General features: G+C 40.1%; 1 protein-coding gene across 1 annotated transcript; it reads left to right on the forward strand.

Moving 5' to 3' along the window:
- The first annotated feature begins 352 nt into the window (after positions 1-352).
- ipo11 (importin 11) lies at positions 353-104000 on the forward strand. The gene is made up of 30 exons (XM_053420292.1): positions 353-492; positions 4310-4459; positions 7191-7291; positions 9961-10033; positions 13108-13311; positions 18355-18487; positions 19955-20013; positions 22996-23044; positions 26092-26162; positions 26318-26510; positions 28125-28277; positions 28909-28952; positions 30404-30494; positions 31683-31730; positions 33445-33550; positions 40731-40857; positions 47196-47229; positions 47571-47611; positions 47722-47838; positions 49434-49547; positions 55110-55225; positions 56988-57064; positions 69619-69698; positions 69805-69885; positions 71411-71506; positions 71925-72038; positions 72364-72485; positions 78541-78636; positions 80598-80682; positions 101367-104000. Exons 2-30 carry the CDS (start codon positions 4322-4324, stop codon positions 101529-101531), a joined length of 2928 nt encoding a protein of 975 aa, XP_053276267.1. The 5' UTR covers positions 353-492; positions 4310-4321; the 3' UTR covers positions 101532-104000.
- Positions 104001-132335: the final 28335 nt, after the last annotated feature.

The following is a 132335-nucleotide window of genomic DNA, read 5'->3' on the forward strand; positions in this document are numbered from 1 at the left end:
TTTTATGAAGAGCTTTGTAACCTTGTTTGGATAAGGGCTATACAAATACAGTTATTATTATTATTATTGTTATTATTATGAAACAGATCAACAACTTTAAACCGGGGTCACAGGAAGTAATAACTCAAAGTAAAACTTGTTCTTTTGGGCAAGGATTACTGTCTCCATGTATAAAATGAAATGAAATCACTCAACCTTAGAAATGACCAATTATACGTATAAGGTTAAAAGTATGTATTACATGTCAAGTTAACAATGATGTCTTTAGGTATAATCGTTACAGGATGATCAGCTTCATGAAAGACGCAAATTAAGATCTTGAACCTGCACATGTTCATCTGCTGGCCGGTGACGTCATCGCCGCGCGCCTGCTCTGCTGCTCGCGCCATTCCTACAAACGTGTGTCTCCATCTCTCATGACATTAACCACAGGCTGAGCTCCAGCCGCCTCCGTCACCAGCCTCCTCTCCGCTGCCGCCATTCGTCTCCGAGGTGAGTCCGGTCGTGTTGTTATGTTCTTCTCCGTCATTAGAGGAGAAGCCTAGCCACACACCACCGGACGTCGTCAGCCCCTGGTTTCGCGTTGGATAACTTTAGCTCGTTAGCTAGCTAAGCCAAAGTTAGCTTTGTTGCTGGGGGCTATGCACAGGTTTTGGGGGGGAAATAAGTGTCTGTCCCGTTTCCTCTCGTGAATGAAGAACGTGTTTTTAATAAAAGAAGACACTGGGACATACTGGGAACGTGCTGGAGCTGATGAACCGTCTCTGTGAAGAAACATCATGCCAATGTTACGATGCTGCTTCTGTCACTCGACAGAGTTTGTTTTGGTTCTGTGCGCTTCAGAAAGACGGTTCCCTTCATAGACAATCCCCTTAGCACATGTGTGTGTGTGTGTTTCTGTTTGTGTGTGTGTCACCATGTTAAAACGTACTGTGTCACTAACGCAAACAGAAGTATGTTTATGACTAACAGAAGAACATGTCACATCTGTTTCTGCTGCATCGTATCGGTTGATCATCCTTCATTTGGTACAGCCAACACCATTGGTGTTTGACGTCCATTTGCTCATCAAGTTATCCCGAGGGTCAAACCTGAGGCTCAGGTTTGACCCTCGGGTTTGACAGGTTCTCCATCACAGGTGTAGTTAACCTACAACAGCTCTAAACTGTCAGGCAAAGCTCCCTGTTACATGGGTTATATATTTGCACTGCAGCCTGAGAACAAGCAGGTTCCATGTTGTGAATCTGCACGCATGCATTTCACATGTGAGAGTCCAGCAATGACTAACATGTTGACCCATAGGCCGTCACCACCCGGCTCTACACTGGGACCCTTCATGTGAACAGACCTGTTGTTTATATTGCAGGACACACATGTGCTTCTCCCGCTATGACAAGTGAGTGACGATGATCACATGAACAGTAACGTTCTGATGTTAACCAGATTAAGACAATAGTCTTTGATCACTTCAACCTGAATTAGGTCATACCCATAATAAGCACTAATTGAATGGATATATGAGGAGGATTACGATCCCCCCCCCAGACCTGGTATTAGGGTCCGTGCTGAGTGATCTGAAGTGTACAGCTCTAAGTTCCGGTCTTAACACATCCTGATGCCTCCTGAATGTGTCAGGAGATCCCATCTCACAAACTCAAACTATTTGCCGTGTGACATACAAATCGGTCCTGAGCCACATATGAATGACCACATACTCAGTGGACGTCCTGACCCGCTACAGTATAACACTGAATCAAACCTTGTTTTAAACTTTTCCGTGTATTGCCACAATATCAACACTGATTACTAAATAGTAATTGATACTTAAATGACTAAAATCTTATTACACAGCGTGGTTTCACAAGATTCATTCAACCCCTCCTGACTCCTCTCTTTCTAACTCTCTCTCTAAACAACACACAAAGAACATCTGTAAACTCATACTTGGTAAAACAACATAATTTACTTTTCACAAAGAGAAATGATGTATGTGATAGTTCACGTATAGAGCAGGGAAGTGAGATTCGATCACAAGTGGTCACTGGAGTCACATTCAGGACGCATGTTAATGTCAGGTTTGAGCAGGCAAACTTCTTCATACCAGGTCTGAACAGGGATATTATAATCAAACTATCCTAATCAGAATAATGTATTATTCAGAATAACACCAGTAGTCAGATTGTTGGTGTCCATGTAAATGAAGTCACTTACTGCACTGAAAGAGCCCCATGATATTACAGATCAAGTAGGCAGCCTGAGAAAAAGCACAAACAATCAATGAACATTTGTCTACTGTGCATGAATGTTGTACAAGAATGTAAGTTGGTGTTTTGACACTGATTTGAAATGGACCGTAACATTATGCACAGGACCGCCTGGCAGATTGCTGCAGTGCACTGGAAACTGTCTCTCCTCTTTTAAGGGTTTCACTAACTGTGTGAAGCACAGATCCCCGAAATGATCACCTTGAGAGTTGTTCCAGCTTTAAATGAATCTTTAAAAATGCCAAGTCCCTTTGTTCAAACTAATGTATTAATGTGCAACATAGCCCCGATTGAGACTAAAATGATTCCACCTCTTTGTTCATTTTGAGCGTGTCTAAAAATACCAGCCAGCTCAAAGATGTGAGCATTTACAAATATAGACAACTGTCCCTAATCACATTATAGCATGAGCAGAACCTTTGTTTCTGGCCAAGGTTATGGCCTCACTCATTAAGTGCTCAGCTGAGAATCTCAAGCTCATCTGCAGAATCTGTGTAAGTAGCGTTGCTGTCACAGAGTTTCTTCTAAATGATAGAGACTCAAATATCCCTACCAAATTCTACTGTAAAAAACAAACAAAGCGCAACAGGATCAGGCAGAAGGATAAACTCTGAATACATATTTCTAATATTATCCAAGGTTTCCGATCACGTGTTATTACAAGCATGTCTCGGACTCCTTCAGATTCAGCCTCTCATTGTTGACTCAGTAGTTAGGAAGAGCTTGGTCTGTGTACATACACCTGTTTCTGAAGGATTTACACGTAACGAGAGATACAAACCTGCTAATATTAGCCAGATACAGCTCTGTATCTGTGTTTGTGTTATCCATTATGGTTTGTAGACACATTTTAACAATAGTTGCCCGTTAGAGACTTAAATGCCCTTCGTTAATCTCATCAACAGTATTGGTGCTACTTGTATCAATCCCACCATAAAACAGAAACCTTCAGAGTCTTCCTAGTGGCTTTGTCACTGAATGAATAATTCATGGTTTGTTTATTAAAAGAATCAGTCCCCTATGTGACACAGGTCGGTCCAAAGCACTGCCACTGAATTCTAAGGCCCATGTGGTCACAGGAGCACACAGCACACAGTGGATCATGGAGCTGAATTCTTGTTTCTGGGCTGTAGATGGCATCCTTGCTCAATATTTCCCCTCACCGTTATTTTAACTTAGCAGTGATAGTTCACTTCAACCACACAATCTCTGCCGGGCTCATCGAAGACAGTCTCTCCGGTGATCATATTATTTAGCAACATATTCTGGCCGATGTGATGTAAAAGCGTGCTTTTATTTTTCGGAACAAACTGCTCCTAAACATTCCTGACTGCAGTTTTTTGACACGACCAAATGTCTTACAAAATTATATGTATTTTGCTTAAATAAAGTTTTTCCACTTTTGCTTCTCAGAGAAACTTTTGGTTGAAAGATAGAAGATAGTAGTTGACTCTGTTCTGCAGTGGGTGTAATGAAACAACCAGATTATTTTGTAGCCTAGTTTAGACAAGTACCTCTGGAAATATGGAGATATGACCTCCATAAGGACAGATTGATGATTCCATTTCAGGCAGAGATTTAGTCGGATTTATTCTATCAGAGATTCTCTTTTTTTGTGGCTCCAAGATGACTTAGCTACTGACACAGGTTTTGCCTTTTGAAACTGAAATACATCCCTGGACCTGTGAAGCTGGGTTGCTTGAATAGTATCTGGGACTCAGAGCAGCTCTATGTTTGGTATCTGTCATGTTTTTATCAGGTGTGCTTTTCTTTTGGGAAGAAGGATTTGTTTCTCTCTCATGATGCTCTACAGTGATGCCAGTGCTGCTTGATCTATCATAAAATGGGGGAAGAAAAATCCAAGTTCTGACATTTTGCAACATGCTGTTTGACTCACTCAGCTTATCCTGATGTTTTATTATCTCGCTGGTGGAGCAATTTAGAAAGTTTTAAAATAAATTTGAACTTTTCACAACATAAGCAATGAATTTCCATTTATCCTTTTCTCCCCCACTCTACCCTTCCCTTCTCACATTCCCCTGCAGATATATCTGGCTATGGATATGGACAGTGCCAGTTCAGTGGTGCTGCAGGCGTTAACCCACGCGACCAGTCAGGACACATCTGTGCTGAAGCCTGCTGAGGAGCAGCTCCGACAGTGGGAGACCCAGCCAGGCTTCTACTCAGTCCTTCTGGTGAGCGATGATGACAAATCATTTGAATAAATCTGCTACAGTGTAAACAATTAAACCTCTAATAAGTGTAGATCTTGATGAATGTGGTGTAATTAGAGAAAGCAAGGTGTTGCTGCGTTTGTATTAATTTCTGATGCACTTGCATTTCTGAATTTACAGTAACTTCAGCTGCTTTCAGACGTTCCCTAAACTCTGAACAATTGCCTGAAACTATTCCCAGGGGTTGTAAGGGAGAATGCAAATGTCTGAGTCAGTTGCTGGAGACCTTCTTCAGAGTTTCCTCTGCCAGCTCCCTTGTAAACACTCTGGATAATGCCAACCTGAGCCCGTGTGAGAATACAGCAGGAGGTCAGCCGGATTCACAACTCACAGCGAGCAAGTTCTTTGATGAAGTTTCTACACAGATGCAAAACTCAAAACAACAGAAGGAATACAATGATCTCATGTTGAAAAAGAGGAGCCATACACAAATAAGACATTGACAAAGATGTCAACTTTGTAAAGACAAGATTCAAAAGGTTCCAGGGCTGTGTTGATGTCCTATTTAAAAAAAACGCATAATCTCCGCAGTGGAATTTAATTGTCATGTCCTGCCTGCTGAGATCTTTGTGTTGCTGTGTACACATCTGACTAAAGAATCTTCTGCTGTGTTTCTCATATGTGAAAGGAAAACTTTGGATAAAGTGGGACCCAATTGTGCGGACATGCTCTTGAGGTCATGTCTGAAAATGGCTTTGCAGGGATTTTCAGAGGATGTCTGGGTTCAGGGGGAAAGTGGTGGTTGAGGGGTGTGGGGGGTTGGAGTTTTTCCCCCCCATGTTTCTTGCGACCATTATCCGCATCATATATTGTGAAAGAAACTCCTTGTTGAGGGTTGTCTCTGGCGTAACGTAGGCTTTGACATTTCAGAAAACGCTCTCGTCAAAATTGGGTTTCTGCTTCCCGCCATGGTCCAAAGTCTATCATCATCTCCCGACGGTTTGCGCAATGTGGTCTTTTAATCTAGTTGAGGAGAATTATTTGTCTGCGCCTCAGTACAGGAGGGACAGCTCCAGTAAATCAAATTTCAGCCAGCTAAATTCCACGGTGTGCTGATGCATCGCATAAACATTTAGTGCCAGTGGTCAGATCGTCATATTCAAGAAAGTTAGTACACTCAATTGCTCTGCTCAGGATATTTTATTCCCTCGATACTACTGAAGGAAGTCTCCAAGGACATTTGTGTTAAAGCAAAAATAAAACCTTAAATCCTTTTCGCATTTTACTGCAGTTTGTTCCCACGTCTCCAAAACCTGAAAATATACCTGAAAATATAAGAGCCAACATTAAAATCCCTATATATAATATTATTGTGCGTCTCTGTATGGAGCCCCTGCCTTTGAAGTGAATAGGAGAATGACTTTGCGAACACAGCGGCAGCGCTCAGCCAGGTTGTTTAAGGTGATGGCAACATCATGCAGATGGGAGGGGTTTCTTCCATGATGACAAAGGCCCCATCTATAGGGTACAAGATGTTCCTGAATGATGGAGACTGCAGATTTTCGCCTGACTGTGACATTTAGACGGCTCTAGGCACCACTGTCATCGTCAAAACCCCAAATGAGGGAATATCTTTTGGAAGAGTGTTGTTACATCCCTCCAACAGAGTGACAGAGACGTGTAGAATCAATACCGAGGTTCATTGAAGCTGTTGGGGGTAAATGTGGTTGTCAAATGCCATAGTAAGGCAACCTCCATTATTCTATGTTATGGTTTTAAAATGACGTTTTCAAACTAAATGATCTCGGCCCACTCAAGCATTTTGGCTCTGAAACTTTTATTTTAGTCCTCGTCGATACTAACACTCCTGAAGGCGCTTGACCAGTCATGCATGCACTTGTAATTAAACACAGATTGCTTTTGTACTACGCATGTAAGCTGCTGTATCATTTAAAAAAGGCAGAATTTAACTGTATAGCAGGTGTTGGTAAAGACACTTGTAATCGATGATCAATGTTGCGTTCTGCACTGGTAGCCGGGGGTAATGAGAGGGGCTTTTCTTCCTATCTCTATTCAAGAGCGTGGTCTTTTAGTTTCCAAGAGCAAAAGACCAACCTGAGAGCAGACGATTCACAAGCGCACAGAAAGCAGGCCGAGTGCGGAGAGGGGCTGAAGCTGTAGTGCGGGACATACATGCGAGCAACAATATATCTGAGTGCAAGCACACAGTTTGAGCAGAAGCAGAGCAAATTTAAGTGCAAACGGGGGCTATTTGAGTGCAAAGGCAGGGCATTGGTGAAAAGTAATACACAATCTGAGCATAAATTCAAAAAGACATGCTCTCTAAGGGAAGGAACACGCTCTTGGATAAAGATAATAAAAAAGTTCTATAGTAATACTGGCTGTTTTTTCTTACGGGAGGGAGTCATGCAACAAGAAGAATCGGTGAAGGCTTATTTGGGACCGAAATGTCCCAAGCAAGGGTAGTGAGTGTCTACGTCATTGTTTCCGATGAACATCTCCATTTCTGCCCCGTCCAGATTAAAACAGAGCCCTGGAGTTTTCAAACTAAAACGGGGCTAGCCGCGTTTCAGAACTCTTCTGTTTTAGCGGCTCTAAAACGTTGTAGTAGTTTGAACGCCACGTGTATCTGTAGCAGAGTTGATGCATTTCCAAATGAATACTCAGTAATATGGAAGTGGACTAAGACACATCATTCTTTCACCTGTATGTATGTTTGTCTTTTCTACAGAATATCTTCAATAACCACATGCTGGATGTGAACGTTCGGTGGCTGGCTGTGCTCTACTTCAAAAATGGCATTGACAGATACTGGAGGAGAGTAGCGCCTCAGTAAGTGTCTGCTCGTCTCCCTCCCTAGTTCCTGGGTTCTGTCTCCCTTATTCGCACCGTCGTCTACTCCTTCTCACCTTTATTCTCCTCTTCCTGTTCTCATTCCATCCGACTCTCTCTATTCATCAGTCTTAATCTCTCTGTGTTTGAGGCTTTGTAATTCTCCTCAGATCTTTTTTTGTCACAGATTTAATTTTGTAAATTGCATTTTTTCAGTTTTGTCCCTGCTCCTCATTGTGTTCATTTTTCCATTGTCTTTTCTCTTCACCAGTTATAGCTCACAGTGTGTGGCGTACTGTCTCCACCACCTCTCACAGCCTTAATGTTTTTCTTTTTTTAACGACCATCCGGATTATTCAAATCCTTGTGCTCTGATTTTTATACTTGGTTTAGTCTTTTGTGTCTCTTTTGTCTGGCGCTGCTCTGGGTATTCAAAGCCTTTAGTCGGTCTTCGGGTACCTTTCTAGCTTTTGTTATTGTTGAAGCGAACATTTGCTCTTCACTTTGCAGGACAGTTGCTGGCCAGAGATAATCAGTTCTGCATCAGCACTCTGGGGCCAAACTTTGCCTTTTTCACATTATTGCTTTTTTTATTCTTTTTAAAGTTTTCTCCTCTCACCAAAGTTGTTTTGCTCTTTGTCAGTACTTCGGTAAAGTGAACTTCATTTGCTGGACTGCTGTGCAAGGGGTTTCGGTCCAAGGGTTATTAATGTGATTGCCCTTGGACACTTTGCTATTGATTCAGGGGGTTGGATACTGTGTGGGACAGCACGATGCATGTGGTTTACAGTGATACACAGAGCGTAGGTGACATTACATGGGATTCTTCCTCTGCAATTATAGGGATTTTACAGTATGCATTACAACTAAGGTTAGAAAATAATTTTCCTTATCAATTAGTATTTTTTCAATTTGTAAAATATATTCATGATTAATCAATTGTATACATGTAAGTCCATGTATCACATATAAATAATTAATTAAAAATAATGTCTAAATGAAGAAATTCAACAATAACGATGTGTCAAATAACAGAAGAACATTCTGAACTTGCTCAGTGGGCTAATTCTGTTTCATCGGTCAAAAAACAATAATTCTAGCAAATCATTTTTTCGACTTATATCTTTGCTGATATTTAATCAGTTTCGTCCACTTATCCGAGACCTTTCTGGCACACGGCCCGGAGTGCTCTGATAAACATAAAGCAACAGTTGGCAAGCACGGAAAGATCTGCTCTGTAAATCACTTTTTCACGGAATGACTAATGTTACTTAAGATATTCCAGGTACATTTGTAATTTGTGTAATGAAAAATCACTTAACGTTAGCTTTTCAGCCCCTCAATGAAAAAAAATTCTAACAATAACACTTTCACTTTTGTCTCTGTTTGTTAAGGGATTGCTTGTAAAAATCCGTTTTAGAGTAGAAGGTGATATTAGCTAAATTTAACTTCTGATACTGCGTTGCTGTGTGAAATAAAAATCAAAAGATAAAAACTGTTACTGCGTCACTAAAGTCTAATGATGCCACTATTATTGTTATTAGTTCTACCTCCACTTATTAACCAAAGGTCTGTCGTTAAAAAGACGATAAAAGATTCCAGTAAAAGATACACGAACACTAAAAGCCACCTCACAGAAAATAAATCTCCAATCTGGGCTTCCCTTCATCTGAAGGTAAAAGATGTACAGAGATATATTTAGGATGGTGTGGCCTTGGCGGAGGTATGAGCTCTGAAAAGTGCCACTCTAGTGTTCGTATGGTTTTAAATCTTTTACCCCATATTTCTTTTGAAGCTTATCTTCCTCTGACCAAAAAATGTGCAAGTAGTAAATCTTGTTTCTCTTATTCACACTCCCCTGCTGGTAATTTGTTTCCCCACCCATGTTCCCTGCCCCAAGGTTACAGGATGATTCATCCCTCACTCTTCTTCACATCAAACACTCACCCATGTCTCGCTTCAGCAGCCGAGGAAGTAGACTGTATAAATTCTAAAATTTGTGATGTATTGTATTTATGTACACATTCACACTGTTATAGTTCACCCCGCCCTACTCCCGCAAAAACTCCTGTTTCCGATGACAACATATGAGTTAGAGGAGAGCGGAGGGTTCTCTCCAAAGCTCAGTGATTAAATCAGGCAGCTGGCAGGTCCTGTACTGAGCAGTGTGACGTAGGGATTTAATTGATCCCATAACAACTTGGCAGATTGATATCATATTTCTATCATCACCGTATAAAGTTTGTGATTTTCATGGCTAGACTTTGAAATGACATTGTAATGAGTCACTCAGGATAAGAGCTGCGTTCAACAATGCTAGGGCAGCTGGCACCCCGGTGATACAATGTGACATGGAGGCTTAGTGGTTTGTTCTCGCCTTCAGCAAGAAGACCCCAAGTTTGGAAGTTGGACCTTGTTTCAGTAAAACTATCCTTCTGCATCCTAATATCTGTATCCGTCACTTTCTTATTTCTCTTTAGTTTTGAGTCCCCCTCCCCCCCGCTCATCTATAAATGTGGCTTCAGAAGGGTATCATCCCTTTTTAAACACTCATTGACCCCCTGTTGGTTTTCTGTTTGTCTGTACTAAGTTCGTATATCATCTCTTCTTCGTCCTTCTCCCAGTTTTTCCTTCTTTTAAATGTATTTTTGGTTGCTTTTCTTTCACAGTGCGTTATCAGAAGAAGAGAAGACGTCACTCCGTGCTGGTCTCATCACAAACTTCAATGAGCCTGTTAATCAGGTAAGTGGACAAAAATATATAATTACGCATCAGATGCTCACTCATTCTTTTTTATAAAACATGTAGCCTAGTCTTATAGCATATTTTAGCCTATTCATGTATAAAACATTTTTTTAAGTGTAGAAAATGTAAAGTAATACAGAATTGTATTATCTTCCCTGTATACACACACATGGATTGGTTTGGTTAAGTCGACTTGAAGAAGAATCGAGATTCCTGTTCCAACGTTGCCTCTTGTGTATTCAAGGGATGAAGTGAGGGGGGCGGGGGGGGGGCTGAACCTTTAGAAGCCCAATCATTCTCATTAAGCACATGCTGAGAAGGCAGGTGGTATATAATCCACTGGCAGCGTTCACTACACTGACACTGTATTTCAGCCACCTGTTGTCACAAAAACTTTTATGATATTTGTTTTTTATCCAATAGCAAACAGATTTATTTAGATGAGACCAGCTGTTCTGTCCAAACATACAGATCTGATCACAGATACAGAGGGAAGTATAATAGAAGATTTTGTTCTTGTCGGTGGGAGATTAAAAGGCAATAAAACTCACTGTACTCCCATTAGTGCCAGAGGAGAAGGACAAGAGCTATGCTAATATTGCTCTATACCATGGAAACATTATAGTACTTCCCTGTCGGATAGGAACATTTCCATTAGTAAAGTAATAAAGGCTTGGTGCACAACACTGGCATTAAGAGAGCTATATCATATATCACGGCCAGAATCCCAGTCGTGTGTAGCTTGGTAGTTGGTTTTATTAATGATGTTAGTGCGCACAGTTGAATACTTTATAAAGGCATCACAGACACCATCCTGTTTTACAGTCCCAGTTGCATTTGCATGCCAGAGTACTGACGCACAAACACTAAAAGAAAAACAACCTTTGCTCTTCTAATAGAGCCGCAATTTCCTATTTCACACGCGAGGGTCATGGCTCATAGGGCGTTCTAATCGCTTAATCAAGGCTGAAATAGCGGGAAAATCATTTCCTTTATTGTGATTGATTGCTTATTGCCAGACTAAAATGAACCAGAATGGCACTCAGTGTAGTGCATTCAATGCCTGGATCCCCTTTGTCCAGATCAGTGCCAACGTTTATTACTGTGCAGCGGCTGAAAGAAGTCCACCCCCATGAAACGACATTTAAATCTTCTCGATTCAGATTTTTATTTGGCTCAAAAGCAAGTTGCACACACTCATCGGTATGTAAGTATCTCTTCCCTCAAGACCGATGCACTATCCGTAGGAATTTGGTGAAAGTGCAATGCCAAAATCTTGCAATGTTAAAGAAAGTGATTATAAAATTACTGGCTCTGCCCCCTCATCCGCACACACACACACACACACACACACACACACACACACACACACACACACACACACACACACACACACACACACACACACACACACACACACACACACACACACACACACACACACACACACACACACACACACAGTTTCAATCGGTTCTTTCTTTCTCCATGTCCCATCCTTCCAAAAAGTTTTGTGGAAATCCATTCAGTAGTGTTTTGGTAATCCTTCTTACAAACTGACCAATCAATCAACCTCCTTGGCCGCGATAATAACATGAATGATGGAGCCACCAAATTTATGGTGGATAAAGTATTTTACTTGGGTAACTTAAGTACTTGGTGTTCAGTTTAATATGTAGGTTTGCTATTTTTTAACCAACAGTTAATATATTTTATTGTTTGCTTGACTTCAAATTGTTTTTTAGAAAATTCAAAACAATAAAATGAAATGATTGGAAAAAAATCATTTAAGGCAGTGAGGGTGCATGTGGGGATTACATCCGAGGGTCAAGAACTTTCTAGATGAGCCATTTATTTTATAGCTCCGGGGAGAACGCTGCAGCTAACAAATAACTCAGCAATCATGCAGTGTGTAATACATCTGTCTGAGTGGACACGGGAGCAGGCCCTGAATGGTGGCCATCAATCCATTCTGCTTTCTACAGCTTGTATGTCCCTGAGGTGCAGCCCTCCAACATCAGGTCTGATAGAGTCCATATGGCAAGAGACGAATGCCATTTCAACACCATATGTCTCTGCAGTCAGAGCCTCTCCTCTATCGAATCAAAAACTCCAGAAGGCAACAGTGCATGTTTTTGCCTGTGTGTGATTCAGTGTGTGGACAGTTGACATTTAAAAGTTGCATTTGAAGCAAAACATTTTTTTTTAAGTTGCCTGAAGTCAAAGAGCTCTCTTTTTAGAAAACATATTTGATACTTGAGATTCTCACTGGTTTTTATTGCCTAATTAAACAAGATTGTTAAAGTTGTTGAGAAAGTACAGGTGTGTTTATCAAAGCATGCAATAAATTCTTACTACTTATTTTCAGACTTACTGTGGGAAGAACAGCCAAATGATAATAAGATCAAATGTCAACAAGCAGCTATTATATTTAAACCGGGGCTAGATCTGGTTTGATTAATGGATTTAATAATTAAAAGTGAAACTGCCATCAGTAAAAATACGAGATCAAATCAAACATGTCATACAGAACACTATTAACTCCTGTTACTATCACTTATAAATTAACTGTGGTGCTTCAATGGCCTTGTACGATCCTGCACAGTTGCCGATGTCATGTCTACTGTAATTGATATTAACTGGATGGAAAATATATTAGCAACGCTTCTTGGCATAGAGAAATACAGTTCTGCATGACTCCAAACCATGGGCTCTGTACATTTGTTGTTTTATCGAAATAATTCGATAAAACAAGAATTTTGCGTTGCTAGCTTTAAAATATAACAAAATGATAGGTAAATTATAATTTTTACCCAAATAAGTCACACATTTACACAACAAATGTGATAGTTAATGTAACGAGTCACTTCCACACGTGCTATATTTTGCTCAATAGTTTCATATTGTATCTCTTGTTCCATGCCACTCATTTAAATGGTATTGAAATAAACTCTATTGCAGGTTATAGATTTAGTAAGAAAAACCATCAAGATTCCTTTGACACCTTCTGCTGTGTTAATGCTTTGCCTCTGGTAAATGTATTTTTCTTCCCTCTTGTGTTTTTCCAACAGATAGCGACACAGATCGCAGTACTGATAGCCAAGGTGGCCCGTCTGGACTGCCCCAGGCAATGGCCAGAGCTCATTCCCATTCTGCTGGAGTCCGTCAAGGGTCAGGACGGCTTGCAGCAGCACAGGGCGCTGCTCACATTCTATCACGTCACCAAAACACTCGCATCCAAACGTCTGGCGCAGGACAGGCGGCTTTTCCAGGATGTAAGTTGACGTCCAATCTATTCGTCAGTTGTTTTGTCACTGCTGTCAGATCAACATCTTTGCAACTGTATTTTTTTCACACTTGGTTATTCAGTATCCGGCTCCACCTTTTTGTTATGAAGCCGCTGTGTGCTCCTGGATACAAGGTGATCTTAGGTCAAAAAGTAAAGAAACTGAACTTTGCTGCTGTTGCAGTTTGCCCTCATTTTTCTCGTCCCGTCTTTTGCGCTCTGACTTTGTCACATTGCTTTCTAATCTTTTTCCCTGCATAGTATTTTGAACGTGTACAGATGAATAGTGAGATTATTTTGAAAGGTGCTGGTTTTTCCTTTTTCATATTTTGCCTGTAGGAGATGCTGTTCAGCTACTGAAAGGGAAGTGTCAAATACCAGATTTATAGCAGCAGGGTTTCTCTGAGCATATGTGTCTGTTTTCATGCATGACTCTAGCATGATTGACGTGTTGGGGAATAGATTAGTCGGTTTTTCTGGTTATGTGAGTGTGTGTTAGAGGAAGGGCTGTTTGTGTGAGTTAATGTTTCTGTCAAAGAGGCAGTGAATTAGAGCAAAATACCATTTTTCTTTTTTTGTGTTGTTATCTAAGGTTTTAAAGAACATACGGCTTAAGCAGAAAGACAGACACGATGAGAGTGGGTTTGGGGTAATAAGATGATCACACAGACCAACAGCGCGAGAAAGAGAGTGGCACAGATGGAGACCAGTGGACATAAGAGGCAGCATCGTTGGACTTTCTGCAGAGGCCCCCTCTCTGCCAAAATGAGTTACCTCGGGCGATAGGAGGAACAAAAGCAGACTGAGCCGTATTAAACGGTGCAGGTTTTAAATGATGCACTGATGACTTTGTTGTTAAATGGCCTGTGCGATGCTCTCCCTGTCTCCTATCACGACGTGTGCGTGTGTGCGTGTGTGTGTGTGTGTATTTTTGTGTTTTTTGACTTAGTTCTTAGTACTATTTCTGTCTGCACCTGTCTCAGTTGTTTTCATTTCCTAAGACCTGAAGACTTCTAAACAAGATCTGTAGTTATATAGTGGGTTGTACTTACTTACTTATCTATGCCCTTTATTGATAAATACCTATTGAACCCTGGTATTCACTGGACAGCTTAGTATCTCTTTATTTCTAAGCTCGCTCGTTTGCCTTCTATGTTATATGCCGTTTTCCCCCCTACTCTATTTAATAGACTTAATGTGTACATGATTACTCTTCCTTAAGTGTGAGAGTGTGTCTTTTTGAATTCGAAAATTGGTTTGTAGAGATGTTCCGATTCCAGCTTCAGAAATGCCTTAAATACTGCCAGAAGTTCTGAGTCAGGCATAAGTGAGTGTGCAAATCTATATACCCATCCATACCATGCCTCGGAAGTACATTAGCTTCATACAGATAAAACTGCAATTTTCTACTCCCGGTAATCTCTTCTTCTTTGCCACTCCAAAGCAGCACTTTAGCAGCAAAGAAGAAGGGATTTCCGGTAGTGAAGCATCAGCCAGAGCAAACTAAAATGTCAGCGAGTTGGTAACATTTCACTCTGGAAAGTCCCACAAGTAAAACAGCGATGTCTTCAGTTTTGGGGGGTGCTACTTGTTTTGCTAATTATAATATTAGTTACCTCATGACTCATCACTATTCCAGCATACAGCCTGGTAAACGTGAGATGCATTGGGATCGGTTGGTACTCTTTATCGCAAAGTATGCAAAGTCCAGGTGTCGGAATCTTGTTAAGAACATCTCTAGTGGTTTGCACTAAGTTAGCAAAAAAAATTTGTTGCGCCCTGTTAATTGCATGATGGGAGATGACGCGCTGACAGCCGCACATCATTTAACCCTCTCCGTGGCCCACATATCAGCTTTTCAAGATTCGTGTTGTGCAATCTTCAACTTGGCACAGACTCTGTGCAAATTTTGGAGGAAGAAAGGGAAAGAGGAGATTTTGAAGAGTCCGAGTGTGGGTGTGTCGAAGAAGAAATAATTGAAGTACCCGGGGGTGGTGTTCTTGACAGGGGGAGGAATCCTTTATGGAGATGATGATGGAGTAATGAAGAAACGGGTGTAAATATGAAGTGGAGGTTTTATTCAAAGAGAAGGAGGATGAGATTAGGACTCTTTAAGAAGTAATTTCCGCCTCCTATCCTTTAGAAATGTGAAATCGTCAGAGAATGTTCCTCAAAAAAATTTGATGAAGGAGAAGGGTTCAGTGCCGGTTGCGTGCGTGCGCGTGTGCGTGCGTGTGTGTGTAAGATATGATATATATTGAGAAGCAGTAAAGACGCTGCATAACTTTTCTTTCTTACTGTTGTTCAACTTTCATCATAACTGCTTGGAAGTAGGGTGGTGACTGCCATTTTTTCTTTTTTGATGAATGGTTCTTAAGAAATATTAAAAAGAAATATTAAACAAAAGTTGGTTCAGGCTGGGGTGACGCATCATTACTATTGCTGAGCTGCAACTGAAACAAACCTCACTCATGATCAAGTGTGGGAATATTTTCGACAGAGCCCAACTGCAGGCCTGTAGTTTAACCTCTGCCAAGGAGGTTCTGTTAGCATCTGCATTTGTTTGTTTATCAGCAGTATTACACAATTACTATTATTACTATTGAACAGATTTCCACAAACAATTTGGTGCAGATCCGTGGGGCCTTGCTGGAGGTATGTGTCTACTGAGTGCAGATCTAAAATTGAATTGTTTTTTATCTGGGTTTAGCTAATAAATAGACAAGTGAATGTACGGGTTACAGCAATGAATTTTTCCATCTGCTTGAATAGAAAATCGGTGTGATGGAGGAGGACTCTGTTGCTCACGCATGTATGCACGCAGTCAGCATTAGCAAATACATAATGATCTTGCAGCTGCGTAGCTTTTCAAATAAAACAAACCACAACTGTGGGGGAAAATAATTGAATCCTAGATGCATTGGAATTCTCTCTTGAATGATCTAGCCACAATTCACCACTCTCAGGAATTCACCAACCCTTTTTCCCTTTATCATACTGTAGCACAACATCAATGAAATTGGAGAATTGGTTGACATCAACCGAGTTATCAGGAGAGTTGACTGAAGCTCCCAGACCACTGTTATGAAACTGTTTTTATTATAGTGATGTAATCTGTTGTCAGGGGGCTCAGGCTGCTTTGTGGTGAACAGTGCTTTCCCAGCTTTTGTGCTGTTTCATAATTATTTTCAGTGCAACATAGTGGGGATTATATTCTGGCTCAAAAAACGTCATCTGCCAGGGAAAAGCTGCACTTTTACCCCATGCTGAGCAAGTATCTCTCATGTGTTTGAAAGACCCCTAAAGGCTCATGTATGCTGCCTTTACCTATGAAAAGAGATGTGTACATTTCAAATAATGTACCTGTCACTGCTCACATACCTCCCAGCAGTTGAGTCTCTGACAATAACAAACATAGCGGTGTTGGAGGAATCTGCCTCTTAAGAAAAATGCAAAAGCCGCCGTTTCTCCCTGAGCCCATGTGACATAATATAGAAGCCTTTAGTTTCTTACCGACCCATAAAGTCTCGCCATTGTTTCTTCTGTATGTCTCCTGGTTGTGTCGCTTAAACTATTCACATTTACTGCTCCCTTTAGTCTGTTTCGTCTGTATCCTCAACTTTCAGAATACGTGCAAAAATCGGAAATGTTTGTTTTGTTGACAAGATTATATCAAAACTACTGGACGGATTACCACAAGACTTGGTGGGTCAGTAGAGAGCAAATATTTGTTTCACTTCCTTCATAATTGCGAGAGAGAATAATTCATGGATGGAAAAAAATGTGGGCACGTTTTAAGAGACTGATATTTAGGAGTTTGTTCAGTTTGATGCAGATCCAAATAAAAATCTGGATCTAGTGATTTCAAATCTGGTTTCATAAGAGGACTGCTGGGCCTTGGCTGAGGCATACTGAACTGAGTGCCACAGTTTTATCTGTGACTGGAGGGTGACTGTAATCTTTTCATTTCCCGATGGTAATTTCATCAAATTAAATATTTATATGTTCTTGGGATTAGTTATTGAAAAATGTGTGAAAAAATTGGCATTATTTAGGAAGTGTGGGGTGGGGGTCTTAAGCAGCATTTCCCAAAGTTGCTTCATCACTTTTAGATTCCGTGCTTTTGGATTAGTTTGGGATATGAGGAATGGAAAGTGGTAAGCTCTCAGAGAAAGCTCTCCAAAGAGGAAAGTTGTCAGCATTGCACTTTTCTGTATAGAATCTATCAAAGTCGATGCTGTGCTGTCAAAACCGGGATTTCTCTTACAGCAGACATATGACAGCAACCTAACCAGTGGTTCTTCCTCGACACATCAGTGTTTCCCACAACATATTCTGCCGATGAGTTGTTCGGTTGAATCTTTGTGATGCCGTGTTACCATTGAAACTTTCCACAGACCGATTTTCATGAGGGTGTTTGTCTTAATTAAGTAGCAAACATTACATTAAACAATTTTCTAAATATCTGAGTGTAGTTGCACTGAAGTAGCCTCATTGTTTGAATAGTTAGCGATGTAATGTTTACCCGTTTTGTCTTCTGTTTGTTCTTTTTATGAAAACAGTCTATTAATGTTCCATGGCAGATTTGTTATATTTTCGGAGCTACTGGGTCAGACTGTGTTACTTCAAAGCTGATGGGACTGAGAGCACTTTTGTCTACGTTTTGACGATCTTATTTTCCCTCTGCCTTTTAAAAGACGGGATTGTTTTGAGGCTAAATAATTTTATGGCAGCGACTGTAATGGGAAGTTCAATCAGATCTAAATTAGACCTGTGACTCAGATGTCCCTCTCCGCTCCCTGTGTGTTTTTTACTCTATATGAGTGCATTATGTGCAAGTACTTTTGTATTAGCATGGTCTTCAGTGGAGCTGGCTGTAAGTCTTTGCTGTTATACTATGTGCGTTTACATCTGGTGTGCAGATTCATGTGTGACAAACCTTGTGTGTACCAGAGGGACATCAGATGCCTGTTGCTGGACGTTTACACTGATCCACCGCATGCTGTTTGTGTGTTTGTGTGTTTTTGTGCAGCTGGCGTCGGGCATCTACAGCTTCGCCTGCTCCCTGTGGAGCCATCACACCGACTGCTTCCTCCAACAGATCTATGCCAGAGATGAGGCTGCAGCACTCGGCTCGCTGGAGAGGACGCTGCTCTCTCTTAAAGGTAACTTACACTTGGCCGAATACAGATAACACACGCAACGAAACCAACATTTGAACTCAAAGCGTGATCTTTCTATACAAAATGGTCCTTTTAATAACAATTAATATTGTAATTTGACACATTACAATACTCTACCTCAAGACTTGGTCAGACCCATTAAATGCGGGGGGCTTGTTTGTTCATGCTAAAAATTGAAGAGTGTTGTGGAACCAATGTAAAAAGCTACTTTCAGTGGACATGAGCTAAATCCTGTAATTTGTAAACTAGATCATTATTATCAAGTCTCTTACTCAAGGTTTAGTTACAACTATGAAAAGCGTTGATTCGACATCAAGTATTAACATACAAAATAATATATTGTTTAACTGCAGATACGGGCAAATATAGGTGCACATATTTAAACCAGTTTTCAGCAGAGGCAGAATGGTTTGAGACAAGTGGGAAATTGGTAGCAAAAACCATAGCACAGGGGTCTTCAACGTTTTTCAGTCAAAGGACCCCCAAATTGGTGGATAGATGGAGCAGGGACCCCCTATATATATATATATATATATATATATATATTATATAAAATAGTTTTTTATATCAAACTGGGCCTAGTGCGATATATAAACATAGCTACCCTGTTATTGCGCATTCAATACTAAGCTATTCAAATATAACATGGGTGCATATATTCATGTTTTTAATTTAAACATGTGCACGGTACAGGGTGGCCATGCCACTGCCATTTATAAACATACATCTGGCATACAACACTGAGCTATTAAAGTAATTCACAGATTCATGTTTTTATTTTAAACATACATGTAGAAGAGACAGTGAATCCTCAAGCCATCTGTGGATGCCACACATACTTCGACATCAGTGAGATGTCGGACCCTGATGGGTAGCACACAACTTATCTAACCTTGGACGGATGGAGGTTGTCAGTCAGGCAGAGGGTCAAATCAGCCTCTCAATATGTTGGATGCATGTTAATGTGTATTTAAAGACATTTAAATTTGTTGAAAAAAATTGGTTAGAAAATAAATCCAAAATTATAAAAAATATAAAAAATTGTCTAATCAACCAAACATTTCACGACCCCCCTGCAGTACCTCCGCGGACCCCCTAGGGGTCGCAGACCCCCTGTTGAAGACCTCTGCCATAGCAGATAAATTTTGCTAACCTCCTCCCCTTTTTTGACAATGGTCAACACTGCCTGTTAATGCCCCTGATGCAGTAATGGTTTATTTTGAAAAGTCAATGTTTAGTGGGGTCACTTCAGCACTCTGTTTTCGGCCATGGACAATTGCTTTTAACCGCAGACCAGCTAAAATGCTTCATTTAATGGACAAATCATAAAATTACTGTATTATGGAAATATTAATTTGCACTGATATTTGTGAAAAAAACATTAAAGTTTATTGTCAAACCTCAATCATTTACAATCCTTTTTCTTCTTCTTCTCTCCTCCTCGCTCAGTTCTTCGCAAGTTGACAGTCCACGGATTTCAAGAGCCACAACAGAATATGGAAGTGATGGTGAGTGATTCCCGCTGTTGCTGCTCACATTTTGTTGGAAGTTATGTTTTTTTCTCGTGGTGATTTGAGTCGAAAATTATTCCAATCGCAGTGTGAGAAATATGGATGGCTGTGATGATTGAAAGTGCCTTAAGCCTCGTCTTAGTTCAAAGAGTCAAAAGTTCTATATGAGCTCTTCCAAAGTCGAAATCAATGAAAATGTTAATTCAACTCAGTCTAAAGCTTTGTCGAAAATAATAAAAATCTTAACCGCCTTCCTGTGAAGGGGTTTTGGTTCCTCGAGTTAATGGAGTCGTTTACGCAAAATGTCCAAATCCTCTGAACTTCAGCTGCAAGGCGACGACTTCCTGTTTTCTCAGTGAAGGTTTCGAGAAAGAACAGCAAAAGAAAACTTGCTGGTATGTTTAGAGTAACTTGGAAAGTATCCTTCTGGATTTATTTTCTTGTTTTAACAAATTATATAAAATTCAAAACATTGTGGCTTGCTTAGATTTTATTATTCAATTGTTCTTATTAATAGACTGAATTCAAATCAATTCAAACACAACAATTGATGAATGAAAGTAAATGTCAGTTGCAGAAAAGACAACTCTAAATGGTCCTTAGCCTCAAGTGGCCTTGAGATTCAGTCCATGTAGTCGCAGGAGGTCAACACGGAATTAACATGAGGATGTGGTCGCTGTGCTCCCTCTGTCTCTGCCTGTGTGTCTATTGCTATCGTAGTATTTGCTCCTATTTATCTCTTTGACTGTTTTTTTTTTTTTTATCTCCCTCGGAAAAACTTGACGGCGAGCACAGCTAATGACAGAAAGAAGTCAATGCTCTCTAATTGCTCTAATGAGACAACGTTTTGCTTGCAGGCTGAAGGTTGTGTTATGGTTAAAACCCTGGCATTACAACATAATTTGCCTTGAGCTGTGACTTGTTATTCCAGCTCAGCGAGTACATGTAACGGTTTGGAGTTAATATTTCATGTTTAGATTTATAAGCTGTTAATATATCAAACCCGCTGTTTACAGCCTTTGCTGGTCGATACCATTTTTCATCCTTTTCATTATTCAGCATACGGTGAGCAAACCAAGAAATATGATGCTTACTGTGAAACTATTACCTCTCACACCAGTCAGGTCATGGCTATACTTCATAATGTTTTAAAATTTAATTATGTTTACTTGTTGAGGTTGATATCGCAGCATGTGCTATCATCATTTAAACAAGAAAATGACAACCTCTTATCTCTTTGTTTGCTGCACAGAAAGCAACATCATACCACTACATCCACTTAAGTCCTTATCTCAGGGTGATTGTATAGCTTACTGCAGTTGCTTTGTTTTCATTCCTGTGTGCTCTCTACGCCAGTGAACAGTGCAGTCCCACAGCCTCCACTGTTTATGAGTCCCCCATAAGCAGGTTTTTTTTCTTCTGAAAAGTTATCACTTCAAAATGTATTTGTCTGACTCTCCGTCTCAATGCCTTGAAAGAAATGAAACGGAAAGGGAGTTAATTAATGTCAAAGGGGACAGGTTAGGCGAGTCAGACGGGGATAATGTGATTGGAATTTACATGATGCATTTACTGTTTTCTAATTCACCCTATTCCTGCAAATGAGCCTCCAAAATGAACAGCTTTGCTTTGAGGGGAGACGCATTATCTTTTATTTGGTTACTTTATCCTCATTGGTTCAACACCTATTTATTTTTCATGGGTTATTTGTACCTATGACGCAACCATTGAAACGTCCTCTCTCGTCTTATCATGTCTACAGGACGTCTCTGGTGTTTGAAAACACACGGCTCTGGTTTGTTCTGCTTTAGGTTGATCCTAATTTTATTTTTCTCAGAACCAGTTTCAAGTCGGTGTCAAAACAAATTCTCAACTTGTATTCAAGGTTGTTATTATATTCACAGCAGCAGAATCCAAATGTGTGGCTGTTTAGTTTAGTTTGTGTCCCTGTGATGACACAAGTACATGATTTGGGTGTATGTTATGCGCTCTAGTCTGCTTTGTGTTCAAATTCTACTTTTTTCTAAAGATATTTCAGCGCAGGCATCTGTCTGTGTTGTCGCCGCTTCTTTAAAGTCTGCATGATTTGTCACATCCCTATGGAAACGGTCTGAGCTGATTTATATTGAATTTCTCAATATATGACACGAGTACCCTGGACAGATGAGGTTCATCTTTTTGAAGTGGCAGCACCGCAGGAGGGAGTTGAAAGATATGTCCACGGAGGATGAGGGATTTCAGGTTTCACACTGTCTGGAACATTGATGTATTTTAGAACATTGTGTTGTTGAATGGGTGTTTATCTGCCTTATTTCTCTGTCAAACAGGAAGATAGAGTTCATTTAAAACAATAATCACTCATTTTTGTTGTAGTCAAGGTCATGGTGGCCTTTTCACTTTCTTTATTTTGCATGAGTTGTCCCTAACATCATTTATACTCTATTCAAACATTTTTCATCCACCCTACCTCCACCTATTTTTCTTGACTCCCAACCAATAGCTCAACTAATGTCTGCCATGAACACAGTTCTTCACCACGCGTCCCCCCTCTCTCCGGTCCTCTTTTGCCCTTCTCCTTCTTCACTGCAACTCTTTTCAGAAGTTGGCTGGGCTGTGTTGGCTGAATGTGTGATTAATGACACTGCTGTTGACCTCATGGCTTAACATTAATGCAGATCTTAACAGATTGCATCTCTGTCTATCATCTAATTTCCCATGCTAAGCCACAGCTTCACCAGGCTACAGAAAATGGATTCTCTTGCATACTGTAGAGCTGAATAACTTTTTTATTTGTGCTCCCCAATGCAGGGACAAACATGTAATTGTGCCCACGCTCGCATACACATGTCCTTAAGCTATTCCCTTGATAATGTTTCTTTTCCTGGGCAATACTGATGAAGCAATCATGAGGGATTCGACTGCGGAAATATCATAGAGATTCAACTTTATCTCACCCTCTCTTCCTCTCTTCCTTTTCAGGGTTTCCTGAATGCAGTGTTTGAAAGGCTAAAACAGTTCCTGGAGTGCTGTGAGTACTTGTCTCATTCTCTGTCCTGAATCTCTGATCCTCGGCTTCTTCCTTTGGTGAAGAGTCTGAGTTACTGCTGCTTGATCTCATGCATGCAGAAGGCAGCTAATTAAAAAACCGTAGATACTTTATGACACTCAAAATCCATTGCTCATAACAGCACAGTATAATGCAGGTGTCCAAATTAAAAGTTGAGGCTGAGTTATCCCTAACGGGTTCAGTTTTTAATTGAGGATTTCTCTTGTATACCATTATAATAAAGAAGAACTCTATGCATAACTCAGGCTCACTGCGCTATTATTTAAAAGTAGGAGTCTGACTCAACAAATGATAATCTTTGTAATTTTGTTTTTTGAGAGAGATCAAGTTAAAGACACCAGGAAAGCCTTTTCATTATTTTTTCAATTTAGGTTTTTATTGATTTTCTTTCCAAACAGTCAACAAACATGTATATGACTTATGAATGACTTACACTTAAAGTTATTCAAATAATATTTCCATCCATACACTGAGAGAATATGAACACTTAAACAAACAGCAAAAACTCAAGGAAAACAAAACAACACTTGCACTAGTGAGTGTGAAACAAAAATCCAAGCAACAAAACTTAATAAAAATCCCTACTGTTGGTTTTCCATTGGTTTATGTGTTAATACTTCCCTCACTGTGTCATGTCCATGCACAGCATCTAGCTTAAAAGGGAATTATCCTCTGCTAATGTTCGCTTTAAATGTTTTATGTTCTTTTTTATCACTTGTTTAGCAGGCTTTTTGATAGTGAGTGCAGATGCCATGTCGTTCTGCACCTGCCCAAGGAGCAAAGCTGAGGGAAGTCAAAGAGGTGTTAGTTCTTAAAGGAATCTAAGAATAAAACATGCTCAGGATTAGATACCATTCAAAAATTATCCTATTTTGACACACTTTTGAGACATAACTAATCCTTAGCCAATTACTCTAGCTTGGTTTTAAAACTCACCAATAAATGCAAGTGTGGATTGTCAAATTCAGACTAAAAAACTCTGTCTGGATTTGGCTGCGTCATCCAGGTTCAGTGCAGGACAATGTCAGAGCCTGCTGCCCCTGCCTCCTGCTCAATCTTGATAACTGGCTTTCAGTCACAGTGTCCAACTCCTAAAACAAAATGATAGACGGGGAAACTTAAAGCGGCAAGATAAAAGTAATCTAACAATTAGTATAAGAGGGACAAGGATTTAAAAGCCTATAGTATCATTGGAGTGGCTGAACAAAATACTTGAGGGAACAACGGGTCCTTTTCGTATCAGTCTGCTCATCTGTCTCAAAAATAGAAGAAATAAACATTGCAACTTATTCCATCTTCAGTATTTTAACCACAATCAAACAATTGCTCAAAAAAGTTGTATTTCCCTTGTTCATTAGTCTTTATTCCGTATTTGCTGCTCCCCATTACTCACTCATCGCTTCTCCTTCGAAATGTCCTGATGTTAAAACACCCAATGAGTGACACCCTTTGAGCAGCCGCCACCCACATCAGTGGCAGCTGTTTGAGCTCATGTTCACTGGGGATCTCACCATCAATGATCCTTCCTTGCTTCCATATAGGTTTGTCATAATAATGCCCATGGGAGAGATACATCTCAGACTCGGCACCACCAGCTGTCGTTACTGTCATTGTGGCACAAACCCTCCTGGTTGATGTTTATCCTCCATCTGAGGTTACTTGGCCATTTTTGCAGGTCACATCAATTTTTTGAGATCTTTATAGCTAAGCTTCATATGTCAGAAATATACAGTCCTCCTTTTATTTAAGTGTTTTTCTCTCTTCATTATCTTTAACCATATAGGCTGCTGGTGGTTCAAAGCTGACCTCAGTGACTTTGAATACTTTACACAAAATCGACTTACAATACCAGCCGTCACAGACCTGCAAACAAGGAAACAATGGCACAGACACAAAGTCAATAAAAAGGTTTTTGATCTGCACAATGCCCCTATCTGTATGAAATCTAAAAGAAGCAAGACAAAGCGCTCTTTGAGCCAGTTAATTGTTTTAATCAATTGTGTGTCACTGTAGATGAAGGGTAGCTGAAATAAAATAAATGTGTGTGTCAAAGAGGAGGTATACAATGACCCTGGCTCTTCACAAGTGATTGGAGGAACGCCAGTGACTGTTAGTGTCTGCTGATTTTAACAATGAGGGTTGACAACGAAGTAAACTACATGGGACATATTTTACTGGCTGTAGCCTCAGAAAGTTTTGTGGAGCCAACATTTACATTAGAGGGAGTGAGTCATGGTCACTTTAAAACAACTTTTAATTACGGTATATTTTATCTACCCCAAAGCTTGTAATGGGCTCATGAGAGCCTCACAAGGATGAAGAGATGAGCAAGTGTTTGACCTTTTAAAGAGAGAAGAAACGTAAATATTTCGTCGTAAATAAATCCTTGTAGCCAAGTTTTCTTTAACTCCCAGTTTTTGTTTTGAACATTTCCTCCTTGTATTGAAAGAAGAAGAGATCATCTCATCTTCTCATCTGATGTTTAATCTTTTTCATTAAATTAAATGCCATTCATTTTTAGCTCTGATCGTCCGCAATTGATACTTTTTTCAGTTGGACTTCATGTTTTACGAAGGTATGGCTTAGATAGGTTGATAAGTTGTTACCCTGGACATCTTTTCATTACTGATAAAGGAAATGTATTATGTTTTGGTTCCAGATGGAGAGGAGATGGAAAGCATATTTTTATCTATCGAGACAATAAGCCTATCTTAGCTTAGTCTGGCATTCATTAAAACCGTTGAGTTTAAAAACTTAAACATTTTCATAAAAGGATAACCGTTACTATGTTAAGTCAGTATAGATAGGTTCAAGTGGTATTTCTGTTTATTTGCAATGACGTGGATCTAAATAAATATCTTAAGGTTTTTGTACGGGAAGGTTTGACAAATATCAGCTCATTATTGAAATTATGGTTTATTATATCACACTTTCCGACCTTCTTTACCAAATTTTAGTGCTTCAGGATGTTGTAAGTTAACTATGCTTTGTTTTGTTTTGTGTTTCAGGTCGACAAGTTGGTCCAGATAGCACATGCAGAGAAAAATTGGAGAAGACGATCATATTGTACACTAAAGTTGTGAGTTGTTTTTTAAATCAATCAATTCCAAATGTCTTTTATATTATTTAAGAAAAGATTGAATATGTTGGATCAATGATTATGCAGACTCACTAATCTTTATCTTCTCTTTTCCTCTACTTATGTTTGCTCTCGTCTCGTATCTTTCCATATAGTTGTTAGACTTCTTGGAGTATCATCCATGCCCATTCATACCTCTCATCCAGCGCTCCCTGGAATTTGCCGTCAGCTACGTGTTCACACCTGCGGGGGAGGGTGTAACCTTTGAGCGCTTCATCGTCCAGTGCATGAACCTCATCAAGTTGATTGTAAAGAACGATTCCTACAAACCTGCCAAGAATATTGAAGGTAGGAAATTGGGTCTTTGAGATCAAGGGAAGCAGGATTAATGAAAATGATAATACAAGAGACGAAAAAAAAAAAGACATGGCAGACAAGTACGTGTGGCGGAAAATTTTAAGTGAAAAACAGACAAAAAGGTTTATTATTATTTGAGGTCTATGACTCAGAGGCCAAAGCCCTTCAAAGCTGATCACTGACATTGTTTTGAAAATCACAACGCTGTAATACCACCAACATGAGTGTGTCTCACCACAGCTCATGTTTATTTCAAGCTGAGACAAGCCTCTAGTGCTTCATTAGCTGTGGAGTGCAGCACCCGCTCTTTTGTTCTGCCAAGCTACTTTTGGTCTTGTGTGTTTCTTTGATGATTTCTATTCTCCTAAGCAATTGTTAGTTGACAAATAAAAGGCACATTTTTGTGGTTGTGTTAATACCTTGGTTTCATTTCCAAAGTGTGAAACATGACTTCGGGTTTGTTTTCCCTTTTTTATTTCCAGTCTTGCAAACAAAATGTTTAGAGTAGCAGGGTTACCTACAGTAGAGCTTTGACTGACACTTAACTCAGAGCTGCCAGCTGATTTATTTACTGGGCCTGCAGCCGGTTCACTTGTTCACTTCTAAGCCTTTTTATTTTGAGTCGGATGACAGAGTGTTAGAAGAGGGTCCTTAGGGCTGCACTGAGGTGCTGGAGTCAGAGGTCACAGTTAAAGAGCAGTTTACATTGAGAAAATGACGAGGAAATGGTCAATTGGATATGTTTTCCATTTTTCTGTTTCCTTTTATATGTGATAATTATTCCGGCTTAATGGATTTTGTCTGTTTGAAATCCAGATGCTTAAAAAAGTATATATATTTACTCAGAATCCAGAGCTGCAGAGCTACTTTTCTCGACAAAAAGTGTTAAACTTGACAAACAATGTATAGACTTGCACTTAAACTGCTCCCTGCTATTTTGCTCACCATTTGTTATATTTGACAAATATAAAGCCTCAGTAAAGTAGGAGATGTTGAATTAAGAGCTAAAACTGGTCAATAGGAGGTAGAAGACCAGGAAGTTGTCGAGACAAGAGATGACCATAACCTATACCTATAAGAGTATAGGATGAGTCATTCAAGGCCGGATTATGATTATGTTGTATAATGTGGTGTCTTGGACATCTCACACACACACACAACCACAAAATGGGAATGCAAGAGCAACAGCACAAATTGGATGCCTGTGTGAGAAGTCTCGGCCACCGTCGCATAACAACCGGGAGACAGATGAAACATGACCAGAGAAAGACAACTGGTCAGCAAACATGACGCCCTGGTGTTTCACAGCCTTGGTTAGGGTCAGAGATAAGAAGGTGATTATAATATCGATATTGTAATGGAGGATATTGATCGAGCAGAACGACTTCATGATGAGTTCAGTTCATTTGTAACAATGCTGTTAGTAAGTAAGTTAAGTAATTTCAGTATGCACTTTACTTTTAGAGTCAGAAGTCCTGTGTACTAAATGCAGTTATGTGTGCATCATTATTTTGAACAATGATACATGTGAACCATGAAAGATATTTTTCCCTTCTCTTCCTTGTCTTTCATTGCCACTCATCCCTCCATCCTTCCCTCCCTCAGAAAGTAAACCAGAGAGTCTGGAGGCTCACAAGATCAAGACAGCATTCTTCACACACCCCACACTAACAGAGATTGGACGCCGGCTCGTCTCACACTACTTCCTTCTCACTGAGGAAGAGCTGGCAATGTGGGAAGAGGACCCCGAGAGCTTTGGTAATAGCACATCCCCAGATACACAGACTGAATCCAAATGTCCGGGCTTATCTGGACTTGCAGACTGGGCCGAGTTAACAGGCGTCTTCTCTGGAAGTCCAGAACTGTGAGGGGTCAGCCAGCTCCACAGTTCATGAAGTCAGCAATGTGGCTTCAGGTGCCAACTTCAGCAGAAGTTATTTTTAATTCATTAATATATTCCGATAGTAGTGTTGCATCAATGTTGGAGGGTTAGGTGTTGAACAATAAGTTATTGCTTTGGTGATTTCAGGTAGCACAGCATTTTATTATGTGTAACAAACATTATTATTGTAAGAAGCTGATATTTATGTCTTTTTTTTTTTTTAAACTGCTGCTGTGAATTCCCCTTAAAATAGTTCTCTAGAGATCTTCGTTTCAGTTGAACCTTTAATTAGCGGTTTAAGATCTTACGCCAATATTTTTGTAAAGCTTAGATCACAAGAGTTCAGTTCTGAAGTTGAGCATTAAACGGACATTGCATTCAGTTTGACATTTGTATTTACTTTTAGACTAAATCACAAAACAAGTGACACTGCCCAGACAAGATTAACAGCCTCAGCCACAAAGTCCACCAACATTTCCTGATACAAAACCTTTTCATTATTTCCAGCTGTTGAAGAAACAGGTGGTGACTCTTGGAAGTACAGTCTACGAGTAAGTAAAGGCACACGCACACACACACACTGGTGAAAAACCATACGATTTTAAAAAAAAAAGAAGAAAAAAGTTGTATGCATGTTTCATTGTATGCTGTATTTTCAAAATTTAAAGCATTATTTAAGGTGGTGGTTCTGAGCAGCATCGTTTACATTTGAGCACAGTACATTAGTCGATTGTCCCAGTGGCTTTACAGCTTTATCCTGAGACTGTGGGTAGTTTGTTGGCCAAGGCTTATCTTAAGTCATGACATCATGTCTTATCCACTGTCTAATTCATTTTGTTTGTCTACCCTTCCTTTCTCTTCCCTTCCGGCTCCCCTGTTCAGACAGATTAAGATGACAAACTTGTAACTTGTTGTTTCTTTGAAGTGCACTAAAGCATTCTTTCATTTTACATCAAGGTCTTCTTGTAAATGTTCATTTAAAAGCACAGTGAAAGAAAGGCATCATTACCGTCTACGAGGGTTGAGTTTTAGTTTGCTAATTACTGTTAAAAACACGGAGCTTTTTATTTGAGGTCAGTGTTGGATTTTCATTAAATTCTTAAACCACCAATTGAACATCTGCTGCCTAATTAAAAGTTATTAAATTGAAGAGTTAAGATTAAGAACTTCAACATCAATGTAGATCCGAGCCGATAGGGTTAACTGTGTAGAATACTGAGGCTAATATGTACTCATATTTAGTACTAACACAGATCACTGCCTGTATCTGTAAAAATCCTAATTCACACATTAAATTGGCACATTTATGCTCAGGATGGTTCATGGATCAAATGTCACTGTCCATCTATTGCTTCCATGGTCACCAATTCTAATTGTTGGTTTGAGATCAATATTTCCACCTGTCTATATTTTCCCTAATGAATAAGGGTTTTGTGTCTGCCCTGATCTCGTTAACCTCTGACCTTCTGCCAACGAGGTGGAAAGGTCATACATGCTGTGAAATGACATAGACCCAGCCATATATATATATATATATACTGTTGCCTGAAGAATGTAATCAAGAATTTGCTCATCCCCTGTTGTTAGATTTGTTGCACCTTTATTTAACATGATGTTTTTTGTCACAGCAAAACCGATAAACTGCTGTCAGCGGGCGGGCTAGCATTTCTTTGCGCGCGCACACTCAGGCACACATAGAACTCCCATGAAATTGTTCCATTGAACCAGTAGCTCAGTGCATTTGCTATTGTTTGTGTCTTTTTTATGCAGATCCTTCATTGTGTTTGAAGTGTACATGCACTGACGTCACTTATTCATGCTATATTTTTCCAAACAAAACCACAGGTGGCTGTTAACTAAGACTGTGCTAATAGAACTATTGTACAATTCAAATGAATGATTATGATGCCTTTCAGATACATTGGCAGCATATGGGGGGGGGGGGGTGCCTTGTCTATTCCAATTAAGTGCCTTTCTTTTTGTTTCCTCTTCCTCTCTGTAGCCTTCTACGGAAGTATTGTTCCTGGATCTCTTTCACACCTACAGCCAGACGATGACGCCGGTACTGCTGGAAATGGTTCAGAATCTCCAGGGTGAGTTAAACGTTAATTCAAATATTATGACATGCCGAAAGCAAAGTCCACTTCCATCCAGCAAACCCTTTAATATTCGTTCGATGCAAGGATGTACTCAGTTTCTGATTTTTCTCCGAGCTAAAACTATATTGTGTCTCGTACTGCTCTTCAATAAATCCTATTCCCGGATTTTTAAAGTTCTGCTTTATGTTGGTGGTGTTTTATGGTCATTTTGTGGTGCAGTTTTATTTTATTGTTATCCATATATTGTTGTATTATTTTTATTGCATTTATACACCATTTACAAAGAGCTTTGAGGTCGGCTCTGTTTTTTTGAAGGATACTCTTTAGATAAAACTTCCCTGACTTGGATCCCCTGACGATTCATTCAGTAAACTAATAATTTAGTATAGCCCCTAACAGGGTTTTATGAAAATATATATTGCCCTTCATAGAAAAAAGGTTCTCCACCCCTGTTTTAGAGATTCTCTGGAGTTTTCACTAGTGGGCTGCCTGGATAAGCTCTTGAAATAAAGTGTGTCCACCACACTCTGGGAGGTAGCTCTCGTCTGTTGCTGAGTTAACAGTACAACAGCGCAAACTTGTAGATGACAAGATCCTCTAGCTTGTGTTTCAGGCCCTATGGTTCCAGGCTGCCTTCACTTTCAATAGAAGTGAGGGGAAGTGGGACCTGCTGGAGCAAGGAAGGAGCCACTTTGGGTGATTTTGAGGTTAAAGGGAAGCAGCTATTGATTTAGAGCTTCATACCTAACAAGGACTAATAGAGAGTAAGAAAACAGACCAGTAAAATTACTGAGACTAGACTGATAAAGTGGAGCTCATCCATTCTTTGAGATGCATTTGTTTGCGGAGGGGCAGCTGTAGTGTCCCCGGACAAGACACTGAAATATTTGTCCAAATTGCCCCCTGCCTTTGTGAATTGGGTGTGTGTGTTTGAATGGGATATGATCGAGGAGTTCTTCATCCAAAGTGCTATTTGGATATCTGTGTGAATGGGTGAATATGACTCATAGTGGTTGTTCAGACTAGAAATGCGTAATGTAAATGCAGTCCATTTACCATTAAGTGAATGGATCCATTAAATACTACAAATCTTCTGTCATCATTGAAAACATTCGCTCATTACAGCACTTGTGCTATAAATACAGTCTGACTGACTGACGGTTTGTGTGTGTGTCTTTCCAGGCCCGACCAATGCCGAGGACTCGGTCCAGCTGCTAATGAAGGACGCAGGTAATTCAAAACCGTCCTCTTCTCTTGTTGCTTCATCAACCCATCATCCGTTCCAGGATTTGGTCTCAAACATATCTGATTATGCTGAAATTACCATTATTTCATCAAAGCAGAATGTGAGGATTTCAGATTTGCCTTTTTACTGCCATTTTGTAACCCCAATCCCAAAAAAAAAAAAAAAATGCAGAGGGTATATTGAGACCTAATATAAATTTGAATAAAGATAGCTACAAAATGTATAACAATAATTTCAAACAAAGCTATTAATTCTCAGTAATCTCACTCTGCTGCTCTGCTGCTCGTTGTCACTTGATCTCTTTATGATCACAGACATCTTGTTTCCTCCCTATTTTTTCTTAAACCATCTCTTTTCCTGCTGTCTGCCTCCTTTTGGTATTTACAGCCCATTGACAGGTGGGTGCTCGTTTTACGGCACACACAGCTAAATCACGGCCAGTTAGGATTGCCTGCTTAGAGGGCTTCTGTTAAAGCGGGATGCCCGTAGTGATCTCATCAGTCTGCTGACAGTGTTGATAAAAGCGCACACATCACCGGATGATGAAGCTGTGCTGGCTGAGCGGCAGCAATGGAAGGATCATTTGTGGTTGAGAGAGCTGCCGCTGGTTGAAGAGCCAAAGGGCGCTTATTAAACCACAGGTGCTCATTTTTCTCAAGAACATAAATGAGTCAGTAATTATGACAGACATTTATAGACCAATTCCTCGATTATACTGCTGTAAAAATGTGGGCTGTGTTCTTTTAGAGTACCGATCCCCAAATGATCACTGAGCTGGAGACCGGAACCTGAACATTGATCCTTACTTTGTACCAAAGTATTTTTTCCATGTAGCCATTTTACATTATACTCTGTTTTTCGGTATTTTTGTTTATTTGTTTTATTTTCTCAGGCAAAGATTTATGTTGCAAACTATCACTCTTCTCTTTTTTTATTTTACTTTTCTATTCTAAAACCTAGACAGATGTATAGGGTTGTATGGCCTTGTTTGGTGTTATGTGCTCTCGTATGTTATTGATGTTTCTAAGTAACAACCATATTTGCTACAAAAAGTCAACAACATCCTTGAACTTTTTTTATAGCTGAGAAATGCTACTAACCAGCATACAAACACTGTTAAAGGTTGTATAAACCAACCTTTAACAGTGTTTTTGTTCCTTATTGCTGCAGACGTCCATGAGTCATTTACATATTTTCTTAGCCTTTGAATCTGTATTTATAAGCTAAACTTTAATTTATTTATTGTGTCTTTTAAGTGGCCCTCTTCACATTTTGCCACTATTCCTCTGTTTTCAGCCTGAACAGCTCCTCTTCGTTTTGTTCCTGTTCATGATAATACTAGCCAACAGAGTTTAATTTATGTTGCTTTAATTGCTTCTATATTGTTTTATAGGCTCTTAATTATTTTAGCAGGACAGAATTATAGCAGAATCATTAAGAGACTCATTTCTAAAAAGTTTCCTCCCCACATTGCACTCAATTTTCAGACATTGAAATGAAAGCTGATAAAATTAAGTAATTTCCCCTTTTAAAAGTCCTCAATGAAGTGAATGAGTTTTAATCTTCTGCAGATAATTTCTGGTCCAAAGCCTTTTGTGTGTCTTTTGTAATTTATCTTTTTATAAGTTTAATAAGCTCAATCTCTTTGTGAAGATCTGGAATAAATTACATAAACTTTCTGACTTGTTCTACCTGCAGTGTACAACGCAGTGGGCCTGGCAGCTTATGACCTGTTTGACAATGTGGACTTCGACCAGTGGTTCAAGAATCAGCTTCTCGGGGAGCTGCAAGTCAACCATCACAGGTATTGTATATGGACTGATGCTTTTCCTTTGACATGTTGAGCATCTTTACTTCTTCCCCGTTCTCCCTTCAAATCAGAAGAGGCTTATAATGTTGTCTTCTTGGTGATGTTGTCGTAAATCAATCATTGTTCCCCAGAGTGCCCTCAGGACGCCTCACAGCATTCATATACTTTGTATATGTATTTATAGATTATTAGTTGGTGAGCAACACAACACAACAGATCAACTAAACTGTTTCTACACAGCCTGAGCACTGAGTTGACTCACCTTGTCTGACGCAGGTTTAATCGAAATTGAGTGCATTAGGTTTCCCCAAGGAAGTTTTCATTGCAGGGTTATTGTAATAAAACTTCATTGCAGGTGTTCAATAATTTCTTCTTATCTCATTGTGTGTGGTAGTATATTCAACACAACTAGGGAGTACTTTTTTTTTAATGGAAGTTTATTCTACTCTTTGTGAGCTCACTTACAGACATTAATGGCATTTGATACATTGCATGGTTAATGTTCCATTCAGTGCAAGTCCAGCTAATTGGCTATTAACCTCCATCCGGCTATTGATTACTCATTAATAGCCAACTAATGCTTGTAGTCAATGTTTGTAACGCTCACATTAACAAGTGCTGCTTGTATTCCCACAATTACTTTTTACAAGTCATGGTCAGCTGTTCATAACATCAGCTCTCAACAGGCGAATAAAACAAAAACAACGGGCACACACTGAGACGGAACCTGGTCAGTGGTCCACAGACAGTCAGCCGAAGTAACAAAGAACCGCGAGGTGATAGATTAATGCAACTGGAAATAGATGGGAAAGATGGAGAGTGGCCAGAGGCGAGGTGATGTGAGTGATAGGAGGAACAAAGAAGTGCCCTGCACACACAGACCTCGAGACAATGGAAACAAAGAGCCTGCAGCACTCCAAAGTTCAGCCACACATTTTTGTTGCTGACGTCAAGGTGCAGGTCTGCTGATGTCACACTACCTCTTGCTTCCACGAGGCGCAGGTGTACGTGTCCTCTCCCCTTATACCTGCTTTCCTATTTCTTTGTTCTATTCAAGGTAAAATGACCCTGGATGTCTCCCTAGGGCAGTGGTGGATGAACATAATAAGATGCACCCAGCTCTGTTGCTCTACTTCACCCTTTGTGCTAGCGTGGCCATCAAACAGTACACATACACATGTACAGAGCTCGGTCATTACTAAGCTGAGGTCTACCCGCCTGCTGAGAGCTACCTGCTTTTAATGTGAACATATGTAGTAAAAGCTGAATCTATTTAGTTCATACTGTAGCATGCCTGTCTGCTGTGGACTCTAAAAAAATGTATGCATTATTTAATAGGCAACTGACATGGGTGGATTTCTCCCAGTGCTGCTGATGGAACAGACTGGCGTGAACGCATGCCTGCATAGATTAGTCACATTTCAGTATATAATGAAATGTGACTAATATCAGTGTTGGCATTATGCCTTACTTAAAATATGATCATATTTTCAACAATGTTACATTAATTTACCAACCAATGACACACACGTGTTCTTTTTGTTCACATTGAATATTTAAACATTCACAGTGCAAGTTAAATCAAGTATTGACTAGAGCTAACTAGAGTCAAGAGTTATAAAACCTGGAGTTCAGTCAATAGAACAAGATCGGAGGTGTGGGTGAGAGCTACTTGACTGGTAAAATACTGCTCAAATATTAATACTACAGGAAGCATGCAGCAAGCAGCTGAATCTGTTTCTCTCAAAAAGACCTGAGATAACATAAATTGTTGATGTAGCTTCAGTCATCTCATAGAGTTTAGTTATGGATCAGTCCATGTTTGTGGATTCAAGACACTAGGTTTGCTTTTGGGGAAAAACAACCTTTGCTACATCAGGTGTAAGAAATACAAACCCTGCATACCAAGTTGAAAACACCATCCCAGTGGTGAAGAACAGTGGAGGCAGCATCATAATTTGGGACTGCTGTGCTGTGCCTGGACCTTGAAGTGTATCATGGGATCTTAGAGAATAAGTTCAGGGTCGTTTTCCACCAAAGAAGTGAGGTGAAACAGGACGATTACACCAAACATCACAGCAGCAGATGGACTTCAAACAGAAAATGATTGAGAGTGGCCAAGTCAGAGGCCAGAGCTTGACCCAACAGTCATGCTGTGGAATAATAAACCGAAAAATATCTGTGAGTTGAACTTGTTCTGTTGGAAGAAAGGTTCAAAGTTCCCTGTGAACACTGCAGGTGTGATCTGTGTGTGACTGTGAGTAAAGAGGGTTTGATTGATCAATAAATCCAAGGTCTCACTTACTTTTCCCACCAACTATGTGAACGTTTAATTGGTGTGTTTAATAATGACTCCACAGCTAAAAAAGTTTTACGTGTTATCTTAAGCACATTGTGTTTGTCTATTAAACCACTCGATTTTACAAGGTTCACATATCCCTTTAGCCACAGTCAATGCAAACAACTCTTTTGCCTTAATGCAACTTCATGGGTTTGTTTCCATAAGGACGTTGTTATGTTTTAACTGCCTTTAAAACCAACCGATATTCCAAAGACATTAATCCCTCTGTAGTTTAAATGGTACATAGATTTTGAAACCAAGGCCATCTTTTTATCCATTTTAAATCCTCTGCCCTTCCCCCTCAGAAAGGCTAAGGAAAAAAGAGCAATTGCAAAGAGACATGGACAAACAACAGAAAATATATATTGATCGTTTGCAACGTCCATGTTAGTGTATATATTTAGTATTAGCGCCTTGCTAAGGTTCATGTTGGAAGAGTTGAGCTGAATTCTGGCCGTTGTTTGTTTGTCTGCTCTCTTTACGAATAATGAATAAAAACATTTCTGTGTCTTGGGAATTGAGGGCATTTTCCAGAGCCATTACAATGCTGTTGCTATATTTCTGTCACTGCCAAGAGGTTCACACATAAACAGGCACAACCCTCAATATAGTAATGCAAGCAGCAGATGTTCGATTACAACGTGTCTCTGAAATATATATTTTTTTATAAAAACAAACATTGTACAGAAAATTAACTCTCGACTCTATAAAGTTTATAATGTGGCCCACAAGTTTTCAGATTCCGATTCAACCACTATCAATACTACTTTAAAGATATTGATTTCTTTCGAAACATATTCCCAGTGGACTCTGATCTGATAAAGTTTTGTAATGCTTTAAAAATATTGAGACTGAGAGATTTCATATACTTAAGTATTTCAGGAGAAGCTGGCATTTTGTCTTCTGCCAGGAGGCACTTCCAGAGCAGAGTTTCTGGTTGACACACTTTCCTGCTGCACATGTTGCCATTACCAGAGCATCCCCACACCATGCTGTCCTGCCTGCCTCAGGGCTTGGCTCTTGGAAAGTCTCATGCAGCATGCTTATACCCAAATGCTAAACATTGACAACGTTTTGCTAAGCAAGAGAGGCAGAACTATACATGAAAATAGGAAGATCGAAAAGTAAAGCCTGTTTCTTTAGAGCTGCTAAATTCATGTTTAGACTCTGGGGGTTTGGAGCATACATTTGCATCCACCTGCTCCCACACCTGCAGGAAATGTATCTGCCTGTTTGCCCCCCAGCTCACAACTCGTCTCTGCCAGTTAACGTGCTGTGTTCTTGGTGAAGCAAATCATTTAGATTCAATTTTTTCAGGCCCGCTCATCAAATTGGCTCTGAGGCATTTCCTGGACATTTTGTGATTTTCTTCATTGTTGCTCACTTACTTCTGTGGAGCTAGAACTTTCTGTGAGATGACGCAATCCATTTACATTTCAGTGATCGAAGTTAAAAAATATATGTTATGATTTAATAATGTCCTGCAAATACAATGTTTCCAACCGTGGCATGTTATGTAGACTGTAGATAGGGAGGGATTACATGACCAAACTAAAAAGTCAAAGGCGAATAACCATGGTGCAAGTGATGGCACCTTGTAACTGCAACAGATGTCATGGAGGCGAATCACCAATTCAAGTTTGAGCCCTGCTCTAATCTGTATCGTGTGATATGGTGCAGCAACAGTCTAAATGTGAACAACTATACCCGTCAGCAGAACTCTTGTGGGTGACTCTTACCTGTGGCAGAGCTTCGTGCCGCTAGTAATCCCCCAAAAGCTGGTTGTAACTTTCCGTTTGCACCTTCATACTTGAGCATTTATCTGCACACACACTAAGATTCTGACTTGCTGACAATCCTTTCCTCCTCCTCCCTGCCTCAACCAAAACGGTTGTCATGCCTGTGATGAGATGTCGTGTCAGAGACGCCGAGATGACAGCGTGTCATCTTTGAACACGTTTACACACCTGAACATGCACACACACAAAATGAAGGGACAGACTCGTGCAGAATGAATCCCATCTTTCTACTGTCAGACTCTGCCAACACTTTAGAATTTTGACATTATACCTTTAGTGGCTTGACCTTTCGTCTGGACTTCAGTCCGCTTGTCTTCTGGGTTACCAGGTGATACTGTAAGATTTTGATGTTCTTTTGAACTTGATTTTCCCTTTATATGCTTATTGTATTTGCTCTTGCTGATGAATTTTTGTTAGCTTTAAGCTCTGCACAGTGAGGTTTCACTGGTCATGAAGGTTTGACTGAGGTTATAATGCTACAGAAACACCACCCTAGACTATTTTATACATCTTGGGTTCATAACCTAAAACTTACCTGTGAGGTTTCCCCCCTTTTACTTGTAACTCTATTAACTAACACTTCTTTTATATCTGCTTACATTGTGACTCGCGCAGTCTTTAGCCGGTTGTTAAAACCATTAATTAAATACTCTGAGTCCCAGTGGGTATACTGACATGTTCCTATTGCTGTAATGAAAAGTCTACACTGATGTGTAGAAGAAGCAGGGTGGGCAATAAAAGCCAGTATTGTAAACGGGTCCTGGGGCTAAATTCAATAAATAAATAGTTAATTAAAGACGAGCTGCAACACCCTATGATGTTATGAAAATACGTTATTGTTACATAAGTAATCCTGCAGAGTTTATCTCCCAAGTCCTGTTTGGGATTAACACGTTCATCTAGAGATCTCTCTCTCTGGGAGCCTGAGTGCGAGGGGCGGGGCCCTCTCACTGCTGCAATGTGTGCACGTTGTTGCTTATGGCCATTTATCCTCTCTTTATTCAAGAGTCTGGTCTTACATTTTGAGATCATTATTTGTTTATTTCACGGACTCTTACTTTTATAATATTTTTGGCTGTATTTTGTCTTATTGATAGGATTGTAGAAGCGTGAAATTGATACAGAAAATGGGGGGGGGGGGGGGGGGGAAATGTGCAGCAAAGGCCTGGACTGCGATACCAGGTGGACATTAATTCAATGAGGAGAGATGGACTGGTTTCAAATCAGTGGCCATCATTTCTGACTGGCCGTGGAGTTGAGGATAGCTAACAGTTAAATGTCAGATCTTGCTAGTGTTCAGGCGACTGCTGTTTATTTATGGAGCTTGGTTGCCATTGAAGTGTATAGTAGAATTAAAACTTTCTTCATTGTACCGCGTAGATGTTAGAAAGATAAACTCTCATTAAACCTGCAGAAAATGAGCATGGAAATAAGTTTGATCAAAGTACTAGAGTTCAGCTCAACACATCTGCTCCATCTCATTGGATTCCCACTTGTGTAAATATTGTGGTTAGTGCTATGTGTCTTGACAATGAAGGCGAATTAATACTTGTTTTTGGCTGTTTAAAATGTGGCTGTTGGTGCCTGCAACAATACCTGTCATCACAAAATGAGGTTTTGGGCTCAAGAACTACTCGTCAAGATATACTCATCCAGAACACATTTGACACGGCTCTTCCCGGGAACGGACTGAAGGGTAGACATTTCTCAATGTAATCCTAAGATGTTGTGAGAGATGGTAACTTACAGGCTTGGAGTTTTAGTTTTCAGAATTCTTGAAATTTACTGAGAAATCCGTCTAACCAATTTACAGTTGACAAAAAAACAAAAACAAGCTGTTTAGCTCAATCACACAAGCAGCTCTTCGTTTTCCTGTGAGCTCATTGGCAAACACAAACACACACATGCTGGTCTTTCTGTAGATGTGAGGACACTCTGAACCTTAAGAAAAAAGTCTTTACCATTTGAAGCTTTGATGAGCAGCCAAAATCTCCTCACAGTTATGGTTTCAAAACAAAATGTCTCCACCCAACCATAGAAAGACCTCCACACAGACACACTTTTGTTTGCCAACTGCTGAGTCCTGAGTCATGCTGTTGTTTAGTAGCCTCTGGCTTGTGGCCCAGACTCCGGTCTCTGGCTCCCTGCGGGTATTTGACAAGAAGCCAGCAAGTGTCATCCCTCTATCCTTCATCCCTCCATCCGCTCATCTCTGTCCTCAGACACAATTTCTGCCTCAGATACCAACAAGGGCAGATGCCCAGGGACACTTTTCACCTGCGCATTACAACTGTTGAAAAACCATCAGTCCCCCAACATTCAATGCGTCACATTTGGGACACGCAACAAAGGGCGTTTTAATTCGTATAACATACCACTTGTTGATCATTTACATTTTCTCACAGGCTATTTCCTTTAGATGCTTGTATGAGGCTTTGTGTTTGCAGGCTTTAATTTAAACAAATACAAAAATGGTATATGACTTTTTATCAAACCTTTTTTTTCCCGCCTAGTTCTTTTTTCTCCCTCTCTCCCTCAGGTAGTGTTTTTCCATCAGTTTTTAATGTGGAAAAGATCACTTTGTCCCAGTCTTCAATATCCTGTGCAGTAGTGCCGCTATCTCTGCCTCTCTCCGTTCAGGTGATATACCCATGCAGACAGAATGTGCACGGCCAGAATGTGGCCTAAATTAAACATAGTCTCGGTGTTGGATATGCATTACAGAGGGACGGTGATATGAGTCTCCCCCTCGAAGCAGAAATGACACGCGGTCTTCAGCATGCGTACGCCACTGATAACAGACATTTCAGGTTGAGTCATGAGCAATGTCGGTGCAGATATCATCATTGAAATGTGTTTGGTCCGGCTGTTTCTAATGGATCCATCAGTCCTGGAGCAACATTATGGAGATAATTTTAGAGACGGCAGATTTATTTTTCTGAAATAATGTAATAATATATGATTTGAAGAAGTGCAGAAAAGTCTGTTCAAATATTTCTCTGCAACCGGAACTTATGTCTCCTCTCGTCTCCAGGTACAAGTTGATTCGTCGACGGGTCATCTGGCTGATAGGACAGTGGATCTCTGTCAAGTTCAAATCGGACCTTCGGCCGTTACTATATGAGGTCATCCTGAGCCTCATGCAGGACCCTGATTTGGTGGTAAGGCAGCTATAGACCCACATATATATTTTTCTGTAAACTGCTTACTGAAGCACCACCTTCCCCAGAAAACACTGGATTTGTGATGACTGAAACAGGCTGTCAGTGAAAGTGATCCGTCAGCTGCTCAAACACAATTCTCAGGAGGGAACTGGCGCCGTTATGCTGCCACCTTCCAAAAAATATACCCGGATATAGTCTTTAGTATTTCTCCAAGTGTATTAAAATATTTCATAAAAAAAACTTTTATTTAACCATTAACTTCTTATTCAGTCATAACTGTGATCATGCCCTGACCCTGTTTGGGAAGAGTGTATCAGCATTCTGCATCATCCACATTTCAAATTTGGGTCTTTCTGGACTCATGACCTGAGCCCTTGAATCATGTTTTCCTTTTTAAATGATTTATATGAAGAAATGTGGAATGGTTCCATGCAAAATGTCAAAGCCCTTATAGGCAAGTCTCACCACTCAGCAGCCCCTTCTACAACGCCCCTTGGGCGAGACCAGCTTCCCGTCTCAACTCCATCATCCACTGGGGTTCAATGGCCTCAATGCTTGTGGATCTAAGTTAAACTTTTAAATGGGTGTTCGTATTTGCGGTCCTTATTTGCATCGGGTGCAGTGCATATATAATGTGACTATTATGTAATTAAGACCATGATATAATTAAGATAACGATACACATGAGGTTATGCCCACACAAACTAAATCACGAGGTGACAATAAGGGTGTGAAACAGCTCTGACAGCTCAATATCTCAGAACACCCATCTAATCCTTTGCCATGGCAGCAAATGCTTCCTTTACCTATTAATATTTGAGGTCACATCTCTCTATATTTCATAGTTTGGGCTTTATTGTATATTATTATCAAGCATATACAAGCTGAAATTAAACTTGTGTATCTGGCAACATGTAAAGATTCCTTTGAAAGCCATTAAGACACAAAGTCCTTTGTTCTGATTTTCAGGGTTCCTTCATATAAACTGATCTAAAATCATACGTCTGATACTAAAAGTCCTAAGTTGTTTTAGTACATATAGATGATCCAGGAAAAAGAAAGTAAATTCTGAACCCTTGCCTGATATTCATCTTTTGATCTTGAGCCCAGACATCTTCAGTGAACAAGACAAAGGAATGGGCCTTATAATTTACAGTTTAGCCAATAGTTTTTTGAGTGGACTGTATATTTAACCAGTTATCTCCTTTTGCAGTGCTCATGTAATAACCCTGAATTTACAAAGGTCCCAGAGGCTTTGGTTTTATTTTATAACTTTTATGGGGCATTAAAAAGTGGCACTAATATTCGTTTCAGCTCTTCCTTTTCACTTATTTTGTTAAGTGAAGCAAAATGGATTTGGAGATTACAGAAATAGATACATTTAATGTTGCTTTAACAAACTATAGTTTTAATATGCAATAATTGATTCAGGACACAGTTTTGTATTATCTGATTCTACAAATTGGAAATGGCAATTGATGCTTCTCACAGTTTTTTATTTTTTCTAAGTTCAGCTCACCAAGTGTGGGCCCTGATCAATATTGTCTGCATGGGCCAATTAGAGCCTGTTGGGCAGAAAGCGATATTGATCATAAACCTTTAATGGACTAATGGAGCAAACTACCCCTGATCAATCAGTCCCAACTAGTCATCAATATTTCTGATGCTTTTTTTTGGGCCCCTGTTCATATATAAGTGAATCACAGCTACACTTATCTATCTCAGTTTCTTTACTTCATTAAAATGAGTAATCGACAACAAGGACATTGATTATTTTGTTTGTTTTTTGAGGCTTTTTCTTTAAAGGAGAGAAATGGGAGGAATCTGTCTGAGACGGAGTCGGGTTGGCTGAAGTAATGATCTCTTTGTTAATGTTGTCCTATTGGAAAACCTGTTGAGTAGAGTTACTATCCACCATGTGTGGATCGAAATGGTAGTTTAACTGCACCAGTAGTTGTAGTAGTAATAGAGGTTTTGCCTGTTTTTAAAAACATGCCTGATGGCGAGCAGCAGGTCCCTGGTTCGACTCCACATCAGTGCTAGATAGACTCCCCCGTGTCCTGTCTGTTCTACACTACAACTATGAAAGAAGTGATAAATGTTATTTGTAATCAGGTTTAAATGGTTAAGTTTTCATTGCTTATTAGTGAGCAGGGTTATGATAAAACTACGGACACATTACCACGCAACATGGTGAAATGATGCAGCATGTGACCAGGAGTAACCCGATAAATCCTGGTGCTGATCCAGATCAGGGGCTCAAATTCAAGAATTGTCGTTTTTCTTCAACATCCTGAATTGGGTGCTTTTTAAAATGTTCTCAGGAGAATAATTCATGAATCTTGATGGGAAGTTAAGGCTGTTAAGTGGATGAAGTTTGGTGCTGATCCAAATTAAAATCCTGATTGAGTGAATTTAAATGTGTCTTGATAATGACTCCAGGTTTTTCTTTTTCACTTTGTTTAAACTTTTAACTACCATGGCAAATAAATCATTTATGTTATCAGACTATTTTCTTTAGGAACTAGGCATTAATATTTAAAATTGTTCACCCTTGGCTGAGGTGCCATTGCAGTTTGATATTACAACCCAAATCCCTTAATAAGGAGTGTGACTGAATTTTAATGGGATTCTAGTAAGAGTTGTGGATTGCAGAAGAAATTCAGGAATTGCATAACAAGAGTTGTCCATATTTTATTCAAACAACGGCTTCTGACATTCTTATTTAATTTATGTTTGTTATCAAAGATAAAAGCGAATATATTGCTGTTCCTTTGAGATTTCTATGAAAAATATAACGGTGCGCACTCTGGGAGCGTTCTATCATTGACATTCAGAAACTGAATCGCAGATCACTGGTGCCTGTTGCTTGCAGCCGACTTGTGCCAGTCTCTCTCCCCTCCTTACCTCCTATTATACACTCTTCTCCACTCTCCAACAGCTGCATTCTCCTCTGCTGTTTACTCACAGATTCTGAGGGAAAGCTCAAGAACTGTTGGTTGCAAGCTTGAACTCCCTCAGTTTTTAGGTCATTTGCATTCCCAGTGGGAGGTAATGATGCTTTCTAGAATTTGCTGTAAAGCCAGCTTTGATGACATCAAGCGGTGACGTTTTTTCATTTGACGTTTTTCGACTGTATGGCGGCTGTGAGGCATTTTAAATATGGATTTGTGCCTCATTATTATAATCCCATCAGGCTCTTGGTTACTATACATAAAATGCACTATCCTGACAAAGCTCTGTCTTCAACCACAAAGCATAACTGGAATTTAAGATTTTAACCTGACAGCAATGAGAATATACGAAATATGAAACTAGAGTGAACCACAGTTAATTTGATAGAAAGCAAATTAATTAAGTTTGTTAAAAGGTAATATTAACGTAATTGATTCGAAAACGTAATCAATTATTCTCACCAATTTTATGTGTTTTTTAATGTACATCAAAAGTAAATATTTGTTCTCTATGTTTTACGATCCATATAAAATCATACATTTTGTTGAAAAATGTATTGAATTATTATTTATTGTGTTATTTAAACACTAATCATGAATTATATGTTTTTCTACATGGAATTGAAATGGCTTTTCCCTGTGATTTTAATGATAATATGTTTTTGTCTACCTCCTATTGCTATTTATTGTATTTATTAAGTAATCTATTATGGGAGACTGGAAACTGTGAACGAAATTGCCCATTTTGGGATAAATAAAGTTTTCTAATCTAATCTAATCTAATTCAGATGTAGCTGCAATCTGTGCAAGTTATTGTTTTCTATCGAGTCCAATTATAATTTCCACTGTTTTGATACATGTTTGCTACTTACACTTTATAATGTGTGTGTGAGACCATATTGACCCACTTATGGGCTGTGTTGGTCAATGCAAACCATATTAAACTTATTATAATATATCAAATCTTATTTTCTATGTATAAAGATATACTAACTCAAGTGTGAGGTTATTTATCAAACGTGAGGTTCTGCTCTGTCGGGATCTGGATTTGCTTTTCACTGAGTTGTTGCCAAGTTGAAGCTTCTTTTTTTTCAGTCTGTGTAAATTCCGTCAGTTATTTCACACTAATCATCACAGATTAAACTTTCATTCTCTTTTAAATTCAGTTTGAACCTACTTTTCAAAAATATCCCTCATAGACAGTTTATGGCTGAATAATAATGTGAAGCAAATGATTTTGACTGAATCACTGACCGGCATTATATGCGTGTGTGTTTATGAGTGTTTCATCAAGCGGTCTATTATCCTCTTCACTTAGCTGTGGAATTTAAATGCAGTTGCTCTCATCAGTGTTTGATTTGCCAACAAGGCCAGGGCTGATGGAGCTCCTTCATCAACACACTCCTTTTGTTACTTGTTAATATGCAGCATTACTCATTCTACGATTCTATGATCTTGTTCAGAAGGGGCGGACATTTCAAATGTAAGTCTTTTTATATCTTAAAAGTACATTTTACAGCAGCTTTTTGTTTCATTTACAATGTGAACAGACTGTGGGAAGAACGTGGGATGTTATTCACAATGACATTGAAATGTCATTGTGAATCTAAATGTCTCTTTTTTTATTATGACTCAATTTAATTTGAACGCTGTGGAGATTTCTGTGGCTGCTGCTGCATTGTGCATGTGTGAAAGGAAAACTGTGGAGAAAGTCTGGACCCAATTCTCTGGGCAGCCTGAAAATGGAGAAGAGCTTTTTTGGTAGGTTTGAAAGGCTGCTGCTTATCTTATTTGGTGAGTTTAAAATTGGGAAAATGCAGAAACTATTTATATGTCATCCTACTTTCGGTTTGATACTCAAAATATGTACATGGTGGAACAGAATAGCTTGCTGAAAGCTGTCGCTCCTTTGAAGTGAACTGATTGACACTAAAAAAGCCAAAAAGTAGAAAGCAGCACGAAAAAGAAACTCCAGCCACTTCAGTGGAAATAGACTGCGTATTGTTTTTTTAAGAGATCCAGCGACAAATATGGATATTGAATGATTTATGATTGAAAAAACTGAATATTTAACCAACACAAAGAATCTCTTATCAGTGTGGCTCTGGCTGAGGGTAGAGCGGTCGTCCTCCAACCTGATGGACGGCAGTTCGATCCCCAGTCTTTCACATCTGCAATCCCGAAGTGTCCTTGGTTCAGATGCTGATCCCCGAATTGCCCCTCATAGAACAACAAAGTGCTGCTAATAGATGCACTGTATGAATGTGTGTGTGTGTGAATGGTTGAATGAAAATCTGTACTGTAAAGAGCTTTGAGCTGTCATCAAGACAAGAAAAAAGCACCATATAAATACAAAACCATTTACTCTCTTTTTACATTGCGAACTTTCGGAGCCTTATATCAATGCGTGCGCTCAACTTAAGCTTATTTTTCTAAATATTTAGTCAAACTTTGTTTCATTTGATTGCCATAATCAGGAAAATAAAAATGAAACGTGCTAAACATTGATTGATCGAAATTAATATCGATCAGAATACCTTTTAAGAAACTCATGAGTTGTGCTACTAAAAAAAAACTTTAAAAGACCCTTGGAAATATCTGAGATAAATGTATTATAAATTTGTTTCTTAAAATACAACTGTTCAGTTATTTGGACTAAAGCTTGCAAAGATATTTCTGCTCACACAAACGGACACAAACGGACACACGCGCACACACGCGCACACACGCGCACACACGCGCACACACACACACACACACACACACACACACACACACACACACACACACACATCCTCGAACCCTCACTTCCACTTTCACTCATGCCTCCTTACAATATGTTGTGAAATAATTCACCAGATCTGAGTGTAATTGAGTTTTCCTTCTTTCATATCCTTTCCTTCATCGGATCACTTTCTCCCTTGCGGACATGTCCACCACCTCTTTGACTCTTAAGACTCCCCCACATTACATTACACTGCTGGAGTCTATTAGATTGGAGGGGCAACTTCCTTTTAATAACAATAGAAAGCTATTCACTGTAGGCACACACTTCCACAGTGTTCAGTTATGAAAAGCCGTATAGTGAGCGCTGGTTGTCGCTGACTTTCAGATGCTGCTATTAAAAGAAAATGTAATCATGGCTTTTGTGTTTGGTTGTGTTGCTGCATGTGCAGCTGTGGCAATCACCATCATCTTAATCCATTTCTTTCCATCTCTATTTCCTTACGCGTAGTTCAATACAAACACAGGAGAACCTCTCTGTCTGAAGCTTTAATTAGCTATAACAATACATGTGCACCAGCGGGAGGATAAATGTGGGATGCCTTATTTCCAAAATCCGTATGCTTATCTTTTTTTTTTTTTTTTTCTTTCTCCTAGGTGCGGATTGAGACAGCTACAACCCTGAAGCTCAATATCCTCTGCGTGCTTTTATTCTCATACTTAGATCATTTTTGTAGTAATACATTGATGTTGGTATTATGCTTGTTAACTAAGCCTCACTGCATTAATTGGCACACAAGCTTGATCTGTCAGCTCTGGCAGAAGGAAATAAAGAATGTTGATATCAATTGTTTATTATAATTACAATAATAATTACATTTTGTATATCACTATCTAAGTAGCCGTTACAAAGTGTGTCAGGAAAGGAAAATTATTCTGAAACCAAAACATGGCAAAAGCTAAAAACACAATTTCAGATAACTTCTTACATATAGATCCAAAGCAGTTATTACATCCTTAACTCAGGCCCACCTGTTGATGACTTTGAGTTCCGGACAGAACAATTCCTCCCTGTGAGTACATGTTTCACTTTGCTGGAATTTTTCTCACAATGTCTTTATATCGACTTGAACTTTTCAGTCGTTCATTTTCTCCCACTCTGCTCTCTCTCTCCCCTGTTTAGTACCTGGAGTCGATCTTTGGGCTGCTCTTCCAGCTGTTGCAGCAGGTGACGGAGTGCGACACTAAAATGCAGGTGCTCCACGTCATCTCCTGTGTCATCGAGAGGGTAAACATCCAGGTGAGATCAGATCGTAGCTGTGTGTGCAAAATAGGTCTCGCATTACTTTTCCCAGAGTATGTAAAGTCAACCTGAGCCAAACTCCGGGATGTCTTTGAGGGAGCCCTTGAGTTTGACAGCCGGGGAGATAGATCTATTCTGCTGCTGCTTTGTGAAGAATAGCACTGTACAAATTGTTGTCATTGACCTCAACTCTGCAGGGGACGTGTCAAGCTGTTAAAAAACATTTTAACTCTGATACAAAACATCTGTCACCCTGTACCAGCCCCAAACCACCAAGGTAAAAACAATCAGCTGTCCTCAAAGATAGCTCGACATTAATAGTTTATCACATCCTGAGACATTTGTTACGTCCAATAATTGACTCTTTGTAAATCATAAGGCCTCGGGCAGCCCTTGTTCTGATGTCTGCTCCCATTTACCATGATGATACATTCTCCCCTCTGCCACTGCAAAGCTTTTGTGCCCATATGGATTCAGCTTTTTTTCCCCCAGGATCCAGTAAATCATTTTAATCCACTTAACTGCCAGCCCGACAAAAGTGACCTTCCTTTCGACCCTCCAGGCCCTTTTCAGATCCATTTGAAGCACCTTTCCTTAAACGATCTCTTGACTTAATTCCGTCACAGAAATGGCTTTCATCCTTGTGAGCTGTCAGTCTCGTTAAGTCCTCCCCAGTCGCTGGCCCTGGCTCAACTTCCAAAGTCAGTGGAAGTCCCATTAATATTCTAACCCTTCTCACAAGGGATTTTGAACCCACTAAAAAAAAATGGCATCTGCTACAAAAACGATGCAACAAAACCCTGAAAGCAGCTTGAGTGGAAATGAAAACGATGACAGATATGATGAGATTTAGCTCCTTTTTTTCGGCTGTCAGTCTTGCAAATGTCACCCTAGGCTGGTTTGTGAGTCTCTTCTTCACCCTTTTTATTTTTTTCCTCAAGGCTGTGTCATGTTTCTTTTTTAGTGTTCCCACTACTCAGAGTCCCCCTCCCTATAAAGGTGTAACGGAACAGAAAAATCCCAGTTCGGGGTCTGCAGCTTGGCCACATAGCCTCCACAGGGAATATGAAGTGTTGAGATAAGTCGTCACAAGTAAATGGCAGACATCAGCTTGAGGTCCATAATTCAGCACCGTACTTGGGTGTCTTAGATTTGGCTTGCTGTACAGCAGCTGCATCATAATTACAAACTGTTCCATCATATTTTCCAATTTCACAGAGGAATGAGGGTGATGGAATCCACGTGGTGTCTGACCGCCCAGATTTCTCTAGAGTTTAAACCAAAAGAACTTGATTTAGAGTAAAAAGTATCACATACAACTCCAAAGAGAGAGAAGACCATGGCAATCTGGTCACACAAATAGATTTCTGTGTAGGTTTAGATAAAAGGAGGTTGTATTACATCAAATGTCAACTTTTATGCCTTAGCTCACCTGCTTGTCACCCTTTTCAAAGACAATGACCATCTTCGTGTTGATCGAACAGACAGAGCTAGACTGATATAACAGGTGTGAAGCTGGTATCATTTCAGAACAACCTGAGAATCTTCTCTGTTACATAACATGCCATCATCACTGAACTTTCTTTTTTCAGATACGGCCATATGTCGGCTGCCTGGTTCAGTACCTGCCCCTCCTCTGGAAGCAATCTGAAGAACACAACATGCTTCGCTGTGCCATACTCACTACACTCGTCCACCTGGTACAGGTATGGTGCATCTTCAGCTTCCAGTGCTGGTTTCTTTTATTAGTTTCATTTGCTAATTAAAGACTGGTTTCTTTTGATGCCTTTAATCGTCATCTGTTGCAGAGGGGGGTATGACGACAGATGCAACACTAGCTGGGTTTCAAACCGGGAGATTGTTGTGGGATCCGCCTTAACTCTTAATCGACCGCGGCGCCCATTTCCATGTTAAAGATTCAATTCAACTCCAAATACTTTATTCGGCCCCCGAGGGGCAATTCAAGGGAAGTGGGAGAGCAAACAAAAGCGCACTGACAATTCATCCACAAAAGACGAGACTAAGTACTGATTAATTAAAAATACAAAGTTTACAAGTTTAGAAAAATAAAAAAATTAAGTCGCATTAGAAAATGCCTAGACAAGGACGGCCAAGGTTAAAGTGCATCCATCAAGGTAAACTGACCATCTCTTATACTGTTTCTGTTTACCAGTCTAGAATAAACCTAAACATCTTATTAGTTTTACATACAGGCAACCCTTTCACACAATTTCACAATCAACAAACATTGTGTCGCAATAAACACCAATAAATATCAGATACATAAATAAATTCTATTGAGGTCCTGTTAAACAGCAGAAGTGCTGACGTATTTGTGTCTTTTCTACTCATCGGTGAAAGGTGCACAGTTTAACGACCAAGTCACTCTACCTACCTCACCTGGGAGTAGACAGCCACCTTGCTGAACTGCTGTGGCTCATACACATGGAGAGCCACACACGGGTGAGGCAGGTGGTGTGGCCTGAGCCTCAGGATTTACTCGATTCAACTTCACAAGGGCAGTGCTGAAAAGCTCAAGTTGTGTTTATTGTCTTTGGCAAACATTTCATTCATTACTCTCAGATAAAACCTAAATAGACAAAAATACTTTTGCTCACTTTTGGGTGTGTGGATGCTTCATTGATTGCTTCATTCCCTAATGCACTATACTCATGATCCTGATCCACAGCACTGATTTGGCTGGCTCACTTTGGTTTTCTGCAGTAAGCCAGCTCTTGTGTCTCTTCCAGGACAAAAAGAAAGGAAGCCCATTAACAAAATAATTGGAATAGAAATTATTGAAACGGCGACACAAAAAATCTGCTGCCAGGAATTACACTGAGGATTAACTTAATTAATAGATCCTTGGCTCGTTTCATTTAAAGTGTAAAATGTTCATTTGTTAATTGTTAGTGGCATGAGACGCTTTTGCAGTGTGACAGGTGGTGCTGCTGAGTGAATTAGGCAGGAAGGGGGGTTTTACTTCTCTGGCCACATGTTGCTGAGGCTGAGCTCCAAATTGTCTGCGAGGGAAACCTGGGTTTAGGTTAATTTCCCCTGGAACAGCTGGGCTCCCGGGTTTTTTTTGTTTTCTTTTTTCACCTTGCCTGACTTGCCTGGAATCTTAACTTGATTTGATGATCAACACTCAGCAGCTTTGAATGACATCCTTTTGTTGTTCATCTTTTCACACAATAACAAATGGTTGAAACATCAAATTACATTTTATGTTCAGTTGTTTGCCTCAGTATCAGTCAGGTTTTATCACTAACCTAACTTTTGAAAAGCAGATGCTCCCTTCCCTACAGTATGGAAGCAGCCGGCAGAAAGATGTTACCCCCTGTGTGGCTGCCTCTGCATTACTTCACAGTAGGAGCTGTAAGACTCAGTGATAATCGCAGTCTTTTTGAGAGAGAAATCACAAGTACACATATGGAAAATGGCATGAAGCACTGAGGGTGTACAGCTGAATTGGCTTGGATTAGTCAACTGTGTAACGGCATGCTAATTGAGATTTTAATATATACTATTAAATATAACGCTGATGTCAAAGAAATAAAAAGTGAGTTTTTTTTTTTATTTTCTTCATTCCACCTACTTCAGTTTAGTTCTATTTTCTGACATTCTGCATGCAGTCATCTACAAAGCAGTGTGCGTTGGAGTAAAGGAAGCAAAAGGGCAAAGTAGGTGATTTAAAAAATGGATCAAGAAGAAACGCATACATTACTTTTTTTTTTTGTGTTCTCATACAAACAGCCTTTGTGTTTTATCTGTGAAGTAGTCATATGATAGTCAACCAAAAACTAGGATGAAAAGGCCTCTGTACTGAGGGAGGCTTGAGTTACAGCTGGATGTATGAATGTCTGAATCACCCTTGTCCTGAGGTCAGGAACCGATCTTTGTTTCCCTGAGGGGATAGAAGACATGACTCAGTGAAGGTCCTGCAGAGATCACAAGTACGTCAGTCTTCTCTCCGTGTGACATGGAGTAAAGTGATTTGATTCATCACTTCAATTCTTCAGAGAATTAGAAACTAAGACATTGAAGACACACTGGACCATTGATTGTTAACACAGATGGATAACCTGTCTCCACTTTCTTCCTATATACAAAAATCTACCGGAAATATCCCAGTTATGTTCCCTTTTTGACACAGACCCCTCCGCTGCCTCGGCTGCTGAAAGAATCGGGGAGGAAACACAGATAGCGTTACTATTTTAAACTAATGTAGTAACCTTGTTGCAGCCTTGCACTCAAGTAAAAAGCTGTCACTGAGAGATGCCTCTAATCTCATAATTTTCCTGCATGAAAATGTCTATTTTAAAACCGTAATAATCTTTTCTTTGTGTTTATTACTTGAAGACTACATACCGAATATTTGTTTGCATATTCAAATATTTTGTAAAGGACATTTTTTGTTTTGGCCCAAGCCCCATCCACTTACATAGAGGAGGCAGGGTTAAGGACCTACACTGCATTCAGCCACCAGGAGGCAGGCCAAATGATATAAAGATTTACCCCGGATACCAACACAGCTATCTTGCTCATTTGGAGCCGGAGTCTGTGGGTCAGTGATCTTGGGATGGAGCTGTGATATTGAGGTTCTGCGGATACATGCGCTCGACCAATCGAGAAGTCAGTCGTGTCAGTCAGGACGTTTCACCCTGTTTTCAAAGACTCAATTTAGTACTAAAAACAAAGTTACTTTGAGAAAAGCAATTTTTAGTTTTTAGTTTGGCCAATTTTATCCACTTACATGGAAGGTTTAGGATCTACGCTGCCGCCAGCCACAAGGGGGTGATCCAGATGATTTAACTTAACATTCGAGGAGCTACAACAAAGAGTTTATTTGCTCTGGACACTGATAAAACAAACACTACATATTGGGGACAGAAGGACACTAAACTTCTAATTGCAGGATGTCCATTTTGACTATTTGACCTCAGTCTATCAGGAGCTGGCATAAAGTTGTCATCGCCTGTGAATGATCAGGCAGCATTAAATCAGCTCTTAAGCTCATAAAAGCCAGCATATTGCCTTGCTTGTTTTTAAACTTGGAAATAGCTTTTCGCCTGCAAGAGACTAGTGACTTGTTGCCTGTGACAGAGAAACGGGGTCGTGCTAAGTGGGAATTGAGCTTGGCTCTCTCTCTTTCACTCCCACATTGAAGCAGGAGGGAGCATATTTAGACCAAATTAATGTCACGCCATCATTGAAACAATGTTGACAGTTCTGAGACAAGTTTGGATCCTCGCCTTTAGACAGAATCATTTTTTCAGCATAACCACACACACACCGCACTTCTCATTGCTCTCACCGACATTCTCTTGTCTGTGTTTTCGGTGAATATACAAAGCTGCTGAGTAAAACTTGAAGTGATGGGGTGCTTTGAAAGGGCACAGTGTCAGACAGTGGTTACGTTTTCATCGACAGAAAAGAGTTTGAGGGGATGTGTGATGAAGCTGGAAGTGATGTTTCAAGGGGAGAAACAGTTTCAGAGGGCATAATTCATAAGTTAGGCTAAACATGTCTCGGTGCTACAGTCGGTAAATAAACATGCTGGTGTGTTCTAATATTTATGTGTATTTAAGTTTTTTTTAATGTATGTACTTGTGTCTGGGTTGTCAGTAAGTGTACTTACAGTTTTGCTCAAGGTTAGGTTATCCTTTTATGAAGTATACTTTGGCATGCCATGAAGTACAACCTTTTTTAGGGGGAACTGGCATCCCAGAATATACATTAACGAAAACAATTTCAAAATCCATTACAAAACAAACCACAAGATGGGAAATTGAATACATGAATAATGGTTGTACCAATACACCAGAGAGAAGTGGCAATCTGGGGGCGGGGGGTGACATTGGGCGAGAGGCGGGGAACTCCCTGGGCTGCTCGCCAGTTTTATCACAGTGCTGACACATGGAGACAAACAACCTTTCGTGCCCATATTCACACCTACGAGCAATTTAGAGTCAACCCGACCGGCACGTCCTTGGACTCTGGGAGGGAAGAGTCCCACGCATGGTTCAGGCAGAACATGCAAAGACAGCACAGTACAGTTCTCTGCTAACCAGCACTTGAACCAGAACCGTCTTGCTGTGAGGCATCAGTGCTAACAACTGCAACACAGTGTGGCCCTGCTGATTAGTCTCAAAGTCTACAATTATTAAGCTTAATTACAGTGAAGTGTTCTATCAAATGTAAACTGAGTATTTTTCATTATTCAAATGTATGTGTAAAAACAACAAACATGTTTTGAAAAGTTCCATGAAGCTTGAAATTGTCAGTTGAAGCATTCGAGGGTACACTCTGTGTAGCCCAATGGATAAAGTCTTTGTTCTCATAATAATAATATTATTAAAGATACAGATAATAAGAATAATAAAACCAAGTTACTATTTATCAAGAGAACAGGAATTCAATGACACATCAAAGATGAAGCAACCAATATCTACATACTGCACTTTCAGGACAAATTAAATCAGCTAATTACAGATGATTAAAAGATAGACTTCTAATAATCAGTTAGCGCTGAATATGTGTTGTGAGGGAAGTGAATAGATGTTTTATTTTCAACAGTCCTTGACTGTGTTTGATATAAATCTTCAGCTCTGTCCTCCATGATTTTAAAGCCATGTGGTTCTGTTCAGGTTAAGATGACACAGGGATTGTTCAGCTTTCTCCTTCTCCCTGCTACAGCACAATCTTATCCATTCACATTCATGTGTAACAAGGTCGTTCAGAGAAAACCTGCTCTGAAGAGGCTAATGCACAAAGAAAACATACTAGTCTCTCGTGTTACTTGAAATGCCATTAAACGGTGTATGACCATTAAGTTGACAGTGAGAATTGATTTCTTTCTCAATGAAAGAAAGTAAGTGGACCCCTCACTGCTGGCCATATAATTACCATAAAACTCCCCTTAGATACGTTTGCAACTTCTTGTAAGTATTTAAAAATCAAATTTATGACACCTGTTTTTTTTATTGAAAGTGAAATCACTTCTCTCCTACACATTACTGTAAGAACAAGATATCCTCTGAAGGTTTTAGTGTCTGATGACAGTGTGTATAGCTGGGAAATGGTGAGCTGAGAAAAGGTTTCTAAGCATGAATATACTGTATATTTCATTTTCTACACTGTCATTCCCATCTCTCTGCAGATGATCAAGAAGTAAAAACTTATAAACTACGTTTTTAAGCAGCTTTCCGCACTTTACTTGAGTTTTCCTTGATTGGCATTGACTTTCTGTCTCTCTCTTCTCACAGGGCCTTGGGGCAGAGAGTAAGAACCTGTACCCTTTCCTTCTGCCTGTTATCCAGCTGAGCACTGATGTTTCCCAGCCACCTCATGTGTATTTGCTGGAGGACGGACTGGAGCTCTGGTATGGACACACTAGCACACATAATATGATATTTAATCTTTATGAGTTCTACAAAGAAACTTCACTAGGAAGACATTTATGAAACATGAATTCACAGCTAAGCTTCCTAAATTCGTAACATAGGTCTACGGATAGTTTACGAGACAAACATTTTCCTGCATGTTTTGGCCTCTCATCCACATGTAAACAACTAATTATAACTCCTCTCCAAAGTGCAGATTTCTTTTTTAAATCTGTCTTTTTGACCAATAAATCGATATGGCCAAAGATGTATATATTTCTGGAGAAACAGAACTTTGACCAGTAGTTGCGCTGCCTCCTCAGTCAAACAGCGATATAAGTTATTTAGCATGGAGATTCCAATCATAAATTCAATGCATTGTCATTTTGTACCTAAAATAATTCAATATTTAATAAAAAGTTAGCTTTAACTTACCTCTTTACTCAGTAATCAGTAATATATATTTATATGTGTCTATCCATATATGAAAGGAAATGGCACACTTTAGGATCCTAAGTACCCCAAGAGTAGCACACAAATATAATTGGTTTTTAAGAGTTTCATTTAACACTGCAACAGAAGTAATCCGTTCCATTACATTCAATGTCATCCAAGAAATCATGTTGTAATATTCTCTAATGACAAATTGAAAGAAACAAAAGAAAAAACAAACAGATGTTGCAGGGATGAGATTTAAATGAGATCATTGCAGCTTCTTAAGTTTTTAAGTTGTTTCTGCACCAAGTAATGTTTTTGTCTTCCTCTCAAATATAAGTGTAATTCTCTTGAAAGCTTCTGTGATGATAACATTTGTTTTGAGCTTGAGGATGCGTCCATATTGGCAAAGGACAAAACCGTCAACACTTTGTAAATAAGTAGTCTTTCCTTTATATGATTATTTTGGCTACATGTCATATCACTTTTATTTATGTACAACACCCTCAAGAAAGGTTTGTTTCAGTGGAATAGAATTTGCTGGGGTTACCTTTTGTTCCGTTCCAATCTCTCTGCTTTTTACCCCCGCCCCCTCTTAATCTCTTTTTTCCTGTCTCTCCCTGAGGAGACTGGCACTGCTCAGCATGCTGTGTTTGTTGTAGCACAAAGCCACAGTCTTATATCTCTTGCCCGTCTTTCATCCTGCCTGATAAACAGCCGTGTCCTAAATATTTGCTGTCTTTGTTTACAAAGTCAATGTCATTTTCTCTTGCTTTCATTAGCTGCTTTTGCTCGTTCTGTGTTCCCCTCATATCTGTACATTGTGTCTTTCCCCCCCCGGCTAATTTGTGGAGAATGCATCAAATCAGTTATTCATGCGTCATCCTTGGGATTAGTTGCAGGTGAAATCCCACCAGTGACGCCTTGTGACTAGAAATGAGGAGAGAGGCCTTGTAAAATCACGTCATTGCCATATTTGGATTTATATGTACAGTATTTTTTAATTACATTGTTAAATCAAGCACATTTATGAAACATGCCTCTTTTTATCGAATTTATTTTCACAAAGACATTTTCTCTTCCTCCTTCCTTCTCATTTCATTTTTCATCCACTTAACCGTGTGTACTGTGTTCTCCACTCTTTTGTTAACCCCATGTTCTCCTCTTCTCTCTGCCTGTATTATTTGCCTGGCTATATTTCTCTTCCCATTTTATTTGCCACCTCCAAACTATGTCTCCTGCACCCTTCTCTCACAAATTCTTCGATGTTTCTGTTTTATTCCCTCATTTGCAAACTCTCTCTCTCTTCTCCTTGCAACCATGCAGGTTGGTGACTTTGGAGAACAGCCCAGCAGTCACGCCAGAACTGCTCAGAATTTTCCAGAACATGTCCGCTTTGTTTGGTGAGCTTTTCTTTATTTGCTGGAATATCCAGCATTGTTTGTGTGTGTATGCCTGTTTGTGTATCTTTGTAATTGTGTTTGCGATGTGTGTTCGTATGAGTTTAATATTTTTTTTTCCATCTAGAGTTACTTTGTGGCATTATCTCTCCCTTTGAAATGAATGGCAGGAAAGGAGGGTGTCTTATGCAGCTATGTTGCATCTTGGATAGTTCAAAGTAATTTGACTAAAATCCTTTTTTAAAGAGTGTGTGTGTGTTCACATTTCACATCAGCCTGAGATGGAATAAACTGCGGAAAGAAGAAACCGGCCTTAAATGATCAAATGCTTCGAGAGCACGAAATAATAATGAAAAAAAGTTGATGCAATACATGGACATGGACTTACTTTCTCCAATTTTATCACTTCAGGCTATTGAACCCGCAAAGACCACAGTAGTGGATTTGCACTAATCTGCAGCCATCAGGGCAATTTTTTGGGTCTGTAGGCAGCTGTGAATGGTGGCAGATTGAATGGAACTGGCTGGATGATTTATCACAGGCATTGGGACACCTCACTTGCTGTAGAGGTGAATGTGCGTGTTGCCTTCAGTGCTAAGGTGGAACAGTATTGATTCTTTGCTTCTGCACATAACGAGAGTCAGACTAATATAAACACTTGTGTGGCCTGATAGGCTTACTGGAGAATTTGATCATTTGGAGCATGTACAGGGAGTCCGTGGGTCACAGAAGAGCAAAAGGACTCAGTAAGACGGTCATGGATGGATGAAATGGAGGAGGAAAGAATTAATGAGGATCAAGAAAAAGGGAACGAATGGCGAAAAACATAGCATGGAGGTGGTGGAGGAAAATGAATTATTTAAGAAGAGATGACAGAGAAATTCATGAAGAAGTGACATAAAAAGAAGGTAATACATCTGAGGTGTGCTCTGAGGAACTTGGACATGATTGAATCTGCTTTTTACTCTTATCTTGTGCTGAAGATTAAAAAAAAGGTAAACTAAGGCAAAGAACCAAAGCAGCAAACCAGTCATTTTAAATTTGAGGCAAATCACAGAGAATTACACAGATGTAGCTGTAAGGAGGCAAAAACACCTACTGCAGTCAACAAGCATCTGCACTAAAGCATGTGAAAGCCCCAAATTGGCAAACTGAAAGGAAACACTGTGATTTTAAATTTAATAGGGTTGTTACACTGCTCTTCCACAACATTGATGCAGAAAGCATGAATCTGTTTCACAAACAAGGAAGTGACAATATAAAGAAAATCAGCATTATCTGATAGAGCAAGTAACACGAATACAATCGTACTGACAATCAGACTGAGAGATTCATTGTGTTATTGCCTCTGCAGGATTGATGAAGATATGTCGAGTAATAAAAGCTCACTGATCATGCAGCCATGTTTGTGGCTATGATGATGGATTGAAGGATGGATGGTCAAACATTTCAGATTATCTCGTCAAATGCTGTTTTAGGGCTGTCCGTTAAAACAATATAAAGAATTTGATCGCAATACAACAAAAGTCTAATATATATAGATATAATGCTTATGCATTGTGCAAGCAGAGTGAGGCAGTATGACTTCTAACATTTGCATATGTGCCACTGTATTTGTTAACAGGCTCCGTTCGCTTCTGAATTGATGAATGGACTAACCCAATGCACCCAAGACTTTTAAATTACAAATACTTGTCAGCACTTAGTACTCTCTCCAGCCTTTGTTCCCAGTCCCTGTGTCTCTTGTCGTTCCTATTATGAAAAACACAATTTTCTTAAGGTTACAGTAGTACATATAGACAGACTTTAGCTTTATTGTCTCCTGAGGGAAATTTGTTTTCACAGTCATTTCAGTACAGTCAACCCAAAAAGCACACCTTTCAGGCAACCTACCGAAAATCAAATGAAACATAAAAACATTTACAAACATGTCGCATTCATCGTGGCAATTCATTTATTCACAATGGCAGAGGGTATGACGCTCCTACTGAAACTTCAGTTCAAGTGTTGTGTGCCTCCATCCGGAAGGCGGTGAAGTTACGATTAAGGGTGTGGTAGGTGTCGTCTGCTCTGGTGAGTGTTTGTTATGTGAAGGCTCTGTCGTCCAGGTCTGTGATTTTGTTTTAGGGAAGACCTTAAATCAAATAGATCGTAGCAAACGTAATAAGATTTGTCAGTGCAAGTCTTATTTAGAAAATTCAAAGCTGCTGTGATGAAGGATGTTAGCTCAGAGATGCGATCACTGGTCAGACATGGTTTTAAAATCAATGTCCTTCTAGGAATAAGTAGAGGAACATTCTACATATACTGATTATAAAATGTTGTTGTTGGAATCAAGTTAGATTATTTATGTTTTCTTAGTCAAACTTTGGTCAGTTATCATCTTTGGCTGGTATTCACCAGAACATCCGGCGGTTCATTTGTTCAGTCCATAGAGAGCAGCGGAAGGATGTGGGCCGTTGAGAGGGGCTGGCTCAGTGTGGTGTCACAGCTTGCCAGGTATGTGGCCTGGCCTGCCTGATAAAGAACCTTGCTCCATCATTGCTAAACTGGAGCAGCAAATTCCCTAATTAGAATGTCAAGAGCTTTGCCTTGGCTAAATTGTGAGACTAGCACTTTGCTCTGTATCACTGCCGCCACTCTCTCAACTGGGGCACATTTCTGCTCTGCACGCTCCTCTGACCAGTTATGATGAGAATGTGCAGCAGAGTTTCTGTTTTGGGCAATATGCTAATTAATGTGAACAAGTGAACGAGCCTAAGTGTTCATTCATTTCCATGCGATGTTATTTTGTTAATGAAGGTTTTGTGTCTCCTTAAGTGCTACAGGGCTCCAAAGGGACACACATTGAGGAACTATTGAGTTTGTTTAAAAGCCAAAAGTATCTACACTCATTTAATAATCGAAGACTATCAGAAAACGGAACATGTAATAAAAATCTGTCTCTAGGCTTAAGTTGTACAGCTGTTACCTGTTAATTACCTTCTTTCAATCAGTTGATTATTTTGCGTAACATTTTTAGAAAATTAATTTCACAATTATCTGAGGTTCCCAAAGTCTTCAAGAGGTCGACGCTACTTAACCTATAGAGCTTCTAGTGGCTGCACTCATTGTTGGAGACTTTAGAATAACTGGAACTTCGCCATCTGTTGTCAGGGATATGTGGAGCTTGTACATCAGCTTCCAAAGGTGCAGAGTTTATGGATAACGTACTTACAAACCGCGGGAAAGGTCATGAGCCATTTGTGGATTGTGATGACGATGACTCTAATGATGACACAGAAAAAGGATCTGAAGCTGAAACAGGTTGAAAAAAATGGAAGAGGATTTACGAGAATATTAAATGTCAAGTCCAGGGAAGGTGACCTAATTGATGATTTATGGTCCTGTGTTACAGTTCAAGGATGTGCACGATATAAGATAATCTCTGTGAGAATTCCATATCCCTGCATGATATGACGAAAATCTCATATTCTGACTCAGGTAATTTTATATCCAGATAAATATCGATACTTGTTCATTATTCTTTTTTTTTTTTTACTGTGTAATTCTGGTATTTTCAGAAGAAAGTTGTAACAGCAGCTGTTATCTCCTTACATCTCAATGATTATTGACATTTTATGAGCCAAGGCAAAAATCCCTTTGCAGTGTCGGGGGTGTGGGGTTTGTCGTGAGCATGCAACTCTACTTTTACAGCTGCCACCCGTGGACTCTCAGTAATGTTGGACATGATTTTTGAAGGTGGTAAGAGACGGTGTTTGATCTGCTTCGCCATATCTAACAAAACTTAGCAGCTGCATTTGAAAAGCTGCTCTCTTAAAAGAACTTGTAGAATGGATGCACTGTATATATGAGGGAATTGGGCCAATACTTAAACTCTTTGGAGGGCTCCTGATATGGACCATACCAAGTATCACATGTTTTGTGTTTGTCTTTATTAACGCCTGGACAAAATATATACTTGTTTTAATGGTTTGAAGCTTGAGTTTTGTGTTTCATCGTGACAACCAAAGATAACTGTATGTTGCAATGACTCTTTCCTGGTTTAATGTCTGACCAACCGTCCAAATGATGAAATTACAATGATATCAAACAGAAACGAGCAGTAAATCTTCACTTTCTTGCGGCAGAACATTTTTAGGAAATTTGCTTGATAAATGACAATTCAATTTGTATAATGAGAAGTAATTAATTTTCAACTAACTCCTAACTAACAGCCTCCCTCCCTGCAATTTAAGGTAAATAAATTAGAATATAAAGTAGGGACATAACCTTGCTGAATTGGCTTTAAAGTAATAAATTGGGCCGAGCAAAACTCTTAATGAACTTATTATCACTTAGAAAGTGCTGCATCCAGAAATGTGTCACACCGTCCCTGCAAGATCAATGATACAGTACTGAGAGAGGTCCAGCCTCATCTTTTTCATGTGCAAGCACTCTAACATTCCTCAGAATGTAGACTCACAGTTACCTGCGCAGCTCATGTGCTCCATGGATCAGTCTAGACATCCGCCCCTCTTTATAGCAGGCTTCTCATCTGGAAGCACTGAGTTTGATCACAGCCATTTCACCAAAGTCACACATATTCGGCTATATAGTGCAGGAAATGGAAGCAGATTAATCTGTCATTTTTGTTAAAGTTTGATAAAACGATTCACTATCATTATCCATTATTTGCTGTCAAAATATCTCCGGGTTGATTTGCCCTTTTTAACCTTGTGAGATGTTTCAGATCTTTCCGAGACACAGTCCTGGAAGTGTTCTGCTTTCTTATCTTCGCTGTCATCACATACAAAAGTAGATTTTTGCCACTTCATTGAATCCCTTGCTGAGCTTTTCTCGCTTCTGTCAAGCATGATTACTCATCCAAGGCTTACTCACTAGAGCACCAAAGGGACTGAGCTTGTCATCTCGCAACTGTAGCAAGGCTTCTGCTGGCCATATTGTTTTTTCATGTTCCTTTGTGTACTGTAAAAACCTGGGAAAGTAAGATGTTTCTCTAGAGCTGCAGCAGTAAAGTTTTACTTTAATAAAGTAGTGCAGCAAGCCATCACTCTAATATTCCTCTTTTCTCTATTTTCTTAATTTGAAGGGGGGGAGATGTTGAGTAATGTTGCATTTTATTACTTTTAAAACCCCAACATGCATCTTAACTCAACTCAAACTTTGTGTCGCCGGCTGCCTGGAATGACATTGTCAACCCCATCACGTCATGTAAGGAAAAAAATAGGTTTGGGAGATCACCAGAATTTTAAGCGGTGTCCCCAACAAACATTAGAGGCACTTCAGAGGCTGTTATCACAGTCAGATGTGAGGCCCATTTTCCTGTTAATGTTGATAACGGAAGCAGATTGTGCAGCATATGCCCAGGGCTATGAAGGATGTACAGACTACAGCTTAATCAGTGCTTCAGCAGCTGTTTTGGTGACTATTTGATTATAGCGCGTGTGTGTGTGTTTTGGACTTGCTCTGGCTTTGTGAAAATGTAATCGCTTTTATAGTATTGGATTGGCAAAATGGTCTATTCTGTTTTCTGACTATTAGTTTCTACATTTTCTTCACAAGTGTATTTACTTGCACGATAGAGCAAAATATTATATTGGCGGATAATTTGGTCCCATTTAAATCCCACTAAAGCCTCAACACTTATCACGAGTTAACACCTTATTAACAGCCTCAAAACAAAATTAGGTTAATTGAGTTATTAAAAGAAGTAATAACGCTGCCTTTATAATAGATTACAATATGTTCTGATCTGTTTTTAGCTCAAGCACAGCCGTGTGAGATATTGGCTCCTTTTTTTCAGTTTTGTTTCTGTCGTGCGTTAGAAACTTCAACAACATGCCCACTCGCTCATTGTGAATTCTGCTGACATTGACCTGCTGTGTCTCGCAGTGGCTCGCTCACACATTCTCCAAACCCTCTACTCGGGGGCAGGCAAAAAAAACTGAGGAGAATGTCCCACAGCGAGGGCAAGTGAGCGCACTGTAAATAGCGCTGCACATACCAAGTTAGAGATGAGGTCTTATGAGAAGTGTTAAAAATGCTTTGGTTTATTTAGTAAATGTGGCGCAAGCAATTAGAATATGGCAGGTTGCCGGGGCCTAGATAATGAATGGGAAACTCTGCTGTATTATTACTTTCATAATTATATTATTATTTATTGGCTGGTTTCATTGAGGAAATGGAAAGGCCTGTGATGGAAATCTGGAGATACAAGAGGCTGGAAACAACAAAGTTATCTACGTGTATTTAATAAGGGGCTTTCTGCAGAAAGGATCAACACAGGGAGACCACAAGGATCTCAGAGTGAGGATGAAGAACAGTCAAAAACACAGATCTTATATAGGAGGATTTAGGGCTGTCCTTCTGAACCAATCCAGGAAGGATACATGGGTGGGGGAAGGAGAGGAATCTAAACATTAGCAACTGATTCACATGTGTTTCCTTAGGTGATAAGAAGACATCCACTCCTTCCTTTGATGGGTAATTAAGTAACAAATGGTCTCAACGTATTTCAACACTAACAGTCCCGACCATAAAACAGCTCAAGTCATAAAAGTCTCTTGTCAAGGCTTCAAATGCTTACTATCTAAATACAAAATAGTTTGTCAACCTTGCTTAGTTAATTTTTCTACTACAGGCCATTCACAACATGGAGCCCGTGTTAAAATCTCAACCAACAAGAGTAAGATGGCATATTTCTCAGACAGTTGTAGAAAGAATTGGAAAATGCAGAATTAAGTTGACTCTCAGTAAATCCACTGTCTTATTGTTCCTGTTGTACTAGCATCACACTGAAATAAAAGCACGAGGATGCTGTGTTGAAATGGCATTGAATCTACTTGCAATAAATAGATGCAGTGTTATTTTGTCAGGCTGTTTGTATTCATACACGGACACTTGAGGTGCCTCGGGTTCATTCGCTATAGTGAAGGAGGGGGGAGATAATGAAAGACTTATGAAGTCCGAGGCTCAGTGCTCTGAGCTGCCTGACCTACCTCCAGCCCAGAATGAGAATTCAATTCATTTCTTCCTCCACTCACATAAATGCTTGTACCTCTCCCTCCTCTTGTATTGATATTCATACAAAACTCTCCTTCAGAGGATATTGCCAGCGTGTGTGCACAGCTTATCAGTCAGGCAAGTATTGACAGTGGTTGTGGTGGTGACATTATGGAGGGGGCAGATCGGAAAGCTGTTGGAATGTGTTTACCTCAGTTTTGCCTTCATAATCAGAACAAGTTGAGCTGGTGTAGCTTCACTTGCAGATAAAAGATGAAGTAGTTTTGAGTGCAACCATATTGTCATGCTCAGATGTAAAGAAATACATTTTCTTAGGCCGCAGTAGAGTGGAGAACCACGTTTCTCTGAGTCACACTGGCTTCCTGTAGCTTTTATTTACCTGAGTAGAAATCAGGTTGGATTACCTGCAGGCCACCGGAGTGAAGGTCTGTCTGGGAGGCGGTTGAGCTGTAACCTTTTGGCACAGAGCTGGAGAACTTCCTCCACCTCCTCCTTTTTCTTGGCTTCACATCTCTTTGAAATGGATTGCCAGAGCAGATCCACATATGCCCTCTGGGACAATGGGAATATCCAGGGCGTCCGAAAAGTTGAGTAGGGTGAGCCATTGCGCTCTCTCTCTCTCCTGAAGCTCCTGTCACTGTTACATCTTTCATTCATTACTTCTGCCAACAAAGTTATGTTTTCATCTGTTTGTTTATTTGTCTGTAAGTTAGCACCATAAGTCAAAACTGGACGGATTATTATGAAGGATGCAGTATCGGTCTAGTAAGAATTCCATTTCAGTGCAGATCTACATATGGGGCGTTTTTTTTCCCAGCAAATTCTTAATCATTCTAGATAAAGCAAGTCAGGAGTTTTTAGGGGACTGATATCTGTGAGTGTGTACAATTTGATTGAATTTAAGGGCACTGTTAGAGGAGGCATGAGCTTTTCTGATTGCTCATCTAATTGTCTCTTGATCTGTGCTCACTTCCCTGCACGCTGCATGTGTTTCCTGTAATGTTGCTCCACGCTATGTTTGTCGATGTGCTGACTAAATAGGCCCCTGCGTACCTGCTCTGGTAACAGATGGCAGCATGCCTTATCTCTACTACCTCACTGTGACTGGCAGATGGCTAGACAACACATATGGCCGACATAAAAGTTAATATCACCTGTAAAAACCTGCATTGTCACATTGAACCTACTTTGTTACTTCTGAGAGTAATGCCTGGTGCACACTAGAGGATTTTTCAACTCTTCAAGAATGTGAGAGACCACAGACCTCATGACAGCCTTAACCGAATTGGCCAGATCGTAAGACCACACACTTGCTTGTTGTGGGAAACAATTTGACAGTGGCAGTTCCAGAAACTTTGGTTCTAACAGAAAATTCTTCTCGTCTTTGGATTTTTTTATGCTGGTTTCGCAGCGAAAACCCCCAAAAAGAATGTAAGCTCTGGGTGTAGTCATGGCTGTAAAGGCAGAATTAGCCTATACATTTTGGGTGAGCATGGAAATGTATTGTTGTTTTCTAGGGATGCACCGAATATTCGGCCACCGAATATATTCGGCCGAATATTGCAAAAAAGGCCACATTCGGCCACATTCGGTATCCGGTAAAATGAGTGAAAAACAAGGCCGAATATTAGCGGCGCGTTTTAATGACGCAAGCAAACAGCGTCTAGTGACGCGATAAACGTAAACAAAGATGTCCGCGGTGTGGTCATGTTTTAAAGTGTCGGAGAGCGACACAAGAATTGCAGTTTGCAAGCAGTGTTTAGCCGAAATATCTAGAGGGGGGTCGTCCGCAAAGACCTTTGGCACTACTGCCTTAATTAACCACCTTAAAGCCAAACACCCCGAGCAGCATGCTCAGTTTGAGCGAGCGACGGCTGCAGTAGCATCAAAGAGGAAAGCTCCGAGCAGCACCCACACTCCGTCCGTGGCCGCGGTCTTTGAAAAGACAAAAAAGTTTGCAAAGGACAATGCCAAAGCTAACACAATCACGAAGAAGGTAATGGAGTTTATTGCTTTGGATGATCAACCGTTTAGTACCTGGCTGCTCCATGCACAAGCACTGATAGTGAGAGGCTGTTTAGTGCTGCATCACATGTCCTTGATGAGAAGAGGAACAGACTGACATGTGATAAAGCAGAGAAGCTTCTCTTCATAAAGAAGAACCTGCCACTGTTCCTGTAGGAGTAGGCTAAGTAGACCTATGGCTTGATACAGGCACAGTTGTTTTGTTTTAATGTTTTTGTCTGTAAAGCAATTTGGGTTGTCTTGTCTCAGATGTCAGTTTCTTTCTGATGACAAATCTGTTCTGGTCAGGGATATGTTATGTACCTGTAAGTGTTTGATGTTACAAGCACACTTGCTATTTACCTCAGCCTTTACATTATTGTTTACATTATAGCCTACTGTTACTTAGTAGACTTGTGCCAACTGTTGCACTTTTTTGCACAACATGTCAGAAATGTTAAATAAACATTTACTTTCTTTGAAAATCATGTCTATGTATTTTATTTTTGCAAATTAAAAAAAATAAATAATGAAAAACTTAACAACCACATTCGGTATTCGGTATTCGGCCAAGCGTTTGATTATTATTCGGCTTCGGCTTCGGCCACAAATTCTCTATTCGGTGCATCCCTATTGTTTTCAGTCACAGCAACATCCAGTTGGTGACACTTCCCAGTCAGCTCGCTCTCCTTGGCTATTGGGGGTTTCTGTTAGAGCAGATCAGAGAGGCTTCGACTCAATCGGCAGCAATACAATGATTTTGTTAACCCCTCACAATTGAGGTTTATTTGGGCAGATAATCGGCTCCAGCTGGCCTCCAGTCTGGGACTCCCAGCATTTGTCGCGAGGGTCGAATCGGCTTGAGAAGCAGCCCTAAGACAATACTAAATAAACAATTAATGCACCCTCTTTTGTAGTGCATAACAAACTGGGTAAATGTAAGTCTTTAAGAATCACCTTCAATGCAAATATATATATATGCTATATCTTGTCCCTTGGTTCCCTTTGTTCATTCAGGGATATGACTATTGTCCTCCATGTTAGAATTAGCTGCCCTGTCAACTTGTGTGAAGTAAACAATTACTCCAGGTATTGGTGTTAGTTCCTGTCAGCCTGTGTTACCTTCAATCTATAAATTCTTTCAGATGTTGGTTTGTGTACTGGAGAGGTGGGGGGGAGGGGGGGACTGTGGAGAGTCGGCATGCAGGTGTGACTTTGTCTCTGTCCATCTTTCTGAGGAACTGTTTCCTTTCAGTCCCTTCTCTTTTCTCTCTCACCGCTCTCACTCATCTGTGCGTCCGTGTGTAACATACGTTTCCAAAAGGGTATTCAATTTGTTAAGGTCTGTTACTCCGCCAGCCTGTATCACTGTCAGGTGTATCTCCTGCTGTGTATGTGCTAGTCCTGGCTTTCACTGAGTATCCATGTTTCTCGTGATTTTTATTTTTATTTTTCATCACAGACCAGAGAGAAAACCTTGACATTTCTTGTGTGTTCAGTAATCTGCTCTGTGACGGTTCTTCGAGACAAACCGACTCTTTGGAGCAGTTTCATTTGAAAGAAGGTCCCTCGTGGATTCTCCTTCTGAATAAGATTTCAGCCTCTTTTCTATTAGCTTGCTCACCACCTGTATAACATTGTCTCTTTCCCATCACGGTCTTGTTAACGCTTCTTGTTTGGCACCAAAACTCCACTGAAGAGCAGCACTCATTACCATTTTCATCAGTGTGAGCTTTTCAAGCAACGATTTCTTTGTCATCGGTCTGTTTCTCTTTGGGAGCTCAACGTCTCACATTTACTTCTGTTGGCAGTCATCATGATGCTAGTCAGTGATGAGACATAACAGCTACGCATGTTTTCTTGATCCCAACCTGACCTCAAGCCAGAAGGACAACTTAGTCCACTATTTTATGTTATTACTTCTGCCAAGGAGGTCATCATTTCATTGCTGATGACATAAAAACTACTCAACCGGTTTTATTGAAACTAAGTAGAAGTGTTGGGCGTGAGCCAGGGGAGAATCCATAAAATTTAAGAGACGATCTGGATTATTATTAGTTTCCATGAATTGTCTCGTGGGTAGCATAAATTGTCGTCCAGGCCGTGTACGTCCTGGTTGTTGGCGGCTGCATTGAAGCACAAACAGTTTGTGAAAATCTCGCGGCTTCTTGCAAATTAGTGAGCATCAAGTTTTTTGGACAAAGGACCAATCATAGTCCTCCAAGAAGATAAAAACTATAAATCATTAACCTCACATGACTTCATCGTAAAAGGTACTTATCTCCTATATATTGCTCAATACATAATTCTCAACCCGTCAGTGCTTTTTGTGTGACCAGTATGGTACTAGGTCTGCTTTGCACTCCAGCAGTTACACTAACCTACTGGCCAAAAGCCAATTATTTGTGCTCTCGCCTCTGATGTATAGTTGTGTGCAAAAAGTGAAAATTGTAAAAAATGCTACATATTTGTTTGTTACCTAATGAGGGCATTTTTCTTTTTGAATGAGTTATCATATATATTCAAAACTTTTCACATTTGATAGTTTTTGAGGTTATAATTACTGAACCTGGTCTCACCTTTTATTTTGATCAGATATTCTGGCTCTTTGTTGCTCTCTTTGACAGGAGTCAAGGTTTAGTCTCCATTGTTACTCTTAACCTCAGTTAATGGTTCTTTTATAACATTTTCCCTATTATAACCTCTTTGCTTCTGCTGGTGAAAAAACTACTTCGACAGCAAAGGTCGGACAAACAGCTTAGACGAAGTAGAACATATTTAATGCAGGTGTAATGATTCAGCACTATGCTTAATAATTCAGATGCACTTCTTGTTAATAGATCCTCTCAACCTTTTGCTGCATTATATGTTGAACTATGGTTAAAAGCTAAAACCAGCCCGGGTTTTTCTTTCTTCTATTTTTGGGAAAGTGGTTCTAAATCGTCAGTTTTATTCGTTTGTTTGTTGGTTACATTTTCATTCAGCATGTAACAGTTCAACTAGATGCACTGACATGTCAGTTTTTCAATAAAACATCACACGCACCCGTTTGTGAGTAAAGAAATATATATCATAAATATTCACCGAGCCCCACACCTTTCCCCTTGAATTTGTTTTCGTCATTGAATTATTTAAATGGTTTGAGTTGCCTCATTTTCGAGGCTTATTGTGTTCCACATAAATATTAAAGCTGGTTGGAAATACTGCCTGATAGAAAAAATGCTCCTCCTCCTCATATAATTCTTGTTTTTTTATTCAAGCTCAAAGGTACAGTGCAAGAAACTAGTAGCTTTTGACAACTTAAACTTTGTAAACACTGAACATTTCCCAGAGTGAAACATATCATGTGTATATTGATTGCTCTCAAGGATCAAAGCTTGTAAGACCATCCATCCAATTTGCAATTCATTCCCAATGTGTTGGACAACTCAACAGTCCTGTTCATCTGGACCATTCATCACCTGTGTCATTCAATTAACCCCTCTGGTCCAGTTTTATAACGTGCAACATCTCATGCTCTGTTTCAGAGTTGAGCTCCGAGAATCTGCGCACCTGCTTTCAGATCGTAAACGCCTACTTATACTTGTCGGCCACAGACTTCCTGCAGGTGAGACTCTCAAGTGAAGCACTATGAAGAGAAAATGAAACCAAAGCATGTTCAAGTTATACATATACATTATAATTCCCTTATCTGTGAATTTGTGCATTTCCAGAACTATGCAGAATCACTGTGTCGATCCTTCTGTGATCTGCTGAAAGACATCACGAATGAGGGACAGGTCCAAGTGCTCAAGGTAACCCCCCCCCCCACACACACACACAGAGAGAACTATATTACTTATTCCGTCTCTTTCCTCAGGCTTCATTTGTCATTCTTCCTCCATCAGTTGAACAGTAGTGTTTGTTCGTCTTACCTGTGTGGCTCTACGGGAAGCAGCTGGAATGAAAGTAGCAGACAATGTTGTAGATGCACAAACAGACACAGACCGTGCAGCTTGTGAATTGACACAAGATTATGATGCAGGACTAGATTTTCTATATTTATAATCTCTGAACTAATGAGTTATTTCTGTTATGTGTCCCCTAAAAAAAGCTTGTTCATTGTCTGGCCAGTTGCACGTTCTCACACAGCTGCTGCTGAAAGTATTAGGTTTTACCGTCGGCCTGGATGGTAAAAACTTCATGGGCGATGGCGCAGGCATGGGTGAGAAGAAGAGAGCAAACAGGAGGTTAACAGGGCTGCAGGCAGCTCTACGAGTAATCAACAGAGCTCTTAACGTAGAGATCTCTTATGTTATTATGAGAAGTCTAATTAATCTTAGTTCATTATGAAACTGTGGTGTGACGAATTAGAACATGGTGGGCCGCCATAGTGTAGATAATTAATGATAAACTGTGTGTTAGCATGTCAGGTTACATACTGTACATGCCTCAGCTCTTGTTGACTTTATAATAATGTAGATTAGCCACACGAACATAGAGCTTTAGCTTAGTAAAGCTCAGTGGCATTACTGCACATGTGGCTCCTGCTAATCCTTTGTTCTGGGGCGAGGAGACAAGAGCCAGAAACCTGTCAGCCTGCACAACGTCAACACACAACGAATCGTAGCCTGTCCACACACTCTGACCAGGCTGCTGACCCTAGGGTTAAATATTATAATTTAAGGTTTCAGTTTGTGTAAAAGTAATTTACAGGGTTACAAATTACGTGATGTTGTTCGGTGTAATGTTTTCCGGTTGAAGTGGTCTGGACTCATGTTGTAGGCTCATAATGAGACGTCCAATGAGGTTGGAAAGATCCTTTCATTCCAGCTGTGTGGACATGCACAGCTGGCTGCATGTCCACACAGTACTTGATGCAAACTACAGCATTTCTCTCACACGCCTCAGAAAACGTCTTCATTCATGCTATATCTTTATTTTCTGACCCTGGTTTTAAACTGTTGATTTTTTAAGTCAAGTATTTTCATTCGAGCTTAGATTCTTGAGAGAGCTCGTTCAAATTTCGTCGGTATCTAAACCTCAAAGGACTAACCTTGTGAGCCAATTGAGGTCACTCCCACAATTTTTTACACCCTTTCCATTTTCCTTCTATAAAGTAACTCCAACTAACTACTTTCTGCCTCCCACGCTTTGCTCTACCTTTACATCATCCTATGTTTTTTGCACACTCGTTTCTTTTTCCCTCCCTCTCGGGCTCCCTACTGGGTTTTCCCAGCATGTTCTTCTTGGTTTTTTGTTTTCTCCCTTATACTACTTTTCAATACTTCTCTCTATTTAGCTGCATCCCTCTTCCTCCCTGTCTTTGTGTCTCTGCAGGTGGTGGAGATAGCTTTAAAGGTTAGCCCCATACTGGGAGCCCACATGTTCCAGCCCCTGCTGCCAGCTGTCTTTAGAGGAATCGTGGCCGGCGAGGTTAGTCTCACCTTTACACACTGCGCAAATCATCTCAAGTGGCACTATATAAAATGAAGGAACAAATGTTGTTTAATATTGTTTAAACGTTACAGTACTCTAAACTTTTTTTTCATGGTCTTATACCAAATATTTAAATACTTTAACCTTAAAAAAATTCCTTAAAACGAGACTGTCCCTCTCTGTTCCTCCACTTTGTCCCCCTGCCATTTTTATATAATTTTTTATGGCAAAAGAATATAATGGCATTTACTGAGCAATGCAGATTTCGGTCTTCCTTTGCCTTTCCAGGGTACTGCTGTGTCAGTGGGCCTATCTTTTCTGCCTCATCATGCTTTATGTAAGAGCATCTGCACATGAATATCTTTCTGCGTATGATTGTGTATTGTTTGTGTGTGTGTGTGTGTGTGTTTTGCAGAGATATCCCGTGGTGATGTCCACCTACCTTGGCATCATGGGCCGTGTCCTGCTCCAGAACTCCAGTTTCTTCTCCTCATTGCTCACCCAAATTGCCTCCGAGTGCAGCCAGGAGGTGAGACTCGACGTCTGCCCTTCATTTTCTGTCTCCTCAGCACACTCTTTTTAGCCATAACTGCTGTGCATGTTAAAAGGGACTCGTTCTGAACAAGGCTGAAAGTAATGAGCCTGAAATTAATGAGGAATTGCAATTGGCGATGTTTCCAAGCCCTTAAGTGAAGAGTCGCTTCTCGCTTCTTCTTGTGGAATCTAAACAATAGAGAAAGTCGAGAGTTATCGCTCTGAGTTGTGTCTCCATCATGCCAAAGTGTTTTGGTGATAGAGGATCAGAACGCTGTTTGTGTCGCCTCTTGTATCCATCTCCTGTCTGTCCTCATCAGATGGGCCAGTTGCTGGGCACCGTGATAGAGATGTGGGTCGACCGCATGGACAACATCACTCAGCCAGAAAGGAGGAAGCTGTCGTCGCTGGCTCTGCTTTCCCTTCTACCATCTGACAACAGGTGAGAAACATTTGTGCTCAGATAGAATCAACCCCTATCCATCAGTCCTGCTAACGTCAGGGCACATTGAGGAATCTGAGAAGACGTAAGTGACATATGATTTATTCAGCTCTTGTTATAGATAGGAACCTTGTGTTAATAACATCAGACAATATAAGTTCTTGTTAAAAATATATGTTGGAAATGAGGAACGTTTGCTCTACAGTGACAAAAGCTCTGTCACAGTGGCACAACATACACATACTGTCTATGCACAGTTCAGGCGGTCAGTGGTGTTATCAGACTGAGTTTCAAAACAAGTGATGACACACAGTTTTACATACAAACTTACAAACATGTTCTTCTATCGAGCTTTTACTTTATCTTCACAGGAGTGTGACAGGAGGAGTACAGAAAAAAAAAAGATGTTTCTGCTCCTCTTCACTCGCCATCAAAAGTTTCCTCTCTTCATTTTCCAAGTCAAACTTCTCTTGAAGTGGTTCAAAGGGAGTCAGTGTGGGTTTTAATGATAAACTTTACTTGTGATGTCCCGTCTTGACTGTATGGCGGTGCTTGTTCTTATCAAGATTTTGGGAAACTCAGTATTCTGCAGTCCAGATATGGCAATCATAGATGGAGACAGGCATGAAATCCTTTGTAAAGTCCCCCCTCTCTTGGTTGTGGAAGAGCAGTTGAATTTGACAGGCCCGTCTTGTTGAGTGCTGCATGACAAATCAACTTTCTCATATAACATCTCTACTAAAGTAGGAAGGGGGTCTGTATATTGTCCTACCCGAAATATCATCTAATATTTTTTCTCTTACTATACAGCAAAGCATCTAACGATCAGTTGAGATCGTGGGCAGTCAAAATACTGTGTCTTACCGGTGTTGAGCAATCAACCATTTAGCTGATAAATATATTTTTTTAGGGAATTTTGCAATCATCTGTGATTTATTTTAATTGCAATCATATAACATAGCTGATTGTCTTTTGTGTGTATCAGGATATTTTTATTAGTTCAAGATATTTTCTTTCTCTGAGATTTTACCTGTTGCTGGATAATATTTGTCATTACATATTTTTCATTTCTGACTCTCTAATGTTCCCAGATCTTTGTTTTGAAATCGGTCTCTTGTCATTATGGCAGATTTTTGATCTATTTGGCAAATTTGTCTTTTGTGTTACACTACAACATATCTCATTCATGGATACTTTTCTGTCTTCATGTGACTTTATGATTAGTTTATGAGTCTTTTTTCTTTTAAAATTATTTAAAATTTGAAAAAACCTTAGCAGCACCAATTGTTACGCAGTCCAAGGGCACTAGAATGTTTCATTTTGTATTTAACATGCATAACCATGAGGCCATTTTCCCAGAAGACTGCTTTAGTCATCAGAACCTCTTGTTCAGCCGTTACAGTTACTCATCGCTGACAGTTTGCTTTCAATGGCAAAGCTTCTGTAATGAAATGCCAATACTCAACAAGAGTATGAACTTTAGTAATTAAATATGTACATCTTTATCGGCTGGATCTGCTGCGCTCACACTTTATCTGATCATCATTGTGACAGTGTTTTCTCAAAGCTTCTATATCGTGAGAGATCAGTCGTTGCTCTGCCAGAGTTTTTGTCTCTTCAAAGTATTGATTATTGTATTGACTCAAAATCTTTGATTCGATTTTTTTTAATTGTTTAACTTGAAAGAGGGTTACAAATTAAGTTTCCCAGCTAATAAAGATTAGGACTTTATGCATTTCAACATACCTGACTGTAGAATTAATACATGCATAGTCACAAGTGTGCATTTCTATTTTTACCCAAACTAATGTTCACTACTAAATCAAGCTTCTCCCTTTTGAGATAACTATTGGTTTTTAATTATTGCTTTTATTCACACATATACTTTTGGAAGACTGGTTTTGAATTCCTAATTGTTTGTCAGTAAGGGTCAGTCCTCAGTGCTGTCACAAAAATATTTCTCCCTTTAATTAGAAGCTTTGATTTGAAGTTAAAACCCTGTGGCTTCAATTTAATAATGAAAACCTTGAAACCAAATTGAAGAATTTTTTAACCCCATCTTCTTCAATCGAAAATCACTGAGGCTCAACACTATTGAATGTACAAGCTCAGCTGGAATGTTGCTGTCTTTTTATACCTTCATACTGGAAACAGGGGCCAGAGGCGTCATGTTCATGCCTATCCTCGTGAATGCATTACGTCTGAATGGCTTCAGGGGAATTAGTACAAACGTTCACTTGGCCTCAAGGAGGAACTCATGAGATTTTGCTCGTCAAAGGTCAAAGACACTGACTGCAACATCTTGGGAAAGCTCAAAAGAAATCCCTTCAAATTAAGAACAAACGTCTTTTGATCGTGATCACAAGAAAGGAAGTCCTTACAAGGGGGTATTTCATTATATTTGGCTTATATTGCATCACTGACACTCAAGGATCAAGTGATTTCAATCTGATGGTCAAAGGTCTTTGCATTTTTTTGAGACAAAAAAATCAGGAATGCAGAGTTTGTAGCTTCACATGATTGTCATGTGACATTGCTCTCTGTCAGTCCTCTGCAAAAACAGTCCTTGTAACAAAAACAGCATATTTAATAAAAGTTATTCTTTGGAAACAAAAAACTTTAGAAACACTTAATACCTATTTAAGTTTCTACTACGTATATGAGTAGACATAGAAGTCAACTGCACCTGGACAGGTTGGTGGAGGCTTACAACCATTGGTTTAAGAACATTAAATCATGAGGAAGTATAACAGCAGTCTGCCACTACTACTACTTCTTTAGGTTGAAAGATTTTGCCAGAGACAGTAAATCTGTATATGCCACTGAACACAGAAGAAAATCATGATACTGCTTGATGATAAATTCACTGCTGGATGAAAAAAAAAAAAAAACTGTGGGTCAGAAATTCTCTCAGAAAATGTCGCCCCTTCACTGGTCGATGTTTCATGCATCCCTGCAGCTGCCTCTTATCTTTGTAGGGAGGACCACACAGAGACTATTGCTGTGACCAGTGTGTCTTTCTATTTAACCCGTCGGCTTTCAGATACATTTTTTTTACATGACACTGATTTGACTGACAAGCATGAAGCAGCGGCACAAGTCATGGATTAGAAAATAATCACTGTAGAGATGTTAGGGCTGGACAGAAATTGAATTGACAGACATGTTTTAACGGGTAATAAGTCATCTTTAAAACGTTGCCAGCATTCAGTTGTTGCTATGTCTGCTAGTTTGAGACTTTTATTAGACAGTCGGGATGAATTTACATGCCTCTCCCAAATATGAAATGTTCCAGATTAACAACTATTAAAAATGGACCTGCCTCGGCTTTTCATTCTTTATTTTTCAGTCAATCTAAAAAGCCTGAAGTATTTATTTGCCTCCTCTCCTTGATGCTGGAGCTCAGATATACTAGTACACAGTGCTTATTCATGTCTGTGTAAGGAAACCGGTACAGGTCCCAGAACACAGTGCAGAAAACAACATGCTATGGGGCTTACAGGCCTCAATTTGAAATAGTGTTATAATAATCATTTGAAATAAATTCTAAATACTCCCCTCAATACATGCAAATGCCCAGAACACCAAATGTTTAACTTGAATTTTACACTCCTCTCCCAAATGTGAAATGTTCCCGATGAACAACTATTAAAAATGTACCTGCCTCAGTTTTTCATTCTTTGTGTTTCAGACAATCAAAAAACAGCTGAAGTATTTATTTGCCTCCTCTGATTTATGCTGGAGCTCAGATATACTAGTAAGCAGTTCTTATTCATCTGGAAATAACTTGCTGTGGGGCCTACAGGCCTCAATTTGAAATAGTGTTATGAAAATAATTAATAAATAATTTAAACTACTCCACTCATTACATGCAAATGCCCAGAACGCCACAGGTTTAACTGTACTGCAATTTCTCACCACATCTATGACACACTGGAAGATGATAATATTGTACCGGTCATTGCTCAGCACTAGAACTTTATGTGCTCCTCAACCTTACGTAAGGGACTGGATTGAATTCAGAGGCGAGTCCAGTACGATTCCGAAGGAGTGAATCTAATAAGGTGAATGTGTGCAGAGCGGCAGCTGTAGAAGCAGATGTAGTTCAGTCGAGAAATTCCACATGGCACTCAGCACTTGATATAGGAATGTTATTGACGGCAGCAAATGGCTCCTTCAATTCATCTGGGATCCCCCCCCCCCCCCCCCTCTCCAGAGTCTCTGTACTTTCTGTAGGCTGGAATGAGGCTGTCAGTGTCAAAGCGCTGACGTCAACACTAGTCTCTTAATATATAATAATATAATATACATGAACCTTGTTAGCTGCTGCCACAATAGATTCCCGCTGTGTGTGGAATGTGTCGCTGTTGCCATCAAGCCTTGTTTACTAGAAGTATCCTGTGACTCGTATTCTAGAATAGGAGCAAATTCTGATTAACTGGCTATCATTTACATTTCTACTCAGCAGTTGCACATCTGATCTGACTTCAGGTGGTTTTGGCAGGTTTCATTATTTTGTCTTTAAACATGATTGTTGCCATTACTCAAACAAAAGCCTGTTGTACCTGTCACCCTCTATGCTGGATTGTCCAGGTCAGACATGTTTACAAAAAAAGGGAAAATGTCCAGAACATTGGGACAAATAGAGCAGGCAGGAGGACATATTCAATATCACAGTGCAATTCACGTTTTTGCTAATGGCACATTAAAACCGTTGATTCAAAAAGCTTTTGAATGTTTTACATTTTTTTTTACATCTTCAGTGTTCACATGTATTACACATCTTTTCCATCCTGAGATATTTCTATTATATTTGTTCTTTTCAATCATGCATCCGTCGGGGTTTGAGACGTCATCAGCACACCCACTCATTCGCTGTAAATTTTCTGGCCATTTTCCTGCTGTGTTCTCACATGTGGTCACTCGCATAACATCGACGTTTGTGTTTCACTTAAAGGCCCTTAGGATAATGTCAGGAAAATATCCAGAGCACATGGTATATGTGAGAGGAGCTTATTTCAGTCTTGATGAGTACATACTTAACCAGTTTAAATGGAAAAGATTCTCCATATGAGAAAAATCTATATTTATTGGCTGCATATGTGTCTGCCAGGCACTGATCTTCCATTCCGTTTGCCAGACTTCATGCTCAGTGAACTGCCCGAGGTCTATCTCACCATGTACCTGAACCGACAAGCTTTGATGCTTCAGTGCCTAAAACGCACACATACTCACACTTTGTGCTGTTTCCCTGCCCACTCTTTATTCCTACTGTCATGGGAGACTCCCACTTCTTTCTCAGTGCTTAAAGAATGACTCAAATAATTTATCAATGACTGCGGCTCATGTCAAATCCGGCTGGTGGGTGTTGTGAGCATGCATATTTTAAAGGTCTCAGGTTCAAGCAGCCAGAGGAGCTCTATAGTATCTGAAAATAATCACCATAGTGGCTGTGGAGAAAAAAAGATTCAACCCACCAGGCTTTGTTTAAAGACAATACGCCTCAGTTATTTTTTAATATTTGCTTCGAGACAATAAAACTATCATTACAGCAGGAAAGTCACTCTGTCCGATGTGATTGATTATTGCAATAGCAGCGGGTTGTTTTTTTTTGGTAAGCACATAAAAACCGAAAAATGTTTTCAGTGCACTGCACCCACATTATTGTTATTTCTATTTTGATTACCCTTCCTTTCTGTTTGAGCTTCGCTGCAGTAAAAGGTTCTTACTAAGTGAAGGGATAGAAAGTGGTTGTTAATTCCAAAAGCCAAAGGTGAAACGGTGATGCAGGGATGCACAATCTGGACATGGGTCCAGTAATGTCACTTGATTGATACACCGGATACTCTCTCCTCTGGGTGGCCTTGTGTTTCTTTGACAGACACTTCATCAGGATTAAACCTGCACCGGTGCACACTGTTGTCATGTTGCTCTGTATGACCGTTTGCTCCCTGGGACAAACTCCCACCTCTCATCCTGTCTCATTCAAACTCAAAGCCGGTGAATCATATTCTCATTGCTAATGAGTCTGTGTCGTCTGTGTGTGTTTGATCAGTGTGATCCAGGACAAGTTCTGCGGCATCATCAACATCTCCGTCGAGGCGCTGCATGATGTCATGACAGAAGATACCGAAACAAGCACCTACAAAGAGTAAGTATGCAGGAGAAAGGCCAAAGCTACAAGGACATAACATTTATAAATTACTTTGTATGTTTGTAATTTGGACAAATTTCCCACACGATGTTTGAAAATCTTTGAAATATTTGTTTTGAAAGCTTGAATTTATCAACGACAACGCCAAAAGTTTGTGGAATGAACCTCTCGCTTATGACAAATCAAAGTGGAGGAGAGGCTGGCGTGGAGCCGTGGCCCAGGACACATTTCCTCAGATAAATAATGGCCTGTGAAATGGCCCTTCGACACTGTCTCACTATGGAAGGAGACATTAACACACACAGCCGCCCTTCGACACTTACTCTGCCCCATCACTCTGCCCCCTCGCTCCCTGCCCCGGTAACATCGAACCCATTTCTCAGAAGATGTTAACCTGCGTGCAGACTCTCCTTTTCCCTGCTGTCGAAAACACTTAGCGCCCTGCTAAGACGTGCCAGTGTGAAATGAATGGCAAATTTGTGTAGAAAGGTTAGTGTAAGTGTTTCTTTATTTGCAGGAGACGTGTTGAATTGTTTTGGTTCCCTGCTGAGCTTCATACGGAGCAAAAACATGTCTGTGGATTTACTATTTGTTAAGGCAACAAAGTGAGACGGGTAGCAGTGGGTAATGTAATCCTCCTGCCTGTGTTTAAAAGATTAAGCAATGTTTAAAATTAAAACTGACTCCTTTTATTCCTCCATTCTCGTAAGTGGTCCTGCGTTGTTCTGGTATGGTGTGGCATAAGAATGAAAGTGAAACCGAATGACAATTGGAAATTAAGTGCAGCGTGAAAGTACAGTGTCAAAATTGTATTCCTTTCTATTGTACTGAACTCTCCGAGGACAATACATTATATTTGATTATTAAATCTAAATGACTGGTAAATGAGAGTTTCATTTGCAGCACAGAACATTTTAAACGGGAAAGACAAAACAGCCGTATGTGGATCTTTGTTATTTTGGCCTAAAATGTGACTTAGTCTCACCACCGTGTTATGTGTCACAAAAGTTAGTTTAAATCTGCACCATCTGTTTTTGGGCCCTTGGGGACAACAGAAACGAGCTCCGATCATAAAATTGACTTTTTAAAATTAACCTTTAAATTTCAGAGCCATAACTTTGTGGACAACCATTGCTTATTTATTGATCAAGCAGGAAAGGAGCATCATTATCTTTCATTTTGAGTCGAGTTTCAGGCCACTTCAAATATTCAAACTTTCCCAACTCTTGAAAATATCCATCTCTTCAGCTGCTTACTGCCCAATTATTTTTAGTGTAGTTGCTATGTCTGTCTGTTTTCTGTTCTCCTTATAGTTATATTTCTGTAAAACCAAACGGCAACACATCTATTTTATACGAAATAGTTTATTCTATTAAATTATCTCATGAGCACGTCAGAGATATCTCAATGCAGAAAAAAAAGTGATTCAGATTTACATTTAAACTTACCTGAGTTTTTTCCCTGCTGTGGCAGACATGAGAAACATGAGAACCGAGAGAATTAACAGCGAACTTGTCTGACAGATGTTTAAACAAGGAGAAAAACAGTGCTACATAGCTCTGTGAGATCTGTGTGTAAATTAATAACCGATTGAAATTCCGATCATAAATTATCAAAAGCTGACACGAGAAAGCCAGGTAATATGAAATTGAAGATTCCTCCCATTCCTCACCTCCACTCACAATGAGCACAAAGTAAGAAGGACAAAAAAAATGAAAGACCATACACAGACTCTGGACTGGGCACAAAGGTTTCTCCTGTAATTCTCTCTTCGTGCATATCATCAACCAATATGAACAGCAGTCGGTGCCGTGCACAGAAGAGCCAGCGGGTTCAACCTTTTGTCTTTTTTTTCCTGTACCTTCGCGTGTGCTGCTGATCTTGTCCTGAAATTGTCTCCTACTGTGCCGGTTTATGTGCGCTTATTAATATTGAGTTGAATATGATTGTGTTTGCAGCTGCATGTTGATGAGTCATTTCGAGGAGCCCAAGCTAAGTGATGATGAGGAGCCACCAACCGAACAGGACAAGAGGAAGAAACTGGTGAGTCAGACCAAAACATTTTCATCTTGTCCTGTTGTCATTTAGATATTTTTTGAAAAGGAGTAATATAATGTTCTCTTTTCATTTTACCGAGTTCTCTCTCTCCTTGTCCTTTGATGTCAAAAATAATATCTGCCCCCTCCCTTGTGATTCTCTTTTTGCCACATCGTCTCTTATGATACAAGATTTAAAAAGAAAGGACAATACAATTAGGAGGCCAGAGAAAATGTACAAGCAAAAATAAATGTGATCATTCAATGCACTCCTTAGTCCGGGAACAATTCCGATGTACCTGTCAGCTGCTGCAGCTTTTCAGTCCGAGCGCCATCTAATCACATAAGCACAGCTGCTGGCATGTGTGTGTCATAGATGCATGCTGCGAGTCGCTTTATGTAAGCATAGATATTGTCGAGCATCCATAAATGGCATATAGGTGTGGGATGCATACCATTTCAACAGTGTGGATGTATATACATGTAGGTGCATAGTGTCTTTGGAGGCTCTGAAATTGTAAACACTCTTTAACATTGTAAACAATGTTGTTTTATTATGATGTTGGTGTCTCTTGCTGTGTCGTCTCCTCCAAATGAGTGCCTTCGCAAAATTAACAAATTAGATATAATTTGGGTTTGAATGAAGAAATGCAGCTGTATTTATTACCTACTGTGACTGTGTGAGTGTGTTGTGTTTGTGTGTGTTTTTGTATATTTGCTGGGCAGTATCCCACTGTACTTATCACCTCAGCCCAGACCCCAACTTCTTGCTCCAGGGAATAGAGAAGAGGAGACTTAAAGTCGCACCTCTCTCTGTTTTTCAGTGTGGGGGGGTGTGTGTTTGCACTCTGGTATGTGCATGAATCCACGTGCGCGAGTGGATGGCGTGCCCACGTGAGACGGTTTTGAGTTAGAGGAGAAAGTTAATGAGGAAGGAGACCTGTGACATTTATTGACTCCAGTTTGGCTTCCTTCTGGCGGCTGTCCTTGGCAGGTGTGTGAATATTTGTGTTAAAGTGTTCATGTGCATCAAAGAATGTGTGTTTGTGTCGGTGTGAAAGAGCGAGACAGACCATTTTCATAAAAGAACGCTTCGTGCATCAATGCCTCACTTTGATTAATTTATTCAGACAGTGGCCTGCCAATGCATCGTATGGGATGAAAACATATAAAGCAACCTCATCCACATTGCTAATTATGTTTAAGGGGGCACTTGCACTTGGTTGCATTTAACTTTGTTTAGTCAGCTTTCATCAGGACCTGGCGTGTGTGTCCACCATCTGCAGGGTGAGCTGTAGGGGTCCACGGCATTGCCGGTCAGGCAGCAGGTGAAGGCATCGCTGCGAAAAAACTGCAACTTGAGATGGAAAAAGTCACATGTCCGTATATGACAGTGCTTGAGGTGATGGAGGAGGTGAAGCAATACTAAAGAAGGAAACAGCAGGTGGACTCACCTCTATACACAGCACTGGTCCTGATACGCCCCCCGACAGAGACTGGAATCTGTCCAGCTCCTTCCCAAGGCAGGTGTGTGTAGACGGTCACGAGTCCTGCTATACTTGGCTTCTCTTTCACTGCAGTGCGAGTGAATAATTAAGGACACCAGAGCTTACTCACTTACAGGCTGTAATTCACTAAATATCAAAGTGAGACGTGTCGTACTCGATACAGAGGCTGTTCAATGTAGATGCCAGTGTTGGCTTACTGCGGATATATCCATATAGATGTGGTATATCCATACTGATGTCCCTGATGCAGATGCTGCTCCTGTGGTGACAAACAACACTTTCTGTATCTTGTAATTTATTTGTATATTTAGATTTGTCATTGTGTAGTCTTAACTTTTATGTGTGTGAATGAACACAACAGAGTTTTTAATCACCCCAGTACTGAGGATTTTGTTGTTTGACTTTGAAAAGTCCAGCTTAGTGCTTGTCTTGGTCACATTTGTTAAACAAAAAATTGCCTCAAAAGTTTGTTTTATAATCCTGCTGTCGTATATAAAGCAAAGAAAACAGAACCTCCTCGCTGAAGGTAATAAAACAGCCCAGTGAATCCAAAAATGTTTAATTCACACACACAACTAAGCTCTCTGCTTATGTAAACACAAGTTGTCCATAATTGAAAACCTTAGACGCCTTCAGCACCAACCCGACATGTCCCTTTTCTCCCTTTTCCCCTTCATCTGTCCTTATCATACTCCTTCACATTGGACGTGTGAACCACTGCTAATCAAGAAGTCTCATCACAGTTTCTCGGCCCGTAGGGGATATTTGTTTGACGTTGCTGTGTTGCCTCGCTGAATCTGATTTGCTGCTCCCTTTGGGACACCTGCATTCCTGCATAAAGGATAAATATAGATTGAATACAGGGAGAAAATGGAGAAATAATCACTATCACTGGTATTCACATCACTCATTCCGACGTTTTCCTCTCAGACAGTATTGTTATGTTGTATGTTGGGTGGTTTCTGTTTGCCTTGTATGTCCTGTTTGTAGTTCTGACCTTGTCTGACTCTCATGAGGCACTGTGACAGTAATTTGCTTTTAAAAGGACAGAGACTCTGTCACAGCTCCCAGCGCTGCAGGAAGCATTGTTCTTTTTTTCATAGACTCATGAATAGGATGGACGTTTCCAGGGTAAAGCTCTTAAAAGTTGCCAACACATCTTAATGCATGTTTATGTAATCTGTTGTCGGACATCACAAATAAACTGTGATGTGTTGCTGAATCTGTAAGAAACAAAGTGGTTTTGCTATTCAGTGATATTAGAGATGACAAGGGGATATACGTGGGAGAGATGGGGCTTGATCTGAATCAGGTGTGGTCCATTGTGGTAAATGATTAAGATTAAGATGCATTTATTAGTCCCAAACACATGCACAGACATGCAAAGGCACACTCATGCAGGTAGGGAAATTTAACTTCTGCTTTTGACCCATCTGGTGCAGGACACACAGAGCAGTGAGCGACCATGTACGGCGCTCGGGGAGCAGATGTTGGGGGAGTAAGGTGCCTTGCTCAGGGGCACTAGACAGGGTAGGGAGTCTCTTGGATTTTTGGACAGATCAATTCAGGTTCGTCTTCTGTTGTCTCTCCGTGGAGTCGAACCAGAGACGAACCAGAGACCTTCTCTGCCCATAGTCCAAGTTTCTGCCACTAGACCACCGCCTATCCAAAAGCTGGATTTCTTTTGAATCTTTATTCAATCATTCTATACATGTTCTGTTCAAATAGAATTGATTTACAACAATATTATTTAATTAACTTCTATTATTATTCACACATTAACCCAAGAAAGATAAATCGGCCTATGTATGTATATATTTATATGTTATTGTAAAAAGAAAAATCATCTCTAAGATGGTATTAAACTAGCCTGGATGCCAGACGAACTTAGCCCCCCCCACAACATTTTGGTCGGGCAGTTCGGTCTGGAGTCGCTCCATTGGGAAAAAATTATGGGGCGTGTTTCAACTGACCAGGAAGTAAAATTCCTCTTCGCTCAATTGGATAGACCTACAACCAATCAGAGCAACGTAGTATGTGACGTATGCTAAGCAACGCATTGTGAGTTATTTACTGGGTTCACACCGGACGCTTCAGCGCAGCGCCAAGCCTTAAATAACAGCTGGCTCCCATCCACTCCCATGTTAAAACTTTGTGCCGGTCACACCGGAGGCTGAAGCACCGCGAGGCAGCCTTGGCGCAGCGCGGTGCTTCAGCCTCCGGTGTGACTGGCACAAAGCCGTGCAGCGATCTACTGGATCAACGGGTGATATTATTAGCGCTGCCCGGCGGTCCAGCGTCGCTTCAGTGTCCGTTGTGAACAGCCAAGCGCCGGGGCGATAGGGATTAGCGCGGTGCTCTGGCGTCGCCTCCACGTTCTGTGTTCCTCTTTCAAAATGAATGCGCTGTCGATGTCTTCTAAAACAGACTCAATGGCAGCATCTACACATCTCAGCTCGCCAGCGGCAGGCATGTTTGTTGAAAACGAATTCAACCCAGGGGCACTGTGATGACGTGGTTGATTACGTTACCGTTGATCATCTGTCAATCATCGTATAAAGCCCGCCCTGACAATCTGATTGGCCCGGTCGGGCCATAATTTTTTCCCAATGGAGCGACTCCAGACCAAACTGCCCGACCAAATTGTTGTGGGCGGGGCTAAGTTCGTCTGGCATCCAGGCTAGTATTAAACCCTAATGACGAAGAAATGTGTTATAGGCTTGACATTTTCTGCAGTTTAATCATAAACTTACACATACAGCTAAATGTTCTGAACTTGAATGACAAATATTTTAAAATTAGATGTTAACATAAATGCACATATGCCCTGAAATGTTTATTCTGTGGTTGAAAAGTTTTTATTACTGACATGTCTGTTAAAAGCACATATCTGTCAATTCGTTATCAGCCACCAGATAAATTGGTTGTGCTCTGAATCTCGCGAATGAGAAAGAACTAGACTTCCTACCACTCAAGAGGAGTCCATCTCTTTCATGTCTGACTCTGTCTCTGCAGTAGCATGTGAAGGGTTGCTAATGTTACCAGCAGCAGCAGCTTTGGATGAGAGGCACAAACACTCTTTGTTCAGCCAGCGGTCTCATTTTCTTGACTTGTATCTGATGAAACAGACCTTAGAGTCATGTCATTGTTTACATTTGTGGGAATAGACCCGTAAAGACTGCCCTTTTTTTCTCGTTATTATGATGACGACATATTGATTACACCAGTTGCCAATGGACTTGACATTTAAGGGATAATACTAGTTTATAGTTGAAAATAACAGTGTTATTTTTTGTTGTATTTGTCAGCTCTACAGTTGTGTTCAGCACATCAACATCCAATAAAACCCATGTTCTGCTTGGAGATAGATTTCCACACATTTAATTGATACTTACTCCAGCAGGATGTGGTATGTCTGGTCTCATTTATGCAGATGAGACAACACTTCGGTTTTATTTGACAAACCTAGACAGCAGGTTAAGTGGTCCACCTTTAAGCATATGACGTGTCCTGCACAGCTCTGTCTTCTTCTCCTCTTCATCTATCATTTCAGTCAGAAATTGCCTCATCATTTTCTGATTTGTCCCTCACTTTGATCCGAGTGTTCCAGGCAGACTGGGTTAACTGACGCTGTGTTTGGGCCCCGGTACATAATGTATCATTAGATTCTTGTGCTTCATCTACAAGGTCAGCACCATCAAACAAGAAAAGGGATCAAAGACTTTCTCCACTGAGCACTAATGTGCTCCGTCTGTTGTGCTGCGTTAGCACACACCCACTTGAGTGTATTCCTTTTTCTTTTACTACACACAACACACATGTGGTATTGTGCTGCTACTGTTGTGAGTAGTTGCCAATAACTGATGAGAGAAATGGGAAAAAAAGAATGTACAAAGGTGCCCTATTCTTCATGTAGGAACAACTGGGATATGATTTGGGGGGGCCTAATCTGTCACAGCTGTTCTGCAGCAGCCCACGTGCCCGCCCACTTTTTAAATGTCCCATTTTGTGTTCTCTGTTTATTGTTAAATGCAGTTGCGATTTATTTGAACAGAATGCTCACTTCAGTCATTTATAGCATTTGTTCAAGATGTGTAACTGATGAGATTTTGGTTCCAGGCTATTACGCTAATGAGTTGGTTTCAGAGTTTGTGTGGTTTTTATTTTTCTGCGATTAGTGATGTTGATGGTGGGATATGATAGTATAATAAACATTAGTTTCACAGTTTGAACAGTTAAGAAGTATAGGTGATAGTGCTAATTTTAAATTTACAAAAAGTATACATATTGTGTTATGTATATTATGAGAGGCTGCAAAGTATACATATTGTGTTATGTATATTATGAGAGGCTGCAGCGCCAACTAAAAACTCCTTAGACCGCAATATAAAAGGGCTGGTGTGTTAAAAGAAAGTTTGATATACTTTCTTGACGAAATGAAAGATGTTCTTTACCATTTTAGCTTTAGATGTTGGGGATGACAAAATCAAATGTATGACAGTAAACATTCAAATCACTTTTACCATTACATTATTCTTTATTTCACCCATTCTAATCAAATGTAGTTGTAAAATACATGATGATAAATGAAAAATTACCACTTTCTGCCTAAATCTTAAGAAGAACAGTGGAAAAAATAAGCTTCTTGTGAAATTATTTCCCTTCCCTTAACAATATGAATTTCAACTATTTGGATAAGACTGAGAATCCGAATTGAAATATTCAAACTCCAGCGGGAAGTGTGCAGCATCACAAATATTTTGTCGACCTCTTGCCTCTGTAATCACCATTCAGTCAAGTTAAATTTCCAATTAGAAGACTTCCTCCGGTAAAACATTTACTGATGAAGAGTCTTTGAGAGGGCATCCTATTAAATGTTCATGTTTTTTAAATGTGAGAAGAGGAAGATACAGAGTTGTAACTATTACTTCCTTGTCCTGGGGCTTTTATTGCTCATAGGCAAAGGAAAATATTTTTCCAGAGCTTAATTAGTGATGAAATTGGACTTTATTTTTCATTATTTCGTGATAAGCAATCCAGCTTATTTAGTTACCTTAAACGGCAATCCCATTAAATATTCAATGTTTAACAAAGGAAACGATAGCAAAGTGTATTCATTTGATTATTACCCAGTAGCTATCAATGCTCGGAGTGGAACAAAAATGTTAAATGAGCTTTGATGAATTACCAATTAATCACAAAATCGTTTTTGTCATTCAACAGTTTATCATTATTCCATTTATAATGAACAATCAAACTGACTCCAGAGGTCCCTAAAGGTATATATTTGTAGGAAATGAGTTTCACTGTGATATCAATTCACTGTGTGCCACACAAAGCGTCAGTAATGAAGACTTGCCATTCCTGCTTTATTATTGCTCCTAGTCTCAAGCAGACCATCAGTGTCAGCATAATTTGGTTTTGTTGAATAACAGACCTCGCTGACTGTGTTATTTTGCACCACAAGATATAAAGATTCTCCTTTGTGCTGCTTCAGGCATACAGAGAGATCCAAATTAGTTTCCATCTCTGTCACTTCTCAGCTTTACGGCCATTTGTCCTGGAGACTGTTGGGAGTTGTAGGCTCTTAGAAGATGGCAGGATTGCAAATATGCTGCAATTAACCACTTCTTGAATTCACAAAGAAATGGAGCACAGAGATCGTTTATTTTAGTGGGTTACTCAGAGTCACAGTTTATTGCATAGACAGACTTTGATGGCTCTTCCCTGTGCATGAGTTATCAAGATTATACACCAGGCCTGGCATTTTGTCACTATATAAAAGTCTATGCTATAGTTGGGTATCAATGCAAAAGGAATGGGGTTCATATACAGTGTAAGCACTATTTCTTGTGTTCAGTATATGGATTCATCATTTCATTTATGAGTTGAATCAGTGCAGATTAAAAAGAAAGTTATTTGGACCATCATCTATAGAGAAATATTAATATGTTAAGTGAAAGTATAATAGATCAACCATATGCAAATATGTCTGTCACAAATCCCAAACCCCAGGATTGTTGGAGCTGTTAAGGTGAGCAGTCCCTGTCAATTTTTGTGGCTTAATTTTCAATCTAGCCACATCAAATTGTGCATGATCCTAAATATCATATTTTTCATCAGTCTCCTAAATAAATAAAATGTTTTTGATCAAGATCGATGAATTATTCTCTTGGAAATTGGTGAACTTCTATAAAAAAAACACTGGATTCATTCTTTTTTGGCCATTTCCTAATCTTCCCACCAAGTTTCATGGAAATCCAGTCAGTAGTTTTTTGCACATTCCTGCTCACGAATCAGCCAGTCAGTCAACCGGTCAGTCAACCGGTCAGTCAACCGGTCAGTCAACCGGTCAGTCAACCGGTCAGTCAACCAACCAGTCAACCAACCAGTCAACCAACCAGTCAACCAACCAATGGACAGGGGTGATTTAAAAAACACTCATTGGCAGAAGTAATGATGTTACAATAAGTTCACTCTGTAATGGATCTTCTGAGAGCACTCGTAATGTGTATTGGCTCAAACTCAAAGTCAGTCTGCCAACATTTCTGACATTCTAGAAATCCTGAGGACCCCTCCTCAAACCATTCCTCTAAACTCAATCTGGCAGAAAAAAGTCATAGGTTTCTTGCCCGCATTAGGATGGGAATTATTACACCTTTATCACTCTTAGTTGTTTGCAACCTCAAATTAGGCCAGCCTAGTTTAGCTCCTCTTCCACCTAAATAGAAATCAGCCAGAATATGTTTCCACGTCTGTGCTGGGGTGAAGGACTTTTAATGATCCTGAGTTAACTGAGTGTTCCTGAACATCTATCATTAGCGTTACCGTACTGATTAAGCTTTTCCATGGCAGCATCTTATTAAGACTGTAGCCTGCTGTTATAAAAGGCAGCCAGATATTAAAATGAAGAGCGTGCACTACAGGGAATGCTCGATTCATTTTCTCCACTTATGCCTCTGCCAGTCATGGTGTTTATGTTGCAGCTGTGCAGATCCGACCATCATGATGCAGCCAAAAGTGTGTGTAGTGTTTTCACCTGCCAGCTCTTTGGATTCATTGGGAGTTAATTAGTCAGATTCAAGTGATGATAATAATCGATCTTTGGACTGACGGTTCAGATTTTAAATTGATACTAATGCATCTTAATTACCGGTGTGAAGCTTTTTTCATTCTGCATGTGGCTCATTATAACCAATCACTGTGATTTTGATTGTGTGCTGGGAGCGATGTGATTCACACTGCTGCCCACGTTTCCTCACCCTCAACCCTGTTCATTCAAATTTACGGCTTGTCAGACAAGTGTAAAAAGTGATTGAAGTATTGGTATTTGCTCATGAGGGTTGGATTGATTTGATGAATCAAGTAAACCATTAACCATGATTGGCTGAGAGGAAAATGTTAATCTACATTACATCGACCGTTGGCATAATTCTGACACTTCAACAGATCTGGCTGGTGAGGGATCCAAACGTGTCAGGTACTCTTGATGCTGGGTGTAAAATCTTCCCTGCCTCTATAGGGGATATTAACTAACCTTAATTATTATGTATTTCTTATTACGTGAATATAATGTTTTAATAATGAGCTGACCATGTAAGCCTGGCACCTGCACAATAGATGTTGTGAAACAGAAATTCCACAGAGAGTGAGGTGTCCAGCAAAATGTAGAAAACTGTCACTGGGAGGATTACAGGCAACAAATACATCTGGCTCAGGTTTGAAAAATTACTTCTAAGCATTCCCCAGTTAAGTTTCTTTTTCAAAGTAAGTTGGAATTGTACCAAACAGCAATTTAAACATTTGCATCTAAAACTACAAAGCAGAAGTATGATGGAAAATCAATAAATTGATTTAGCCGGACAACACATAAAATGTTTTTAGGTGATTCTCGGTCTGTATTATGAATTGGCGAGATCTGTGTAAGCTTATCAGACATATACTGTATTCTCTGTCTGACACTTCATATCAGACAGATTCTCTGTGGAATCAGAGACATTTTTATTTTTACCATTAACCCTTTAGGACCTAAGGTGCCCAATGAAAACACACTCTAAAACATGATCATTGTTTGAAACAACCCCCTTAAACCTGAGGGTTTTCTGCAGAGCTGAAGAACAAATAAACTTTATTTTTCTCAGCTCCTCATGCAGATGGAGACATGAAATATAAAAAAAACAGTTAGTAGATTAAACACTTCGCTTCCATTGTAAATCCTCCCTTTTCCCTGTATTCATTAAAAAAGTGTTATCTCCTCCTCCTTCTCCTCCTCCTCCTCCTCAAACATGTCTCTTACTGACTGAGCCTTGGTCAGCAAGCACATCATCTGGATCCGTTTATCAATGGTTACATCAGGGAACCACTGCTGTACTCTGCTTCAGTACTTCTCCCCTCCTTCAGATCGTCAGCCAGTGTCTGATATGTACGCATCTTGCATCATATAAAAGTCAAACTTGAAGAAGGATGCACCCGCTCTTACAATTATTTACACATGTATGTTGCATCAGGCAATAACTGATCTTTTTGGTTTATATAGGTGACAAATACAATAAGGCGGAAGGAAGGAAGTTGTATTATTCAAGACTAATCTTATTTCTTGATATGAAAAGATGACTCATCTCTACACTGGGAGAGACGTGTATTCAGTCAGGCATGTTTGCTTTTCTGTGTGTAGCTCACCAAGATAATGCAGATAGAGGCATTGAGATCAGCATGACAACAAATAATGTGAATTGTCTTTAAAGCAAGAATGAAAATGCTCGATCAATCTGCATTTGTCTATAGATTAGTATGAGCGATTGTTATAATTTGTGTTGTTCACAGCTGCCTCACACCGTAGGAACATTTTCTCCTTCAGTTCATCAAACGCCTGCAGCCGTCTGAAGGCAGCAGGGACACGCTGATAAATCTGTTGATACATTTTCACCCACTGGCTTGACAAGTGCTGCATCAGAGCACAGAGTCGTTATGCCCGGCCGTCCGCCGTGTTTACTTTCATTAAATAAGGTGCAACTGACACGAAGCTGCTGCAAAATCAGGGCGTACAATAATACACACGTTATGCCTGATTGGCATTTCATGTTTTATTCTTAAAACCCATTATGGGAAAAATACTGTCTTGTCACATTTTACGTAACGATTGCAAGTGTTTATGATTAGAGCTTGAGTGAAATACTAATATTCATCAAGGTTTTTAATTAGTGTTGTGAGGTGTTCAATGTATCAACGTTAGGGATTTTCTCGTTGAGCTGTTGTCATCGTGCATCACTGTGATCGGCGCAGCTGTTTGAAAGCTGTGAGATGTGACTGCCTCTGGTTGAATTTATTCACACACCTGCCGATTTATATTTACCATACAATTTTTTCCCCGCGCTGCTGCACCTACATGAACCATAATAGCAGGTACACACTGAAATGCCCACACAGCCTGTGCACATAACGTTTTGCACTTGCCCTTTTGAAATAAATGCTGTACACAACACAGAAATGAAAGCTTGTCCAACATGTCACAGACGCTGTATGTTCACAAGGCTCAAAATACTAACGTGAATTCTGCTCCAAGTTGGTTGTAGCAGCTTCTCACAAATGCTCACCGACTGTAATCTCCCACTCAGAAGTCTCATTTTGCAAATTGGTCTTTCAGTGCCTGCCAAGATGGCAAAGTAGATTTCACACAGGATGTCACATTTCACTGTTTGACCCAGCTTGGAGCTCCACGCCTCCATTCCGAGAGTCGCAGCCAAATCCACTAGAGCACTGAGGAGGTTTGCATTTACAAGTAAAATAAAAGGGTTGTTTCAAATTGCCAAGATGATTTATGAGCCTGTATTTTATCCAGACAATAACGACCATCCTACAGGTTCTTACATTGCATCCCTCGTCCTCAAACTAATTTAATTTAATTTGACTCAATGTAAAGGTGGCAGAGTTTAAGAAAGTTAACTTTGTGTCCTGCGTGGAATCACAGAGACAATTATCTTAAAGGAAAAAGTGTCGTAAACATCATGGAGCTTAGGTTTTCATTTATTTTACTGTAGCAAAGAATGGTTCACTTTATCTGACCACGTTAATTTCCATATGAATCAAAAAAGTTGTTCAACTGAGCAATTGCGACTGATCTGGTTAGTAGTTGACTAAACTAGTCAGAAGATGCATGAGATGTATGAGAAAAGAAACCCACTTCAACAGTCAAAAAATAACCTCTCACTTGACTTTGTATCAAAATTCAGCTTTATTTATATCCAGTGAGGATTGGTTGCCTCCCTCACTTCCACCCATGTGTTCGGTAGTATATGCAGCCTTATGACAAACTACCACAGGGCTCTAACTTTTACGCCCTCATGTATAATACTAATTATAGTATTACACTGTGCCGCCTCATTTGGTGAGGAAATTGCTGCAATTAAGTTCTAATGTTCTAATCCTCCCTCTAAGTCAAGAGACCATGACCCAATGGAATCCCAGAAAATGGGAGAAGGTGTGTGTTTGTGTGTTGGAGGACTTGGCTTCCTGTTGTTGACCTTGTTTCTCACACTCTTGCACCATCTCTCCTATGAAATTACACCTTTTTAAATTTAGTGTTGCTGTCTGCTTGTTGTATGGTTGATCAGTCTTTGTCCCTGAATATGATAACGGTGAAGAATGAAAATGACCTCAGCTCACTGTGTTTGGTGTCTCTTCTTTGTCGTCAGTGCAGCTTAGGACCCACTTGTTATTTAGACCATGTCAATTAGTAAAAAATGATTTTGTTCATACATCGAAATACTTTACATCCACTCTAGCATTTTCAGTGTTTTTGCTTGTGACAATGAAGGACGCCGACATTTCCATCATGCGCTGTAAGCAGTTGATCAATCACAGCAGAGACGGCCAGATGGCCAATCAGAGAAGACCGGGTTGAATCAGGAGGGGGGCCTAAAAGAGTCAGGAGCTTAAACCTGCATAACTTGCTGCAGGCAGTATGAGGAAAGTACTGCTTTCTCTGAACATAGAGCACGTCAATGTTTTCAAGTCAGAACCCAAATTAATATTATTAACCCCAAAACATGTGGGCCAAACACGATCTTTGAATAAATCTCTGATAATGAATCAAACCAGTTTCCAATTGCCACAGTAAAAGAGAAGTTATGTTTACAAATCTGCTTCTGTGCGCAGGAAGTTTTGTCCATCGTCTTCTTAACATTTGAAATCTAATATAAGTAAATAAGCACTCACATAGGGCTGTAAATAATGCTTAGGAGAATTAGCTTTATCACAAATATAACAGCGTCCTTCAGGAAGGACAGTGCATTTGGGGACAACAGGAGATAGCTAATATATGCAGGTGATGCAGATGGAGAAACCTGAGGTAACAGGATTAATGTCGGACTTGGATACTCAGCAGGCTCAATCTCACCAGGCCAGAGCAGCTCTGCCAACATATACACACACGTATAGACAAACTTTCAAGCTCATTCATAACGTCCAACTAGTCTCACGGATGCTTCCATAAATTCAGACACACATACAGTCCGTCGCATTCCTTATATTTTTAAGTTTATAATCTCGGTTACGCCCCCAAATGTCTCCTCCACTTCAACCGTTTGATGTTTATGTTGTTCTGGCTGTAGACAACTTTTAAAGAGTAAGCCAGGCAATAGTCTATACTTCTGTTGTCAAATCCCTTTTAAATAGAGCGAAACCAATAAGTGTCCTCTCAGTAGTTCTCTCAGCCTGTCTCTAGCACTCACCTCCAATCCCAATCGCTCCGACTTAATCGTTACTTAATGGAAGAAGAACTTTGTTGGGGAAATTGGTTCTGCTCACCCTATGTTTGCTGACTATTTAACCTTCTCTGATTACGATGTTATGATGCTGATATTCTATTCATATTCCTGTTTACACGTTACACAGCATATTCTGATAATAATTCACGTCAACATTATTTCCAACACGTAATTTGTTGAACCTTTTTGAAAATATCTGTGTATTAATGGGTCTATTATAAGCTATCCACTTATTAACCTAATGAAAAATATACAAAATCACTGGACCTATTCTCTAAACCATATTTTATTGAAGTGTATTTTGACATATTTTGTGTTTTGCAACAACAAACCTTCTGTATTATTATTTTGTGTGTTTTTATATTTTTTTGTTTCCTTAGTGAGCGTTTTGCATGAGGTATAAGTAGACTGACTTATTGCCATAGGGCACACAGCATGATGATCATTATTCGCATCATTGTCCTAATCATCAAATTTTCCCTCTCAGCACATCTCACCTATACTTCTCTATTCTGTCTTTGCTGCTTTCCCCCCCCGTCTTCATCCGCTCACAAGGACACTGCCAAAGCCCTTCCATGTTCCTCACATCTCATCCGTCTCTGTCTTTTCATCATGCTCTCATTTATCTTCTGCTCTCTCTTGGGCATGAAGACCCTTGCTCCTCTATCTTTGAGTCGCAGCAGGGAGTATGTCACTCTCCCTCTATCCTTTCCTCATCATCACTCCATTTCGGTTTTCTTTCCCCTTTTCCTTCTCTTATCTGCCTGCACTCAGCTCTTTTTTTTCTTATTCCTGCTGTTTTGCCTTCACGGGTATATTCTGTTGCAGATTCACGTGCTCAGTAACTTAATGCAGATTGCTTGTGCACATTCAGTTCATCTCCCTTGTTTTCACCTTTTTGTACGTGCCTACACTTGTAGTGGAAACGTGTTGCTTTTTAAAAACACATTTATCTTTTGTAAGTGTAAGATATATTACCCCCCCCCTGTTTTGGTGCATGGAGCCGATGACTTCGTGTAATTACCTACATGGAGACCGTTCTTCTGTGTGTGTCATGAAGATCGATTCGAACATGAGAACAGTGATTCGCATTTTTAGACACTTGGATTCACAGGGGGTCAGTGTTGTCTTTCGTCAACACATGCACAGAAATGCACAGAGAATATTAATCACAAACAACACATGAGACATAACTCATGAGGAACCGTAGACTTTTTCTTTCTTCTTTCATATTTAGATACAGAAAGTGGCATCTTGAGGCACAGTTTACATCATAGCATGGCCGATAAACAATTTTTCAGTATCTGCGGTTGTTTGGCGATATGAAAACCATTATTTTACAGAATAAAGTATCACCAATGTATCTGTATCACAATTTGTTTACCCCCTAATATTGTCAACAGCCCCCATAGACTCCAGTGACCTTAACTCGTCAAATGAATCATTAAATCATGTTCAACAGGGCAGAACTTTGATGATACCTTGAACAAATGAACGTGACCAAGAAAAGAGAGTAAATGTTCAAAACAAAATGTCAATAACATCAGCTGTGGTTTAGAACCACCTCAAACATGTAAGGGATTCAGTCATAAAATACTTATCAATAGAAGGCCATTAAATTCTAATTCAAGTGAAATATAGATAAACAGCGCTACAATCCCAGCAGGCCCGGGGGGGCTGTATCTTCTTTTTAAAGTATTTCGATATATATCCAAGCGAGATGTAGGATGAGAAAATGCAGTTTATATCAATATAGGTTGATGTTGCTTTATATAACCCATTTCTTTTGTGAAACCGTGCCACTGTTTAGATGTCACACACACACACACACACACACACACACACACACACACACACACACACCGCCTCCTCTCACCCGCTGCGTCTGTGCTCAAACCGGGCTCCACTCACACGTTCTCCTGCAACATGAAGGGAGACGAAGCATAGCGCCGGTCCACACTGCAGAAGACGACCTGGTTTGCACAAAGAAAAACAGCGGTGCGTTATTTACTGATGCTTCACATTTAATGTTTCATTGTGTTTTTGCACAGTTGTGTGCTTTGTTTGGCAGGAGTAGAAAACCTGTAATTGGCCTTTATTCAATCTAGTCTGTTGTTTGAGTTGAAAACAAGCGAAGGAGCATTCAAAGCTGGAGGTGTTTTTATATTAAATATAATCTGTTTATGTCGTCTCGTTTTCCTCATTAAACAGGCATGGAGGTACCTGGTACAGCTGTAGGTGTGAAAACCATCTCGTGCCCTACATTAACCTTACCACATGTGTCCAAGAGTGTTAGATGATAAGCTCCACTACACATGCACCAGTAACAGACCTGTAGAAAAGCCCATCCTGACACAGTATCTGGTTTGTGTGAAATGACACTGGAGAAGCTGCTGTGGTTACCATGGTTCCCATGTGTGACAGCCGCTAGTCATAGGTCACAGTGTCATTCAATTAGGCACGAGAGAGACAAGCCCCCCCTTTACCGAACATGAAGTGAAATCCTGGACACCACCGATATTATCAGCAATTTAAGGTTTAAATCATGAGAAGCATCTGGACTTCCATCATATATCTATAATCTCTATAAACAGATTCTGCAAGTGAGTATTCACAGTGTGTAGGCAAGGGAAAAGGCCTGTATGGATTCCATCTCTAGTTCGACAATCACATTTGAGCATTTGATTTATCTGCATTCATATGGAGATAGCTGTAAATAGAGATTAGTCAAAATGTCGTCTGGACCTAACCACCACACAATTATTACCACTGTTTGTGTTTTTTTTGGGAGACATGTTTGACTTGTGTGATAAACTAAACTAATTGGACTGTAAACAGAGGACAGAGTCTTGACCAGGATATTAGCCGTCTACTACCGGTGGTCCCAAATATATCGGCTAATACATCGTCAGCCATTGGCCGATGGGCTCCACGATTGGTTTCTTCATAGGTTGTGGCTGATTATCTCGAGCCACTTCCACATTCATCAATCAATATGTCATCATCATAATCAGAATTTTGCTATCACTTGCCCCTAGAGCATGTGCATCGGATTTGGTGAAATTACATCCGCTGGGTTTTGAGGTACATGTCATTTTGATTTAGAGGAATGCCAGTTACTGGCAGTTTAAATGGGTTGAGTCACTGATTAGGTTGCTATAACTGCCCATACACAGCTGTACCTGTTTAGCAGCAAAGTTAAGATGAAAATCTTCTGCTGTCAATGATCCATTATCTCTCCTTTTAGATAATGGTTATTAATCATTAAAATAATAGAGAAAAACAGCAGCACTAAAGTGTATCTTTACTTTATTTATCTCTTATTTAACTGTCCTTTAAGATGGTTGAATAAAACTACTGTGTTATGTTATACTGATACGTTGCTGAAATTCACCCCATAAAACCTTTTTTGCCTTTTTAAACAGCGCTTCGATTTATTGTCCTGAACATCAGTCGGATCGACCCGATCCTCTGAGTCATATTTGGCCACTTGACAGCTGCTTTCAAGTCGAGTCAGTGATGCTGAAGGTGACTGGTTCCCGAGGCCCCGAAGCTGATGTGTCATAAATTTGCTGATGAAATTAACATCTGCCTGCAGTGTAATCCACTAAAGCCGACACTGGCAGCATCTGATTACTCAATGCTGTGCTTGGTGTACACTCCAGTACATCATACAGCTCCACAGCTAATTGCATCTCACACACACACACACAACGTACACGTGCTGTGTTTGGTGTTAGACTTGAGGAACAGGATATGAGGATAAGAGCTGTAAACAGTGCAGGTTGTTGCGTCATTAACTCCACTTCACAGTTGCCTGTCTGACTCCGTTCAGGCCTTTTGGCAGCAAAAAAGGAGTTTCACCTTGTTTTTATAGCATCATATAAGTAATTAAAACTAAATTCACAAGTCAAAATACATACATCATTGTGATCTTAAATGACAGAGACAATCCTATCTAGATTTATTTATCTTTATTTAGCATGTACTGTAACTTTTAGGTTTGGTTCATGTCCCATCCTCTAACATGGAGATGGCAGGGTCTATGATCAATACTACGGCCAGCCACTAGGGGGGGGGGAGAGATCCTGATGGTTTGGCTATGGTTTCAGGTAGCGACCTGTTGTGGGATCTCACTTTGTCGCTCCATATTCGGATGATTCTGAACGTAGACGTGCGATTGATTTACATACAGTAATGTATGGGAAACCCTGAGAAGTTTATTTAGTTTTTTAATTCCAGAAGATGTCAGCTTCAATATGGCGCAGGATGCATCTGTGGTCACGCCGCTAGACGAGCAGGACCAGGTGCATCACAGACTTTATCTTAATACGTCTGTTTGTGTTTTTTCAGTAAATTGATAATCAGGGAATTACTAGCTGATGGTTTTGTATCGTTCCAGATTTCCTAATGCAACAGTCGTGATGTGTGTTCAATACCATCTGGTTCCCTTTGTGTGCGTGTGCGTGTGCGTGTGTGTGTAAAAGCCCTGGTGTCGGCTGATTTGGAGCAGCACTGATGTTTTTACAGTAATGATACAGGACTCCTTACTTTGTTTGCTGTGGAGAAGGGCAGCAGTAGTCTGGGGATTACATTAGAGACGAGGGCTTTCACAGACCCTGTCATTTCATCCATCTCTCTCTTCCTTTCTCTCTCTGCCTCCGAGGACGCTGCCCACTCCTCTCTTTCCTCCTCCACTCTGTCCTGAACAATGAGCTTCAGCTGTCATGCCGTCTCTCTCTCCCTCTCTCTCTCACATTCTTTATGGTGTTCTCCTCTAACACCGTCATCATGGCGGTTCCTGATAACCTCTTTCCTTGCAATAAGTTTCCTTTACGCTGCTTCTCTGTTTTCCCCTCTGCCTACAAATCCTCACCCATTCTTGCCTCGTGCCTCCTTTTTTTTTCTCCTCTTCTTCTCATCACATTCTCTGCTTTTCCTCTGGGACGATCATGCTTATTGTTCTTACTGGTAGCTTCACTCTCTGTTCTCATTTGTGTGCAGATATTCCGCACAGCAGGTGTCCCCAGAACGTTGCTCTGTGTTTTTTTTTACATAAAACATTTAGCTTCTAAGCTTGACTCTCTCGTATCATTCTGCTTTTTAGTAATGTAACTGAATCTTCATCTGCTGCTTCTCAACCGTGTGTTATCATTCTTACTTTACACTACTGCGTAAAACTGAGGAGCTCATTTATTTGACTTTGTTTTAATGGTCTGTTTTGTTGGCTTTCTGTAGAAGGTCAATATGTAACTATTATTCAATATTCAGTTATTGTGTGTGTGTGTGTGTGTGTGTGTGTGTGTGTGTGTGTGTGTGTGTGTGTGTGTGTGTGTGTGTGTGTGTGTGTGTGTGTGTGTGTGTGTGTGTGTGTGTGTGTGTGTGTGTGTGTGTGTGTGTGTGTGTGTATTTAAGATTCAAGACTTTATATATCATTTGCACAGCAATTTCATACAGAAGTTGCTGAAAATTCTTCTGTCACATATATGTTTAATATATCCATAAATGTATACACGCACGTGTGTTGTACATATGTGTACAGTTTATCTACAGCATTTACCATCAGTGTGTATGATATTATAATGTATTTTAAATGGATGCATTGTTGCAGAGACACTGCAAACTTCTAATTGCCTAGAAGCAAAGGCCTGGATATTTTGCACACACAAGTCAACAGAGGACATGGTCTGACGACAACATACACACACACACGCACACACACACACACACAGGTCTTTGTGTTGAAGGTAATTATGAAGGTTAGATGACATCTATTCCATTAAGCCCCTCTCCAACAGCCACTCTTCACTAGTTTGATTGCATTGTAATGACAAAGAACTGTTTAGCATGACAAGGATTCTTTCGAGTGATTGGCAAAGGACCAAAGTTGTTTTTCATTTCCTCTTTATTTTACTGGTGGTGTGTGAGGCTCTTCTGGGGCTGTTCAACTAACTCGTGCCCAAATGTCGAGTTTTTGTGTGTGCGGTGCTGAAGGAGGTTTGGTCACTGGGGGAGTTTGTGTTTGTGTAGTTCCGAATGCAGAGCTGCCTTCTAAAGGTTTTAGGATGTCGGGGTCAAACATAACAATAATTAATCTGTGGGGAAATCAAAGTCTAAGTCTAAGTGAGAAGGCAAAAAAAAAGCTGCAGAGACAAAGGGTGCACAAACTCATACTGACACTAATCAGTCTGCGGGATGGTTTTAAAACCACAAGGACGTTTGGATAATACAGAATGTGTTGCTCAAATAGCCATATCATTTCATGTCTTCAGCATAAGATGAATGGCAGCAGCTGAATCTGAACACTGAATCATTGCCTCCAACTCAGGTTTTGTCAAACTGGAAAATTCGTAGCAAATCTGATTTGCTTTTCGTTTCCCTCTTTATCTGAAGTGTCTCTAAACCAGCATAAGGCTTTTGTTGCATATCCGTTTAAACTACATTGGTGCCACTGATAGAATTAAGAATCATTAATAAGCTTACGGCCATTACGGTTATAACAGATCTTTATTGTTGAACAGGTAGATTTCCTCTATATGGACCTGGGTTTTTCTGTTTTTGTCATCATATACTTTGTTTGTAGGCCTTGGCTGCATAATGTAAATTCAATGTGTAGTGTTGTCCAGGTTAAATGTAGAATTTGATTAGTGATTTCCACATTAACAAACATGAAGAAATCCCAGTTTAAAAGGTGCTTCGGTACTAACGCATCGACCAAAGATGATGGTTTTGTAATCAGTTCAGCTTGAGTTACATGTACACAATCTTTAAATGAAAGTCTTTGATTAACCACGAAAAGAAAAAGGTACGAATTGACTCAGCACTCACCCTCATGTCGGTTTACACTCCAGAATCTTAAATCTGAATCACAACAATAAGTGCAGAGCTGGGCAGGAGGATTAGACTCAGCTGAAGGGAATCAATCTACCCAAAAGGGAAGAGAATGAGAGAACACATCAACCTGGAATATCCACAGAAAGAAAATATGCAATTTCAACACATAGCTTGAATCAAGGAAGACTGAGAAAAAAGGGAAATCTGAAATCCAGATGTGGGGTTTGCAGGCATATCCAAGAAGATTGGAACACTCTTATTTGCTGCAAATGGTTTTCCAGCGTGAGAGTGAAAAGACATCTGCATGAGAGATTAGCTCATTGTCAACAGATTCTCTCAAACGTATTTTATTTAAACCATAGAAGAAACAGCTTTACTTTAATTCATCTGGAATTCAATATGTGATACGAGCAACGATGGCAAACTTCAGATTGGTTGTTGCTGTGTTTGTCTGACAGTGCCTGACCGAATCTGAGCTGCTCGTTTTCTGTCGGTAAACGTGATGAACCTGAGGCTGCATCCTGTCGCCCTTCACACTCTCGCCCTTCACACTCTCACTCACTCTTTTCTCTGTCCCGCTGCAGTTGGCCCTGGAGGACCCGGTGCACAGCGTGTCCCTGCAGCAGTTTGTCTATGAGAAGCTGAAGGCGCAGCAGGCCCTGATGGGCGACCAGGGCTTCGGGGTCCTGATGGAGACCGTGGACACGGAGCTGGTCCGGCAGCTCCAGGAGTTCCTGCAAGGCCTGTGAATCAGTCGGCCACTTCACAAGCATCTTCTGATGCCACCCTCTCACCCCCTTCGGTTTTTTAATGTACTGGAAAAAGGCTAACAATCTGCCCGACATGTGGACTCCTGCAATCCAAACCTTCCCAGCCTCTACCCATTCTATGCCTTATCTATATTCAGACCTAGACTTGTCCACTGTCCTCAGCCCACACACGTTGTCGCTTCTCTTTGTGGATTCCTTAACATTCTTTTTTTTTTATTTATTTTTTTAATCAAGATGGGGTTTCTGTGAGTGCTTAAAAAAGTAAAAGCACCCCCACATTTTTTTTAATCGCCAACATGAAAACATCACCACACTAGAGCTTCCACTCATTTGTTTTAGTTTCTTTCTTTCTGTGGTTTAGACGTGGTGGGTAGAGAATCTGAGGGAAAGTAAAAGAGTGGGGGGAGGAGTGTGTGTGTGTGGGGGGGGAGTGGGGTTGAGGAGTATATATCAAAAATCTTCTGCAGGTGCCAGAGAAGGGGCCTCAAACTATTTTCTATGGAAAAAAACAGATTGAAACAGATATGAGGACAAAATAATCCCGAAGGACCGAAAGCAGTGTTTACAGAATATATTCTTTCAAAAGAAAAAAGAAATGTAATTTTGTATGTATGTAAAGTTTGGATGATATTCTGCAAGATGGTATTTTACTTTTTAGTTTGCTTTTACGTTTTATGTTAATTTCTCTTCCATTAAAAAAAAAAAAAAGAATTGTTTTGTTATAAGCAGACAGGAAGTTGAAGTAACTGCTGAGAGAACTCAAAGGTGTTTTTTCTTTTCTTGTTGAGAGAGAATGTTTCTCGACTGTAAAATGGCTGATTTTAAAGCGGTTGATTTGTAAGAGTGCTGAACCCCATTTATATGTATATATACATACTGCTGCTAATTGATGGTGTGTCGGAGCACTTTAATAACCCCCCCCAAAAAAAAAACAGTTTAATATTTTTTCATCCTTCCACGAAGTATATATCTTCACACATCATCGCTCGTATTAAACAGTGGGAGGAGGCCTTGGAGCAGTGCAGCAGGATTGTGCAAATTGGGTTGAATTTACATTAAGGCTCTAAGCTTGAGTTGTTGCCATTTGTCACGTCTCCTTGTGCAAAACCGTGTTCAAAGAACTGACTGCAAACGTTACACACTATTAGGTTGTGTCATCACTGTTTTCATTCTGACTCCAGTGGCTGTGAGGAACCTGCACCGTGAGCCGCTCCGAGTTTCTTCTGAGGCAAAACTCATCACTCTGACAGGATGTTGTGTGGAGCTCTCCTGCTGCTCTGCCTTGTTTACGATTTTTTTTGGATGACATTATAGTGATAGAGACGACGCTTTTATATTTTTGATTTCACACAAAAACATATTGTCTACAGAGGTTTTCACGGAACAATTGATTATTTGGAAACTTGTTTTATGAAGTAAGGAGTTACTGGACATTAGCAAGTTCTTTAAGGGGGTGAATTTGAACAGGTGGCATGTGGATCTGTTTCATGCAGAATCTGAAGAAGGTCTCAAGAAATATTAAGTTTGTTTTAATTTGAAACTCCTAAAGAAAGTAGAGGGGCACTCGGAGGCAAAAGCCCTATTGCCATGTAAAAAAAAAGTCCTAGATCCGGCCATTTATCCAAATTCACTCCTAAATGTGAGGTTTTTTGGGGTCATCTCACACCCTTCAACAAAATTTCATGGAAATAAGTTATGAGGTTTTTCCCTAATCCTGCTAACTAACAAACGCTGATGAGAACACAACCTACTTGGCAGACGCAATAAAACGCCACTAGATTCCCTCCAGAGGCCTAACCGTCCTCTAATGAAACCACATTTCAATCAGTGGATCCTCATTTACATTTGGGTCTGCCTAAATTTATTTAGTCTTGGTCCAAAGACAAAGACGTAAATTATCTTTTATAACCGATTCTTCTGGAACTTCCGTGGTCATGTGTTTTCATTAGGTTGTTCATCATACTCCGTGTGAAAGAGATAATCCTGACACTAGCTTTTTTCACACTGTGATAGAGTTGAGTAGCAGTCAGAGTTACAGCCTTATGCTTTCAGCCTTACCTGTCGTTGAAACTCAAAAGGTCTTTCTTACTATTCTTTTCTTATCTAGATTAACAGTAGAGGATTTCAGTGATCTGTATTTTCTGTTACCGATGATGTTTGGGACACAACACACAGTAGAGGGATGTGTTGCTTTTTTTTTGGTTCATAAGTTTGGTTATGTTTTGATTGGGATATAATCCTTGTTGCTTTTTTCCAAAGCCTTCAATAAAATGAAGTAATCAGGCAAAAATATTAGTCTTTGTATCTTTGAGCACATGAAACTCCAGCATCTGAAAGTATCTGAATATTTCCCAAGATCAACCAAAAGAGGGTTTACTGTACTGAAATGTCCAACTTCTGGGAAGTAATTATCAAAACTAGAATAAATAAAATGCTCAAAACATTTTACTTTACGCGTGATGAGTCAAGAATTTATTGGATTTTCACTTTTGTAGGTAAAATGTTGAACTTTTTCTTAATATTCTTATTTCTTTAGGTTCGCCTGTGTATGCTGCTGAGCTTCTGTTCTTTATAGTGGTTCCACACACTGTGATGGGAGTGTGACCTCAGAAGAAGAGGACAGTGTGTGTTTATGTTACAGGGAGATTAGCACCGAGAAGTAATTGCTATCATTTGATTAATTACTTGGGAAAGAGGGAAATTAATTGACTCTGACTGAGGAAACAATACTAAGAGTCCACAGCCAAAGAGTTGCTTTGAGCAAAGCTTTGTTACCATGTAAATGTTAAACAGGTGTAATGTACATCTGAGGCTGATGGAAAATTTAATAAGTTTGCACAATAATGGTTATAAAGCAAAGCACGACACGAATCGTCACCTCGTGCAACAGAAGGAGTTCAAAAGAGGAGACGGACTAAATTGATTAATATTCATCTCTACCTCATGGTGGCACTAGAGGAGATGTCATCCATTCTTATGTGCCACTTCTCCTTTGAGGGTCGCAGGCGGGACAGAGCCAATCCCAGCCAGAAAAAGGGAAAGATCCAACAAATGTTTCTGCACAAAATGTATTTAACATGTGTTGAGACATTTCTGGACCATCATTTCCATTCTACAAGCCCACAGCACATTCTAGGCTTATGACACAAGAATAATTCAATATGCATGTGACGAGTGTTGGAGCTTCCTGTCTGAAATTCTCCTGAGGCTCCATGATCCTGTTTGTCACGTCAACTTTATTTGATTTTGTTTGTCTTTTCAAAAAATAATAGCACTCACAATATCTTACGACTTTATTGTAGAGCGTTTCTTTAGGATCTTTCCTTTATTATAAACATATAAAGTCAGGCAAAATGTTTTTATTCCATATGACCTCAAGGAAAATAGATATTTCTTTCTCCACACACTTTTGTTCTGAGGGAGTTCTATGAAGTCAGCAGCAAAGTTTTCTGTAATGAACAACTTTTTTATTGGTTACACGTGTAGCTGTTGTATCAGCAGTGCTGCTCAATAACTGTAAATCTCTATAAAGCAAATTAATGAATCTTACACACAAGACAACTTCTCTCATAACTTTTCCCTCCAAACTGCTGCTGCTTGTCGCCAAAGGACGAGAAACACAAAGGCGGCGTCGGCCAACATCGACCAATTTGTGTGAAGTGCTCAGGAAGAAATGTACTTCTGGCAACCGGTCACTTGAGTGTCTTATAGAGTGCAAAAAGACGATTAAGGATTCTGCAGCCATACTTCCCCCCCCGCCCCCCCGCCACCCGGCCTCATCTTCCTCCCCCTGCACTATTAATCCAAGGGACTCGCTCGTTTGTCTTTGTTCTCCCGCTCTATCTGCACCTCTCCTATACCTGTGAAGTCCTTAGGAGGCCGATAAGAGGGGGGGCAAGTACACTGTCTGCGGGCTTTGTGTTAATTATCGTCTGGAATGGATGACAGAGAGAGAGTAGCAGGATTAGTGCCAATCTATAACCTGCATTCCTAATTGCACGAGCAATGAAACTTTGGGTAGTTGTTAATGTTCCCTCCTAGGTTCTTACGTTTGTGGTCATTTGTCAAATTCTCGTTCTCGGGAATTATAAATGTTTTCTTCAGTTAAATGCAAAGTCAAATAATAAATAAAACGGTTTCATTCATTGGGACAAATTACACAAAAATAAATTGAACACGCACTGGACTTAATGAGACACACGTCGGGGTCAATGGAAAATAAAATAAAAAAATTGTTCTATGAAAAGCGTATTGCAAGCAGGTGCTGTAAGAAAATAAAATGTTTTTATTTATTATTTTACAGAGCTCTGTTAGAACCCCTCAGGAGAATGTTCTCTGTGCTGTAACCACTGGGATGACATGACAACAGAATGGAGAATAGTGTCTTCTTTAATATTTTCTTTTAAATTGGTTACTCTTTGATTTCTCATCAACTGATTGATTCATCTTATCAGCTCCAGATAAATGTCACATTCAGATTTAAAGCAACATTTTCTTTCTTTCCATTGAAGGTAGATACACTGAACTAATATTACAATCCTGTTAAATTGTTGAAGTGTGTCCTTGACTGTGTCTGAGCTTCTCCTTTCTGTGCACCTGGATCCTGTCCAACATCAGACGCTTCTCAAAGTGACTCAAATCTTTTCAGTAGGTCTTTGGGTCTATTTGCATTATGTTCCTGACGAAACTAATTATAACAATTAAAACGCTTTTCTGTCTAACAAATCAAAGCTGGATAGACGCTTTTGCTTCGAGAATAGTTTTAACCCGTCTAACTTTCTTATGCTTTGACAATTACATGTCAGTCTGATTGTGTTCAGACTCGGGACATGTGAGAGTGTGTGTGTGTGTATATATGTATATGCATGAGTGTGTGTGTGTGTGTGTGTGTTTTCTAATTGAAAGCGATGGTTCTTGTCCGTCTCTGGAAGCCTGTAATTAAAACCTGAGGCTCTGAGCATGTGAGACCATTACGTGGCCGTACCGCTGCACTGTACCTTTCAAGTGTGGGTGGTACCGAGGGTATTCAAGCTCAACAGACCGTGTGTGTGTGTGTGTGTGTGTGTGTGTGTGTGTGTGTGTGTGTGTGTGTGTGTGTGTGTGTGTGTGTGTGTGTGTGTGTGAGAGAGAGAGAGAGAGAAACATCTTTCCTAAGTTCGTCACTAAAGATTTCATGAGAAATGTGAACCGTCTGCTGATTAAAGTGTCACACTGATTAATGAGATTCATTCAGGAAGTGAGACACTTGTATGGAAGCAACAAACTTACTGCTTCATCTAATGTCACTCTATTTCAATGGCGGTGACATGACGCACATTACCACAAGCTTTGCTTAAATGGCACCATGTTGAGAGCGTGTGTGTGTCTGTTTAAACCGACAAATAGAAGATAATCAACATTTTGACTCTTTTTCTTGACACATAATAGACAGAATTTATTGTTAATAAAGAAAATAATCACGGGATATATAGTAATCATTAGTGCAGAGTCTCATTCAGAAGCAGCGGGTCCTCGCAGGTTCTTTGGAAGCTATGCGACTGTCTCGAAAGTGCCTGACTGAACCAGTAAATGCTTTCATGTATCACCATCGTTACAAGTGGAAGAAAATGCGGTCACATCAGCAAACTGTTGGCGTAACTGAACAGAAAAAAAATTCCATGAAAAGTAGAACTTCTTGGTGACGAGAGAGCAACACATATAAATAATCATTCTGTAAAGGAACCGAGAAGGAGCACAGGAAATTGACATGTTCTTTGAATCTACTTCTTATCTCAGAGTATTACAGTATTTATTAAGCTGCGTGCGGGCTGTGGTGGAGTGCAGCACATACTAATCCGACAGGTGGGCACTAGCTGTTCATCTGGTAATAATGCAGCCTGCTTCTGTATCTCGTCTCCCACCGGCTCATATCGTGGACACTATACTCGCTGCACGATCTGATTATTTCACACTTTATCACCACAGTGGCACTTATCTCAGGATATGACTCTACACTAATACTTTTTGACAATCGACAACAATGTGTCCGTAGGAAGCACGAATAATCAAAAACAGAGCATCAAATTAAATCCAAAGTATGTTGTGCTAAATATTCTGTTTTCATTTCTTAATCTCATCTCTGTGTGATTTAAAACAGGAAAATAGATATTTCGGGGGGAAAAATCTGTTTAAACATCTATTGTCGCTTTAAGATGTTCCACACATTTTGTTTTAATACAGAAATTGTGAATAATTTAGTATTAGTAGGGATTTTATAGTAACTGGTTTAAAAAACTGGTATGTTTTCTTACTATGATTCACTTTTCAAGAGCATACACTGTAGGTTTATAAGGATGGACTACAGGAAGGATCCCCAAGCGTGAGGCTGAATCGTCTTGATCGCCACCTGGTGGCTGGCTGCAGCATAGGTCATTAAACCCCACTCCGCTATGTTAGTGGACGGGACATGGTCCGAAACCTAATCTTACAAATAAATGCTGGATTAAAATGTCTCCTGTGTCCGAGGGTCTAGGTTTGGTTTCAGTTGTGTAACGCCATCATCGACAGCTGAGACTGACTCACGATTGGTCGAGCGCATGTATGGGCGGGACATCTGCGCCTCAGCTCTCTACTGCAGAGTCTGGCCCTAAATGCACAAGGTGGCCCTATTCATATCAAGGATATATTTTAATTTTCTGGGGACCACATGTTAAAGTGTACAGGCACTAGACATCAGTGATCGATATTTTTGACCACTGTAGGCTATTGGTAAGGATTGACGGGTGCTGATGAGCTGTGGGATTGCTTGTTTCCAACTGACTGCAGATGTGTATAAATTGCTGGTACACTCTGAACCAGAAAACGATCATTTGTTCTCTTGTTCTTACGGTGTGACAAGTCTTTTCCCTCCCTGTCTTACTGAGTTGTTTATTCTCTGTATCCTTTTTAGACATCTCTGCTTTGAGCATATAATCTGCTTCTTTTGTCCACATATCAAACTTGGTAAATCACTGTAATGAGCCCTGCTGCACAGCTTTCAATGGACTGAATTAGATATTGACGAAGTTGTCTCTTTTCATTACTGTTGACAAGTCTTCAGTTGACTTGAAAGGTATCACACATATGTTCCACGCAGCGATAAAGCTGAAGAGGGAAACGTCTTTAGTCAAGGTACACAGGGGGTGCTGTGAAGGAGAAACTAAAAAAGTGTGGAAAATAAATAATCATTTTCCTCATTGCATGAAATAAAAACAGTTTTATTTAAAGAAAAAAACTCAAAAGTATTTAGGAAATGTTGAGCTTGCAAGTTAAAAAAAAGTAGTAAATTGTGGTTTGGAAATTTAACAGATTTGCTAGCTAGCTTTTTTTCAGAGCTTGCAGTCATCTCAGTAACGAAGGACCCCAGTCAATTAGTTTTGTACCTCAATAAAGCTGAAATACTCACAGGAGCCATATTAGAATTAAAGTGTTACCATAAAGGTAAATATCCATAAATGAGATGTTTGTTATTGTTATTATTGTATATTGTCTAATGACGTTGGCTGTGTGTTGCTCTGGTTTGTTTTATGGGAAGTGGGAACTAACTATTTCACTAACTATCTATCTAACTAACTAACTAACTAACTAACTAACTAACTAATTAATTAATTAATTAATTAACTAACTAACTAACTAACTAACTAAACACCAGATCCTACAATTCCCATAATGCAACTCTCTCTGCTGTCTCCCTTAATGTGAATAGAACTCTCTGTTCAGGCGAGCTGCCATTAGTTCCAGTGTACATGAAAAGGTCAGTTTACTGGGTCTGTGCTGATGGAGGGAGAATGTTGATGCTAATAAAGTGAGGGATTTTTTTTTCACAGTGGCCATTTTGACAGAAAGTGTCAGGTAAACACAGGGGCAGCTACAATCCCATTAATGGAGGCTCACAAACGCTTGTTTACACAATACTTGATGACAAAATGGCGGCTACTTCAGCCACTAATCAACCAGTGGACGGTTCCCTCAGGTTGTGTGGATTTGAATAAAGGCTGCTGGACGCCATCAACATGTTCCTGCACGTGTCCTGATCTCATCAGGCTAACGGAGAACAGTCACCACAGGTAAGACGTTTCCATTGTTTGTTCCCACAGTGTTGGCTATACATTGTGTGTTCCCATTGTCGCCTGTTTTTTTTTTTTTAAATTGTGTTTATTGTGTGAGTTATGTTAGCTTGCTGCTAAGTGCTAGCCCATGTTGCCATGCCCTCCATGTTGGGTGTTGGGTTCATTTTGGTATTTCTTGTTAGCATGGCTGCCTGTAGGCCTGGAGTCACTCGTTGGTATTAGCTGCTTAGTTTGCATGTAGTTGAGAAACAGTAAGTAAAGTGAAAGGATTAGAACCCACTTCATTTTCTCTGACATCCACAACATGTCAGTCCACGGTGTTCACAGCCGTCCATGTGCAGCGGGGGGGAAGTGACCTGGAGGCTGGAGTGGGGGTTGAATTCTGACTTGCAAAGTGACTTCATGAATAGTATTAACAGATGTGAAGCGCAGCAACAAATATGACTGACATTCAAATGTATATGCATGGCAGCAAATATTTGACGAGTAAAGCAAAAAAATCGTAATAAACTCAGCGAGGGTCAGATCATTTTGCTGCGAGGGGAAAGTACCGGGGCTGAGTGATGTCAGCCCAAACTACCAAAATCACAGCCAGAAAGTTAAAGAGAAATTCAAATCAGTGAAAAATATAAAACTAGGGTTCATCTCCAACATTCAGCGAGGAGACTTATCAAGACTCTAAAGCAGAGTTTGGTGAGTTTGTCAAAGCGACGGCTATAATGAAGAGAAGGCCTTCCAGCCGCCTTTCAGTTCCGTGAGTGGAGCTATGCTGTCAGAGTTCTGGTCAAGCATTTGAAATGTAATGAGAGAATAATTTTAACAAACTCAGTGATTCTGAAAAACAACAGACAGTGCAATGTAATATTCAGTTGATTGTCCTTTGATTAAAATCTAGTTATGAGCAAAGTCTTTACATAGAAAATAGGCCCATATGAGAAGGATATGTAGTCTCTTACAGAAACATTATATATTTTCCAATTTATGATATAAATACTTTTATTTTGCACATAGACCAGAAATGATATGCATGTATGTTTTTCTTCTTAATTAAAGTACTAATATAGTTGATTGTATTTGGTTTTCTTTTTAATTAAAGTTATATAAAATCACGTATGATTAAAGTGTAAAATATTACGCCTCAATTATCAATTACATTTATTTTTGTCCTGAGGGTTTGATAACAAGCTCTTAGATTCATAAATAAAAGAAAAAATTATTTCAGTATTTTAGCCAGTAACAGTAATGTGAGGGTTTTATATATTGATTAACTTCCTAGAAAATGTAGTTAAAAGAAATCATATTGGCGTGACCACTCTTTGACTTTAGATGGCACCACTTCTGTCAGATATTTGGCAGAAAGAAGAATCTGCCACGGTTCTTCTGTAGATGTTGGTTGTCTCCGAGTCTCCTGTTTCCTTGTGTGATCCCAGACTGACTGCATGGTGTTACTGCAGCGCTCTGATCAGGGCCATCCTTTTCATACATAATCAGAATTGCATATCTCCCATACAGACAACTAAAAGCTTGTTAAGAGCTTCAGTGTAAGAGTTTACGTTGCCAATAACACCTTCAAGATGGAGAAATTGATGATTATATAAAGGGTTAAGTCTGTAGTATATAGTAAATCAAATGGACGACTGCTTGCCTAGAGTAAAATTAATTTAATTTCCTCCTCCACAAATAGATGTTTCAGCCTGTCAGCGTTATCATATTGTCCCTGACATGATAGTGTAAATGGATGGAATTCCGGAAGAGAAATAATCCTTAAGTAAATCTGGCCTAATCCCCTGAAATGTCTGGAAAGGAATCATTGATAAGCTGCAGCCATAAAGGAAAGCAGATAAGGCCTGAGTCTAAAAAGACTGCGATGGCCCCTTATCAGCGGTGTATAAAACTAAAATGTCCACTTATCGGTTATTCTCTGTTTTAAGTGCAAGGTGAATAATGGAAGAAAAAAAAATGCACAGTAGAGTAGTGCTGTTTCTGCATTTGAAGGACACAGAGACTGATTCTGTGATCGAGTGTTTAATCCATTGAGTGAGGATGAGTGTGTTTTGCATTGGAAGGTATTCATGCAGATCCAAGACTGAGTGGCTGTTAGTGAAGAGATGAATTAAGAGGAAAAGATACTTTTAATTAAGGGAGCAGAAACCGAACAAACTGGATGTGAATAACAATCCTGCTCAGAAATATCAAGAAGTTGTTGCCATGGGATTACTTGACTCCCTAACAAGAGTTTACATAAACACTCATTCATTCTATGCAACCATCTGTGTCTCCTTAAAGTTACAACACACTGGGATCCTTACTTTGTGAGTCACTGCCTCTTATGGATTTGTTCTGTCACCTTGTTGGCAGAATGACATCTCACTGATAACATCGCCCTCTTATGTTTACACCAACACTTTCAAATTTCCCTGGAGTATGTGTTTACTATAATTGGAACACTTTACTCAACTGGATAATATCAAATCTTTGCTGTATATAGGTCCCAATAGATATTGTTCACTTCTCAGAAATATATTGAATAATATAAGCTGTGCAAAGCTACGTTATAGTGCTATTCTCGTTCTGGAATGGAATGTACAGAGGCTTTTCGGTTATTGTGTCCACTTTGTTTAGAAAACAGCAGGTCAGCAGAGGGATCGTCTTCCATAGCCTGACACTATCTTCACCATGCTTCGTCAGTGCTATCTGAACTCGATGTCAAATCCCTCTGGTTTGTTTGTATTCCTTTAACCAATCTCAATCGTCTTGGTCAGTACCACAGACTGTATATTAAGATGGATGACACGTCTCCTCCACTTCCTCCCACTATCCAGAAATGAAACCGAAATACCCCGGAGCCAGAGTCTGTAGTGGGGTGATTTGTGGATGGAGCCGCTCGACCAATCTACGCATTTGTGTGCATTTGTGTTGTGATACGTGTTGTACGGTGCAGTGGCCTAGAGCCCGAGACAAGTTTCCCCTATGGGACAATAAAGTATACCCTACCTTACCATCACTCCGCTGTCAATCATGCAGTTTCACCTCGCTTTTATTGCATCAAATAACTAATCAAAACCAGATATGCCAGAAAAAGCCCTTGGACATCAGTGTGATAACACCTGCCATAAATGACAGAAGCCATCTGGAAAAATTGATTTGTGTGCACTGACTTTCTAAATTGGTCCATCTCCCATCAATTAACATGGAGGAGGGGTTTATGACCTATACTGTAGGCATCCTCATTACCCACCCACCCTCATGTGGGGAGTCGGACTAGCAGAGGGAAAAAAAATTGTTTTGGTTTTAGTAGTTATTATGATACTTTATTGGCACAGCTCCATATCACAACTCTCCTCTACTTCATTATCCATCTGATGATGGTAATTAGCTGAGTTTTGTCCAGTGAAGCCCGGGATAAAACCGTCATTGATTCATTTCACAATAACTAATCGGCTGCGAGTTTAACTGTGACATGGCAGCGATGATAACTGTGGGCTTTAGTTTGATATGGCTTGCAATAATCAGGCTGTCAGCCTCTTGACACATGTTTGACAGTGTGATAACAGGTTCACTGAAGTAGCTGTAACTGGAGTGCGTGATCAGAGGGCAGAGTAAATGGAGTGAACAAATCTCCATCCGCCTCACACAAACGCTCAAACCCGGGCTCGGCATTATCATTCCTTTTGCCCTAGTTCCACCCTTCCATCCTTCTCCATCCGTATCTCTCCCTGCTGGTGGCTGATTAATATTGAATGACAAGGATTTTATAATAAGGTGGCATATGTGAATATCATGCATGTGTTTCTCTGCAAACGTGCACGTACAAAGCCACATCTCGGTCCACAAGGGCACTAATAACATGGTGTAGCTTGGGCATATAACTCCCGTCTAATCGCTGCAGCTTGAAAAGAGAAACGATTCACTACCGTGTTTCAACTTACTGTCGCCATCCAATGTTCTCCTCAGTCAAGTGAACAGCACTCCAAAAAAACGTTTGCCGCCTCCAGCTCCACCATGTCAGTTGTCAAAGTCCCGCAACAGCGAGGAATCCTCAACGAGACAGTTATGGGTGCCCTGGAGGTCCAGACACCTTGTTGGATTACCTGATTGCCTGCGGTTTCAATTTCACATTTATAGGGGATTTAAGAGTCGAGGGAAGGATTTGATCAGCGGCGGCATTTGCTTATGATATTATTGCTCTGCGTGCAACCTGCTTGATATACATGTCAAACAGTGGGGAAGTCATCGTGCTTGGATGTATTTGCGCGTTCATAATTAGCATAATTTCATACTGAAGCAAATTATTACTTGTGTTAAATCTTGTTTATTCATGATGTTTCACACACGACAGAGGATTCTGTTTATAATCTGACATGGAGGTTTCTGTGCAGCTCTGGATTTTGCATCATCTGTCAGTACTTTAGTTTTGGAGGTTCTGCCTCAAGTTTTTCTCCCTTTTTTTTAAGGGTCTGTCATCAAAAGCAGATCTGAACCACTGTCTGTTCTCTGTGATTCTTCCATGTAAATAATCAAATATCTGCTTTTAAAATGCCGATCCTAGAGAGAGAGAGAGAGAGAGAGAGAGAGAGAGTGTTCACTGTATCGTGTACAGAGGGTGTTTGTTGTAGACAGTCACGACCTGATCCTCTTAACCCAGGTCTTTTCACGTTTGTTTAAGGTGTTATAGAATAAATATAACACTATCTGGTTTTAATAGCCTCCTGAATCGTCTTTTCAACGTGTTTGCATACTTTCATCATTTTTCTTCTCCTCTGCGCTCCCCCCCCCCCCTCCTACACTCATTTACCCTCCTTTATCATTGTGTTTCTGTTACGTCTATCTTACTGTCTTTTACATGGAAGCTTTCTGATAGCAGAAATATTATTTCTGCATCCAGCTCCTGACCACCCACCTGCTAGAGGAGTGTACGTGACATGCTTGGGGAATTACTGCGGTGGCGTTTCTTGCAGGAAGTTGTGAAAAAACTACCCCCCCACCCCCACCCCCCCCACACACACACACCCACACACTTGATTAGGAGCCAGGAGTCCTGTCTGTGATTACATTGTCTGAATAAAGGAATTCATCACCACACCTTTACCCCGTCCTCCTTCATCTCCTCCTCTACTACTGACAGGTGAAAAAAAGTGCTCTGTGAACTGAGGGCAGATGGCAGAGAAAGTTGTTAGCAGGGAAACTCACTGATCATCTGTAGTTCTGTGGTGAGACGCAGGGCTGAGATAAGAGGAGAGGGAATCTCAAAAGTGAATACATTAAAAGCTCAACCACTTTGATGAAAGTTGTCAGAGGCTTTGAAATACATAACAATGAATAGCCTGCTAGTTGCACATCTTTGTTCTGCTTACATAATAAATTCATAAACAAAGGGGAGGTGACTTTTAATGGTGTAGCTTAGCCCATCATTTACAGAAAAGATTTCCTTTTTATTTTTGAGTGGTTGAAAAACAAATTCCTACAGAGTGATTTCTTTACTTTAAGAGTAGTCGACCTTTGCTACAGTTTCAAATGAGATGTTGATATTTACTGGTGAATCGCAGCTATATCATGAACATTATAAAGATGGAGAACGCTGCTCTCCAAAAGCGCTATAGGTCATAAACTTAGCCTTCTCCATGTTAGTGGATTGGACATGGACCACACTAAAGAACTGTGGAATCAGCTCTTTTGTAGGATTCGTCTCCCTGTTAATTAAGCACATTTAAGATGAGATGGCAAGCTGGGCTGTGTACAGTATCAAAGGGACTGAATGACGAATGAAGGAATTGATACCAGGGATATAAGCCATTTTCAGACATTAACTCTGGATAAAGTCCAAAACAAGGCAAGGGGTTCTTGAGTAAAGCTTGCAAGAGGCAGGACGTATCGTTTAAAAGCCAAAGTACATATCAGTGGCTCCATACGCACAAGATGGCAGCATTCGTATCTGGGATATTTTTGGTTTGAATTCTGGATATTAGGAGCAAGTAGAGGTGTGTCGGCCATCTTTCATGATATGGACACAAGTTTACAGGTTTAAAGCTGCAAATCCATGTAAAAGAAGGTACTGGTCTCACTGATGCAGGAAACTTTAGGAAAACACCACAAGGGATCTAGACACACACACACACACACAAACATACACTCAAGCATACACACCGCCGCCTCTTTTTCCTCTCTCGCGCAGTTTGCTCAGGCTCACATAATCCCCCCTGCATAAACATTTCCCTTTGATACCTACAAAAACACTCATGCACAGTGGAAGGTTAACAGCCGTTGGTCTTTCTTGGGCAAAGTGGGGTCAGAACAGCTTTAGAGGATTTAAGGAACAATCACGGACTAAGCCTTTTGAGGAAAAGAAGTCCTCAGTCCAGAGACGCACATAAGCTGCTTCCCGTCCATTTCTTGTGCCTTGTTTTGGGGGGGGGGGTTCACCTCAGCATATACCTTTTTTCATTAGTGCATCATCTTCTGATTACCTAGGTCAAGGACGTCGTGTTTTCAAGGATTGGACACAAACTACTGAACTCCATGAGGCCTTCGTGGAGGTATGTGCTCAAGTGAGTTCCATTCTAGATTTAGTCTTCATGCCATTAGATAGCTCAACATACATAATTTGACATGAAATATTCCGCTTTATTATATTATTATATCATATGTATTTTATGTAAACACCCAAACTCACTGACCTCAAGCACTTGTGTTGATAGTTTGTTTGTGTGTGTCTGTGTGAACTTGGTCAGTAAAATGATGATGATATTGACCTGAGCATGTTATAGGTTGAAGCATTAAGGGGAAGAGACATTTCCAATCACCATGCCTCACAGGGGTGGACATAAATGGTTATCATGCTTTGATATTAGATATACCTAAACCGTCATGGACACGCTCACGCTCACACTGGGCCCAAATGCACTGATATCTTAAATGTAGGGTTTCAAACACGGTGTTATCTTGCTAAGATTTGCACCGCATGGGCCACAGCAGGAAAGCAAAGATTGATTTGTAGGAAGATGTGCTCTCGGAACAATCCATTTGACATTGGGAGCTATAGACACATTATAACAACAAAACCACTGCAGTTGAATATTGCAGACAATTTAAAAATGCATCAGCCTGGTGCATGGTCAATGGTGCAAGGACAAAGTCAGCTGATTCTTTAAACATTTGGCCAGAAGGACATAAATGACCTGTAAAAGTCCTCATTTGGCACATCACATTTATATATTGCAATAGTGAACAGTGAGCTCAAGATGTGCTTCTGCACCCATGTGGTACATATAGACTTGATGTGTGTGTGTAACATGTGTCCGCCAATGTTTAGTACCTTTGTGAATGGTGATAATAGAGTATAGTGTACCAAAACTGGCAGTATCAGTCTTCATCAGCCCAGGGTTGGGGGTAGAAATGATGCAAAATATGATTGAGGGATTTAAGGTGAATCACTGGATAATATTTGTTTGCTTGGTATTTGATGCAGGCCTCTAGCTGCATTATTTCTACCTCTGGATTTATTCCTGTGATAACAATGCCGTGTTCTTTCAGAGGATACAGACAAAATTACTAAAATGACAATGTCAGAGTGTCCACAGACACCAGGCTGTATCAATGCTGCGATAAACAGGCACTGTTCTGTTCTCCGGTGATGAATATGGGCTGTTTGGCGTTGTTCTCAAATGTTTTCATTTTTAGGACCTCTGGGTTTTCTGCATTAATAGTATTCGAGTCACTAGTCTCTGTGTCTATGATAAAAGTAATACTTCTCATATCTATTTCCATGTCCATTAGTTATGACTTTATATTTAACGTTACAGGGCGCGTGTTCCTCATATGTTGACAGAAGGCCTATACTTGCTAACAGTAGCACAGTGATTTATAATGTGTTTAGATAGAGGTTGGGGTGTAGCCTGTTTGATAAACTTACAAAAGAAACACATGTGGACAACAAAACTGATTATTATATATTGTATTATTAGAGTACAGTGGCAGGAAATATGTGACCAAAAGAACAAGATCGCAAATCCAAGTGGTCAAAATGTTTTTTTTCCTGTCAGTTGGATGGACTCACTCACTCATTTCAGACATCACGAAGGAGTAGAACCGCTCCTCCTTCACGTCAGAAGGGGACAGTCGAGGTGGTTCGGGCATCTAGTTAGAGTGCCTCTTAGGCACCTTCCGTTGGATGTTTACAGGGCATGGCCAACTGGGAGGAGACCCAAGGGTAGAGCCAGAACTCAGTAGATATATATATATATATATCCCTTCAGGCCTGGGAATGCCTCTGGATCCCCCAGGAACAGCTGGAAAGCCTGGCTAGAAAGAGGGATGTTTGGGATACCCTTCTTGACCCACTGCCTGTGTAACCCAGGCCTCAATAAGTGGAAGATCATTGACTGATGGATGATGGATGGATGGCTGAATGGATATATTGGGGGGAAAAAGTGTGGTTCTCTCTACACTCTGTTGCATTTCTATAATTTTTGCATTCATAATGTCTCCAATACAGAGGGGGAAACATTTACCTTCAATCAGAAGTGTCAGACCTCTGAGGAAGACAGAAAAATGCTTGATCACAACGACACACACTTCTTAAAGGATTCTTCTGTTTATCACATTCAGTTTAGCAACCCCAGGCACTTGAATGTCTATCATTGTAACAAAACTCTTCTTGTGTCGTGTGAGCACTCAACTGCGTCTTGAATATCTGCAGCTGAAAAATGTTTTCTCTGTGAACATGGCTGCAGGGGGCTGTTTTACATATTAGTTTCTTAAGGAATAAGCTGGTGAAACCCTGGAGAAACTCACACTACCTGCTGACTTCTCAGTTAAAAGCAAACCTGCAGGTTGCCAACATAGTGTTGAAGTCTTAGAACGCCTGTTGGAGAAACGAGCACAGTGTACAGCATTCACATGGAGTGTTTTGGGGTAGTCTTTATAAACCTTATTTGTCATATGGAAGTAAATTTTTTGTGTTTTTTAAATGTTAAACAAGTGTGACGTTTCCAAAAGACTATCCTGTGGGACCATGGACTGTAGATAGAAATGGACAACACATCGGTACTTCCTCCTGCTATCCAGAAATGAGGGGCCAAATGTCTTGAATACGAATGTTGCCATCTCGAGCCGATGAGTTCATTATGAGTCTGCGCTGTAGTTACCAGGGATACTCGTCCAATCGAGAATCACTCTCAGCTGTCAATCATGAGGTTTCAACACATTTTACATCATCAAATAATGTAAAGCCCAATTAAGAGGAACACATTTGCACTTGGACATGCCTCAGTTTGATAAGGCAGGGTTTATGATCTGTACTCCTGCCACTCACCAGGGGGCGATCAAGCCACTTGATCACATACAGTCTATTGCTGCGTTACTTTTACTTCGGAGCTCGGTCCTCGGATTGACGTCAGAAGTGCTTATAAACAGTAAAAACTACAGCTTTGACTAATGTGGAAATACTGGGCGGTCAGCTTAGCTGGTAAGGTTCCTTCAACCCTCCAAGTCCAAACCCTGACTTGAGGATTTCCAGGTGCAACTTCCGACTGGTGGGTCGGTTATTCCGAGTGGTACAAGCATCCCTCAATTTTGGTCAGTAAATCATTGCCTTCTCTTTACAGTAACTACTTTGCTGGTAAGCCTATGCACACTCCACTGGGCTGAATGAGGTCCCTGGAGTCCAGGCAGATTGCAGCGTCTAGTGCCTGTGTAAGGCTGGAGCATATGTTAAGGATCAGATTGTACTGTTGTATTTCTCTTGTTGGCTGATCCTTCCTGAAAATGGATTATCCTTTTGCATTAGTGAAAGGGTGAAGGATGTAGCCTTGTGTGGCAATAGGTGTTTAATGGATCATGATAGCAGGCTGTGTCTGAATGGGTAGCGAGGCTTTGTAAATCTGCTCGGTGTGTTCACTCCTCTCTTATTTTTCCAGTCTGGAGGTGTCACACATGGATGCAATCATCATCACAGTCGTGTGACTGATGGAAATGGAAAAGCTGCCCCCGTCGTTACCAACATACAGCATGTGTGAGTCCATCTGGTGTCCCCACACACCAGTCTCCATCTGCACCTCTTCAGGTTGGAGTCATTATCAAAGATGCAGCTTACAATATTTTAGACAGAAAGCCAGACACCTCGACCTTCGATGGAGGCCAAGACATAAAGCATCTTTCCTCACTGAAATGATTGAAGAGTTTGATCACAATCAGTGTGGCAATTCCGGTCCACTGTGTTGTGCCACAGTCTAAGTACCGTCTGATAGATGATAGCTGTACATCACAGGAAAGGTCCCTTCACTTGGAGAAGGAAATGGTTTCTGTATGTTTCACGGTCATACTTGTTATTTTGTGTGGCTCCTGGAATTATGAAGTGTTGTGTCACTTCTCTTTTAAAGAGCTCGCTAAAAATGTAATTGCATTCCACTGATTATTCTAACTCTAGGCAGCAAGGCAGTAATGAGGACAGTTTCTTCAGTTTCCAGAGGTATTCTTTCTTGGTAGAGCCACATGGTAATGGCCAGCTTCAGGAACTTTCCAGGTAAACATAATGACAGTGCTCATTTATCTCTCCTGGTCTGGGGAACCTGCAGTCATTTATTATCTGTGATGGACGGTAGCTCTCATGTTCATTCTGTCTCTGTCTGTCTGTCTGTCTGTCTGTCTGTCTGTCTGTGTGTGTGTGTGTGTGTGTGTGTGTGTGTGTGTGTGTGTGTGTGTGTGTGTGTGTGTGTGTGTGTGTGTGTGTGTGTGTGTGTGTGTGTGTGTGTGTGTGTGTGTGTGTGTGTGTGTGTGTGTGTGTGTGTGTGTGTGTGTGTGTGTGTGTGTGTGTGTGTGTGTGTGTGTGTGTGTGTGTGTGTGTGTGTGTGTGTGTGTGTGTGTGTGTGTATAGACACTGGGCGCTGATTAAGATTAAGATGCATTTATTTGTCCCAGGCACACTCATGCAGGTAGGGAAATATGACCTCTGCTTTTGACCCATCTGGTGCAGGACACACAGAGCAAAGAGCTACCATGTACGGCGCCCGGGGAGCTGATGTTGGGGGAGTAAGGTGCCTTGCTCAGGGGCACTAGACAGGGTAGGGAGAATCCTCTTGGATTTTTGGACAGATCAATCCAAGTTCTTCTTTTTGTTGAACCAGATCCGTAGGCTGGTTCAACAAGAGAGTCGAACCAGAGACGAACCAGAGACCTTTTCTGCCCATAGTCCAAGTTTCTGCCACTAGTCCACCGCCTCTCCATCTGAGTAACCGACACAAACACACCATATACATTAAAAGACTCATATTCAAGTGTGTATTTAAGACCCCTTATCAATCAATAGTGATAAGATAAAACTTTATGATCCACAGATTCCAGCTTTTCTATATGGTTTATGTGCAGTAGTCTGTATATTTAGCTGTTTGTACACATATGGCTTTAGTATCTATATCTGTAGCCATGCGTCAGAGTTGCTTTTAAATAATTAATCAGTGTAGTCTAACTTGGACAAATAGGAGTATTGGCGCACACTCACAGACTCGTAACATTAATCTGTTTCCCCCAGTGTGATTGCATTTAACACAAGCCAAGCTGCAAGGTTGGTGTGCATGTGTAACAGCAATGGCTAATGATTGCGCTCACAGGGCTTATGCCTTCTAGCTGAAATCAAACCTGTGGTTGAGTGAAGTGGCCCATCTGAGGATGTTTCATGCATATCAGGCTGCACAGAGCAGGTTCTTGTTTTTGTATCAAATATGGCAATTTTTGTTTCTGCCGGGAATTCCAATTTGGCATTTTACAACAGTGAAACTCTGATATCAAGACTACTTCTACTGAGTGTTAATTATTGTCAAGCTAATCTCCGATTGTGGCACAGTTTCATCAGTTATCTTCACAAGTCATTTGCAATTCAAATCAAGTACACTCCTGATCAAAGTCTTAAGACCAGTTAAAAAATTACATGAATTTGCATTTTGCACTGTTGGATCTTAGGAAGGTTCTAAGTAGAGCTTCAAAATGCAAAAAGAAGAAATGGGAACAAGAGACCAAAAGTTGTGAGCAGGCAATTTATTGAAAACAACAATTTAACTCAAATAGGCTGTTCATCAGCTGATCAAAAGTTTAAAACCACAGCCTTTAAAAGCCAAAATCTGTGCAAAAATTTGGATTTCATGTCATTTCCTGTCAAGTAATCACACTGTGAAGATCTCTTGATGGCAAAGGCAAAAAAGCTCACCGTCTTTGAACGTGGTAGGATTGTTGAACTGCATAAACAAGGCCTCTCACAACGTGCCATCGCTGCTGAGGTTGGACGCAGTAAGACAGTCATTTTGCATTTCTTAAAAGATCCTCAGGGTTATGGAACAAAAAAATCAAGTGGTAGACCCCAAAAAATCTCACCGGCGCTGAGCCGGAGGATCCGAATGGCTGTCCGTCAAGACAGGGGAAGATCCTCGTCCCAAATTAAGGCCATTACTGGTGCTGACTGCAGCCCAATAACCATCAGAGGGCATCTGCGAAGGAAGGGCTTCAAAAACAAGAAACGTCTTCAAAGGCCACGTCTCCTTCAATGCCACGAAATTGCCCGTTTAGACTTTGCAAGGGAGCACCAAACATGGGACATTCAAAGGTGGAAGAAAGTTTTATTCTCTGACGGGAAAAAATTTAACCTTGATGGTCCTGATGGCTTCCAACGTTACTGGCATGACAAGGAGATGCCACCTGAGATGTTTTCTACGCGGCACAGTGGAGGGGGCGCCATCATGATCTGGGGTGCTTTTTCCTTCAATGGAACAATGGAGCTCCAGGTTGTGCAGGGGCGTCAAACAGCAGCTGGCTATGTGGAGATGTTGCAGCGGGCATCCCTCATGACTGAGGGCCATCGTCTGTGTGGTAACCACTGGGTTTTTCAGCAGCACAACACTCCAATTCACAATGCCCGTCTGACCAAGACTTTTTTCCAAGAGAATAACATCACTCTTTTGGACCATCCTGCATGTTCCCCTGATCTTAATCCAATTGAGAACATTTGGGGATGGATGGCAAGGGAAGTTTACAAAAATGGACTTCAGTTCCAGACAGTGGATGCCCTTCGTGAAGCCATCTTCACCACTTGGCGCAACATTCGCACTAGCCTTTTGGAAACACTTGCATCAAGCATGCCAAAACGAATTTTTGAAGTGATCAACAATAATGGTGGAGCTACTCATTACTGAGTCAGTTTTTGACACTTTAATTGCAGTTTTAGGAGTTTTTTTAATGTTTTTTAGCTGTGGTCTTAAACTTTTGATCAGCTGATGAACAGCCTACTTCAGTTAAATTGTTGTTTTCAATAAATTGCCTGCTCACAACTTTTTGGCTCTTGTTCCCATTTCTTCTTTTTGCATTTTGAAACTCTACTTAGAACCTTCCTAAGATTCAACAGTGCAAAATGCAAATTCATGCAATTTTTTAACTGGTCTTAAGATTTTGATCAGGAGTGTACTTGGTTGTTTTTAATCTTACGTTTTACAAATTTGCTGTCATGTGGTGTTTACAAGCCTCATATCAAGACCCCGTATTATGTGGAAATGACCTGTTTTTAATTTCGGGCAGAGTTGTAAAAAGCCCTTAAATCATGGCAACCTGTGTACCTGTTTATAATAATTGATTACAATTTATTATAAAATCACAGAATCTTCAACAGGTAGTAACAGGACATTTATGACATTTGTTTTTGCTTGTAATGTTCAAATAATTGCAGTAAGATTACCACAACTACCCGTAAGTAGTAAAACATATTTACAAATTTTAAAAGTGCTACTGCCAGTCTGTTGACCATATCCCGGAGCCATGACCACATTGCTTATATTCTCGTGTTCCCTCATTGGCTGAGCTAAAGAATACTTTCACATCGAACTTCTGTTTAAGACCCTGGTAAGTTTGTGTATTTAGTACGACTTATTTTGGTTGTCAAGGTCTCAGTTCCCTTTCAACCAGACTCTGGACTATGGATGTTTGAGGGGTAGAATTGAACTGACAGAGAATAGTCTGGTTCAGGAAGTGATCGTGTAATTGTTCTTTTGAAGAAAAGAAGCCCAAACAATGATGATTTGGCTGCAGATCTGCCAAAATTGATCAACCAATAAATTACTCTGTATAACCTCATTCTTTCTCATTTTGGTTTGTTTGTAAAAAGGCTTTATGAACAACAACATGACCAGAAACCCTGTCCTCATCTTGGTGCCTTTTCTTATATTTTTTTCACTGTTTCACCTTTTTTAACCTCAAACTATAATTGAGGCTTGAGGCCAGAAGTACAGAGTTATCTGATGCTAGCTGCTCCTGTTACAGGCAGACAGCCAAAGGGACAAGTGCTATTAAATTTTGTCAGAGGCATTTCATCATCGGAGTTGTCGTAGGCATTTCAGTTGTTCTCTGGAAAGAGTTGCATAAGAGTTTGCCTCCCAGTTTTAGTGGAAACATTCAGAGAATCCATATCTGACTGCAATTGAGCCCTACTGATTTTCAACAGAGCTTCTGGTACTGTAAGATCTTGTTTTTTGTCAGAGCTGTTATTATGAGTTTGAGGTAGGGCGGATAAGATTTTGATAAGGGCCCCAGTGGAGCTTTGTGAGCTGTGTGTGAAATCATTTCATTATGTGGGTCAGTAAAAGAACCAAATCTGTCAGTCATTTCACTGCCTACCTTCTGGTTCTCTAGCTGAATGATTGTGCGTTCACACCCTGAACTTGGCGCGTCTGTCAGATGTTTGTGTGTCCACTCTCCTGTATGTGAATGACCAGTACAACTTACTGTCTGTGCTAGTAACTATTTAAAATGTTAAGGGATAACTCAGGTTGCAGCTTTCTTAAGAGAGTCCCGTAACACAAATATACAGAATGGACGGAAGTACGGAGCCCTCTGGCGCCGACAGGAGAAAGAAGAGATGCGTGTGTAAATGTGTAGGCTCTGGATTTCAAAATACTGCATGATTTAGAAGCTGTGCTCTTTGATTCCTAGTTTGTTCCCCTCAGATTTGTAAACTGTGCGCCTGGATCCATCAAAGCTACTTATTTTTTGCAAGTAAAAAACAAAGTAAATACATTTCACTGTGAAATATCCCATTTATAACACAGTATCGCACATGCAAAGGAGCCTTCTTGGTTTGACTAAAAAATGTATAATTACTCAATGAAAGAAAACCAAGGGATGTGGATATTATTTTTGAGTTTAGGACTGGTAGCTGCACCCATCAACAGACTATTGCTGGGGATGTTATGAAGTGGTAGAGGACTATAAATATTTAGGAACATAACGAAAGCCAAATTGCCAGTGAATTCAAACACAGACCCAATCTATACGAAAGGTCTGCAGCATCTATATTTCATGCGCAAACAGACAGTTTAAAGCGAACAGAGGCTGGTTCTCTTCTATCACTCTTTGGTGGAGAGCATCCTAACCTTCTGCTTCACGGCCTGTTATTTTTCATTGTCTGTGAATGATCAAAATAAACTGCATGAAATATGTCCAGTAAGATCGCTGGACAGCAGCAAAACTTTCTGACACTGATCTGTGAGTCTCGGCTGGTGAAGAATGCGAGCCATAACTCTAGATGAAGCACAAACAAGCTTTTACCATCAGGAAGACGGTTCAGAGTGTCATCCAAAGTTCAGAAGCAAAAGGAATCGCAGATCATTTGAGCCCACGAGTATCGCACTCTTGAACAAACTGTGAAACAAGAAAATGACAGAAGCTCGGTGTGTGAGGCTGCTGTTATAAAATGTGGGGCACCTTTTAGATTATGTATCATTACTGTGGTGAGGTGTCGTGTCGGTGCTGTTGGTATTGGAAGTATTTTGGTTCTCTCTCTATATGTCTGACGACTACTGTGTATATCACAGGACAAATAAATCTATCTATAATTTATCCAGATGCTGTACTGCCCTCGTTGTTCTTTTTCTTCATGTCAACTAAAATTCACGAAAGTGATGTCTGAAGCTTTCACAGGAACTGCTCCTCCAAAACTCTTCATCCTTGACACAGCCCTTCCTTGGGTCCTCAGTAGCACACCCACTAAGTTCGAAGTCGATCAGGTATAGTGGTTGTTGAGAGATTAAAAAAAATAAGAGGGTCAAACAGGGCTTCATCCATTTATAGTTTGATGTGTACTGCAACAGGTTGAAAGCTGGGCCATTCTGTTGCAATGATGAACCTGCTGGCCTTGCTAGACAGACTGACAGACAGAAATGATGGGGTGAATATCACCTTGACCCCCCCCATCACTACATGACGCAGCATGATAGACAGTCGGCTGTCAGCAGCTGACCCGAGGTCCACTCTGTAAGCAGCACACTGCATCTTTTTGTATTTTCATACACTAAACAGTAGACTTTTGCCACTCAAATAAATTATTTAATGCAACTTCTCAAGATAAAAATTCAGAAACTAAACTTCATCCCTTGGACTATTGGAGTGTGAATGCAGTTCTTGCCTTGGGTCCATTTCATGTGTATTTTTACTTTACTCTTTTACATATGACATTTTTCATAACATGTCTTGAGGCTCAACTCGGATCCTTGGGATATGCAGGGTTTTCAAAGGAAAAGCAAAATAACCCTTTTAACATCAAGTAAAAATAAAACGGTCATTTTGCATTATAGATGAGCGTCAAACACTCATGATATTTAACCATATTCATCCTTAATCTCCTCTCTCCAGATTCTGTCATGTTTGTCAGCCAAGACATTAAATCTTAATTTACGACTTCATTTTAAACACATATGCTCCAGCACTGACGCGGTGCCATTACTAATGTGTTCTGTGGCCTGGCTGCCTCTAAATTACAGACCAGCAGAAGTTGGCAAATGTAACACTACTACAGCATGGTGCGATTTTACCCTTCTGTTCTGCTCTCAGATTTACAGCCTGTCTCTGGAGTGTATTTCACAATGATTAAAGCTGTTTATTAGTCCCAGGCCCTTAACTATCATCCAGTAATCAATCTGATACTTTATGACTCCAGCACACTCTGACAAGGTAGATTACATGTCGGAATTCTCATTGATCTCACTTAAACATCGCTCATATATCATTCACTGGAGGAGCTAGTAACTGTTGGCCTCGTATAGAAAAAATGCATTCAAACACATTAAAACAAATATAATTTGTATATCAAAGCTTTATAGAGTGTTTTCCTGGAATTCATCTGTTTGTTGCCAAATGTATTTTCTTTACAATGTAACACATTTGTTGCGTAAATCATCACAGAGTTATTTACTAACAGATATTATTCTTATATAACTTACATTTTAGATTCAAGTGAGTCGTTTGCTGTACCTGTAAATAACATGTCATGTCTTGAACTATGCATTTACAATGTATAGGTATAATTGAAAGTGATGACAGATACCTCCTCAAATCTAGATCACGACTAGAATAACTTTTTTCTTGGTGTAAACATGTATCCAAACGTAATGTGTGAGATCCCTTTCCTGTTCACTTCAATAAGACAGTGATCTCGAACTTTTAGGCACAAAATAGATTTTTAAAAAGTTTTGGAGGAGTGTAATATTCCAAGAAATACAATTACGAAAGGAATACCTCCAATATTCTCTGAGATCGTGAAGTCATAAATCAGCACATTTTCTGCCATCAAAGTCATAAATTTAAAAGAAATATATATATTTTCAGTTCATTTATGGTTATTTTTGTATACTGGGTCTCTCATATATTGCCACTTACCTCTCTCACAATTGGTGGGATATGCAGATGAGCCTCGTCCTGCTTATTAACCACAGTGTAAGGAACTTTATTGATACGCAATGATGTTTTTCTTTTCATTGTTAAAAAAAGCCCAATCACTGGCAATTTGACAAATTGCAAAGAAAATCTCTCCAGGCTCTGGCTTTTTATGAGACTATAAAGTAGGGACTATTTATTCCAGCCTCATCCTCAGTCTCAGAGTCCGTTCTCATCACTTGCATTCCTGATTTGCAAATGACTCATCCTGCCCCCCCCCGAACCTTTGGGGTTCAGCGCTTTGAGGGGCTCTTAATTTGTTGTGCTTCAGGCAAATATGCAAATAAGCTCACCTCTAATTGCACGGCATACAATATAATTTTGTGCATTTAAAACTCTGGAAATATACTTTTGCAAGTCTATTGATTTTAAAGTCTCTCAATAAGGTTATACGGCTGATTTGAAAGCTTAAGGCACAAATAGGCTTTTCATGAAAAGATATGGATCAAAGAGCAGGTCCTGCTGTTTGAAGCCTGATGCAGTCACTCTTCCTTTTTGGAGAAAATTATAGCACACTCTCCCTAAAAGCATCCCCCCCCCCCCCCCCCCCAACACGTCCTCCTCATCTGCACCCCTCTGTCTAAATTTCTTCGTGGATATCTCTCAGCCACAAAGATGCAGCTTTCATATCTCACGCCTCCACCGGGAGGAGAAGTAAAGTGGCATTTGGGGATGACGTAGTTTGATGTTAATACTAAGAGAAAAAAAAGCTGTATATTTATTTTGTTTGATTTTGTTGTTTTGGTTTGAATCCCTTGATCAAGGGGATTGCTGTTGCCGTCAGTTTACCCTGAAATAAATCTAATTAGACGGACGCACAGAGCAAAGCTTTTGAATCATAGTGAGACTTTTCGTAAAGCAGCTCCCTCTGTAAAAACTCTATGGAACCAAACAAAGAACAGGCCCTGTCGTTTGAAGCTTGGCACTGACCCTAATCCTTTTTTTCAGAACTTTTGCACTCACACACTGCCTCTCTTGCTCCTTGTGCCCCCTTTCTCTCAGCCTCATGTTTGACTTTCTCCACGGATGCAAAAGTTCATCATAAAAAAAAAAAGAGCATCACTGGTGGAAAAAGAACATCCCGATATTTTACAGTTTGCTACCACACACTTTTAGCCTCTTACAAAATAAAAGAAAGTGGCTTCAGATGAGACAGCAGCCATGTCTTTGTATGTCACCATGTCCAATACAAAAGCAGCTTTGATATTAACTCACCCCCTCTTTCTTGGGATAAAAGATGAGGGGAAATTGTGGCTGCAGCTGTGTGTGAGTGTATGAATGTCATCTTCAATACATATAGAATCAACTGGAATTATAGAAACACGGTGGGTATGATTCTCTCAAAATCAAATCAGATTTGTTCCTAAAATGTTCTGTTACCTGCATAAAAGAGGTTACGTTTTCACCCTTGTCTGTCGATTTTTAGATTTGTTTGTTTGTTTGTTTGTTTGTCAGCAGAATAATGTAAAATATATTGAACTTATTTGTAATAATAACATAATTAAAAAATGTGTCTGTGGAGACATGGAGAGAACATGCAAACTCCACACAGAAAGACCCTGGCCCATCAGGGATGAGAACATTCTTGCTCTGAGGTGATGGTGCTTATCACTGTCCCCTGTTTTGTTTATTGAATAAACAATTAGTTTGATATTAATAGTGGACCAAATGATTCTGGAATGTCATTTCCTAGTTTTAAAAATCAGAAATGGAACCTTTACCTCAATATTTGCATCAATGTTCTTCCCATGCATGTTTTCTGAGTCATGTTTGCTATAAATATGGATGAAGACAAGCCAATTATGCAAGAGCAAGAGCAGAATGTGAGCATCTTAATACGGACAACCCTGTAAACAAACCTTATAGCAAGAAACAGTTGATTTGCTGCCAATTACAGAACTGTAGCTATAGTCTAAATAATAATGTGAAAGAAGATCATTAGCATATGCTTCCATCAATTATGGAAATAAAACAGGTCAGCCGGGATTAAAAACAATTATGGATTACTTGGTATGCTGTACTATAATTACTTCAGTACTTATTCATATTCTCTGAGTATGATAAATGTGTGATGTGATACCTAAACTTTGAGTTCAACAGCTCTTGGTTGAACATGCTGTGGCGGCAGTTTTCTTATCAATACAGCCCCGTATGCATATTTAGTCAGAGATTATGAGAGATAACTTTATAGTTAAAGTATTTTAGTGAGATGTTTAATTAGGGCCCCAGAGACTGTACACAATTTAGATGTTTAATTATGTGAGTTAAAGGGAATTCATCCTCTGTAGAAACCGGTCGTCACCCTCTTCGGTTATTTATACAAACACACTGAATACAGAAAGTAAGAAGAATGAACATGGTAATGTAGGCTCTCGATTTGAAGTTAAGAGAATCTGCAAATACTGCGCAAATGTTTGCAGAAATGCTCTCGACTTTTGTTTATGATCTCAAGAATGTGCTTGCACTGCGGAGTCATTTTGGCACCATGACCTAAAAATACTAAATCATGCAAAAGCAAACTGAGAAGCCCCAAGTGTTTAGAAATGATGTTATACAGCTTGACCTTTAGTTGTGATGACGAAGAGATAGTGGACTTGTATCCTATCAAGGGCTATTCATCCTTTAGCTTCTTCACAAATTCTCCTTCTGAGTCAGGTTTCAACTTCATAGCCATAAACTCGCCTACACTGTCTGTCGTAGGCAGCGTCTGTCTTATGAGAGCTGCTTGGTGTTAACCCACTTTTCTTTTCAACTCATCCAGTTTAGCTCCATGGATCCAGCTGTTATGACGACCTTGTTTGTCTGCAATGACATGTTTCATTGGTAGTAGGAATCATCAAAAGCAAAGCACATTGGAAAGTATTATTTACTGTAACCTAAAGTGCTCATTCATATTAGGTTTTTCCCCTCAAAATTAAAGCCAAAATTCCAACAGTAAATTAAGATCTGAATAAAACCAGGACTGTGCTGTTCTCTATTGTTGAATGTTTCATGTGTTGCACATCTTCCCATCCCAAACATATGGCAGTTTGGGTGTTGTCAGGAGTCTGCTCCGTTGCATCTGGAGCTGCACCCATGTGTGATGTCAGGATGTACAGCCAGGTGAGAGGTTAAACCACAGCAAAGACGAGATGTTAAATGTTGGGGTCTGGACAAACTATTATTGTATTGTTATATGTTGCTTAAATGCAAATAACTGACTTGTTGTTGTTGTGATTTGTAGAAGTAGGAATTGTCAACATCCAACCTTTTGGCCGGATAATTTAAGGTCCTCAACGACCAACATCTTAAAAATATTTACTCGCTTAATAAGTGAAATGCTTGTGTCTGTTTAGGCAGAATGATGAAACACGGACATCGTTTAACAGCATCACTGCTCTAAGCATTTTCTCAGGTCTAGTCCATTCAGCTTCTATTCGCTTTTATCTTCATCTCTCCAACAGCTTTTCTCATTTGCCCACATCTGACCTCTCTTGACCCTTGTTCTCCATTACATTTTAACTCCTCAATGCTCAAGTGTTTTTTCTTCCCCTCTCCCTCACCCCCATCCTTTCCATTTGCCATCAAGTGTGAAATGAGAGAGCAATGAGCTGACTTTAAGGGCAGAGAGGATGAGAGTGGCTGGTCCGTCACAAGAGAATGATCCTAACCGGCGCTGTCCACCTCCAAATCTCCAGCCAACCCACCAGCTCCACCCGCAACCCCCCTCCTCCAGCCTCCACACCACCATCCACACACACACTCGAATCTGCTGTAACACGAGGGCCATGGATTAGTTGGTTATTGATCACCACCAAACCAATCATCCACACAGTTGGAGGAGTTGCCGGTACAGTAGGCCACACGTCTGACAGAGAACTCCAATAACTCTAGTAATCTCCATCCTTTTCTCTCTGTCCCTCTCTCGCTCCTTCAACTTTCTGAAGAACCTTTCGTCTTATTGACTTCAAACTCTGAGAGTTTGTTGCTTGGGACTCTGTGAAAGTTCGTTGTTGGCTGTCATTCATTGTAAATGGGGTGATATTACAGTGACATCAAAGTATATTGCTTTGAGTTTGGAAAGCGTTTCCCACCAATTAGGCCATTTGTTTGTTACAATGACACACACTGAGAGGCACATTTAGAATGAAAAAAACAGTGACTGATAAAGAGACCATCGCATAAGCGCGCTCACACACAAACACAGACTTGCTATAAAATTATCCATGCATACACAGATACATCAACAATTTCATCAAGGCCGCTCTCCTTTTTCAAATTGGTTTACCCTCCTGACGAAAATGATAGCTAGGAAAAGTAATTGCATTTTTAGGAGAAACACTTTTCCTCCAAGGTGTGCCCGCCAAGCAATTCCTGATAATAAAGCAGTAATAAATAATGATATAAAGTGCTGACATAATATGAAAAGTCATGAGTTGTGAATGATGAGGGATTGCAGCTAAATCAAGGGGCAAAGCCAACGTAAACAATAGGGTTTACTTTTTCTATCTTGCTGTCTGTTTATGTCTTAAGAGTTGATCAATACACCTGTTCAAGCTGTCAACACTACGGTATGTTATCGTTTTTATGCTCAGTTGGTACACACACACACACACACACCAAATGGACATATCACAGGTAGGCCTTCCTCAACTCTTACAAATCCATTGCACCAGTGTCAACAGGCTAATTTGTTTTTGAGAAGAAAAGGAAAGCGCAGGAAAGCGCAGGAAAGAGTCCAAGACATATAAACACTGCAGATAAGTTTTGTCATTTCATTTCATTGACCTGTTATCTTCTCTGCTCTCCAAATTATCCAAAAGAGCAATGACCTTTTCTTCTAGGAAATGCAATGTTTTAATTACATATGCAAGGTAACCTAAATTGACTAAATCTAAATCTTCCGCGATTCAGAAATAAAACCAAAATATCGCCGGATACCAACTCTGCCATCTTGCAGCAACGATGTAATTTCTGA

Source organism: Pleuronectes platessa, chromosome 4, assembly GCF_947347685.1.
Source record: "Pleuronectes platessa chromosome 4, fPlePla1.1, whole genome shotgun sequence".
NCBI classification, from domain to species: Eukaryota; Metazoa; Chordata; class Actinopteri; order Pleuronectiformes; family Pleuronectidae; genus Pleuronectes; species Pleuronectes platessa.

What these genes read in the sequence shown, in the direction of transcription:
- ipo11 (XM_053420292.1), top strand. Translation starts at nt 4,322, where the DNA reads ATGGATATGGACAGTGCCAGTTCAGTGGTGCTGCAGGCGTTAACCCAC. An exon ending in GGACAGAACAATTCCTCCCT is followed by an intron (nt 47,612 to 47,721) that starts GTGAGTACATGT and finishes TCCCCTGTTTAG; the next exon opens with TACCTGGAGTCGATCTTTGG. An exon ending in GACAGGTCCAAGTGCTCAAG is followed by an intron (nt 69,886 to 71,410) that starts GTAACCCCCCCC and finishes GTGTCTCTGCAG; the next exon opens with GTGGTGGAGATAGCTTTAAA.